A 144,179-nucleotide genomic window follows, 5' to 3' on the forward strand; every position below is an offset into this window, starting at 1 on the left:
AATGACGGTAGCAAGCGGTACAAAGAAATACTTGTTGTAAAAGGTGGAAAGAAAGTCATTGGTTACACTGATATTTTCTCTCTGGTGGTAAAGTTAACTACTATCAGGACTGTACTTGGATTGATGGTAAAAGAAGATTTACATCTTGAACAGTTAGATGTAAAGACGATGTTTCTTCATGGTGAGCTAGATGAAGAAATGAATCAATCACAGGGATTTGAAGTACGAGGGAAAGAGAAAATGGTGTGCAAACTTCAGAAGAGCTTGTATGGTCTCAAACAAGCTCCAAGACAGTGGTACAAGAAGTTTGATGGTGTAATGAATAATGATGGTTTTCTGAGGTATCAGGCTGATCACTGTTGTTATGTGAAGCTTGATGGTTATTATATCATACTACTAATATACGTAGATGATATGTTGATAGCAGGAGCTTGTCTGGAGGAGATTGATAAACTCGGGAAAGATTTATCAAAGGAATTTGCTTTGAAGGATTTGAGTGGTGCAAAACAAATCCTTGGAATGAGGATCCTTAGAGATCGGGTGAATGGAGTCTTGAAGCTTGAGAAGATTCCTGAAAGCAAGAATCCAGCTGAGATGCTCACGAAGGCTGTTATCATGGAAAAACTGAAGTTGTGTTTGACTTCAGTTGGTCTCCTGGACTAACACAAAGGAGGTATGAGCTGCTGCACTGATGGTGTGAAGACATGATTGAAATCAAGTCTTCAAGTGGGAGAATTGTTAGGTACGAATTTAATGGGGTGGGACCCGCATTAAATTAAATAATATAAAACATGCTTTCTCACATATCCCACATCGGTTTTGTTATAAAATTGAACGAGGAATTGAGTTATAAATAGAGCTCAATTCCTTCAGTTATTGTATCCCAAAATCAAAAGCTTTTCAGCTTTGATAAAAAGAGAGTGCATAGAAAAAAGGAGTGTATTTTTTTCTTGAGTGCGGGAATTCTCTTTTGTGAGTTAGAGAAAATATTTTCTCGGTATACTCGGGGTTGGGATCGTGAGATATTGAGTGTATTGATGTATACACTTGTTGTAATATTTCTCCCGGTTATAAAAGTTGCAGTGCTCCGTGGATGTAGCCTATATTGGGTGAACCACGTAAATCTTTGTGTTCTTGTTGGTTGTTTTATTCCGCAATTTTTTTGGGTACTATTATCATCGTGATCGGCATCGCTTCGGAGGGGTAATTCCCCAACATGTAAAAAATCATATCTGCTAGGGTAACGTCGAATGGAGGATTATCGCCGAGAAAGCGCCTTAAGAATGTGGGATTATATATATTTCAATTCATAGTTGTGATCACCTTTGAGATCTTCCAAATTTTTTTGACAAAGAGGGATAAGTTGAATTACTTTTGAGATATGACAACTAAAAATGCACTAAAAATGTCTAATGATAAGACACACTTAATTGATAGGAAATCATATTATATATCTTTAAAAATATGTTGTTTAGATCTTGCATGATTTTGAAAGACAAAATACGACAATTACTTTGATTTTACAAAAATTATTGTTATTCAGATTGAGAGAACATTACTTATATAAAAGTTGCGATAAAGATTTACACAGTATATTCATTCACTATTTTTAGCATGCCCCGACACTATATCCAGCTGATGCACATTAATTACTTCAACATTTTTAGCATTTTGGCTTAATTTATATCGATGTGATTATCTTAATTTATATATTTACGTAATAGAATTCTACACTTTATATATATTTTTATTGATATAAACTAAAAATATATAAATAATAGATAACAAAAAATTTAAACGATAGTTCTTAAATTAAAAAAACTAGTATAACTATATTATTTGAATGAATAATGTCATATATATTTTCAATTTTTTGGCTCACTTTTATGTGAATTTATTTAAAATTTTCATTATTATATATTGTATTTATCATATATCTAATTTTGTTAAATTCTTAAAATATTTTTTTCAAAGCTCATATTTATGTATTCTTTCTAGAATATATTTTGTAGTAGGGTTTTAACTCTTTTGTCATGCATTTTACTCATATATTAGTTAAATATGTATTTAATTACTCGTTGTCATCGATAACATTTGTTGGCTAATCCCCTCCTATTTTTCCTGTTTTCAAATCAGTTTGTTGAAGGTAAGTATCAAGCTTAATTACATGCCTCGACTAAACTAATCAGGCATTCAATTTGTAACTTCGGAGCTTCAGCTACACTTTCTTCCCACAAATTTGTTTTTTTTTTAAAAAATAAAACAATATATATATATAAGATGTATTCACATATTTGGTGTTTCTTTTTTTTTTTTTAAAAAAAATATGTTTGGGGTCATTGGGTTAATCATTCATAAATAAGAATAATACGGAGATGTGTAACTTCCATAGAAGTTCTCGTATATCAAGCTGATGATGTCATTCCACTTGATCTGGATGGCTAACTAAGCCGTAAAAGAGAAATATCATATCTGCTGAGGACATGATCGATAGTATAGAAACGATAAGAATAATCTTCAAAAGATATGAGATAACACTAACAAATATACATAAACTTTACAAACTCATAAATGAGAACTCCACCTGTTAACATTCAAATAAGTGTAATCTACACTGCAACAAATATAAAAATACTAGTTAGCTTTTTTTTTTTAATATAATGATAAACACCAATAATGGGTTGGGGTTTACATAGACTCGATAATAATGAGAATGATGACTCCGTTGAATAAGTCCTAGTAACCTCAAGGAAAAACACAAACCGACGACGTTTGTAGGAGACATCTGATGGCACACCTTTGCATGCAATATCCTTGTGCAATTTATTCCAAGTCTCAATCAAATGTTTTTGTCTTGTTTTGTTTTGTTTTTTTAATAAAAAAACACTTACATTAAACTAAATATATCTTTTTAGTCTACTGTTTTTCATTAGTATACACCGCATGCAGCACATAGACTTCTGCCTCTTCACATTAAATTTACTTTATATTTGTAATAATAATATATAAATTGTGAGAAAAATTAATCATTCATTTATGTAGGGTGTCCATCATGTTTACGTGAGCGAACCAATGAGATGTATAATTACAATCTAAGCGAGCTGTGAAATATAGACAGCAGATCATAATTGTATGACCGAAAATAAGCGATAATAAGATTTGTGATACTTTTGTTTCATATCTTAAAAAATAAAAATTTAAAATTAGTTTATAATGTGCTACAATAAACTTCTATAACAACTTGAGTTAATTATTTTCGTACAACGAGAACGAACACGAAGTAGTTGTTATAGAGATTAATTGTGCAGCTCGAGTCGATATATCTATAAAGATTTAATGGTAAGTGATTGGATATTAACAGGTTAGCAACGAAACCAGTTCTGTAAAAATCTTATTTACATAATGAGAATCTGTACTATTCTAAATAATTTATAATGATATAGTTTTGTGAGGAAACAGACATGATCGGTGCTAAGATTTATATTTGTGTTTTTACATTCAAAACACACATATTCTTGGTAAAACAAAATAATACATAAACATTTGAAAACTATATAATATAAAACCTTATTGGCACTGTATATGTGTAAATGAGATATAGGATATCTTCTTATATAAATGAGACACATTAATAAAAATATTTGAAGATATCTTAATAGATTTAATATAAAACACATTAATATAGTTGAAGGTTGGACCGTCATAATTCGAAATCCAAATTATGCCACTTGCAATTACCTACTAGCAAAATATACTATTTATTACATTTATATATTGACAAAAATTTGTGTGAGACGATCTTACGAGTTGTATTTTGTGAGACATATATCTTATTTGGGTCATCCATGAAAAAAATATTATTTTTTATGCTAAGAGTATTACTTTTTATTGGGAATATCTCTAAGGTTGACCCGTCTCAGAGATAAAAATTCATGTAGTATAAGAAAAGTATAATATTATTTTATTTTTATTTATCATTGGTTTTTTTAAATAACTTTTTTATTTTTCATTGTTTCATGTAGTGTAAGAATTTTTTTTTTTAAAAAAAGTGATTCGACTCGATAGCTACTGAACAATAATACAGCTAGAATACCCTATTCACAGGTCAGACCTATATATATAAATAACTTTAATATAAAATTTGAGCCAAACATTATGTGAAAAGAAAAAGAATTATTAATTAATGTATCATGTTCCATATCAAACGACGCTTGAATATAGATAAATTTATATTAGCCGAACAGATTTTATGTGGTATGATATGATATTTAAACTGTAAATTATTGAATTAAAAATTTATTAATTCACCATCATATAAATATTTAAGTTCCAAAATTATGCATCACATTTTCACAAAATAATTTTTATAACATCAAAATTAACACTAACGAAACTCAATAATTTTCGACAATTCAAAAATGCATATATTGGGCCTTGTAAAAATGATTCTGGGCCAATATATAATTTTTTTTTATCTGAGGCAGGCCGGCCCAACTACATTTCCCAGCTCTTCAGTCACATTCCCGTCACCATACAGAATTTAATTCCTCCACCACCGCCCTAATATTCCGATCAGCTTGAATCCGATTCCGATTCTGATTCCCTAATTTTTGGCAATAATACCACGTACGAAACCCCAAATCCAAATTCATCTCATTTGTGATTTGTGAAGCAACTTCCAGACCAATCCGATATGTTGAGGCGCGTAACAATTAGGATTCTCGGTCACGGCCTCCGATCACCCACTCCTTCTCCGGTGGTTGTGGGAGCGCGAAAGTACCACGAGAGAGTTGTGGATCACTACAACAACCCGAGGAACGTCGGATCGTTCGATAAGAGTGATCCGAATGTTGGGACGGGTCTTGTCGGAGCTCCGGCGTGTGGTGACGTCATGAAGTTGCAGATTAGGGTTGATCAGGAGAATGGGAAAATCCTTGATGCTTGTTTTAAGACTTTCGGCTGTGGCTCGGCTATTGCTTCATCCTCCGTCGGTGCGTTTGTTGAATCAAAGCGACGAACTTTCCATGCATGCCTCATTAGTCCATTCATTTTTGTCTTTCTGATTTAACTCTGTCGTTTTTGGTGTTGATTCTTGGGTTTTTGTGTAGCATTATCTGAGCCTTTTGTTGAATCTATGAGGGATTGCTTGATTTAAATTTCGACGTTCCTTCACGTAAATCGCTAATCATCGAACTTGGTAATCAGTAAATTTTTTTTTTAATTTCCAGCTACCGAATGGGTGAAAGGTAAACAAATGGAGGAACTCTTGTCGATAAAAAATACGTAAGTGGAACTCTTGTTTCTTGCTCTTCTTCACTATTTGAGCTCATGAATCACGTGTACTGATCTGTAACTATAAGCTCATTCTTTTCTTTATTTGATAATTCTTACTCTTAGCATGGAAGTTACGAGCTTCTTTGGTAAATGTTGATTTATTGTTTAATTTCCTACTAGAACCACACAGTGGGAAAAAAAATCACAGCAAGTTGGAGGATAGAATCTACTGAATTTGGCCATTGGGGTAAGATGTTGGTTATGAAAATACGATGGTAACCAGTGGCAGGCTATGTATCCATGTGTTTTGGCCACTTGGTTAGTCTGTTATAAGGGTTAAACAATTTCGCTGTGTTTATGCATTTGAATGTCTTCCTTTTTATTTTGTATGCTCGGCATTGTGTCCATATGTCAGAATAGATTACCCTTTTCTTAACAAGTATTTCTTCTTTGAATTGGATTTGCATAGGTTGGCTACGAGTGATTAATTCTGGCTATAGAACTAGTAATTCGATTTCATAAACATAAGAACGTGTTTCTCATGAGACATGAACAATGATGGAAATGCAGGGAAATTGCAAAGCATCTCTCTCTTCCACCAGTGAAGCTCCATTGCAGCATGCTTGCAGAGGATGCAATAAAGGCTGCTGTGAAAGATTACGAGGCAAAGCGTGGAAAAACAAATGGAAGTCAAGCTGCTGATGCTTGAATATGTGCATAGATCAATTACAAGTTTATATATTGCTGATAGCGTTGAATAATGTTTGTACTTTGTACTCCACCCACTGGCGCCTCGTGGTCTCATATATTGTGCTTGAGGTGCATAAATGCATAGCATTACTTATTATATTACGGACGATTCTTAATATGTACAGTTATTCCTAAATCAAGTGCCGTATAAGATATTCAATATTCTGCGTAGAAGAAACTCATATTCCGGTTAGTTAAAGTCCAAGAATCAATCTCCCCTTATGCCGTATATTTCGTTAAAGATATCGATCGATCTCCGATGACAATCTCTCTTAACAGAGCAACTACTGGAGCATCTAATCTCCACAAAAACACCCTACGACACTGAAGCCATGAAATATAATATCGAAATTCTCGAGTCGGTGCATGCTAATAGCAAGCAAATTAGCTAACGAGCCATGCAACGTACGAATATACTAATAGCAATGCGGGTGGATGTTATATTGTCATGTCAAATGTGCGTTCAACATCTGAACGTCCAATTATGTTTTTTTTTTTTAAATTTCTAAGCCCTCTCGGCCTCGGGACGTGTATTTTACACTATGGACACAAAAGTGTCCGTGCATGTGCACGTGGAATCACACACCCAGAAAAGACGCGGGGCGGGAGGCACATCTTCTTCTCCATTTCTTTTTTTTTAAAACATCATTTTAATTTTTTTTTACCAATTGTTTAAAAAAAATCAAATAATACAAATCTGAAATTATATAAAAAACATAATTTATAAATGTATAAAAAGACTTAATACAATCAAAATATGTGAATTAATATTTTACATATTTCATAATATTTAATTTATATATTATGTAATTGTGATTTTTATTGTACTCTTTCATTTCAAATTAATAATTAAGTTTTAATTTTAAATAAATTACAGTCTTAAATAATCAAATAATTTTAGAATTAAAAAATTTTAAAAATAACATTATTATTTATTTTAAATAATAATCATTTAAATGATGCAATAAATAAAATTGAATACATATTTATTTAATATAAAATAAAAATAAAGATAGAGTTGATATTAAAATGAATGCTAGAGAAAATAATGTATGAGCGACTAGTGTTTAACAGCAAGCAATAAGGATATTATGATAATTGAGATATTAATTAACAACAAAAACTTGTAAAACGATCTCATGAGTCGTATTTTATGATACAAATATATTTTTTGGGTTATTTATAAAAAAATATTATTTTTTATGCTGAAAATATTATTTTTTATTATGAATATCGATAAAATTAATCCGTCTCACAGATAAAAAGTCGTGAGACCGTCTCAAAATCTACTCTTAATTAATTTAAAAAAGGGCGCATTAAATCCCAACCGGCTTACCAATCTCCTCAAAGCCACCCGCGGTTTCTCGCAAGAGGAAGAGCACGCGCTTCTTTGTGTTGTACATACCAAGATCTCTCCAGTCTTCCATAAATTTCTAAATCAAATCCAACGCCACAGACCAGGTTACTTCACTCATACTTGTGCATTTTTTTTTTATCCCACATGCATTTCGATTATTTCTCAATTTTTGCAGTTGGCAAGAACACGCGCATAAAAAGTTCGATTCTTTTTGCGAGTTTGTAATTACTTCTCTGTTCTCTCCCGGCTAACTTGTAAATTATTGGCCTCATCATTGCTTCACTGCGCTGTCTTTCCCGACCCACCGCCACTATTATTTTCAGCAGGAAAAAAGCTTTTTGAATTTATGTAAAAATTAATCCTAGAAAAGCCCTTTTACTTTTTCCGAAACCAGTTTTCAAAGATTGAGATTTTCAAGTCCGGTTAGGTGCGAGATTCTCAAACGCTTAATTGTTGTATATGGGTTTTGTTTATCTTGGCCGCTTATGCATTTGACTCTTTTTTTTTTAGGCCTTTTTGATAATTTGTTTGTTTTGGATCAGACATCTGGTTATATTATACCTCATTTGTGATAATATATTATATCCATTAATGACTTGGAAAGTAGGATAACTGACTGAATCAAAATTGACTTTTTTTTACTAGGGTAGTAGGAGAGAAACAGTTTGGAGTTAGGCCGCCGGTCGGGTGGAGTAATTACAATGGATAGTTCAAAAGAGGACCACCAAGAACTTAACAGTGCGGTTGCCGGCTGTATAAATGTTGATAATTTTGATGGAAAAGATGAGCCCAATTCGGATACTGAAAAACCTGAAAGTACTCCTCTAGAAAGAGGGGAGTCGGGAGAAACGGAAATGACATCGTTTACTGGAAATCCAATTCACCGGTCCTCATCCCGGCCACTATTGGACCTCAGTGGAGCAGCCATACAAGGAAATTTTGAGGAGAGGGACCCCACAATTCTGTTGCCTAATCAGTCGGATGATATTTCTCACTTGGCTTTGGACATTGGAGGTATATCTTTTTGCGACAATGAATTTTTGTTGATTTGAGTCACTTGCACATCGAATATTTTCCTTCTCGATATATCCTAGTTGGTTTGACTGTGTTGGCGATAGCCAGAGAGGAAGTTGCAAGATTTTATATTGTATGTATAATTACTGTTTCGATTCTGTCTTTGAATTTGTTTGGAATCTGAACAAACGTAAAATTATATATTGCTAAGTGGAGTATGCATGTGCTGTGGCATGGTTTGAACAGTCCGCTGCCCACATGTATCTACTCCCAGTATTAAAAAACTTCATTAAGAAGGAACCATTGTGTTCTGTAATCCAGGCACAATCAGTATTCGACTTCTGACATCCATTTTTCACACTTATAAGACAGAATCTCGTGGAGGTTTTCACCTCTAGATCAATATTTTTTCCCCTTATAGATCCTATTTACTTACTGTTTTCTTTTTCTTAGAGGTGAAAAATGTAATCTTGTTCCGGTTCAGATAATTTTATGTTATTTCATTAAAATCTCGTTCTTTAGTGGTTGGAAAGAATTTGAGTTTGAAACCAACCGTATACACCTTTCTGCTGATGTGCTTCGCCATATCCACGTTTGTTATTACTACTTGGACCTTTTTTGCATGGATGTTGCTAGGTTTTGAACATTGGGTTTTTGAATAATCTCCAATTTCTTCATGAACTCCTATACTGTTGTCACCAGGATTCTCACATTGCCTTGTTCCTTTCACGTCACAGTATTTCTGTACCTGTCTATTTTAAGCTCGAAACTGCATCATCTGATTTAAAAGTTGTCATGTAACTGTTGATCATGGAAACTATCCATGCAAGTATGAAATTCATGCCATCAGGGTTCTTATTAATTGTAATATCGATTTACAACTGCAGTGCATTCTAAAGTCAGAATCTAAGTTGCATTTTCAGGATCCCTCATTAAGTTGATTTATTTCTCAAGACATGAGAACAAGCCAGTTAATGACAGGAGGAAAATGACAATTAAGGAAAGACTTGCTGTTTCCAATGTAAACAGAAGGAGCTACCCGATACTTGGTGGGAGATTACATTTTGTAAAGTTTGAGACATCTAAGATTTATGATTGCTTGGATTTCATCTACTCCAAGCAGCTTCATCGAGGTGGCAAGTTTCACTTATCTATTGATTTTTTAATATATAGCAAAATTTCAAATATTTGTTTATCATAGCATAGTTTAATTTTCTTAAGAGTGAATTATACTTTATAGGTTTATGTGTTGATTCTTATCCCGATGTTTGATTATAGGCATGGATTCACGACATTGGCAAGCTCAGGGTTCAGACACCGAGAACACAATAATTAAGGTATTCTGCTGTATACTATCGCAAGTGGGAGCTTTTTTCAGTTTTTGAATGTGATATAGATTACAGAGCGACTGTGTTAAACATGATTTCTATTAACTTGACTAATTATATAATTTCTATGATTGCAAAAAATAATTTTTTTTTCATTTAGCAATGAAGCTGTGGTGCTTGAGTTTTATATGACATTCATTTGATAACTTTTTTTTGTCAAATATTACTGTTTTTCCTTAAAAGTGTTGAAACGGTTAATTATTACAGAACTTTGCTTCCTTCTTTTATTAGTTCAAAACTGTAGTTTTGCACAATCTCAGCTATTTCTTTTACTTCTTCCCTCCTTTGGGCGATTTTATGTGAATACAACATTTGCATCCAATATCAAGACTAACTAGTGAAGAAACTGTCATTGCCTACTGGTTTTTCATCAAATTTCTCTTTTAAGTAATGTTTGCTCGATTAATTTGTTTATTTTATATGATGAAGACCTTTTTACCTTTAGATTAATGAATTGAAACAAACCTGTATCTACTTAACTCTTGATTATGTAAGCGAAGGCAACAGGAGGTGGGGCACACAAATATGCTGATCTTTTTAAGGAGAGACTTGGCATCAGTATAGAGAAAGAGGATGAAATGGACTGTCTTGTGGCTGGTGCAAACTTTTTGCTCAAGGTATTGTTATAGTTCCTTCCTGAAATAGATTATGACTGTGTTATCTTTAGAATATAACTCTGGTGCTTCTTGCCTTTTGGTTTGATCTTAACTCTGAGAATGATGAATGTCTTGCTTTACATTGTCAATCTCCATTCATACAAAATCATAATTGTTGTGATATACCGATTTTGTATGTTGATATGAACTATTTAGATGAACCTGGATAATTCTTAACTTAAAGGAATGAGGAAAGAAAGTAATATTTAACCGACATGTCAAAAGTCAAATTCTTTTTCCCATGTTTTAGGAAAAGTGACAGAAGTAAGCGAGAGAGTTTCAAAAGAATCCTCTTCTAGAGACGAGAAATATGCCGTATAAACTAAATACAATCATAAATTTGTGTTGCTTGTGCATGTGAAAATTAATGAACCAACTTCATTAGGTATATATCCCTAATCGTGCAAGTTGCTCACAAAAGTGCACCATGATTTCTGAAATGGGGTTTATGTAATGAGAAATGATCACTAGGAAGTGTTATCGTGTTTTATGATACAGTCTATTGATTGTATGGCTAGTTTTCTCTTTTCCTTCAGGGACCTTCTTCTGAGAGCACTTCTACCTTATTCTGATTTGTGTAGGCAATTCGGCATGAGGCTTTTACGCATATGGAGGGTCATAAAGCGTTTGTACAGATTGACTCCAACGATATGTTTCCATATCTTCTCGTTAATATAGGGTCTGGTGTCAGTATGATCAAGGTTTTATCTTTTCCCCTTTTTCCCCTCACCTAGAAGCCTCATTTACTGTCATAAACTTAAATTCACCTTGTTACAGGTAGACGGGGATGGAGTTTTCCAACGTGTTAGTGGAACAAATGTTGGTGGGGGCACGTATTGGGGTCTGGGGAAGCTGTTAACCAAGTGCAAATGGTTGTTTTGATGTAACAATTAACTTCTTGTTGTTTCTAGCTTGTTGTATTTGATTAATTGTATTTTCAACTGTTGTCGTACTAGTTTTGATGAATTGTTGGAGCTGAGCCAACGGGGAGATAACCGAACCATAGACATGCTTGTGGGTGATATTTACGGTGGGATGGACTACTCCAAGGTACGTCTTCTAAAATATTTAAAACACGATGTCTTTCTCCCCTGGCTTTATCTGAAGCATTCACCACCACAGTTTATTCTAAGTGGTGTTCCCTCCTTTGGGTTTGTGGTATTCTCTTTTTACCATAGCTTGATTATTGTGGAATGTTTCGTCATTGATTAATTTTGATTTAACTTAGTGAAATGGCTCTTTTTTTTTGTGCATAATGCAACAAGCTTCTTTGCAGTTAAATGATATTGGGCATGCTTCTTTGCAGTTAAATGATATTGGGCATCTCATTGTCATTCTTGAATAGATCTCATACATTTTACCTATGCTTTATTCAGTTGGCCATACAACGTGATGTTGAAATTGAAAACATTAACTTTTGGAAACTTCAGTTGGCACTCACGGAGAGTGAATAGCTTTCTCCGTTATTTATCTATTGGGTTGCTCTATAACTATTCCATAATCTTTTTTCCTGGCCTCTAATATTCTGACAACATTAAGAATGACATAGATTGGTCTCTCTGCATCAACAATTGCTTCTAGTTTTGGCAAGACGATATCTGAAAATAAAGAGCTCGAAGATTATCGCCCTGAAGATATATCTTTGTCCCTCTTACGAATGATCTCCTATAATATTGGCCAGGCAAGTTGGATTGTGCAATTTCTTTGATGTTGAATATTTTTTCAGTCCATGCACATTAAAGAATGTCAGTTACATTTGTCTTTTGACCTTGCAAGTATAAATAGGTTGTAAATTAAATCTCTGAATGTGATAGATTTAATGAACACAGAAACAAATTACCTGTTCGTCGAATAATACACACCTACAATTTGTCACTTTTAATTTTGTAACGATCTTATTTGTGGCTGAACGAATACACTCTGAGAGATCCTCTTTTTTGTAGCTGCCCGCTTTAATCATCATATTTATCTTCTCTGTCCTTTCCTTGGACCCATAATCACGTTATGAATTATTTAGCTCATAAATTTTCTGTTGCCATTTGCATTCATAATATTGATATTAATACCCGACCTTTTTTTAATCATGATTAAAGCTAGAAAAAAAAAGGAAAAAAAAAAGAATTTTGCACTTTTTATTTGAACCTATAGCATGGGGCAGTGGTTGTATGACCACTTACGTTCAAAGTGCATTTTTTTTGCCAAAGAATAAAATCATGCAGTTCCAAATGTTTCAAATCTTGGATGAATCATCGAAGGATGTTTGACCAATTAGAAAAGTTTCTTTGCATATCAGATTCTGTTTTTGCCATGATCTGACTAGACGACATTATGGCAATGACAACATATTGATTGATAGAAGTTCTCAGATGTAAATGGTATCCTTTCTGAATTTTTTGCAGATATCTTACTTAAATGCATTGCGCTTTGGACTCAAGAGAATTTTTTTCGGAGGATTTTTCATCAGGGGCCATGCCTACACGATGGACACCATCTCATTTGCTGTCCACTTCTGGTAGACAAAATTTAATGGAAGCTTTTTCTGAAGTTATTTGTCATGTCGTCAAATTAATTTTCCTTTTCAGTTACTGATCAAATGGCTTGAACATATGGTATGGTTTTTAGCTTTGTTTTAGTACCTTCTTTGCATTGCTGCTTTTTTAGGTCGAAGGGAGAAGCTCAAGCTATGTTTTTGCGACACGAAGGGTTTTTAGGAGCTTTAGGTGCATTTATGAGCTACGAGAAGCATGGGCTGGATGACCTTAAGGCTCACCATCTTGTAGAAAGGTTTCCTATGGGTGCACCATATATTGGAGGAAATGTCCATGGTCCACCTTTAGGAGATCTCAATGAGAAGGCAAGCTTAATCGCACTTCACCATATGTGTTGGTGCTTTACATTTTTGTCTTTTATTTATCATATTAGAGTTCACTTTTCAAATGCATTGCATTTGATTCTAATTTGCTTTCCATTTACAACTTTCAGGTTAGATCTGATCTGTGAATTTACTTCCAGTGAAATATTTATTTGGTTGCTTATATAAGAGTGATTTACTTTGATATCTTAGATTAGCTCAATTGATGTTTTTCTACATATTTTCCTTATTTGGCGTGCATCTTTGTAATAAATTTCGTGCAGCGTACTGACCATTTATTGCACCAGACAGTTACTTTTCTCTGTTTATAGCCCAAAGAAAATGATAAAATATATCGGGAATGAGTATTTGGAATATATTCATTTTGCTTTTCTACCTTCAAAAGCTTTGGCCTTACATTGAAAGATGCTTCAAGAATCTGCAATATATTACTACTGCTTTTTTACAAACTGTCCAAAATTTGTTGGCAAAGCCTCTTAAAAATTTGATGGCATCAACAGAATTTGTAGATTTCTCAGAATGACTATAAATTACTCTGTACACATGTAAGTTTGATCTGAGATGGTTTTTGTGGAATGATCCAAGGGTTTAGATCTCGTTCTTTTTAAGTTTTTTACATTGCTGAACACCTGGGCACTTTTGGTACTTGATTGTTTTGACTCCTTTACTGTCATCCAAAGGTTTGTTTTCCACATATGATTTAGTTATAAATCTTAAATATTGAGAGAGTTTGGTCGGTTGCATGTGGGTAAGAATGGGATATATCTGGTTGATTTACTGATTTGGCCATGCCATGCCCAAAACCACTTTCTGCGTTCTTGAAAATCCAAACAGACTAAAGAGAACCTTATTATTTAGAAATTTAGTTGATTGATATTTCCCAGCTTAAGAATTTCCAGAGCACATATGCGGGTTAGGGTTCATTTTAATTGAAATGAAATTTTCCCCTTCATTGTGCAATTACATTCAACAGGACTTTGCGATTGTGCATATTAACAACTTCGCCCATACGGTTGCAGATATCCTGGATGGAGAAGTTTGTGCAGAAAGGAACTGAAATTACTGCTCCTGTTCCAATGGCCCCTCCTGGAACTACTGGCCTGGGAGGTTTTGAAGTCCCATCATCTAAAGGAGATACCTTGCGTCCTGATGCCAGCAAACTAAATGTGGGTGTTCTCCATCTTGTACCAAGTTTGGAGGTGTTTCCACTGTTAGCGGATCCAAAACTGTAAGATGATTGTATGAACTCCATAATTCACATTTCGATGTAAAAATAGTTAACCCGTTTTAAGTTAAACTTTTGCTATCTTGCTCATGTTGGACTGCTTCTATTAATTCTGTCAAACCTGATCTAACACCCTCTTCACATTTAAATTGTGATTGCTCGAGTTCCTTGGGCTCGTCCTTACATTTTGTTCAATTTTTTGAAGTGATCATTGCCTTACCTTCTCCCTTGACAGAAATTATACTTGTACATTTACCAAGATTTCTATTCTCCTTATTCCTTGTGTAATACTCATGGAAAGTTTTCATCTTGGTTGAGCTTTTCTTTTATGTTGTTATTCATGCACCTTGTCCTTTTCATTATTAAAGTGATAAATCTTATCCAAACTTCAATTTTCATCAGTTTTTCTCTTTCTTACATTGCATATTCTGTTTTTGACATATTTACGCTATATACCTCTTCCTGAATGAGACTGCTTCGTAAGTAGAGTAGTTTAATATATGTTGTCGTGATGTTTGTCCTCTACCTAAAATTTTGGTAGATGGTATCAAGTTCAGCCAGTGATATGCACATGAAAAAAGGGGAAAATCAATTGTTCTCTGATTTCCTTTACTTTTGTGGACCCTATATTCAAATGGATTCCAAGGAACACATTTTCTTATCTGACTTTTTGAAAATGACGCATCAAATTTTCTTTGCAGATATGAGCCCAACACTATAGATATTTCAGAGCATGGTGAGCTAGAGTAAGTACCATGCTTTTTATTCCTTTTATGTTTCTCTCGACTTAATTGGTCTGTTGCAAATAGAATATCTCTCAATGAATATCCCTATGTTATTCCAAATGTTCAAATTCTTGATTTTTGATGTCTGGTCTTGTGTAGATATTGGTTCACTGTCTTGTCAGAACACATGCCGGATCTTGTTGATAAGGTATTTTATTTATTTAGATCCTTATGGTTAAGCTACTATTGATTTATTCTTCTTCCACAAGCCATACATGGATATGTCCCATACTTCATGAATGATTAATGGATAACATGCACAACTTTAGCTTATCATAGCAGCATATTTTGTACCTGTATTTATCTTCCAACTTACACTTGAGTGAAGTTAAAAAATTAGCATGTGAAGGAATAATGTCAACATACAGAATATATTGGATCTATGTATATAAACAAATAAGTATTGAACATATGAACTTTGATAAGCAGTTAAGCATGGCAGGATATGTTTAGTCCGCCCGGTAAAAACTGTTAATATGCTCTTTTCCCGAAAAGAGAGCCCACTTGCTTCTTAATTAAATTTAGTTGTACAAGTTCAAAATCGAGAATGTATTATAGTTACTCTAAATTTAATTAAAATCAAATTCATATTAAATGAAAATAATTTATTCTTTATCATACTTAAAGTATTACTGAATTTTTGTTTAAGTTAATTTAAAATATTATTAATTTGAATAAAACATTTAACGTATGGGCATATACATGTTTATGTGTGAAATCTTGCGGGGAATTTTATCATTTGATACAAAAATGATATTTGAATTACAATTAGATATTCATCCACTCAAATATTTAAGTTATGAATAAAATTTTCTAAAAAAATTAATTTAATTCCATAATATTTTATTACATGGGTAAATGATCATTTAGTGATGAAATATTGGATGTTGGCATAATTCGGCTTTTTGTATGAAAATTTAGTGGTGTAGGTTTATGGCATAGAAAATTTCTACTTGGTTCGAAAGATACAAATTTAGGGTATGCAAATGTCAGTTTTTTTCAGATAAAGTTCTTTTGGTTGAGATAGCTACTCCATCCAAACCCCCACTCTTACTGGACTGTATTGTTAGTGTTTTCTTTAATTGTTTGTCAATTAATTAGTCTTGAGGTGACAACAAAATCCAGTGATCAAATAGTGCTCCAAATCTTAATTAATTTTTAGTTTTACTTTTAGTTTCTCTTAAGCTTCATGTCGTACCAAGATAAAATTCATGGGGCATGGCAAAATTAATTTAATCTAAAATTCTCATGACATATTGTATCCATTTAATCATAACTTACGTCAACCTCCAAACTGACAATTATTAAAAATCTGATTTCACATCACTTTGTCCAGTTAACTTTTTAAATTGATTTGACTGATATAAAAAAATTTCTCCTCCGAATATATAACGATCGTCATTCATATTTCTAAACTCAACTCCTGGAAGCACATTTTCGGGAATATTTTCAAGAAAACACGAGAAACATAGCCAAGCATTCCCAAACATTTTCTTGAGTACTTTCACCTGCATTAGAATTTTCTGTTAACCTTCATGATCAGCATAACACAGTTTTCCTCTGATTCTTTTGGGATAAAAAAACTCACATTTCCTGGAAAACAATCAAGGTTGCAATCTTTTAGTAAAATTTAGTTGAAACAGGATTCATCTGCTGTTTCCTTTTTCTAGCTGCTCAAATTGGAGGATTGCTCTGTCGTATCATATAAGTTGATTTTTCTGAGCTTGGTTTACCATTACTGCCAATTGTGGCCTTAAGTCAGTCTCTGTAATGACCATGGGAGCATGGTGCAAATTTTGCAGGCTGTGGCTAGTGAAGGTGGTACTGATGATGCAAAAAGAAGAGGTGATGCATTTGCCCGTGCGTTCTTTGCTCACTTGGCGAGGTGCCTATAATTTGATTGAAGTTTTATGCCTTGCATATTTTCTTAGAGGAGATTGATTATCTGTTACTGGATTAGACAATTAGTTTACTGTGAAAAGAAAGTTCATGTAGAGTCTTAAGCATTTACATTGTGGAGATATTTTATAAGTTCACTAGCATCATTACATGGTATTCCAAATTCATATGCTATACATAGGTCGTTGCAATAATGTGATCCTGAACCTGACCTTCAAAAACCTAACAAGTGGTTGAGCTTGAGCATTAGAATTCAAATGTTAAATAAATAGGCGAGCAAATGAGGAGATGAAAAAGAGTTTCTAATGCTTGACCCTTTATTGGGCTTTGAAGGTCAGGGTTGAGAACACATCACCTGATGCCTCCCTTTCTCTGTACCTTATCTTCCGTCTGCCACCCCAATCCTCTAATCCCCAAGGATAACTGCCATGATGCTTAAAATTTACTCGGCTCTCTGCTTCTGTGAATTCGTCATTCCTCATACACGCATTTGGAGTTATCTGTACATAGGGAAGCATTACTGGAGCATGTGGCAGTTTCTCATGAATGTATATTTAGTTAAGAGTGTTCATCAGTTCAGAAGGTCTTAATCCTGGAGGTGTTTGATTTCAACATTACAATCACAAAATTCATAATGTCAGTTTGAAAATATTATTTATTAAATATGTGCTAACTACCTTCTTCTTAAGTTTAGAATGTCTGAATAAATAAAACATGCTGCTTAACCATATTATATAAGCTGATCTGTGACCTCACTGGTGGCCATGTAAATTTTTGAGCAGATAATCAAACCAAAATTACCTGATGAATTATTTTTGCATGTAATCCTGGCATTTCACATGGCAAACACTCAAGTCGATGTAAATTGTGATAGCTGCAGCCAGCATGATTGAGAAAGCTATGATAAATTGAATTGTTCTTATTTAATCCTACACCTTTTGGTTCTTTTATTAGTCCTTTTGTTGCTAAAATAAATAGTTTAGAAATACTTAAATTTCAGTTGTTGAATATTCTTCGTTGTGATTTAACTTCATAGGCATTTTTTCCCTTGATCTTCTTTTGAAATGTTTTTGCCCTGCTTGATAGGTTGATGGAGGAGCCAGCTGCATATGGAAAGTTGGGACTGGCCAACCTCTTAGAACTAAGAGAAGAATGCTTGAGGGAGTTCCACTTTATTGATGTGTACAGAAGCATAAAACAGAGGTAAAACTGCGTTCATTGGTGATATATGTTGGTTGTCTGTCATTTTGATCATGAAATCTGCGATGACATTACTTTTGGCAGCATAAAGTTTTAGGTGCAAAAATATGTTGAACTATTAAGTTTACCTGTGCTTTTGGACATGGACAAACTTTTGTTGTTCCTTTCTCATCTTCGAATATGTCATGGATTCTCACTCAAATCACATGCAGTGCATGAAGTTAGGCTATGGCTCAATTTGATTGTGTGCTAATAACTGGAATTACAAAATTCATTTTTAGAAGGAAGTTTTTTTTAGTTTATTTATTGTTTGATGGATTCTTTTGTTGCGATAGGGAGAATGAAGCGTCACTAGCTGTTTTACCCGATCTATTGGCGGAGCTTGACGGTATGAATGAGGTATGCATGCTTTGATAAGTTTAATTTCTCATTACTTGAAGGATAAGAATTTCTGCCCGATGTTTTTGTGAGTCCGTTTACATGATGAAATTTTATCGCATGCATGGTTCTCTTTACTTTCTATTGTGTTCAGAAAATTCATTTTGACGGTTTTTTAATAATCTGCTTGCTTTTACCCTTTCTTAAGGCAAACCTCCTTTTTTTTTTACTAAAGTTGATATCTCACGTCTTTTTAAAACATTAAGTACACAAATACTCTTTTGATTTCCTTTTTTTCCAACATAGGTAACACAACATGTTCCAACAGTAATAATTACCAATCAAATCCATTTCAAAATCTCTAAACCAGGCCTCAAAAGTAAAGGAGAAAGAAGATTAAATCTACCAAATCAAGAATACCGAGATGAAAAAATTGGAAGGAAAATGAAACATGAACGGAGGCATTGATAGGTGCCCTTTACCTTATGGTTTTGAGCAACTGATAACTTGGCAGTGTTTCTCCCATGCAGGAAGCAAGATTGCTTACATTAATTGAAGGGGTACTTGCTGCGAACATCTTTGATTGGGGATCCCGTGCTTGTGTTGATCTCTATCATAAAGGAACAATTATTGAAATATACAGAATGAGTCGTAACAAGATGCAAAGACCTTGGCGGGTTGGTGTGACATTACAATTTCTCACAATGCTGCAACTTAATTTTTTCCAATAAATAAACTTTTTGTTATAGGTTGGTGCTTCTGTGTTTAATGCATATTCAGGTGGATGATTTTGATGTTTTTAAAGAGAGGATGTTTGGATCTGACAAAAAGAAGTCTCACCCATATAAAAGAGCATTGCTTTTCGTGGACAACTCAGGTGCTGATATTGTACTGGGAATGCTTCCACTTGCAAGGGAATTTCTCAGACGTGGAACTGAAGTATGTTTTTCACATATATTTGTTGAGAAAATCAGTTTTGGCAAAATTAGGAAGGATTTTCCCGTGAGTATAGCGACTGATTTATCCCAAAGTTACATTGAAATCCATTTTTTTGGCAGGGAGTTAGTTTTCTTTCCTTGTCAATGTCGAAACTCATTTTATGTGTTATCTACAGAATTTGTGGTGAGAAAATTCATTCAAAACTGTAATGCTTGTGGTAGTGTGGAGAAACGAGGACAACACAACTTCCCATTATTTTTTGTTACCAGAAGTGAAACATGCATCCCAGCTAGAGGACATATATTTTACCCATAAAAGATGCTTTGACGATGGTAGCAAATATTTTCTAAATGGCAGTTAAATCAGCTTCAGTAAAAATTTGTCCCGTGCCTGAATTGTATGCAACTATATCATAAAACATTATAGTTATTTTTCTTATTAAGAATCACACATGATCTCAACCACATTGTCCAAGAAAAGTCTGAGAGGTTTTTACTCCAGCCTTGTGCATGTCTAATCTTGATTAATTAACGGCTTCAAATTTTTAGCAAACACACATTTTATGCTATATCATAGATGGAACTTAATTAGCCCTCTGAACTATGACTGTTCTATTGCAACATTCTCATCTATTTCCACAGAGGCAATATGATGAGGTTACCTTTTCAGGTTGTCCTGGTTGCGAATACGCTTCCTGCGCTCAATGATGTTACTGCAATGGAGTTACCTGATATTATTGCTGAGGCTGCAAAGGTCTGTTAATTCTTATGCACAATGTCTTTGCAATAGATGTTCAGCAATTAATGCCTATGCTAACTTTCAAATAAGGAAGAAAAATTATATACTTGTGATACTCTCCATAAATCGTCAAAACTATTTTTGGTTGAGATGTTATGGCAGAAGAAGCTTGAACCAAGATTACTTTCTTGTATTGCATATCGTGTATTTAATATTCTACTAGTCTATACCCATTACTATGCTAGGCACCAAGCTGTTGTTATTTTTGTCTAGTCTGTGTCTCTTACCCTGCTGAGCACCAAGCTGTTGTTATTTTTGTTGTGCGGGCTTACTTGCATCTTAACCGACACGTTACACGTAAATAATACTTTTAACTGCCTTCTTCGATTAATATGCATATATCCGGGATCCAGTAAATGGCTAGAATCAGACTAACCATTTGCTTAACAGCATTGCGACATTCTTAGACGGGCAGCTGAAGCGGGGGGCTTACTTGTGGATGCAATGATCACCTTGCAAGATAGTCCTAAAGAAAGATCGTCTTCTGTACCTTTGATGGCTGTTGAGAATGGTTGTGGCAGTCCTTGCATAGACTTTAGACAAGTAACCTTGGAGTTAGCTGCCGCTGCCAAGGATGCTGATCTGGTAAAAAAAAATAAAAATTCCGCATTTCATTTTTTGGAGCGTGTTATTGTTGAGGTCTTTAAATAAAGTATAGATCACTACATCTTAAACAAACTCCATCATTGTAGTAAATGCCATCTGGTTTTCTTGAGCAGATAATTTTGGAAGGGATGGGACGCGCTTTGCATACAAACTTCTATGCACGGTTTAAATGTGATGCTCTAAAGGTCAGTTTTTAATATTTTGTCCGTCCAATACACGGCATATCATGTGTAGTAGCATATGTGGCCAACGATGGATATCACTTTTGATTTACCAAAAATCTTTAGTATTATACATAAAGATCCTGTATTACTAGTTAGATCGATTTATGGGGTGGGATTATCCATCATCATATACAGCAACTTCATAATATAGTGATCAAAACGACTGGATAGATCAAATATTTGAGTTGCGTCTTCATGGTTTTATCACCAAACATGTCCCCTATCTTGTAGCACTCAAACAAGGTCAATCTTTGTGTAATGTATTGCGACAAAAAAAAAAAAAAATTGGCCACATGTTTGTTTGATATGCAGCTTGCAATGGTGAAGAATCAGCGATTGGCAGCCAAACTAATTAAAGGAAATTTATACGACTGTGTCTGCCGATTTGAACCAGCCAGCTGAACAGCCAAAATTATTTTGTTTGGTCGTTGGACCACTTCGTTTTCAAAGCATGCTTTGGAGGACCAAGACAGTAAGCTGTCTGCCACCTTTGAGGATGATTTTGAGAAATGGTATTACATATGTTTAAAGGCACTCAATTCTTGATACAGCAAGTTCTCCTGGATAAACTTGGTCATATTGTATCTACTTTTCCGCTCATTTTTCGATAATAATCATTGGTGGGATCTCTATAAAACTCGAGAATTGAGACGAAGTAACTATATGAGTGAAGACTGAGTGAAAGTTCCTTTGGAAAAATCATTTTACAAAAGTCATTATTGTTTCTTGTAACATGTTCGTTGTGTGCGCAAAGTTTTATTTTCTACCGATATATTGATTCGAGTACAAATATGGAACCGACTTTAATCAAGTTTTTGGCAAGTATGATCATTCTGTGTTCTTTTAGCATTTGAAATGTTTGTGTATTACATGGTTTAGATCAGATTTCATGTTTAATTACTGCATTTTTTGCTACGCGTACAAAATTTTTCCGCCATCTTTGTAAAACGAATATTCTTAACTTAGTATTTTTCATTATTTTATCTACATCGTGCTTTTTTTCATAAAATATCTATTTAAAAAGTTATTAATATCATGTGAAACCGTTTCACACAAGATTTTGCCTATTTTTTATATACTAAAAATCCTGATATCTTAATCAAATGTTTTTTATATTTATATATTATTTTAGATTTTTAAATCACCTGTAACACAAAAAAAATATTATAAAAAACCAAAGCTCTTCGCATATTTAAAAAAGTTGAGTTTAATAAGTTTAATTATAGCAACTTACATGACATATACACACTGAGTGGTGGCAATGAAGTTAATGTGTATTTTTCGAATATAACTCATGGATATGTAATAGAATATGGGCTTATAGAAATAATAGGAGACAAGGAAATTACATAATTTCTGACCAGTATAAGGATATAGATGCAATCCAATTTGGGTCGAGGAGACTACGCATGTTGCAGAAGTGGTAATGGATCCAGAAAGGAATATCATTATAAATGAGAAAATTATTTTTATTATTGGGCTTTATTCTGCAGCCTCTTTCCGGTTAATACTGTGATAATTTTTTGTATCAACAAACTCAATCTAATTCAAATATATATAAAAAAAAATAATCTTTTTTTGAATACATTAATCTTTGAGCAAGTACTCATGAATCTTTATATGTGAGACGGGTCATCCCTACTGATATTCACAATAAAAAGTAATACTCTTAGCATAAAAAGTAATAATTTTTCATGGATGACCCAAATAAGATATCTGTCTCACAAAATACGACCCAGGAGACCGTCTCACACAAATTTTTTTACCTTAATCTTTTAAGAAATCGTTTAAAACTATTTTTTTAACTTCAATTATCGTAAAACTTGATGGATGACCCAAATAAGATATCTGTCTCACAAAATACGACCTAGGAGACCGTCTCACACAAATTTTTTTACCTTAATCTTTTAAGAAATCGTTTAAAACTATTTTTTTAACTTCAATTATCGTAAAACTTGAATCAAACGAAGAGTGTGATGATAAAACAAAAGATAAGATGATAAGAGTAACATAATTATTTTTTTAACTTCAACATAACAATATAATATTGAAAAATAAAACAATAAAGCATATAGAAAATGAAATAAATCAGGGGCATAATTTAACAACATATATTTATCATTCTCAAGTCTTTCGACATTCCCTGATTCGCACTCATCCACTAAGTACGTAATTATAAGTAAATTAAAGCTGCTAAACATAAGACGACCGAAAACAAAACCAAAATAATTTTTTTAAAATGAAATTTTAAGGCCACATTCGTTGCAATTTAATAAATGCAACAAGATGAACAAAGAAAGCCAAGAAAAACTGATGATCACGTAGGCAATCAACTACTATATATATTAATTTAATCTAGAGTAATTAATTAGTTAACCGATTAATTAGACTAAAGGATTTGAAAATCCGTAAGCATTCATCAATCCAGTCCAGGATCCGATCCCACCAAGATAACCAATCCCTGCATCAGAGTTACATGCTGCGGCTTGCTGATGATGATTATCATGCCATTCGAGTGATAAAACATTCTTGGACGACGTGTTTGGCTTCATGTCCACCTCAAGATTTTGATGATGATAGCTTTCAAGAATTGGTCCATCGCCCCGATGGTGAATCTCATTCTGATGGTGGTGATGATCAACAGACGGGAGTGCTTCAAATGAAGAGCAAATGCCATGAAAGTTGCCGTTAACCCCTCCCATCAAATCATCTCTCCCCAAAAGGCTCTCATATTTGTTCTCCATGAATTCGATTTGAGCAGGATTTTCCATCCAGAAACTAGGGTTTGTAACGTTGAAATTACTCGCAAAAAGCCCATTTGGAAGGAGTGACGAGAAGTGGATTTGGTCGTGAGGAAAAGCAAGCTGAAGCTCCGTGGAACTGTTCATATGGTTAGCATTATAGTTTAATCCACCGTAGTTTTGCTGGCCGCCGTTAAGGTGAAGATCAGACAAAGGTACAGATGACTGGAGATCGGTATTTGAAGATGGTTTCTTGGGATTATAGGAAACTTTCTTGTTTTTCCGGCATCCGCCTCCGACCGGAATGTTGCGGAGGGTGCCCCCTTTCGTCCAGTAACGGCGGCAGGTTTTGCAGAAGTATCTTGGCTGCGAGAGGCTGTAATTGTTGTAGTAGCAGAATTTGGTGTGCGTGGACTCACATCTGGGGCATTTTAGGGCTTGTTCGTGCTGGGGACGAATGAGTCTCCTCTCCATTAGAGGTCTGGAACATGCGAGTATGTCTTCTTGATCAGATGGTGGCGTGATTGGCGACGAATCCAGTCCTGGATTCTCCTCGGAAATTGTGCCCTGAGAAATCAAGAAAGTACAAGTTTTAGTGGAACACTAGTCAGATGACGTATGTCAGCTAGAAAGATCCAGTGTTTCGGCAACTATGCAGGACATCTGTTGGATATTTGAAACTAATTACTAAAAATTTTGGGTTGAGTTTCATAAATATATACTATTTCCTGGATAGTTTTTTGAATTGTTCAGCCATTTCGATGCTTTGATTCAAGTTGAGTTTGAACATAAAACGAGTTACTTTTCCAGTTCCGAATTTAGTCCAACCTTAAAAAATAATTATCTATGACTAATATCCGACCCGATTATCCATTATCTCAACAGACTTTTGTAGGGTGAAGATAACTTCGTGTACGAATGAAAGAAAAAATGCATGGCATTGGCAAAACACATGCATCGATACATGCATATTCCAACCACATCATTTGAACACATGAATTAATTACCTGCTGCAACCAGTCTGAGGAATCCATGCAAACTTGCAGAGAAGTCAATCCCATTGAGTATTATCTCACAATTCTTGAAGAAAATTTAGCAACCCTTTTGACAAGAATACACAAACTTACCGATTACAGCGAGTAAATAGTATGAGTGAGGACAAGTGTGGGAGATTGGTTGTGAATAAGAAGGAAGAAAAAGAGTGCACAGTGAGGTGACATGTGAGAATTTTTGGGGCCAAGATAAAGAGCAGAGGGGAGACACAAATCAGCCTATAGAAACCGAAAGTGAACTCCATTTGTGGCCCACTTGTTCTCTACTCGCAAGCAAAGGATAAATTCTTCTACGACCCCACGCACTGCATAGGGTCTTTGTTTTTATAATTTTGTGCGTATAAAGTTAATTTGAACTCGATCAATTAAAATATATATATCTGTAGATTTTATTTGAATTTATGTTCCTTTCTATGTTTTTTTTATATTGTTAACATATGAATACAAATATATAAATGAAGATACGATTGTGGTGTTAAGAAATCATCGTTTTCCTATTATAAGATTTGGTTCGAGCATTTGTATATTTTTGACCTTTTTTGTCTTAATTTTACTTCAAGTTGGCTAGCTGAAATGTATAATCTAGTCTAGGTGGCATGTTCCATTAAAGTTGCAGTCTTTCATATATAATGAAACTCTTTGATTGATCACACCATTAAAGATCTCAATTGAATTTATTTATATATCAAGTAAGAGTATGTTTTTGTGAGACGGTCTCACAAATCTTTATCTGTGAGACGGTCAACCCTACCGATATTTACAATAAAAAGTAATACTTTTTCATGGATGACTCAAATAAGATACTCGTATCACAAAATACGACATGTGAGATCGTCTTACACAAGTTTTCGCCATCAAGTAAAAATTACAAATTTATATTTCACAACCACCCTGTCATTTAAATATAAGAATATGGTGAGAACACTAAATCAAGCACTTTTCCCTCCTTTTCAACTCTAACGCCCCAAGGGCTAATCAATTGCATTGGATACTTGGAGCTCCAATCACAAAATTGGAATCGATGAATCTAATGGGTAGAAAAAGTGAAATATTCAGTTCCCTTTTAAGTTTCGTCTCTTCAGCACCAAATAAATTAAATTTCACATATAACAAATTAAAGATGATTGGAAATACACAAACATTTCCCTACTCTTGCCTCGTTTAGATTGTGGGGATCTCTTTCTATTTTTGACTCAATCATGAGGTCACTGATTATTCATTATTCCTAGTTTCTTTTTTTTTTTTTTTTGGCTACTGGGAAAAGGTATTGATTATTTTGAGTTAAATCTAAGTAAGTACTGTGGAGACCCGGACGTTAATTCATTTTTTTAATCATTATTAAAATTCAATATTATAGTAATTTGGGACATAAATTTTTTTTTAATTACATGAGTGCGCAACAAATGAAATCATTTTTATTTCATTTACAAGATCAACATCTAGATCTAAAGTACAAGCCTTGTACAACAGTGATTCATAATAAACTATTGTTCAATCACTGCGTGTCAGGTGATGAAACAGATTCACTTCTAAGTCCGGATCTCCACGCTAATCTTGATCCTCTCTCATCCTCTTCCTGACCTTGATCCTGTCCCACCTGTTGTCATGCACACATACAAATAAGACAACAACCGGAAACTCCGGTGAGAATATAATCTCAGTGTAAACAATGTATATTGCAATCATATAAAAACATATATAAAAGCATATAACAATTATCATTAACATGTATCAAATCTGAAAACATGAATGATATAAAACTGTAAATAAACTTGTGACTCATCATCTCAGACTCGACTCATCTCTAATCTAGGGATCCCGGTTCCTGGATATTACAATATACCGAATCTCCGCAATAGAAGTCAATCCGCTCCTACGCAACATCGATATAAATCAAATATCCAGTGTCTTGGCATATCCGCCAAAGACTTGGCATATCTGCCAATGACTAGGCATCTCCGTCCATGACTCAATACACGTTTTGCTATAAATCAATAGACGAAGCATATCAATTTCTGTAACGCCCCAGATTCGATGACTGTCCTCACTGTATCAAGACGGGTCTTTCCAGCGTGCTTATGTCCTCACTCACACGCACCTTGAGAAAGTTCCCAGGAGGTCACCCATCCTAAAATTGCCCCAAGTTAAGCACGCTTAACTATAGAGTTCTTATGTGATGAGCTACCGAAAAGAAGATGCACCTTCGTGATATGAGTAGTACCAATCAAATCTTTTAAGCCCTCTTCAACTGTACAGTCCATTACATTGAACGGTCTCGGAATCCCTCTCCTTCCGATGTAAGAACGGTTCATTCATGTTCCCTCCACCTAGAAGCCTGCCAGGAGCCGCTCATTGTCCGTGCCACCTCATGGCACCGGCGATCACCCCCCGCCCTCTTCGGCCCCGGGCCTCACATGCCCACCAGCTTCTGCTTGGTTCGTCCCCGAACCACATCGTACTCGGAGAGGTCGGCTCTGATACCACTTGTAACGCCCCAGATTCGATGACTGTCCTAACTGTATCAAGACGGGTCTTTCCAGCGTGCTTATGTCCTCACTCACACGCACCCTGAGAAAGTTCCCAGAAGGTCACCCATCCCAAAATTGCCCCAAGTTAAGCACGCTTAACTTTAGAGTTTTTATGTGATGAGCTACCGAAAAGAAGATGCACATTCGTGATATGAGTAGTACCAATCAAATCTTTTAAGCCCACTTCAACTGTACAGTCCATTACATTGAACAGTCTCGGAATCCCTCTTCTTCCGATGTAAGAACGGTTCATTCATGTTCCCTCCACCTAGGAGCCTGCCAGGAGCCGCTCATTGTCCGTGCCACCTCATGGCACCGGCGATCACCCCCCGCCCTCTTCGGTCCCGGGCCTCACAATTTCATTCAATTGAAAATATCAATGCAATAAAATAAAGTATGTGGTTTTTTGGAAACTCAAGTCCAATCTGACTCAAGTTGATGTCCCGGTTAACATTGATTTATACCTTTCTTTCAGCCAATCTGACTCTGTCGAACTCTCGAAGTCAAAGCATGTCAATACTCAATCTGGCAATGACAATATCGAGGAGTATAATATCAATACACCACTCAAATCAACACTGGATATAAATAGAACTAAATCAAATTCTGTTTCAACGGTATAACTGCACAATCTCAATATACCCAGCAATACAAATATCAACCGATATCAATCTCAACTCATAATCAATAACAATACCAATCTGATATCAAATCTCAATCAATTCCATTCTAAAAATCATAACAATTCCATATGGTATCTGTTCTTCAATCTGGTTTCGATTATACGATGTCTAACATGTCAAGAACATCATATATGAATCATATCTGATTCTGGCAATATCATAATGTCAAATCATATCAAAACTTAAGAAAACTTACGTCCATATGAAGCCTGCGTCGATAGGAACATAATATTAAAATCGGATTGAAAATCGGACGGACGGATCTTCCGCAAACTTCAAATTTCTAAAATAAAAGGCGTAAGGATTTTTCACACAATTCTTCTGAACCTTTCTCGTTTCTTTCCTTTCTGCATGCTGAGAGATGAAGTTTGTATATATATATATATATATATATATATATATATATATATATATATATATATATATATATATATATATATATATCATGCATGGTAAGGGGCAAGTGGCTCATTATTGGTTCATCACGTCTCGCGCATATGCGCGACCCTCCTCGGCATATATGCGTGAGACCTACTTGTCTCAACACATTTCTTCTCGGCAGCTCGCGCATATGCGCGCACCATCGCCGCGCATATGCGCGAGGCTCTCTGGACTCGGTATCTTGTCAATACACCTCATCGCGCATATGCACGTCCTGTCTCGCGCATATGCGCGAGGTCCTCTGCCTGCCTCGCGCATATCCGTGCATCAGTGCCGTGCATATGTGCGAAGGATACAGTCCTCGCGCATACATCATCACATGCAATCTTATTTCGTGTCTCGGTTGGCCCTTTCATTATCATATCAATTCAAAATCTGTAAGGCTTGAGATTTCTTTATTAGTCTTCATTGAGGTGAGACTCGGAAGATATGAGTATGCATGACATGTAATGAGAATTTTTGAATAAAGTAAGACCGCACCCGCGCCGAGAAAAAGACCGCACTCGCGGTCATTGATTCTGAAATTTTGAAGGAAATGCCGAAGGGACACCGCACCCGCGGTCCAAGAAGTAGTGCACCTGCGGTAGATGTCCAGTAGGGTACCTATTTTGACATTATGGTCACCGTACCCGCGGTCTAGATACACCGCACCCGCGGTCGGCGATTTTAGAAAATTAAAGGACATGCCATGAGTTGAGCTGATGAAGCCACCGCACCTGCGGTCTTACGTGTTTACTGAAAAATAATAACACTTGTCCCTTGCCATGCATTCACATATGTGTCTTTACTTCCTTCATTCTTTAGCAGATATCACCGAGGGAATTCAAGGAGAAAACTTCAATTCTTTTAGATCTTAGACTTGTGATTTTGAAGGATCTAGTTGTCCGATTTGCGATACGAGTTCATTTCCGTAATCCTTTCGTCAAGGACTACAAGAGGATGTAAGTATGGTTCAATTCAAGCATGGTTTGAAATATTTATGTTGGGAGAACTCAGATTTGATTTTTATTATGTGTTCCTATGATTATGAGGATCGTAGAATTGTAAACGAATCGAAGAACGGATATGTTATGCTATTGATATGATTTTCAACATATATAGAATTGGGAATATGCAAATATCAGAATCGGTATATGTCTATGATGCAGAGTATGAGTTATTGTTATTGCATATTGAGATTTGAGTTGATTGGTATCGAAAACTCATGCTGTTACGCTGTCGAATTGTATTGAGATTGAATAAGGAATTGTACAGGACTTGACTTGAATTGTATCTTGATAGATTATATCTACACATTTCCATTTCAGATTTATATTGACAAATTCGTCATCGGGACTTCGGCATCGACAGACATTGTGCGACGAAAGGTATAATTCATGTTTTGTTTGGGGAAGACACAATTCAAATGACATTTAATTTGAGTTTCCCAACCAAATCACATACTAGAATAGTTGTTTATCTTTGGATATGATTATGATTTGTTTATAGATTTATATTCAAATCTTTTGATATGATGATGCATTTATAGATGTATATTCATGCATATGAGATAGGAGAGTCATTGGCAGATTTGCTAAACTTCTAGACGTTCGGTTTATCGACGCATAGGAGCAGACTTCCTCCGATTGTAGAGATTCGATACAGACATGACCGAAGTCTAGGAATAAGACGTACCGTCACCTCGATTGGGAGGGTAGGTGGCAGACAGTGACGTCTTATTCACACCGGGATCCCTAGAATAGAGTCGAGTTGAGTCATGACATGAATTGAATTAGATTGCATGCTTATATTGTTTATGTTTCATAGATTGTGGAACATATTGTCATTATTGTATGCATGAGGGCATGGTCATGATTTATGATTGTATATATGCATGTATACATGTTTTATACTGGGATTTTTCTCACCGGAGTTTCCGGCTGTTGTTATGTTTGTATGTGTGCATAACAACAGGTGGGGTAGGATCTGGGTCACGACAGAGATGAGTTCGAGATAGCGTGGTGACTTCGGGCGCAGAAGATGACTAGTTGTTTTTACTAGACTTGTACTACTTGTGTTGTAGTTTGTATTAAACATTAGTTTGTATGAATTTACTACAACAAGATATGTATGTTATGTTTGTTATAATTAAATAAAGAAAGATATTATGCTTAGTTTATATACATTGGATTTAATGTTAATAAGCAAAATTTTGATCCACATTTTTGAATAAAGATCCGATTAATCCCGAAAAGAATTGAGTTAGAGCCTGGGTCCCCACAAAATCAATAATCGCATATTAATATGATATAAAATCTCGGTCATTACATACGGTCTTTATGATTATACTGTCAGAAATGAATTATTAGGTTTATTGCAAAAGTATTTTAGAGGTGTAAGTGTGCAATGATCAAAGACAAAACTCGAATTTTGGAAATATTTACAAATACAAATTTTGAAGTTTGAAACGAAACACACACACACACACATTAGGTGGAGTGAAGATGAAGCTAGCTAGTCCAAATAAGGATTAATGGGGGATGAAGCCATTACAGTGGTCCGAAACTCAAATTCAAATAGTAACATAGAAAGAAAACTTCATTGTCATGCAACTTTGTCGATTTGTGATTTTCATAATAGATGTTATCAAATATATATCAGTTTTAGTTCTTTATTTTCTAATTTTTTTACAATTTTAATCATTTTTTATTTGGAGTGTTGATTACGTCAACGTCACATCAGCACTTCATTTATGTCATGCCAAAACCAAGTTAGAAAAATTTATTAAAATTGTAATAAAACGATAACACTAAAACTGAAATTTGATTACATAAAATATCAAAATTGTTAACATATATTGACCCTAAAATTTAATTGATATTTTATTGATTTTAAAAATAACAGGTGACAAGTTGTGAAAAAATTTTTAAATTTCAAAACCCTTTTTTTATATAATAATAGTAATAACAATAATAATAATAATAACAATAAATCATTTTAAAAAATAAATAAAAAAAGTTTTTCCCCCTAAAAGCTATGGAAAGGAAATAAAATATGCTACCTTTCTTCTCATGCAAGGCTGTCCTTACAAACGAGGCAAGAAAAGATGCATAACATGAATTGCACTCACTCCAAGAATTGTCGATATTGTATATATACATATTGGCTTATGCATGTGACCCAATTGGTGCTAAGGACCATTGAAGGTCCCTCTATTGATGCTAAAGTGTAATTTAATTAAAGATATCGGATATAAGCTTTTTCCTATTCAAAATTTGAAGGTTTTGATTGCTCCGGGGCTATGATTCCTGCGAGGGAATTTTTGTTTTTTTAAGATTGTCCGTTTTCAAATTCAAACATAGACCTAGAATGATTCCTTCCAAAATTCAAAATGCTAGCTAGCTTAAGTGTAAGTGAACGTAGGACTCATATTTATCGTGCACATTTATGTGATATATATATATATATATATATATATATATATATAGTTTTGATATGTTACATATCTATCGTGCATATTTATGTGAATAACATAGCTAACGCAGGCAAAACCACAAGTCGATGGACATGAACTCGTTCCATATATATGGCTAATTCGAGTATCAAATATGGTAGGTTGTTGTGGTGTGTAGGGGCCAGTGAGTGAAGGACAAGATCATTTGAAAAGGGAAAATTATGTAACATCATGTTGGAATTACAATGTAAATAGTAATACAAAAAGAAATATGGAAAATAATCAAGAGACATAATAATTTTTTTATTATTATTTATCTATTCATTACAATCATGATTGAAGTGTAATGACTGCTCATAAATTAGTGTGAACATGATTATTAATATTTTGGATTATGATTAGTGTTTGTTATCTCCCATGTTTAACACAATCAAATTAGTGGCTAATCTTCGATGTGGATTGTAATTAGTCACGCATTCCCATGTTATTTTTTTCAAACCAAGACTGGAGAATAACGAGGATGATGGGATATTACATGGAAACCAAACATGCACAAGAAGACATATCATGTCACGATTTATTGAGTGTAAGCCTCATTTAAATATCTTTTTTTCAAATGAGTTTTTGTAATAAATTACATTTTTTTCGAGTGATGGCATGTTGTTCATTTTTTAAATCCAGATTTTGGTTCATTCGTGGCCTAAGCTCATCGTTTTTTTCTTCGATTTTACTCATTTTTTTTATTGAAGTAACAACATGATATCGGATATTTCGATAATATCTGATACCATGTCAACAGTTTTCAGTGTCGTATCATCAATTTTCGATGTCACGTCAGCATTTTAATAAAAAATTAATAAAATGAAAAAGTGAAATTAGTGGATTTAGATTTTAGTTGACCAACATGGACAAAAATAAAAAATATTTTTTGTCAAATAAATGATACCCAACTATTATTTTTTCAACACGAGAACCTAAAATAAATTTTCGATTAGAAATCACCCCAATTATTAGTTTCACTAGACAAAAAGAATGGAAACCAATTCAACTAGCCAGATTTTTATTGTCATTAGCGTATCGACTAATGTGTACTATATTTGACAGCATAAGAAATCCATCATATATCATTATAATGAGAAGGTTACTTGTGAATTCGAAAATGGTCGATCCGATTTATATATGAAGTGAAAAATAATTTTTTGATATAAAACATAGAGCTCGAACTCTTATGAGACCAAAAACGATTGCTTCAGTACCTGTCCCAACAAGGGGCCCAAATTTATATATATAAATTTATATATGTTATATGTTATTTGTTCACTGACTCACTCCAAATCTCCACCTTAATTTTTATTTTCACTGAACAAATAGAGTTTATAGTCCCCTACTTCTCTTAAGCTTGAAAATAAATAATTTTATTCATGAATTATGTTTTATTTTCATTTCAAATCTTCTTTGTAAATACACATTTATATTTATATTTGTATATTAATATATCAAAAGATTCTCATTGAAAATAAAATTTACTTGCGATATGGACATTGTAATGTGCTTAGAGATCAAGTTAATTAAATATATAACTAAACCACGCATCGCGTGATTTGAATTCGTTAATGAGTTTAATTGAATTATGAGTTTATATAAATATTATGTGCGACTTGTGTAATTAATAAGTGAATAATCTAAAGAAATAAAATAAATTGTAAATAGAGCTTGAATATGTGGACCGTTGAAAGATGAAGTTCATTGTTTTTGAGATTTCTTTGTCCTTTGATTTTGTAGTTTGTAATTTAGACTCAAAGAATTTTTTGATTTTATATTTTCTACAATTATAGAGACTAAAAATGTAGTTTCTACAAGAATTATTTTCGATCAACAATATCGCAAGATAGATTAAATGTGCTAACTATGTTGTCGATTGACAAAGAAATGGTCTGACAATTGGATAAAACAGATTTGATAAATATTTTCGCCTCTAAAAATCTAAACGAATAATATTTATGTAGTTATTTAAATATTTATTGAGTTGTTATTAATGTAATATATTAGTTTTGATATAATTATGTATTTATTAGTATATTTGTTATTTGCAAATTAAATTTTATATTTATTACTGCAATAAAGGGGCTCATTTTTCAATTTTTGTTTCAGACCTCATTCAACACATGTACGACTCTGATAAAAAGTAATATACTTTCATATGTAGAGTTAAATAAAAGATCTGTATCACAAAATTGACAATAAGACGATTTAGTTTGTGTATATAATAATAAAAATAATAATAAACCTTCAAAATAATAATAATAATAATAATAATAATAATAATAATAATAATAATAATAATAAAGAAGTAGACAAAACTAGCTAGCTGTGAATGAATTAATGCATGCGCATGCGCAAATGAAATTATTGTTTCTCATTCCTTTGAAAATTCATGAGATTGAATTTAAGTTCATGCATATGTAACGTATATCATCACGACAAAAATTTTGTTGAAAAATCTTGGAGGGTCGGTGGGGACATGATCTTGTTTTTGTGTGCTAATAATAAAAAAAATTGTTAGCGATTCTTGCTCTATTTAATAATTTTGACTAGTCATGTACAATACAAACTCTCACCCAATAATGTATTAAACAATTGAAAACCTTTCAACAGATTAATTCAAAATTCCATAAGAAAAATATGTAAAATGAATTTTTTTTCGGTTCGATCTTCGGTTTTCGGAGTAGCATTAGATCTAGAATAATCTGGAGTCGAGTTGGATCAGAAAAGCTCACATGTTATATATCTCATCTATGAAAAATATTAATTTCAATATTTTATCCAAAGACCATCGAGATCTTTATACCAATTTCATCAACAGCAAAGATTTGGACCCAACATTGTTGACTATGGTTTTCGGCTGCAAACAAAATTAGAAATATAATGAGACAAGCAAACAAGGTATTCGTCGGCTTGTCGCCTCCTCGGATTTAGCTTCTTTCTACATTTTTGTCCTAAAATGAGGTGGCAAATCTTTATTAAATTTTTCGTGAATTACAAAATCAAATTTTATATTGAATTTCCAAAAAATATATATATTATATATATAGACAAAAACTTGTGTGAGACGGTCTCACATGTCATATTTTATGAAACATATCTTATTTGAGTCATCCATGAAAAAGTATTATTTTTTATGCTAAGAATATTACTTTTTATTGTGAATATCGATAGGATTGACACGTCTCACAGATAAAAATTCGTAAAATCGTTTCACAAGAGACCTACTCATATATATATGAATAACATCATGATTTATAGTTTTAATCTTTTATAAAACTTGAGTCAAATAAGAAATAAATGTGTAATTAATTAATATCTCGTCGTTCTACCACAAGACGATATCTGATTTGATGAGTATAAAGTGATTAAATATGAACCAACATCAAAGTAATGGAATGGTTATGAATAATTGGTTATTGACAACATGTAAAATTACAACATATTATAAGTATACATTGGAATCATAGGTACATAAATTTATCCATGCACGTAAAACATGATATCAATAACATTAAATTAGAATATTAAAATTGGACCGAAAGCCATCCAAACCAAAAGCCGACAAAAAAATTTAATAAAATACTTTTCTTTCCTGAAAATAAAAATAAAAATAATACAATTAAATTTAAGTTATAATAAAGAACATTGAGATCGAGATTCATGAGTTCTATGTTCTTTCTAATAATGCCTATCATATGAAGTAATGTACATGAAATTCCATCTCTCCAACATTTCATCTCATGCATCATATATCAATATGATTAAAAAACACTTGGTGTCATTCATATCTAAGTAGAGATGAATCAGCGATCGTTTGTAGAAAAAAGGGTGGACATTTTACCTCATTGGTACAACTTTCTTCTGGGAAAAAAAATAATCTGTCAACCTATTTGAATCAGAAACCGAAGGGGGATTTTCTCCGGTTTCCTCCTTCACCATACTGGTCGTTCCATTTACGTAGCTCGTTCATGCTCGCTGCATTGTATGCAACCGATGGTCCCACCTGAAAAGGTTAACATACAGAACAATGTCATAAAAGGTAGTGAAAACAGAAGATTGATAAGCTAACTACATTGTGGGTAAATTCGAATTTGTATTGGCCCAAAGGGTGAGCAAATATTATGCAAGAGTTTTGACCTTATATGCTCCAGGAAACCATTCGAAGGTAAAAAGTATTGAGGCTCGTTGCATCATGTAAAATAGAGAGATTATGGATTGCTCAAGAATTTCGAGTAATTTACCTTCGCTTTGGAATGAACAAAATCATCCAAATTTAGTGGTCGTAACACGGCAATTTCATCTAATCTGTGACCCTGTAAAAAAACTCGAGTATCAAGCAGCCAAGAATGAAGAAAGATTGATAAAAAGAGAAGTAAAGCCATTTGCTAATATCATCAAAACACTTGTTCTGGGACATGGAAGAAACAGGATCAAAGGAAAAGCAGTTTCATTGTTGGATCAAGAACAAAATCAAGTTGTGAAACTCGGTGTCAATAAGGTTTGCAATGAAACGACTGCAAAGTGTGCTTTCTCTGATTCACCATCAACAACACGTGCTCAAGGGTAACGTATTTTGAAGAACTATAGCGACAGGTTTGTTAGCTAGTGATTTCTTTCACAGCTGTATTTCTCGGAGGCTATTCTAAGAATGTTACAGAAGAGATCGATGGGCTTGCTTCGGCCTGATAACGCAGTCTCCTGTTTTTCAGATTCTTTGACGATTTTGCTTCATGATATTTCAGTTTAGCCAATCTTTTAACTTTTTTAATTCTTGGAACCATCCAACCTAGGGTTTTACCAGCCACACCCGCACCCCCACCCCCCAAAAAAAATAAAAATAAAAAAAAAAAGAACGCCTTCATACATACAGAAAAACAAACACACAACAATGAAGTTAATCATACGGGACTGGCAAATTTCACCACTAAGATAATAATGACTCTGGTAGAGTTTACCTTGATTTCTTCTTCTAGTAATTCTTGCACAGGTCTGTTCTGCAAAGAAAAACCATACCTAAATTGGCAAGGGTAGCAGCAGTTCAATTTAGCCCACTCCGAAATTTAACAAACTACCTTTAGATCACTCCCCGAATAACCTTCAGTAGCATTTGCGAGTTGATCGAAAGAAAATCCAGATTCCAAATTTTCTCGAGCTAGAAATATTTTGAGTATTTTCAAACGATTTTCAGCATCTGGTAGATCCACATAAATTCTAAAAGAAGCAAACATATTCTTTTAGAAGTTGAACAATAAGCATAATCTATTTGTTTGTTCTCAGTATCAACTTGAACGGCGGTAAAAGTTACCTTCTTGGCAATCGACGAATGACTGCATCATCAAGGTCAAAAGGCCTATTTGTGGCACCAAGGATAAGGATTCTCTGGCTGTCTTTTGACCTCAGACCATCCCAAGCTGCCATAAACTCATTTCGCATTCTTCTAGTGGCCTCGTGCTCGAAAGAACCACCACGAGCACCAAGCAAGCTGTCGACCTGCATGCACAGGCATGAGTATATTTTTATTTTAATATCTAAAAGCTAAAATGCGATTGCCCGCAAATAAATAAGATTTAACAACATCCTAAGAAGACAACAAGGGAGCTTAACACCACACAGCCAGTAAATAAAGGTGAAAATACAAACCGAAAGTCAAGAAGTAGCAATTTAGAACTGCATGGATGTGTCTTAGTTGCATGGTAATCCTCCTCGTAATTGGTCTCCTTGTGAACAGAGATGAAACTCTAGAGGTTCCACAATGTAAAAAATAATCAAGATTCTATAAAGCTTCAATGTTGATATTGGAACTGCTGAAAATAGCAGGTGAGAAAAATCATAAATCATCTCAACATCATTATATCAAACCAGCCTTTCTGAGTATCCTAACATTCGGAACAATTACACAGCTTTCACTTAATATGTCGAATGATTTGCATTCGAGATGATTTAAATTTAATTCATTCCATCCAAACATCTCAGAGACACCCCTAAATTCTTAAGGTATTGCCCGGAGCAATCATTTGCTGATACCACACAAATGGAGTTCTGCCCGTGAAGCTTTAAAAGAAATAGCACATGCCCATAAAAAGAATAGTACTTGCATGTGACAGGGAATGTTAGAGCGTATCAAGAACTAAACTTCTCTTATTCACAAAACTTGAGTTTTCAGATGAACTTGTGATTAGAATATAGACAATTCACGCAATTATTCTTTTATAACATCAGAACTTCCAAATTTTGGCAAAGCTAATCTCATATGGATACAAAAACTTCAGTGATATATCCTTCTTAAGCATTAGTCACCCTCTCCAAGGAAGGTGGCACATCCTTGGGAATTGAATCTTCACCTCATTCATGTATGAAGTATTGGTCCTACGTGCGGAATTTGAGATAATAAAACCCGAAAATAAAGAATAAACTAGACACCGAGATTTACGTGGAAAACCCCTATAAATTATTAGGGTAAAAACCACGGGCAAGATGAAAAAAATTTCCACTATATTGTTTTGTGGTATACAACTCACTCACTGTATTTACAAAGAGAACACACACTCTCTTAATACAGGAGAACAAACACCTAACAAATATTATAATACTAAGCACTCAAAGAAGAAGAAATACTCAAGAGAAGAGCTGAAGAAACTTGGGATGATAGAATGAGGGGGAGAGGAGCTCTATTTATAGAGCTCCCTCCATACGCGTTTCGTGGCTGTCTTTATGACAGCAACCAATCACCAATCACCAATCACCAGCCAACAATCACCTCCCAACCCCCATCAATACCAAATTTATTGCCGACAATTCTCCCACTTGGAGATTTGATCGAGAATCAAACATATCTCAACACATCTTTTCAATCTTGTCATTCCCTGCTGCTTACGTTTCCGCTAGACCACTTGAGGATCTACACCACTCAAACTTATCAGTCTTCACTGGCTTCGTCAGAAAATCAGCTATGTTATCCTTTGTATGGATCTTCTGCATATCCACGCTTCCTTCTTCTACTACTTCTCGCACAAAATGAAATTGTACTCCAATGTGTTTCGTCCTGGAATGAAAGGCTGGATTCCTTGCGATGTGCAAGACACTCTGACTATCACAAAACAAAGGAACATTATCTTGTTTGTGCCCGATCTCCTCCAATAACCTTTTAATCCATATTACCTCCTTGCAACCTTGAGTAGCTGCCATGTATTCTGCCTCTGTTGTAGATAACGTCACAACTGTCTGCAGTTTTGAAACCCAGCTTACTGCTCCTCCTGCAAGTGTAAACACATAACCAGTAGTAGATTTCCTCTTATCAGGATCACCTGCATAATCTGAATCGACATATCCCCTGAGTATAAAATCCGATCTTCCATAACATAATGTATCATTCGAGGTACCCTTAATATATCGAAGGATCCTCTTAACAGTGCTCCAATGCTCTCGTCCAGGATTCACCATATACCAACTAACTGCTCCTACTGCTTGAGCAATGTCCGGTCTTGTACAGATCATGGCGAACATCAAACTTCCCACTGCTGATGCATACGGTACTCGAGACATCTCCATCCTCTCTGCTTCACTGCTAGGACACATCTCGGAGGATAACTTGAAGTTAACAAGAAGAGGGGTCGAAATTGGCTTAGTATCTTTCATGTGGAAGCGTTGCAAGACTTTCTTCAAATAATTTTTCTGGGAAAGCCAAATCTTTCTGTTACTTCTATCTCGGTGAACTTGCATCCTTAGAATCTTGTTTGTTGGTCTCAAGTCCTTCATATCAAATTCCCTAGCCAACTGTGCCTTCAATCCTTGGACCTGATCTTTGTTGGGGCCTGCTACCAACATGTCGTCCACATACAACAACAAAATAATATAATCATCATCAGACCTCTTGAAATACGTACAAGGGTCTGCACTCAGTCTGTTGTATCCAATGCTCATGATATAGGAATCAAATCTTTTGTACCAACACCTCGGCGCCTGTTTGAGACCGTACAGAGATTTTTTCAACCTGCAAACCAAGTTCTCTTTGCCTTTTTCCACAAAACCTTCTGGCTGGAGCATATATATTTCTTCTTCAAGATCTCCATGAAGAAATGTTGTTTTCACATCTAGCTGTTCTAGATGTAGGTCAAACACCGCACACAATGCCAACACCACTCTGACTGTTGTAAACCGAACCACAGGAGAAAATATCTCATTGAAGTCAATGCCTTCTTTCTGAGCATACCCTTTTACCACCAACCTAGCACGATACCGCTCCACTTGGTTATTGCCATCACGCTTGATCTTATAGACCCATCTGTTTCCAATGGCTTTCCTTCCTCGTGGTAGTGTAACAAGATCCCAAGTTTTATTTCTGTCTAATGCCTCCAACTCTTCTTGCATTGCTATCATCCATAAAGATACATCCGAGCTTTGAGTAGCCTCGTGGAAACTCGATGGCTCACCATCCTCTGATAATAGCCAATATGCAATGTTGCTTTCAGTGACATAATCTGAAAGCCAATCTGGTGGTCTTCTGTCTCGAGTTGACTGCCTCACATTGGAAACTTCCGACTCAACATGTTTTTGTTCTTCGTGCTCTGGTACTGCTTCACAAGAAACTTGACCTTCGTCCGTCTTATTTTCCACCTGAAATATAGTAGTTTCTGAATTCAGTGTGCCTTTGTCTCCCTTTACTTTATCTTCCTCGAAGATAACATCCCTGCTGATGACAAGCTTGTGAACAGTAGGATCCCACAAGCGAAACCCATTTACTCCATCACCATAACCCAAGAAGATACATTTTCTGGATTTCGACTCCAACTTCGATCTTTCTTGCTCATTGTACAGAACGTACGCAGGACTTCCAAATGTATGCAAATGAGAATAATCTGTCGGCTTCCCGGTCCACATATCCATGGGAGTCTTCAAATCAATCGCCACTGAAGGAGAACGATTGATAATATAACAAGCGATTTTGACTGCTTCCGCCCAAAATGACTTTTCTAGACCCGCAGTCCTCAACATAGCTCTTGTTCTGTCCAACAAGGTCCTGTTCATCCGCTCTACCACTCCATTCTGTTGAGGTGTGTAAGCCGCCGTGAACTGTCTCTTGATGCCCTCATGTTGACAAAATGCATCAAACTCGTCACTGGTATATTCTCCTCAATTGTCAGTCCTCAGACACTTGATTTTCTTTTCAGAATCAAGTTCAACCCGCGCTTTGAAATCTTTGAAGACTTGGAAAACATCTGATTTCTTCTTGATTGGATACACCCAACATCTCTTAAAGAAATCAACAATGAACGAGACAAAGTATCTCGCTCCTCCTAGGGATACAACCGGTGCTTGCCAAACATCCGAATGAATCAGCTCCAATATGCTTTTGCTCCTGGCAGTAGAAGTGTCAAACTTTAATCTGTGTTGTTTACTGGTAACACAATGCTCACAAAAGGGTAGTGACACTTTTGTAAGTCCCGGCAACAGCTTCTGTTCTGAGAGAATTTTCAAACCCCGTTCTGACATATGCCCGAGCTTTCTATGCCATAACACTGTTAATTCTTCTCCTGAACCAATTGATGCAACAGCTAGTTCTGTCTCTTTGTGTGTTTCTCCCAAAAGTACATACAGATTTGCAGCAACATTTTCCGCCTTCATAACCACAAGCGCTCCTTTCACAATTTTCATGATCTCGTTCTCGATCCGAGTTTTGCACCCGATGTCATCCAATTGTCCCAAGGACAAAAGATTTTTCGTCAGTCCCTTCACATGTCGTACCTCTTGTATGGTACGAATGGTGCCATCAAACATTTTAATTTTAATAGTACCGACCTCAGCGATTTCTAAGGCATGGTCATTTCCCATGAATACAGATCTTGCTGAGACTGGTTCATAATGATCAAACCATTCTCTCCGAGACGTCATGTGCCACGTCGCTCCTGAATCCATAATCCATGTGTCACAAAATTTTGTGCCTGCCTTCTGCAACAGTTGCTACCTCGCTGAATAATATTTCACCACTACCTGAAATACTGGCCACATTTCCTTGAGAACTTTTATCAATACTCGTACACTCTTTCTTGAAGTGCCCTTTACCGCCACATTTAAAGCAATAAATATTTTTCTTCTTATTTTTTGACTTTGATCTACCTCGTCTTTGGCTCCCACTGGAGTCACGGTCCATGAATCGTCTTCTTATCATCGGCAAAGCCTCTGCCTGCTTTGAAGTTACCAACCTCTCTTCCTTATTCTTGCATCGGCTTTCTTCTCCGAGAACCGCAGTTAAGACATCGTCGAATCTTAGAAAGCCCATAAGAATATTGTTGGTAATGTTGATGATAAGTTGATCATATGAATCTGGTAGACTTTGAAGTAGAAGCTCCGCACGTTCATTTTCCTCTATTTTGTGCCCCATGGAAGTGAGTTGGGCAAATAGAGTATTTAATATGTTGATATGGTCGGTCATCGATGAGAATTCCGCCATCTGAAGAGTATAAAGCCTTCTTTTTAGGAAAATCATATTGTGTAGGGACTTGACCTCGTACATCTTTGTCAGAGTATCCCAGATAACTTTGGCTGTTTTTATCTCAGAGATACTTGACAAAACTTCGTCAGCTATAGCCAAGTGTAAATTGGCAACATCATTATCATTCATCTCGTTCCACTTTCCATCATCTGTAATCTCCCCCGGTCTATCTCCAATAGCCGCCAAGCAATTCTCCTTTCTTAAAACTGCTTGTATCTTTATTTTCCACAGCATAAAATTGCTTCCATTGAACTTTGCTACCTCATACCTTCCCGCCATTATGTCTACAACAATTTTAGTAGACTGGACAAAATAATCCCGCCTTAAATAAAAAATCTCAAAAAATCTTTTCTGATGTGGAAGATCAGTCTAGGCTGCAACCACAGAGCATACTCAGAATTTTAAGAAATTTTAAACCAAAGCTCTGATACCACTTGTTGGTCCCACGTGCGGAATTTGAGATAATAAAACCCGAAAATAAAGAATAAACTGGACACCGAGATTTACGTGGAAAACCCCTATAAATTATTAGGCTAAAAACCACGGCCAAGATGAAAAGAATTTCCACTATATTGTTTTGTGGTGTAGAACTCACTCACTGTGTTTCCAAAGAGAACACATACTCTCTTAATACAGGAGAACAAACACCTCACAAATATTATAATACTAAGCACTCAAAGAAGAAGAAATACTCAAGAGAAGAGCTGAAGAAACTTGGGATGATAGAATGAGGGGGAGAGGAGCTCTATTTATAGAGCTCCCTCCATACGCGTTTCGTGGTTGTCTTTATGACAGCAACCAATCACCAATCACCAATCACCAGCCAACAATCACCTGCCAACCCCCATCAATACCAAATTTATTGCCGACAATTCTCCCACTTGGAGATTTGATTGAGAATCAAACATATCTCCACACATCCTTTCAATCTTGTCATTCCCTGCTGCTTACGTTTCCGCTAGACCACTTGAGGATCTACACCACTCAAACTTATCAGTGTTCACTGGCTTCGTCAGAAAATCAGCTATGTTATCCTTTATATGGATCTTCTGCATGAAGCCCTACATAGAATACAAATATTTTGTTTCCGATTTTTTTTTAAAAAAAATAGAATAAAAAGGTGTTATATGAACAAAAAAATAGCATACCGAATCAGTACTATATTTCATAAGCCATCGGTTACCTGATAATTTGACAAAATCATTTTGAAAAGATAAGCTATCACCAACGTAATAGCCTTAACAACATATTATAATACACTAAACATTTATTTCAAAATTTTCAATTGAGAACTCTGGGCAAAGAGGGATTAGAACTATCCCCCCTTTCCACACACAGACCATCAGTCGGCAGGCATAACATAGCAGGTCTTACCTCATCAATAAAAATTATTGCTGGCGCAAGCTTGCAGGCAAAGGAGAAGAGAGCCCTCATAAGTTTTTCAGCGTCCCCAAACCACTACACAAAATGCCAGTTGAATTAAACAAAAGAACTTTTCAAAGAACAAAAAAATTGTATCCGATGGTAATCCAATTTCTGCTGTTACAACTTATTTTCGCAAGCTGAAGTGAATTCTGACTTGCAAGTAACTTAATTCATCTTCTTTTTCTGGCTGTCCAGATGTACTGAATCCATGAAACTATGTGCACAAGGGTGGGTGTATCATAAACACATGCTGATAGTTCATGTTACTGAAATCCCAATTTATGAGGTTAAACTTAAGGTATATACTTACCTAGTTAAGTATAATCTCATGATTTACATGCCTACTTGGTCTGTATTTTATCTATCTAGTTAAGTATAATCTCATGATTTACATGCCTACTTGGTCTGTATTTTATCTATTACTGTTATTTATTCTCAGCATAATAGAAACAAATGTTTGTGTCATAGTCTATTTTGTTTTTTTTTCCTTTTTAATTTCATCAATTCAAATTGCAGTTTAATCCCTTGTTAATTTTTACAATTGGGGCATAACCCTCATACAAATATATAACCCAAATTGCATAATGATCATTCATTACTTTATAAAATTACAAAATTACCCCTATTTGAATATAAATCAAATTAATGATATAAAAGTTGTGTGCGCCGGTACACTTGTGTTCTTTAAATTTTAGCAGTAGTCAACAAGACCTCCCCTAAAGTTCTCTGACATAAAAGTTTGCCAAAAGAGTTAAATTTATTGTAGAGCATCAGAATCATATAATCATCAATTGGGAAAAGCTTGACCATCGGTTCTTGAGTAAACAGCATCAAGTATGAGGCACTGTATCTTTTCCCTCTCTACCATGCTTGCTTCCATTCATTAAATTAAGCAAGCTAATTATTATTGACCCCAAGAAGATTCCTCAAATTTCACATTGAAATATTAAACAAACAGCCAATATTTTATGGTAAGTATTATGTAAGTGACCTATGAGCAACCAGCATTGAAAACTTGGTCCACTCATAAGTCAGAATGTGATGTAGATAGAATTACAAATATCCAACACTACTGTTTCTTTTACCTTAGATGTTAGTGTTGAACCGGTGATGCCGATGAAGTTAGCTCCAGCTTCTGTTGCAAGCGCTTTAGCAATCAGAGTTTTCCCCGTTCCAGGAGGCCCAATAAGCAATATCCCTTTGCAAGGCTGACAAAAGGTATGACCTGCTTATAGGCTGAAAGACCATAAAATGGAAAAATGTATACTATACATCTCAAGCTGAGTTACCCGTAGCAAATTTCCATGGGAAAAAAGTTCAGGCCTCTGCATCGGGAGGATCACTAGTTCAGTCAATGCCTTTTTCACATCTTCAAGGGCACCAACATCATCAAATTTGACACCGATCTCACCTGGGGGAACTACTGCTGAAACAAAGTTGGTCTCGTACTCATCTTTAGCAAGATTCTACAAGCAGTTTTTCTTGTCAGTCAATGGAAAAAGATGCGAACAGAGTGTTCATATTCTGGATAAAAAAAGAGAGAGAGAACCTTCAAATTTTGAGAAGGGTTCTTGGTTGCTATTTCCTGCTCCTTTAACCTCAAAATTGCTAGTTCAAGGCTACACATGACAACCGACAGCCGTCACCTTTAAGAAGATAAAAGATGATTCAGAGATAAAACATATATAAAGACAATTACCTCTCACGAGGCACATGCAACTGATCCCCCTTGACAGAAGGATGAAGGCATGAGGAAAGGTAGTGATTTTTAGCCCAGCCAACAACTTTCTCAGCTTCTGTAGCCCATCAACAAAATAATATTATGCACATTTTAAGCACGAGAATGAGGAAAACACATAACTGAATTTTTGGGATGTTATCACTGTCCACTATAATTAGAAAAGTGTAAGGCAAATTGCATTTATCACCCATGTGAAATATCGAAAAACCATAAAAATCATTACATTAAATTAAAGGTTTTTGCAAACCCTGTTTCTGAAAAATCAAGCAGATTTACCTCATTCACAGGGGGTTTTATGCTCGATTTAAAAACACAGTTTTAAAATATCATTAATTTCATGTAGGGTGTTGCAGAAGTTCGAAAAAAATTAAATATTGGCATAATCTGAAGTACATTTCAGGGAGTAATGCCATTTGTTGTTTGTGATATTGGTATAAGCATTTGAAACATGATTATTAGCACTTAACAATAAGCAAGTCAAATCTCTCTTTTTCGGTTAAGTTGGTAACTTGAAAGACTCTGTAAAAATTCTTTCAAGCAGATGACAGAGTCGTAATTCTTAAAACCTGGAAAAAAATCTTCAAAACTCCAAAACTTAATGGAAACACTAAATCCAAACTTCTTTGTTAGTAAGAGCAGCTATGTTATTAAGACAACATGCAACTAAGCTTGATATGTAGCAATTACGAATGGCTATGCCATTAAGTTTATTATCCACCTATCTTCTTATAAGTAGTACGGGATAAATAGCAAAAGTGTATGATACTGAGTCCTCAACTAACAGACACAACTAGAAAGTTTAAATAGAACAGGTAAGAAGATGCAAGTATCTTGTCAGATTTTCTTCCCTCAGGGGTTAAAATGATCTTTATACTCACCTTTTGTATAATTTTTTGATCTATATGCCAAAAATCAGAAATAAATTAGAAATACTAAAACAGGCAACAGCTAGTTTTCTGTTCAGATAGAAAGCAAATAAAATCCTTCATGACATGTTTTAACAAAAGTTCAATTGTCTGGAGAAATTCTCTCAATTGGATAAATAAGAGTATGCCCAAAAATACTATCAACCACCATACTCCAGCTACTCCAATTAAATACTGCAATCTTGCACTAGATGGTGTAAGGTATATAAAGTGCCCAATGAAAGAAATATCTGCCCTGGCAATACCATTGATGCAATAAGTTTTTAATATATAGTCACTGTAAAGGAGATGTGACTTTGAATGCAAATGAAGATCAGCTTCTGACCAAAGAATGGTTGACTTCTTAACGTTTTATGCAGAAAGGTGTTTAATGAGTGTGGCTAATAAGATTATAGAAATGAGCACATTCTGAAACGTCTATTTAGTTGTTTTGCTTAAAAAGTGCTAGAAAATTTTATTTTTCCTTACATATATATAAATACTTTAAAATACCTTGACATCATTTTTAAAATAAAACAACCAACTATAATTTGAAAATCAAAGGAAATAATTTAGCATAAAATTATCCAACATTTTACTAAACCTAAAAATAACATTTGAAAAGTATATCTCATAATATAACCTCTCAAAAACCACTCATAAATAAATCGTCGTAAAAATATTTTTAACAACACTTAAAATCATAAATCATAACTAGTGCGGAAAACTAGTGTCGGTCATCGGGTTATGTGCACCTTCAGTCCAGCAAAGTCAACCATCAAGACCTCCATAAACATTATTATCATAATCACCTACATCAATCCCACCTAGTGAGTCTAAAGACTCAACACACCATAATCTTGATAACAAGTAATACATATACATGCACCGTAAAAATACTTGTACTTAAAATAATGTTTTCATGAATATGCATAAACGTAACATTTTCGTAAATATTTTCATGGTGCATAAACTTTAAACAAAACGCTTTTCATAATGATGCATCAACTTTAAACATAAACATTTTCATAAACTTTTCATAAACATCATAAACATTTTCGTAAACCCTTTTCATATCCTCATAAACTTATTCATGTGAACATGCATAACATGAACCTCAACATTTTTCTTTTCCTCATTTCCTAACATAAATCCTTTCATCATGATCATAAACATTTTTCATTTTATTGAATTCAGATCGTTAATTGTGACTTTCCTCAAACCTCAAAAAGTCGATGGATCCATCTACATATAACCACAGTACTGGGCGGCGGGGACATCAGCGATACTCTCACCCGTCAACTGAGCCTTGGCCTATCCTCATCGAATGAAAATACGATCGTCGGGCTCTCACTGGGACCCCAACCCTCACGATATCTCCAACATAACATCGTAATAGTCACAATTACTTCACTTCCTTCAATGTTTCGTATTCTCATCACTTTATAAAAACCACGCATGCAACATACCTTTTAAATGTCAACATTAAATCATAAAAATCTAATAGGCATTTAAAAATCATAGTTTAATCATGTAAATTTTCATAAACCTTTAGAAATTATCATAATATCATAAAAACAGAATTTAGAGCACTGCCATGACGTTTACTAATTCTTATGTGTAAAAAGACCGTTTTACCCTAGACGTAAAATTCTTCGGATTTGATTTTTTCATGATTTCATTGACTTTCAATGCCCCAAATAATTATTTAAGCTTACATGAATTTTTCCATATTTTTATTTGGCTTAAATCGATGACTTTTAAATTAATCTTTAAATGTGATGTATTAATGCGTTTTAATCCCGAATTAAATCAAACCTTAATATAAAATTCTCAACTTAAAAACTTAGACTTTTAATAATTATTTAACCTTAAACCTAATTTTTCATAATTTTATTCCGCTTAAAACTAGGCGTTTCAAATAATTCATTAATTAACGTTTCGAGTGGCGATTAAATCCCGAATAAATCAGAAACTCATTATTTTGATCCCAAATTTTAAACACAACATTTTTAAGATTTATTTTACCCTTCCAAGTCGTGAGCCATACCCGTGGACCTATAGATTCAATTTTAGTTTAATTTTCGAAATTGACACATTAGTGAACCTACCAAGTCATCTCCCAATTTACTCGAGCCACGCCCGAGCCACCTCGAGCCAAACCCTAGCCAACCCACCTAGGCACCCTCCTGACCAAGCCCAAGCCCCTGAACCTAGCCCTGGCTCGCTCAAACTCACCTGGAACCCAACCACAGAACATGCGCTCATGGAGATCCTCGCGCCTATAGCTTCCTAGTGCCACTAGGACTCTTTCAGCCCCTTAACCAGCGACCACCTCGGACCCTCACTGACCCTGGACCACACCCAGACTTGACCCAGACCAGCCCCGAGCCCCTAACCCACGCACGAAGCTTCTGTAACCATGAAATCACCTGTGCGTCCCTTTGCTTACTGCGTGCGTGAGTGTGTTGCTTTTCCTGGACTCTTGCTCGAGCCACCACGAGCCCTGACCCTTCCTACCCCTCTCTGGACCGTCCCAAGCCATCACCTGGACCACCTAGCCCAGCCCCAACCGAGCCACATCCCCTGGAATCTCTCGGCCACCAGAAAGCTCCTCGAGGAGAGTCCCATCCAGCAGGGTCTCTTCTCCAGCCCTCATGCGCGAGTCCTAGCCCCCTAGGGCTCTACCAGGCCCTCGCCCCAGACCCTACTCGAGCCCCAGCCAGCCCTGGCCAAGCCCCGTGACCCCATTCATAGAAAGCAAGCCATAACATGAAGAAAAGCCAACCCAAACCCATTGTTCTTTATTGAATGAAATACGGTTCCAGCTTGTGGTTTCTTTCAAAAATTGTCATGTTTGGTCATATTTTATCATGTTTTGGTATATCCTAATTCATGGCAGCCCTTAACACATAGAAACATATTTTTTGGAACCACATAAGACAAGTTTAGAACATGTATATTCATGGTTACGTAAATAAAAGATTGTGTGACTTGTTTTTCATGCAAATTCATAAACAATTACATAATATGGTGTTATGATGAGTAAAAGGAGAATATGGCGTGCCTTTGTGTATTTTACGCACGAAAACGAAGCGACGATGCAAAGAACGGCGACGTAGACACCTAGGCTGAATTTTTCTTCCAAAAGACCGAAGCTTTACCTTTTCTAATTGTGATGTGTGTGCCGTGATGCTGGTGGAGAGAATTTTTGATTTGTTAGGAGAGTGGGGCGTGTAGTGTAAAGGGTAGGTTAATTGCATATTATATAGTTAATTAATCCTTAATTAAGCTTAGGCCCATTAAGCATACAAATTAGGCCCATTAGTGCTTAATTAGAATTAATTAAAATATTAAAAATATTTTTGCTTGAATAAGTTTGTGAATTTATAACCCGGGCTGCCAAAACGTTTGTATTTTTGTTGAAAAATCAACACCGATAAAATTTACGCCCCGACGTATAAAATCATCTCAAAACCCCATATTTTCAAAAATAATAAAAAAAAACATCACCCATTTTTAAATAATTAAAAAAAATTATTTAATAAAATCATTTTCTATTTTTCAACCCTCGGTCTCCGTTCCTCGATCGTAACTCGAATAACCTTTAAAAATACATTTTTATGCAACAATGTTGAAAAGTATATTTTAAACATGCAAATATGCACAACAATATTAATTCATGCAATTAAAAATTTAATTAAAATACAAGAGAATTAAATAATTGCATGCATGTGGTTTACGTGGACCTAAAAATTTTCGGGGGGTTAGACATTCTTCCCCATAACTTAAATGGTATTTACATATATTATATTTTATTACTAAAATTTATTAATTATTATATTATATATATATAAATGAATGAAATAACTAATATATTATATTTATATATACACATTCATACATGCATACATACCATCATCATAGTTGCTTAACCAACACACCACCTCCCTTCTCGCCCAACCGGTGATCGAGATTTGTTCATCATAGATTGGAGATAAAGCTTGATCATTGCCTATAAAATGCACCCTGCACCTCAGGAATTTCAAGAGTTCTCAGCCTGAATTTTCGAGTTTAAGGAATGGGTCTAGTATAGGATGGACTGGTGAGAGTTTATAGCTCAAAAAGTAGAGAAAATGGGCCAAAATTATCTTTATATACCCAAAACCCTTCCAAATATTCTATAAAAATTTCACAACACTCTCAACTTACCCAGAAATATACCACAAAAGGAGGTGTCGAAATATCATCAGCCGAATTTTGTTAAAATTCAGAAATCGCTAATGTCCGGGAAGGGAATAGTGCCGGAAAACTCGTTTTTCAGGTACTGTTTTCACTCCCATTTTTCGTACTTTTCTTGATCGTATTATACCTTAGTCCAAGCATGAAAGTTGTTCATTGTGTGTCATAGTTCTCACTCATGTCAGTAGTTTCCCGGAATTGGCACCGGAAATAGTGTTTTCCGATGGTCAAAGTAGGAGTATAAGCTACTGTTTCTTTTAAGTTTCTTGCATTGTTTCTGCTAGGATTTAGAGAAAAGTTAAAACATAAAAGTTGTAGGAAATAAGTTTTTACATCTACTGGAGAAATATGGGCCGCGTGTGGCGCCAGTCGTCGGCGCGTGAAAACAACAAAAAATTCATTTTCCGAACGTTTCTTGGTATGATTCCAGGCTACTATACAAGTTTCGTAAATTTTGGATGAGTATTGCATTTACTGTGAATTTTTAAAGGGAAATACTATGATTTTCGGATATGATATACTATCTATATGATCATATAAACTTTTGTATAAATGTTTATAACCTTGAATACTTGAAAAATATATCATTGGAAGTAGCTATGAAGTTTTATAATTTTTCGACTCACAAGTTATTTATTATGATTTTTGTGAGTTATATATTAAATTGTTATATATATCGATTAATGATAAAATAATTTCAAATATTACCTATTTTGAATTTTTTTTCAGTTAATATTATAATAAGAGTTGTTATATGAAATATTGTAATTTTTTGAGTCAAATATTAATTATTGTAAATTTTAAAGATAGTTTTGACTATTAGAAAATAATTTTGACAAAAAAATATTAAATAATTAAATAAAATAATTTTTTTATGAACTTTTAGTCAATAAATAAAGTTTATAAAGTTATATTCTTTATTTTGGTAAAAATTTAGGGATAATCTATATCAAAAAGTGTTTACTATACTAATGATAATTACATTGGTCAATAGGATTGACTTGAACTTGGAACTCTCACTCTCATCTATAGTAAGTCTCAAGGTGAGGAAATTTTTTTATCGTTCTTTCTATATAGCCTTTGGCATTTGGCCTAGAAATTATGATATGATATATTATATTCTTTAACGATATTCACTACGGATTATTGATTTCTTACGCCTGTGCATAAATTTTGTATCTTTGAATCGCGTTGATGCATATGAAATATGCCCCATCCTGAATGTCCTTTTCTATCTTACTGACTCTTTATTCATGCCGGTACTACCTTTCCGAAATGAGTGAATGCTTCAATGTAACATTCTCATTGTAATATCATCATACTAGATGTGATTCTTATCAAGCTTCCACTGAATGAAGTTTTGGTTAATCATCGAATAAATGAATGAATGACTAAATGATAAGGTGATTGACCAAAACAGAGCCCTGGACAACGGACTTTGGTCTGGAAATTGAGTCCATTGAACAACGTGACTTTGGTCCGGGTATATTAGTTCACTTGACTCGTTATTCTTTACTAACCATTATTTTTGTGTAGTCATATAACCGGATGTTGATCCTTTTGTCTATTGTATCATTCTTTCGAATTTGAGTATCATATTTACCTTTATTTAATTCTCACTAAGTCCTTAAAAAATTAACCTCTCTATTTTTCTTTATCTATTGTAATTTCCAGAGTCAGGTAACCAGGATTTGGATAAAGAAAGAAATGTCGATGTATGATCCGCCAGTTGTTGTCTTGAATAAATCGCTGGTAGGCATAATAAGTCATTTAGTCTGTGAGTCAGTTTGTCTGAAATGTTTACGTCATTGTCACTCTTACCGTCTATGTTAATTTGGACATGTAAAACTTTATCGTAATTTACTAGTACTTGTACGTTTCGCTTCCGCTAATAAATTTCTTTAATAGTTCTAATTACTGCATGTGATACTTCTAAAGAGACATAATTCTCTTATGAGGTATTATTAGGGAATGTGACATTCCTTAAGGTCTAGTTTCAAGACAGGGTGTCACAGAGGTGGTATCAGAGCCACATCAGGCTAGGATAGGTTACCTAGAAATGTAAAAAAAATTATAATTCTTTTAATATATGCTAATCACTAATTATTGTTTCCATAAATTTATTAATTTATCACAGGATGTCCGACTCTACCAGTAGCCAGGGAAGTCGTTTAGACACTATCTATGTCCGTACAGATTCCCCGACCTTGACTTTGACACCTGGAGATCGAGGTTTATCGTATTATCCCGACCATGTTACTCTTCAGATTGCTGAGGATCGTGATAGAGCGAGGGCCGTTAGGGCGACTTATCGAGTCCTTTTTGAAGAGGAAATTTATCGTTTAACTCGAGAGAATCAAGACATGAGGAACCAGTTAGCTATTTATAGATGGAACATTGATGCCATGGGGATTCCGGAGTATTATCCCACTCCCTTGGATGATGCACTGATGAGACAGATTCCACCCTATAAAGGTGACATAGGTCGAGCGGTGTATGAAAGAGATTGGATGATCTTGAGTCTGTCTGAGTTACACGGGTTTGTTGATCGAGAGGTGAGAGCCCTGCAGAGAGCAGAGTATTACTCGGAGATTCATTTTGATTATATTCTTACTCAGGTTTATACTATGTTCGACTATGCTATTTATGGGTTAGAGTCAGTGTTAGCAAGTATTACCAGCCTTCGAGATGGAGCAGGACCTAGCAACATTCCTGCCGAGCACCTAGCTGTTGATCCACCAGCCGTCCCACTACTTGATCTACCATTCATTCCATTTGCTGACCCACCATTTGTTCCTCTTTCTGATCCACCAGTTCGTCCACTTCAGGAGCCCGAGTTACCCCCATTACCACCAGCTTTAGAGGAGGATGGGTGGCTGACAGACCCCGAGTACAAGTCTGACCCGGAGGAGTTTCCTGATGAGCCGCCATTGATAGTGCAGCTAGGACCATTTTGGAGAGAGGACTCTTTACCTTTGTTTGGAGATATTGCTGATGATGTTATCATCGAGATATCAGATGATGAGGTTGCATCCGTCGCCGAGTCGACTGTTACCACTGAGGAGTTGTTCTAGACTTTGATTATTAGTTGTATTGTTTTCATGGAAAAAAAAATCATCACCTTTTGTTTTTTATCAATAAATGATATCTCGTATTAGTAGGTCTAGTAAATTATTTGATGTGATAACTTTTCTGACTGGATGGTAAATTCTTTAGTAGTTATTGATTTTTCTCTATAAATGATGACTGTTTTTGTGGTATGCTAATTATATCATGGTATGTGTTATTGATTAGCTTAAACTGTTATTGCACAAATTCTTATTTATGAAAGAAAATTCCCACTATAGCAACTTCATGGCATCTTCGAATAGAAGCAACCAAGCAAGGAGCCAAGAAGAGCAAAATCATCAACGTAGAGAGGAGCGCATACTACAAGAAGAACCTAATCCTCGCCATGTACTCGAAATGATGCAACAATTCTTTCAGTATGGCCAGAATCCACCAAGGAACCAGGATACGGGCGATCAGACCTTTGAACGTTTCCTTCGATTCAATCCTCCAAGGTTCCAAGAGACCCCGGATGCAACCCAAGCTGAGTCTTGGCTGACCAAGATCAAGAAGATATTTTCCGTTCATAACTTCTCTGATTAACAAAAAATAAATCTATCTACCTACCAATTCGAGGATGCTGCATACAATTGGTGGAGAGTCACAGATCATCAGTGGAACCGAAACAATACCCCCGGAACATGGGAGAACTTCACAAAAGAATTCGAAGGAAAATATATTACCCAAGTTGTACGAAACGCTCGAGAAAGGGAGTTTATGGACCTAGTTCAAGGATCTATGACAGTAGCTCAGTACGAAGCTGAGTTTCACAGCTTAATCCAATATGCCCCTCAATTCATGGAAGACGAACCAAGGAAGACGAGAAAGTTCGTAGAAGGGTTAAAACTAGAGATCCGCTGGTCAACGCTATCCTCTGAAGTAACCGATATAATATCGCAGTCAACCAGGCTCTACAAGTGGAATCAGAAATCAAAACACTCCTTAAGAAAGAAGAAGAAAAAAGATCCCGTAACCCCAATTTCCCCGAAAATAACCAAAAGAAGAGGAGATATAGAAACGAGATTCAACATGGCAAGAAAGAAGAACCATCAAAACAAAATTTTCGAGAAGGAACTAACAAGCAAAGATGCGGATACTGTGTGTTAGCTAATCACAACAAAGACAAATGCTGGAGAAAGAATGGGAAATGCTTGGTTTGTGGAAGTGATCAACACCGTATTCAAGAATGTCCACAAAAATCTCGGCCTTTACCAGCTCCAACTGCTCAAAAACGGAAGATTCCAGCCAGAGTTTTTGCACTCACAGGAAATGAAGACGATATCGATCCCACTGCTGTAGTTGAAGGTACAATTCTTCTGCTTTCAAAAACTGGAAAAGTTTTATTTGATCCTGGAGCGACACACTCCTTTGTTTCTAGCACTTTTGTTCACCATCTAGAGACACCATCTGTAAAGCTACCATACATCCTGGAAGTTAGTTCACCAATGGGAGATAAGTTACTTAGTGAAGTTCTTTACAAAGACTGTCCTCTAGAAATTGATGGGAAACATATATGGCTGATTTAATTGAGCTCCCTATACAAGGTCTGTCATTTTAGGGATGGACTGGTTGTTTAGACACCAAGCGCAATTAGATTGTTATTCCAAAAAAATAAACTCTCAAATTTGGGAAACGCGAAATTTGGAAACCACTCGGTGGAGTCTTTTCCCGTAACACCAAAATTTTTGCCAAAGAAGCTCAGGCTATCATTAAAATAGGAGGGAAGGGATTTCTAGCTTATCTAATCAATAAGCCACATGATCAACTTAAGGTATCTGAAATCTCTGTTGTTCAAAACTTTCCCGAGGTTTTTCCGGAAGAAATAAATTCCTTGCCTCCGCAAAGAGAGGTTGAGTTCTCCATCGAGCTATCACCCGGAGTTATGCCCAAGTCCAAGACCCCATACCGAATGGCACCTGCAGAATTAAAAGGATTAAAGATCCAATTACAAGAGCTTGTTGACAGAAAATACATACAACCCAGCTCATCACCTTGGGGAGCCCCAGTGTTATTTGTGAAAAAGAAAGATAGCACCTTAAGACTATGCATCGATTATCGAGATCTAAATAATGTCACTATAAAGAAATATCGTGTATTGACGAACTGTTCGATGCTCTTCAAGGATCCAAAGTTTATTTGAAGTTGGACCTAAGGCATGGATACTACCAGATGCAGATCCGACAAGAGGATATACCCAAGACTGCTTTTAACACTCGGTATGGTCACTACGAATTTTTAGTGATGCCGTTCGGCTTGAAAAATGCGCCAGCTACTTTCATGGATCTGATGCATCAAGTCTTTCAACCCTATTTAGACAAATTCGTAGTCATTTTCATTGACGACATCCTTGTTACTCCAAAAGCAAGGAAGATTATGCACATCATCTTAGGACAGTTCTCCAAACACTGAAGGAAAATCAATTGTATGCTAAGCTCAGCAAATGTGAGTTCTGGTTGGATAAGGTGACATTCTTGGGCCACATAATTTCCGGGAATGGTCTTGAAGTAGATCCTACTAAGATAGATGCAATAATGCAGTGGAAGCAACCATGCAATGTAACTGAAGTTCGAAGCTTTCTTGGCCTAGCAAGATATTATCGAAGATTCATCCAAGACTTTGCAAAAATTTCAGCTCCACTAACCCAACTTACTCGCAAAGATAATATGTTCCAATGGAACCAAAGGTGTGAAGAAAGCTTTCAGGTACTAAAAAAGATGCTTACTAGCGCCCCAGTCTTAACCCTACCAGAAGGAACAGAAGGGTTTACGGTTTACATTGATGCCTCCAAAAAAGGATTGGGCTGTGTATTGATGCAAAATGGGAAGGTCGTTGCTATGCTTCAAGGAAGTTAAAGATTCATGAGAATAACTATCCGACTCATGATTTGGAGTTGGGTGCAATAGTATTTGCCTTAGCAAAATGGCGGCATTATTTATACGGTGCGACCTTTGACATTTATACTGACCACAAGAGTTTGAAGTATTTATTTACTCAAAAGGAGTTAAATATGAGGCAACGTCGGTGGATGGAATTACTAGAAGATTATGATTGCTCTATACTATACCATCCAGGGAAGGCCAACGTGGTGGCAGATGCTTTGAGTAGAGCCAGTATAGCCCGTCTTGGAGGAAGAGAAACTAACTGAGTCAAGTCAAAAAACTTGTTACACATATTTTCACGTGGTCATCTAGAAAAGTTATGAACGGAAAATATCTTCTTGATCTTGTTCAGCCAAGACTCAGCTTGGGTTGTATCCGGGGTCCCTTGGAACCTTGGAGGATTGAATCGAAGGAAACGTTCAAAGGTCTGATCGCCCATATCCTGGTTCCTTGGTGGATTCTGGCAATACTGAAAGAATTGTTGCATCAATTCGAGTATATGGCGAGGATTAGGTTCTTCTTGTGGTATGCGCTCCTCTCTACGCTGATGATTTTGCTCTTCTTGGCTCCTTGCTTGGTTGTTTCCATTCGAAGATGCCATGAAGTTGCTATAGTGGGAATTTTCTTTCATAAATAAGAATTTGTGCAATAACAGACATCAAATAATTTACTAGACCTACTAATACGAGATATCATTTATTGATAAAAAATAAAAGGTGATGATTTTCTTTTTCCATGAAAACAATACAACTAATAATCAAAGTCTAGAACAACTCCTCAGTGGTAACAGTTGACTCGGCGACGAATGCAACATCATCATCTGACATCTCGATGATAACATCATCAGCAATATCTCCAAGCAAAGGTAAAGAGTCATCTCTCCAAAATGGTCCTAGCTGCACTATCAATGGCGGCTCATTAGGAAACTCCTCCGGGTCAGACTCGTACTCGGGCTCTGTCAGCCACCCATCCTCCTCTAAAACCGGTGGTAATGGGGGTAAATCGGGCTCCTGAAGTAGAAGAACTGGTGGATCAGAAAGAGGAACAACTGGTGGGTCAGCAAATGGAATGACTGGTAGATCAAGTAGCGGGACGGCTGGTGGATCAACAGCTAGGTGCTCGGCAGGAATGTTGTTAGGTCCTGCTCCATCTCGAAGGCTGGTAATACTTGCTAACACTCGCTCTAACCCATCAATAGCATAGTCGAACATAGTACAAACCTGAGTAAGAATATAATCAAAATGAATCTCCGAGTAATACTCTGCTCTCTGCAGGGCTCTCACATCTCGATCAACAAACCCGTGTAACTCAGACAGACTCAAGATCATCCTATCTCTTTCATACACCGCTCGACCTATGTCACCCCTATAGGGTGGAATCTGTCTCATCAGTGCATCATCCAAGGGAGTGGGATAATACTCCGGAATCCCCATGGCATCAATGTGTCATCTATAAATAGCTAACTGGTTCCTCATTTCTTGATTCTCTCGAGTTAAACGATAAATCTCCTCTTCAAAAAGGACTCGATCAGTCGCCCTAACGGCCCTCACTCTATCACGATCCTCAGCAATTTGAAGAGTAACATGGTCGGAATAATACGATAACCTCGATCTCCAGGTGTGAAAGTCAAGGTCGGGGAATCTGTACGGACATAGATAGTGTCTAATCGACCTCCCTGGCTACTGGTAGAGTCGGACATCCTGTGATAAATTAATAAATTTATGGAAACAATAATTAGTGATTAGCATATATTAAAAGAATTATAATTTTTTTTTTACATTTCTAGGTAACCTATCCTAGCCGGATGTGGCTCTGATACCACCTCTGTGACACTCTGTCTTGAAACTAGACCTCAAGAAATGTCACATTCCCTAATAATACCTCATAAGAGAATTATGTCTCTTTAGAAGTATCACATGCAGTAATTAGAACTATTAAAGAAATTTATTAGCGGAAGCGAAACGTACAAGTACTAGTAAATTACGATAAAGTTTTACATGTCCAAATTAACATAGACGGTAAGAGTGACAATGACGTAAACATTTCAGACAAACTGACTCACAGACTAAATGACTTATTATGCCTTCCAGCGATTTATTCAAGACAACAACTGGCGGATCATACATCGACATTTCTTTCTTTATCCAAATCCTGGTTACCTGGCTCTGGAAATTACAATAGATAAAGAAAAATAGAGAGGTTAAGTCTTTAAGGACTTAGTGAGAATTAAATAAAGGTAAATATGATACTCAAATTCGAAAGAATGATACAATAGACAAAAGGATCAACATCCGGTTATATGACTACACAAAAATAATGGTTAGTAAAGAATAACGAGCCAAGTGAACTAATATACCCAGACCAAAGTCACGTTGTTCAATGGCCCCTTTTCTCTACCTTTTGAGCTATAAACTCTCACCACTCCACCCTATACTAGACCCACTCCTTAAACTCGAAAAGTCAGGTTGAGAACTCTTGAAATTCTTGAGGTGAAGGGTGCATTTTATAGGCAATGATCAAGCCTTATCTCCAATCTATGATGAACAAATCTCGATCACCGGTGGGGCAAGAAGGGAGGTGGTGCGTTGGTTAAGCATCTATGACGATGGTATGTAGGTATGTATGCATGTATGAATGTGTATATAAATATAATATATTAGTTATTTCATTCATTTATATCTATATATATATATATATATATTTAAAATATAATAATTAATATATTTTAGTAATAAACTATAATATATACAAATACCATTTAAGTTATGGGGTGCTACAGAATGCTACTGCAGTTTTTCAGGTTATGTAACCTTTTCATGTATATTTAGTAGAAATACTCCACTGATTCGGGATATCAAAGTATTCCAGATTGTAAAGAAAGACAAGTAGCATTTTTGTCCAGTTTTAACACTGTTTATCAAGAACAAATAACATATATCAAAACCTTTGCCTATATAACTGGAAAGTGGTCAACATGACTTTTACAGTAAGAAATCAAGATTAAACATTTGCTGTCGTTATCCAAGGAGATGGAAACATGTTTCATGCAAAAAGGGATAAATAAGAATCCTGAACATAGAAATAAAGAATCAATATTGAACAAGAATTTTTTAATACAGTGAACGTGATAAAATAAAAAATACCTTTGGGGAGATATACACATCACGTTAGTGAATAGAGTATAGATTTCATTATCTTCAGATTGCTTAGCGGGCTTTAATCCTTCCGTAAATCGCTTCAGAGGAAGAGGCTGAAAAAGAAACGTCCAGATATAATTAAGTATAATATTTCCTATGCTTACGCAACACAAGATGTCCAGAGCTGAAGAAGATTACCAAATGCAAACTTAGAATATAATAAAAGTGGTGAGTTATATATTTGTTTTCATCTTCCAGAAACGCACTCATTTGATTCTGAATTTTAGCGCCATTATCAAGGATTCAGTGCATTTAACATACATAGCCCAACATATACGTTAATTGCAAAAAATTTACTGCCATACTAAAATTACAAGACGATTTTTCCAATAACTATAATTTACAGACCTTTTCTGCAAAGGGCTACCGCCTTCGTATACTGAATATTTTTAGTACGCATTTCTAATGCATAAATGATAGACCGTTATCAATCGTGCAACTCTCATTTGAAAGCCATTGACGAAGTCAAGTGATACGGTGAGAGCTAATAGAGGAAGGGAAAAGTGATTAAATCATGCATACCACATACAAGCCAGAGAAAGAATAACTTCCAAAGAACAATAACATAAAACTTACCAAACTTAGCAAGCCGGCCCAGATTGGGAAGTATCATAGTCTGTTGAATACGAAAGGAAAAAGTTCATCCATACTTTCAGAAGTGGTACCCGCTGATGGGATCAGAGAAGGGAACATGAACATCTTTTATGGTTAACTCAAACTTACAAATTTCTCCTTCTCTTTTGATCCAGTTCCCACTTTGTTTTGCCCACAAATTAAAACTACAGGTCCTGCTAATTGGTCAAACATCTCTCGCACCTTGCAGATGAATTCTTTCCGATTTGATTTTGGAACTGCCCTGGATAACCACAGAGAAGAATCGGGAAAATAGGCTATGAGTGGTTGTTGGGACTCCAAGACCTGCAGTTATTTGGGGGGAAGTTCAGTATGCTAGAACACAAACTCATTTATGAAATTTTAATGAAGTCATGTTATCGTCATCCGAAACCGAAACCGAAACCGAAACCGATACCTCACGTAGCGCTTCCATTGTAACATAGCAGTCATGAACTTGGGCATCAACATCACGCTCAATATCCTTAACTACAACATAAAACAACAGAATAGGTAGGTAATGAACAGGACTTAAAGGTTTTAAAATGTTTTTGTAAGGCATCAGATACAAGATTTTGCACAATTCAAAGATGAGGCAAACATCTCAAATAACCAAATGCAATGATAGGATAAACAAAGATTAAAAGGCTTATTAGGATTCTCAAGTGTGATTTAATATTGGAAAATTTCCTTCCTCCCTCATCATTAATAAATACCATAACAGCGCAGCCCATTAAATTTTCCTTCCTCCCTCCCAACAAGAATCATCCGTTACTGTTGCAAACATCCAAAGATAGCAAGTCAGTAGCACAGTGTTTCTGTAAACCAAACTTTGAATCTCAATTCTCAGCTACTACTTTTGAAATCACCCTCCACCATGTTGGAGCCAAAGTTCATGATTATTGCCAAAGAAATGAAAAAAAAAAAAATTAAAAATGCTCCAATTTTGCTCTTCAAACGTCAATTCATCTTTTCGTAGTAGCCATAATCACAATATTGTGTGGCCTCCCCTTTCAACTCGGACATTGGAAATTACTATTCAATCTTCACATTATTCAAATATCAAATATTGGAAAATCATTTTATAGTAACTGGTATTACTAGTTACAAGAAACCGATATTTCTCCACTGCATATATTTACAAAAACCATATTTAAAAACACTCCAAGCAATCGGTAAAATATCGCATATAAACACTAACAAGGACTCAGTAATTACTATTCAATCTTTACAAACACTCCACGCAAATATCAATCTTCACATTATTCAAATAAAATAATTGGAAAAATCTCTTTATAGTAATTGAAAGTACTACTTAGATTCCTCAAATTTGTATATATTTATAAAAACCATCTTTAAAAACAATAAAAGAAATCAGTAAAAGATCGCAAATAAACTACCACATTGTCTGATATCTAAGTACAAGCGCCGAAGATACATGAATAGCCTCTGTAAGAGCAATGATAAAAACCATAGTTAAAAATTCAAATATAAGATTAGGAGATACGAAGAAGAAGAAGAAGAAGAAAGCAGAGTGCCCTCTTTTCAGATTCTGAATGAGCAGAGGGTGGTAGATGAACCATAAATTCAAAGAACCTTTAGGAACTCATAACTGACACTGACCACAACTACACAAGATTGAAATACCATGGCAATACACAAAAATCAATTTAGCCCATAAATGAATTCGATCCAAAGTTTTATAATATATACCATCTATCCAACAAACAGACGTTTGGGTAGTAGGCTCTGATCCTTTCTCATCCTGTTGCACCTCCTTTGTTGAAGGGCCAAAAGTATCAAAAACAACAGCTACGTGGTCGTCTTTGACCTCATACACCTCCCCTCTTTGACCGCTACACAAAGTCCTGCAAAGATATGGCAGATACTCATTAACTGGTTATAATAGTCTCAACGAAGTTACAAGGATTTAGAAAATCCAGTAAATATCAGCCAATTCAACACATGGAAAATAAAAACACAATTTAATACAAGTAAGCCAACAGAATGATGTAGAGTGTCAGGAAAACTCAATTTATCAAATTGCTGTTCCGGAGTTTCAACTAAAAAGCCTTTTAGAGCACACTTAGCACGAAGATGACTACAAGAGATAATAAACACAGCAACAGGATTTTTCCATGCACCTAAACTAGATGTTAGGATATAAAAAATTGAATTTGTGGAGGGGCTGCAATATCTTTACTCTTTCCCTCCCTCTCCATCTTATCATCCTACCAAACAAAAGGGAAACTGTGTAACCCTTGGCCCTCACATCCTCCAATCCATCCTCCGATATCTCCTTACCATACATAGCATATGTAACTGGCTACTGATATTTAATACAGAAAGCAATACAAGACTATGGAGCCTTACCAAAAATCCAATCAGAACTAGAAATTGATAATACACCTTGTAAAATTAGTTTACACTAGGTAGCATTACCTTTCTTTAATGACTGTTTAGCTTGATCAGAAGGCTCATCAGCCTCCGATTTTGAAGATGCTGAGGAGCTTTCTACTTCTCCTGAAACACACTGCCATAACAAATACAAATTTGTGAGTATATTTAATGAAAAAATAATGCAGTTCCAAGCTCTTAGGAGTACCTCCAGTGCCCTAAAAAAGAAAATATTGATTTGGGAATCATTATCTCAGATAGCATTATGGCCAACAACTTCAAGTGTATTAAGCGATTCTTAGTCAAACATAACTTGGAGCTATAATATCATAGTTTATGCATATCTGACACTAATGCCACAGAAAATGTGCTCCGCACACACGCAGAGGTACACTAAGATCAGCTCCTTCAAGAGTGAAACAAAATCGCATTAATAATGTACATAACACTTGTTCTCTCTTTTCATTCTCCTAGGATTCAAGACTGTTATTGTTTGAGATTTTACAAAAATGTTACCTTCTTCATCTCTTCAAGGTTGTAACGACAAGCTTTTTCAGAGCTTCAGCTGTAGCTTGTACATCAACTTCATCATCACTATCATCCGTTCTTCCATCACCACCGGCACAATCTTCCTCATTACTGGCCTCATTTTCATCCTCGATTTCAGACTCTGATGTGCATTCTACAACTGATTATGTGTTATCCTCATCTGATTCATTTCAGATGAACAATCTTCAGTAGAATCCTAAATAATCGCCCACAAAAGAGTATTATCATAATCTGAACCATTTCTCCAACTAATAAAACAAGAGAAACGTGAAAAAAGAATATCAGAAATTCAGTATCACCGAGCATGAAATAAAGGGGGGCTACATCTTGGAATATAATGTATACAGAAACAATTACGGCAGGTAAATCCTCATTTTACTACTAAATTTTGAAGATGTATAATTTATAACGAGTGAAATAAAAACTGGTAAACTCTTGCACAGGGGAGGCAGGCCCATCAAATAGGGGGCAAACAACTTCCAAGCTTACATATGGAGCCAAAATGCTGCTATCAAGCACTAAAAGTGGAACTTGTAAGTCCCTTGCAAGTGCCCGGACCAATCTTTCCTGGTAAAGCTCTGTACCTTCAGAACAAGGACTCATTCCCAACAAAAATATAACCTCCTAGATTAACAGCAATTTCTAATAAAAACTGAAGCTGTATGGGTAAAAGATCTACCTACAATGCTCTGAAGCAATATTCTCCCACTCGAAGAACTCAAACCCCCACCGAAGGCAGTGGTAAACTTCTTGTTCTTCAAATGAGACGCTGCACATTCCACCAGAAGGTTTTTAGAGTGTTCACTGCAAGAGTAATCTCTTTTGAGTCCCAACAAGCAATTATCTGTAGCAAGGGAAGATAGCAAAAATCTGGGATAGCACATACTGAATAAAATAAGGAAAAGTATCCCATGAAAGAGAGATTTTTTCCCATGGCACAATCCTTCGCAAAAACTCATTCTAAATCTTTCTCGCCGGGGGTCGAAAAGGGGATTCCTTCTTTTTATTCTCCAAAGCAATTTTTTCATTTTTCAGCCACTCCTTTGATCTTCCACCCCAAGTCGTGCATGTGCATCACAATGCCTTACATTTTCGGACTTGTCTTCCTTATGAACCTTTTTCTCATCACAATCAGCCACATCCTTGGCCTGTACGCGCTTATCCTCACTTGCATTCCTTCCATTGCCTTCAGAACTATAAAATCTTAGTAGAAAGCTTCTCCAATTAGCGTCAAACCTCACATGAACACTTTTGCGCCTTCTCTCGTGAACTAGTCCTGATGACCCCCGAGAATTTGACAGATAACTGTCTGTCAAACTATCTCGAGACGAATGATTCTCTGCTCGTGGTGCAGAGCTCAAACATTGGCCACCAGAATAATACCGGCAATTAGTATTAAATAAGTATTTGCCGCGTAGAACTATGTGATTCCATTTTTTTTTCTGTACGCTATTCTCAATGCATACATCAGAACTTGTTAACTGAAAAGAATAAACCCATAGCACCACAAAAGTTCGCTTAGTTAAGAACTCAGCGTATGCATCATTTAGCAAAAATTAAGGCTTGTAACCAAAGTGACAGCACAGATTTATGTTTCAACTTGTTTCCACTTGTAATAAATTACTGCCGAAAATATTCAAGCAAACTAAAAACTAGAAAAGAATGATTCCCCAATAAAGATTTGAAGTATATTAGTAGCTACCCATAAGCATCTATTCATGAGAAGAAATCAAACCCCATGTTTGAACCAACCAGCAGTGTTCATCAGAATAAACAAAGAAAGAACAGGGGAAAATGTGGCATTCATACCGTTGCAATTGCATTACAAAAGGATATGTGAATTGTTTGATTTCGAAATTATACAGCATCTGAATTTGCATAATTGTAGAAAATCTGTGATAAAGAACGCCATCACATGAGTACAAATATTGAATCACCAGAATTTGAAAACTATGTACTTCCATTTGCGAAACAAAATTTAAACCAATCCAGCTATGACCATGCAAAGACATAAAAGAAAATCAATAAAGCTACAATCTTTCAAGCTAAGCAAGCACAAACTTGCGCAATTCGATTAAATGCCAGCTAAAAAGTGTCATGACTTAAATAAAGAAAATAATGAAATAATATTAAATTGGATAAATAAAAATAAGTCGATAAAGCTACAACCTTTCAAGATAAATAAGCATAGACTTGCATAATTCGAATAAATGTCAGCTAAAAAAATATCATGACTTACATAAAGAAAACAATCAATAAATAAAATTACATTGGATAAACAAGAACACCCATTTTTCTGAACAAATCATAAAAAGCACCCTCGCTACATCATCAACAAAACATTCATTCTTTAACAGAAATCTTCTGCATCAAAATCCCATTCCTTGAAAATTGGTAGATTTAAATTATTCAAAGAAAGAAACTGACCTTTTCACTTGACACTTAGTTATACGAATATTGGTGTCAAAAAATCAAGAGCCAATAACAATAATATAGAATACGAAACGAGTGAATGAGAACAAGAAAAGAGTGAAAGGCGCGAGCCCGCTAATAGGGGAAGGTGAATGCCTGCATTTACGTTTTTCCCTTTTTTAATTTTTTTCTAAATACGATTACTAATAATTTAATTGGCCTTGAGAAAATAATTTTATTTTCAAGATTCTTTTTTGTTCCATTTTTTCAGTAATCTAAAACCAGTTGAAAAAATTGGAGAGTGTATTTTTAGAGATACTATATTGATGCAAAAAAATTGAAATATTATATCAATACTAAATAAAATATGTTATGAAATTCCTTACTTTTACAATGGAACAACATTCAAAACATTAGTATAAAAATTGATAAATTAAATTATTATTCCAATGTGATTGTTTTATTTACACATAAAAACGAGTGAGTCTCATGTGAGACCGTCTCACGAGTCATAATCCGTGAGACGGGTCAACCCTACACATCTTCACAATAAAAAGTAATACTCTTAGCATAAAAAGTAATACTTTTTCATGGATGACCCAAATAAGAGATCCGTCTCACAATATGACCCGTGAGATCGTCTCACACAAGTTTTTGCTCATAAAAATATATCATAAAGTTTAAGTAAATTTATATTAAATTCATTGTTTATTACCACCTTTCGTCCTTTCTAGGCCAGCCTTAAGCTCCATTTCATTACCATTTCTCAGCCCAACTCAAATAGCACGAAGAAACCCACCCAATAATGATTATGTTCAATCGGTTTTAAGTGGTACGATTGGTCTAATTCCTAATTAATACATCGACCCACATATTGCATAATTATATAATTATTTTTAGCCCCCAGATTGAACGATCGACATCCATAATTTTTAATTTCAACTCTTAACCGAACTAGAATAAAAAAATAAAAATTGAATAAATATATTGTTTTCTCCTTTTGTTTTCATAATAATATCGCCATTCAATTTTAAGTTCGAGAAAATTAGTACAATTCCAACTAGACGATAGGCCAACTTGTTTCCTTGTCATATTCAATATAAATAAAAATTGAAATCGAAAACACGTACAAAACTAAAACTCTGTGCGTACATGTCCTAACACACGTAACTTCCTATTTAATCAATTAGTCAATCATGTATTATTTTTGGCGATTTCACATAATACATTCGGTAAAAAAAAATATATATATATAATATATATATATATATATATATATATATATATATATATATTTGAGACGGATCGATTTGATTCTGTTGAAACCTTGAGTGATAAATATTAAATACAAACAATTTGTTGTGATTCCATCTAACTATGTTCTAATCTCGAGCAAAAGTAATTAAAATATCGGATTTCAATGTATCTTGGTTCACATGCACTTATAAAAATTATATCGACATAGGATTTGGATTATCAATTAAAAAAAAAATTATTGAATTTTAAATCATCTCTAAAGTCTAAAGACATTTTAGTTTTTGATAGTTTTGTATTTGTTTAAGTAATTAATTTTAAGTTAATCTTAACAATTCTTATGCTTCATTTATACTAGTTACTCTGCACACACGATGTGTGTGTACAATATTTTTTATCATTTTTTATGGACTCAAGTGAAATTTGACAAATTATGGAAAGTACTAAATTGATATTTGAATGATTGAAATAAAAAACATAAAAATAAAAGTATGTTGAAATTTAGAAAACAAAAAACAAAAGTGTAATATTAGTATCATATAAGGGTAAAATTGAAAAAAAAATTGATGTCCTCTCTAGATAATTATTATCATATCCTCATACTTAAATATAGAATAGAGATACATTAAATAAATTTATTTTTTCAATACATTTATAAAATAATAATAATAACACTTCATTTTTTTTAACATTAGAACTAAGGGTGAGCATTCGATTAATTCGGTTACCGACTGAACCGAATTAGCCATAACCGAACCGAACCGAAATATTTAGTCATAACCGAACCGACTGAACTAATTTTCATAACCGATGAAAACCGAACCGAATTAAAATTGGTTACCGATTAGTTTTAAAAAAATTGTGATTTAACTTTAATTATATATATAAATTTTTGTTAACACTACACTTTACACAAATGCATAAAAACATAAAATCACACACATCACAAATGTATAAGATTTATTTAAACACAATTAATACATATTAAATCGATTTTAAAATTAAAAATTAAAATATTTATAAAAATTGATAAATAAAAAAATTTATTAAATAATATTATTTATTATATCGATTAACAGATTTCAAAATTTTGAAAAACCGTAACCGAACCGAATTAACCGATATAATCGAATTTTTTTAATTTGAAAACCGAATTTCCAAAATAATCGAACCGAATTTCCGAATTGACTCGATTCGATCGATTAATTCGATTTAACCGAAATCTTGCCCACCCCTAATTAGAACCCACGATAAAAAAAATTTGTATGACAAATTTGAAAATAAAAAACAAATAATAATTTAATAATTGACCTTTTGATATAATTAACATGGAAAAAATAATAACGCTTCATTAAAAATATTGAAATCGTTGTTTTATTGGTGGATAAAGTCGAAAGACCCGTCAATGGTTAAAATAGTAATTCTACATGCCGCCACTTCCTACCCACGTTAACCCCATAAAACAGTGGGCCACTCAAATCTGCCAGCTTTTAATGGCCAAATCCACACACGCACACGCACACGCACCGCCCACTAGAAACCTCGAGGCGGTGTTTTCCGTTGGACTGGCCATTTATACCTCCACTTTTCCAATTTTTAAACAACCCTCTTCTTTATTTCAAGCTTATAATTATACATATATATATATATATATATATATATATATATATAGACCGCCTTTTTGTAAGCCGTCTTTGTACAGTAATTTCTTTAAAAAATCCAGCTTTACAAATTGATTTCTTCAAGGATATGGTTTTGCGATATTTATGTTTGTGATCTACTTCGATCGTACAGTATTATATACTGATTCTTGAATGCATATATGCTTCCTTTGAATTAGTGGCCAAATATTCGTCTTTCCTCTTTGCATATATTCGTTGGTTCGTTCTTTCTTGATTGAGACCATTGATCCCTCTTCCTATGTTATGGAGTTAATTTTTCGAAGTCCCGATTCTGTGGTAGAGCTTTTTAGGTGTCTATGTGAAGAATCTGTTGATGGTTCTTCGTGTCTTTGTTTTTTTGTCAGACTAAGTAATTAGAAAAGATTATTACGTTTTCTTCTTTCCTTGTTTAACCTTTCCAATTCAGTTATTTTTCCATCGTGCCGAAACCGTTTTTATTTTTTCTTCCGTGCGAAGTGATTTGATTGTAGACCAAGTTAACTTTTTTTGCAAGTTTCTGAATATCTTCTAAGTCGGTCACCTGGTCAGCAAGAAATAGGAGTTTTAACTTGTTTTTTTCTCATTCGGTAAAATCAATGGGTGACTATTCTGAAAGATGGAAGGTTTTGGCTCCGAATACGGCCACAACACCGGGGATATTTGTTCCTCATAATTCGAGTGCGGAAAACTTGCACACTGGTAGTAATCTTGATCAGCAAGATTATGCACCTTCTGATTGCGAGAGCGGGATTTCCGGGACCCAAAATGTTCAAGAAATCCGGTTTTCTGGCAAGGGATTGATTAGAATGGATGAAGGTGACAAGATTCATGACACTATCAAGAAAAAGGTGGTTTCGAGTCTGAGTTCTTGTGGATTTAATGCTCAAGTTGAGACCATTCAGAGGAACGATTTTTCTGGCATCATGAACCGAGCAAGGCAGTTATCATTCGGTATATATGAAAAAGCCATGGAGAATAAGTGTAATGGTAATGCTAACGTGAAGTATGCTTGGTATGGCGCTCCAAAGCATGAGATTGACAATATTCTTTCCCATGGCTTCGGCCTTCCTACTAGCACCGGTGCTCATGGTCGTGGCGTTTATCTGTTTCCAGTTGATCACATTGGTGAAAGGTAGAATGATCTAAACCTTGTCAACGCTTTGTATGTCGTTATATGATTGAAGGCTTTCTTTGGATTAGTCTCTTATTATTGTCTTGATTGGTCTGCTAATTCATTTATTCTTGTGATCCAGTATGCAATCATTGGTTGCTGATGAAGATGGGCTGAAGCATGTGTTACTTTGCCGGGTAATATTGGGAAGGATGGAGGCTGTTCCTGTCGGATCGTGCATGTATAATCCGAGTTCAGAAGAATTTGATTCTGGGGTTGATAATTTGTTGTCTCCGAGAAAGTATATTGTTTGGAGTTCGAGCATGAACACACGTATTTTACCAGATTTTGTGGTCAGTTTCAGGACATCCTATAGTCACGGTGGTGAGGATTCAATCCCAAGTTTTATGTACTAATTTTTTTTTTTTTGCCATCTTCTTGCATGTTCGTTGTAATATGATGCACGAAAATTTGATTGCAACTTTGTCCTTGCAGGATTTCAAGGGATCCCACAAACTTGTAAACGACCAAATTCAGATTGGATGCCGTTCGCAACACTGATAAACGCTCTCTCCAAGTTCTTGCCGCCTGATGCCATAAAATTGATCACTAAGCATCACAATGAACACAAAGTAAGTGCTTCTACTCACTCATTCTGATTTAGGTGAAGGCCAGTGGGGAAATTCTCAGGGCAAGTGTAATTTTGTTGCGTTTTATCGTGAAACAGAAGCAGAAGATAACAAGGCATGAAATGATTCAACGAGTGAGACATATAGCCGGGGACAAGTTATTGATCATGGTTATAAAATCAAATCGAGAAAAGGTAAAGCTTATTATTCCAACTTTGTTGATACTTGTTATCTTGCTTTGATGATTCTCTTACGGGGAATCATGCTTTTTCTATTATCTTAGTTTTAGCTTTCACTTTCCAGTTGTAATTTAGTCATTAAACGACGCAATGATGCTACTAGCAAGAACGATGAACCGCTGTTTCTGTTATTTGAATGATTCACGTTTTTATTACACTTCTGGATCTGTCTCCAATCACTGATACATGATTTTTTGTGGAAAATCACCTGAGCTATATATGCCTGCATTTTGATCAAGTGACAGCAACTTTATTATCCTCCAATCATGTATAATATAGCATGAAATAGAGTTCGTATGAATCCGAACATGTTCAACTGTCCAAGATCTCACTCCAACCTTAGTTTGTTGAGTAGCCCTTATGTGCTCCTGTCGGTTACCACGTAGTGGTGCTTGTCTTTTGCCGTATTCTATTCTTTCTTTTGCTGCACAAACTCACAGAGAAATGAAAGGTTATCACATTAGATGGAAAATGGCTCTGCTTACTACTTGTAGTCTAGCTTTTAATCGGTTTCTTTCTTGAAATTAAGCCTCGTTTAATTTGAGCGAGTGATTGACATTTCCGCTGTTGGTGCACAGATCAAACCATCCCACAACAACATCATACAGCAATGGAACAGAAGAAATTGAGCTCTCCGAAGAACAGAGATTTTTGTTAATTTTTATGGAGGTTGCCAATCCCACACTGCGGAATATAAATGAACTTAACTGAATACACACTAAAGATTACTATACGTTGTATTTCTTTTCTCCCTTGCTTTTTTTTCATAACGCGACCCTTAACTTGATCCAAGACAATAAAGCATTACACTTTTCGTTCTTTAAGACATCGTTGTCTTATCATATTACGGCCTTGAGTATTCCAGTATGATGAGATTTGTAGTTTTCCCTTGATGAATTCTGGCTTTGTTATGAGATTGAGATTTGTTGCTGAACTTTAATGAAATGTATGGCCGGGTAGAGGCTTTTAGTTTTGAGCATCATCCAATGCTGTATAATTTGGCGATGCTCGGCTTGATCTGTATCTCTTAAGTCGAGAGATTCAAAGACGAAATGACAAGAACTTCTGGTTCGAATTGCATATTATTGATAGCAAAAATGTGTGGTTGTTATTAATGATATGCATCGTCAATGCATGATGGTGTTTGATATTCAGAGAAGATTTCACTCCCTTGCTTCTCCAAGTCTACAGGCTTAGCTTCATGTATAAAATCTGATTTTTTTTTTTTTCTGATTTAGATGTCTAGCATGACAGAATGACAAGATCATGTTCTTTAGAAACGCATATTATACAATTAAATTTGTCACGCGTATATCATAACGTTTCTTAAAAAAAGCATGTGAAACATATCATAAATTTAAATCCATAAATTTAAATCGTGTAACATCTCGATTTTGCAGCATCTTGGATTTTGCAGCATCTGTTGTTACTAATGGTGGACGTTGCAAAATATATTGCAGCATCTGCCATTGATGGTAGCGTTTTGTCTTAATTTTGCAGAACTCCGCCATCTACGTTATTTTTTAAATTTTCTTTAAAAAAACCCGAAAGAGACTCCAAATAGGCAAATATCCAATTAGGAAACTTCCACTCGTCTTTGTTGTTTTCTAACAAACTTAAACTTAAATTGTTTCTCGAAAAAACTTGACTTTATGATTATTAGTAAACGAGATAATGGCTATATATTTTTCATCCCACTTGCTTTCAAAATTTCCATCTTTCATCTCATTTACTAGAAGACCTTTAGTCTGAACCCAATGACCAGCTGCAACAATGCAGGCTTAATTTGGAATAGTATCGAGCTTGCATCCTATATCTCTACACTGGAAGCAGTACGTCGAAACCAACCCGAAGCGTATCGCGAACTCGTTAACAAGTTTGAGATTCGAGGAGAAATTTCGTGGGGGATGATTCATTATTTAGTAGCATATATGGTTTAGCTTTTTAATGTGATGCCATGAATATTTCAAAAACAAATTTGGTGAAAGGTTTTCTCCAACGATATCATTAAATGACAATTGAGATATGTATGGACATTATATTCAAGCGTGGAATTATTATTGTTCCTTTGTAACTTGAAACATAATAATGCTGTAGATTTCTTTGTAGGCAAGCTACATTTTAATCTATTTATTTTTTTATTTATTTTTATAAAAGCAATTGAATCATTGGAATAAAATTTGTTTGAGTAAATGTCACGTATTAATTTATTAATTATGGTAAAAAAAACTCAAAAATTATATTTTCTTATACAAAAAAATAATCCATGTATCCTAAAAATCGTAATAAAAAAAACCCACCCGTAAAATGTAATATATATTAGTGGTATTAATAATCAAGAAATATGACCAAATTACCCTTTTTTTCTTCCTTTTTTCCTTTTCTTTTTTTGAGAGCTTACTTACCATTGGGGTTCATGGCGTGAAATTTTAATTATACAGGTAATTATGATAATATTTTATAGAAATAAATTAGTAATAATTTGGTTGGTCAAATCATTGATATAAATTTAAGGAATAATTAAATTTTAATAATGTATGTTTGTATCATTGTGATTTCAGTATGTGATGTTGCAAAATATTTATTCAGTCTTTGAAGGATTGGTTCTTGCACCTGCGAAGGTGCTTCAAACACAATATTCTTCATGAGCTTCAATAGCTCGCATTCTAAGAATATAAATATCGATGAATTAAATCGAGTTTGGTTTTAAACCAAGCGAAAAATATTCGAAGTAATCTTTCGTTAAAAAAAAACTGATTAATTTGAAAGCCTTTTAACTTGTGTGAACTGAATAAATGAAATGAGGCGGATCAGTTCTTGCATGTATCAATTCATTTATGGTGAGAACTGAACTAATAACAGCTCGAACTGATCAAATCAATATGAAAACAATAGATAAACAGTTAAGTACACAAGATATGTTTATGGATGTTCGTAGACTTCAACTGCTCATACGTCACCCTTCTACCACCTCCGGTAAGATCTACTAGAAGACTTTGATTTATACAATGCTTTGTACAAACCCACTCAGCTTGTGACTTACCCTACTGCCTAACTGAACTCCTAGTCTAGACTGAAAGCAGCACTTTCCAGCCAACACTTGTTTAACGTCTATGTATTAAAAACTACATATGCAAGTTTATTGTCTTTGTGCAAGACTCACTCAACTTATCAATGCGCTCTTTTTTCTGTATATGTGAGTGATGGTGTGTGCGCGTGTGAGAACTGATCTATGAATACAACACGAAAGTGTTCTCACACACTGAGGGAATTGTGTTTCTAATCTAAGTTGATAACACGTTGAAGTGTTCCCTCAAATTTCGACTGGTTGTTTCATTGTAAGCTGATATGAATTGAGCGTGCCCTTTCTTCTTCACACACCTATATTGTTTATGATCTTGTATTTATAGAGCAATGTGATCGTTCACCAAGACTCATCAAATATATTCGTTGCAGTTTGAATCTGTTTCTCGAAATTTGTGTTTTACCCTTTCTGGCAGTCATTCTGGAACGCTTTGACTTTAAGCTCTGCTGCAACATTCATTATTGTCCTTTGACTGGACAATTGCTTTCCTTAATGCGTACAGCTAGATTCCACTTAGCTAAGCTTGTCGTGTTCTGTAAACTGATCGATTCATAACTGATGCTCTGAACTGGTCTTGAACTGGTTTGGTGAAATATGTTGCTTTGTCAATTGAACTTATTTCACTGGTTCAGTTGAACTGATCAGCTGGGCTCTTCATCGGTTGAGCTCTTCTTCAGCTGACCGGACTTCTGAAGGTCTTCTGCTAAACTACCTATCAGTTGAACAATCAGTTGAACTGGTTCAGTTTGAGCAATCAATTGTTACTTTCAGTTTGCGTCTCGATAGCTTCAGTGTTGGCTCGATAGCTTTCTGCGCACTTAGGTAAATTTATTAGAAACAAAATAACAAGTTTTTTGACATCAAAATCAAGATTGTGTTCTTGTTCCAATAGTCTTCTATCTTAGATTTTATTTTTTCCAATCTAGGTTCTTTTTTATATTTCACTAATATAATGTTATTTTAGAAAAATGAATGAAATTGTTAAAAATTAAAAGACATATGATTCAAAATTAACAAAACGGAGCACCATAAATACAAATAGACAAATATATTTACTAGGACAAATTGACAATTTTCCCATAAATTTGTTCACAAAATGCAAACTACATAAGCCTTTGTTTAGACAAATACTAATAAAATATTTTTATAATAGTGTTTTTTTTTAAAAAAAAATATAAACTGTTTTGAAAGTTGTTTTAGAATAAATATCACGTGTTTTGTAAATCATTCTATAAAACCGTTTTTAAATTGAAAATGTATTTGTACAGATATTTTAAAAAACGATTTTATATATAAAAATAATTAAGAATGTGCTTGAACGATTATTTAAAAAAACATTTTAATTTCGTTTAACTCACATTTTTTATTTTAAAAACATAAAAAAAAAAAAACAAAAAAAAAACACACACACACACATCTCAATTGTTTTTAAAATATTATAAATAACACTTTTTAAAAAAAATTAGAAAAAACAAACGCTAAAAATAATTTTAAAATGATTTTCCAAAAGAGCATTAATTTTTAACTCTAGAAGCATCGGATCTCTTGTTTACTTGTCAAAAAATCCAGTGCCACATATTCTTCAATACTGCTTGGATAAAAAAACAACACAAAAAGTTTACCTTGTTAGTATGGAAAAATTACAAATTGCTGAGGATGAAGATGATAGATATTATATATTATTTCATACTTGATAGAGTGGCTACATAAATCTACAGATACTCTTATTAATCTATTTTTAGAATTAATAAATCATTTTTATTCAACAATCCAAATATTTTTATTTGAATTCAATTAAACAAAAATATATTAAAATTTATGGGATCTCAGTTGTCACCTAAGATCACACACTGAAATGGAATATTATTCTAGTCGTTTTAACCATGTATTGATTGATATCGTAAATCTAAACTTCAATCTCTAGCCTTTCGGTTCGAGATCAAACAACAAATATACAAACAATTGATCAGATTATTCACATATGACGATAAACACGTAGCAATCAATAATTAGATACAAGAAAGAATTAAGTTCGTTGAATAAAACAAATATCAAATATATTCTTGTCTCGATCCTATCAAGGCCTCATTTAAAAATAAATTACTCCATAAATTCAAAACGAAGAAATATGTCAATGTTTAAATCTATGAAAATAATATTCAAGAAGAGAAAGATTGAAAGATTTCAATGTGAATGTCGTGTCTCTCTCTTGAAGTGCTCTTCTTCATCTCCAACCCTAAGTGCCAATGTTTTATTGCTCAAAAGTCCCTTTTCATTGTTCTTGGGGTTTTTTTTTTCAATTTACATCTCCCTCAAAATGACCGAAAAAATATCTAGAAATAGAGTCCTAATACTTTTGGAAGGAACAAAATCGAGTTTGAATAGGTAAGGATTCAAAAATCTGATTTCCTTATCCCGCACTCGTGCTGAATGACTCACGGGACACCCTTGGGGGCAATTCTCTTCATTTTTTCATATTTCGTCAGCACTACACAACAAGAATAATTCAATGAATAACCGCAAAACTAAGATGCTAACACGTCAAATAAGCACAAAACGACGTAAAATAGACTACAAAACGACAATACTTTTTGTTCATATCACATGTGTTGAGAGAACTTCTCCCTACATAAAAAAATCATTATATTGGATTAGTTAAGTAAATTCCACTCATAATCCAATAATTGACAATACGTGAGGAGAGAACTTCTCCAGATGTAACATATATTTTAACAAATATTTAACAACTGGCACTATAGTTTTACAAAAAAAAAAAACAATATTCATTAATCATTTATCTGCATTATTTACTAAAAACTAGAAAGCCTTCAACATTTTCATCTAATTATATTAATGTATATTTCTCTATGACACTTAAAACGTTAGCACGATTTTGACAAGAGAATTTTGTAATCTATCCATATATCAACATAAAACAACTTTTAGAAAATGAATTATTTTGTCTGTTTGTTAGGGCAAAAAATCTAGTTGGTGAGTTGTCCTAACAATTGAGTCCGATGTTGCAAGTTTTAGTTTAATGATTTTTCATGATTATTTATTAAGCTAGCAGGCCAGATTTAGAAGCAAAAATAATCACATGTTTTGTAATCGGTAGCCATTCAAATGATTGCTTATCAATTATCTTATAAATGTTTAATATATTTTTATTATTTTATACTTTATTTTGAAATTATTCTTTTCTCTTGTCAGATTATATGTCAATATCATTTGTTTCGCGGAAAAAATTACTAAAATTTAAAAAACATATAAGATTTTATGAATATCCGACATCAATCTTATCGTGGAAGTCGATAATGCATAATAGAATAAAATGCAAAGTGAATTGGCAAAAATTTGTGTGAGATGGTCTCACGTGTCGTATTTCGTGATAAAGATTTCTTATTTTGGTCATACATGAAAAAATATTACTTTTATGTTGAGAGGATTAATTTTTATTGTGAATATCGGTAGGATTGAATCGTCTCACAAATAAAGATTCGTGAGACCGTCTCGCAAGAGACCTACTCAAGTGAATTAATAAACTTATCCGATGTTAATTGACTATTTCCAACATGTTTGGACAAAGATAAGGGCAAACTCTTTCTAGAAATTTAAATAAATTATAAATTATCTTATTGTTTCTAGATCATTGATTTAGTTTCTATGTGCCCTTTTTCCTTGTTAATTAATTTCAATAAAGCTACAAATTTTAATTTTGTTTTCTACCTCTCATTTTCTTTCTTGGAATATATATGTAAAATCGATGTTTGGTAATGTCTTTCGTCTTTCTTTGTCCCAATTAAGATATTTTAATGATAAGGCTCATTATTATTAATGCACCTCATCTTAATATATAATTAGCAAAAACTTGTGTGAAACGCTCTCACGTGTCGTATTTTGTGAGACAGATATTTTATTTAGGTCATCTATGAAAAAATATTACTTTTTGTTGCGAATATAGATATGATTGACCCATCTCACAGATAAAAATTCATGAGATTATCTTACAAGAAACCTACTCTTTAATAACACGTTCACATCTATTTCATTTGATACCACTAACATAAAAATAATATTACTCAATTAGTCATCCAATCTTTCACACTCTCAATTCTAAAAACACAAATTAATTATATATTTTTTCACGGGTTGATATTGACATTTATAGGTCTCCTAAAAAAGTATCACACAGACACATATATAAATATTTTTGAGATGAGTCGATTCAATTCGTATTTAAAATAAAAAATAATATTTTTTATTGGTTGGGTCGGATATCCGTAAATACAAAATCAAGTTCTAAATTTAAGTTTTAGAATCTCTTTAATACTAATAATTATACGTCAAATTGAGGAAAAACACAGGATCGGAGAAACGTAGTGTACGTGTGAATTAGGGATAATTACGTATGAACCAAGCAAGGAATACAAAACATTAAACATGTACGGGGCTTCAAAAAGTCCAAAGTCAATCATCTCATTTACCTAAATCGACCCAATTTTTTCTAATTTTTTTTAATAAACTTTCAAATATATGCCATCCCTACGACAATTTGAATAATTATTTAAGCTTCGGTATTTATTTAAACAAAACAATTAAATATGTAAAATTATACTCAAATTTCATAGATTAGTTATTTGAAGATGGGATGACTTCTAGTGAAGGCATTTTGCGTTTATATCAGGGTCTTAACAAAATTGAACATGCGCAAATAAAATTAGTTATATATAAATTTTTTTCCAAAAAACTTTTATAAAATTGTCTGATGTATCAATTTTACGAGATAAATCTCCGGTCTGACCCCAACTATGAAAATATTATTTTTTATTATGTTAAATGTATTACTTTTCATTGTAGGTATGTATTGAATCGACCGTCTAATATATCCAGATTCGTGTGTGACTATCTCACAAGAGACCTACTCACATCTCTCACTTTCTTCCATGAAATTCAAATATTAAATTTTGAGTCTTTGGTTGCCTAATTTATATTTTATATATGAGAAAATATTTATTTATCATATTAATGGTAATAGTAATTCCATCCATTTTAGATTGAAATACATATTTTCACTCCTCATTTACTCCACATTTTTTATATTTATAAAATATTTTACTTATTTAACTTAACTGTTATAAATCTATATTATATTTAATGATAAATATATTTTTATTATAATTATAAAAATTAAAATATCAAAATAATAATAATAACAATAATAATATTATCAAACACATCACTATCATCATATATAATAATGATAATATTAATAATTAAAATAATAATTTAAAGATCACGTAATAAAAATATATAATAAAATAAAATATTATAAGGAAAATTATTTAATAAACAAAATATTATTTACAAAATCAAATTAAGATAAATAGTTATATTAGGTTTATGATAACGATAATTTTATAATAATTAATAGTGTATCGATATTTATAATTTTATTTTTAATAATAATAATAATAAATTTTGAAAAATTGAAATTTATTTAAAAAAATTATTTGAAAATTAAAAAATTATTTATTTTATATGTTTCATTTTTTATCAATTATTTAAATGAAATAAACATGTAACTGAGGTGTACCAACAAAGTAATTGAGTCACATACACCAATATCACCAAATAATTACCTTGCTAAATTATTCTGCACCCTACCTCACCCAATCACAAACTTCCCGTGGCGCGTTGATCTTTTCCTATTTTCTTTTAAAATCGCTGCTATATAATCTCCTATGCTAGCCTTCTCAGCTTCGGCCATTTCTACCATCTCTCTCTCATACGCATTCGACGTTTCCGCCATTTTTCCCACCTTAAGAAATGCAGTCGGGGGAAGTAACCTCGCTTTCTCCCAGTTTCAACAGCTATTCCAACACCAATCTTGTCGAAATAGCCGCTCGGGTCGTCGAAGAATTTCGGGCGGAGACCGACTCAGATGAATTTTACTTCGACAGGGAAGAGAGTTTCGAGTCCATGAAAAGGGACGGTGAATACGAAAACAAGGATGAGGAATTCGAATTCGAGTTCTCCACGAAAGGTTCCGAATCGTCGCCGATTTCGGCTGATGAGATCTTCTACAACGGTAAGATCAGACCCGTTTACCCGGTTTTCGATACGCATTTGTTGATCGGTGGAGATAAGATTCAGAACGAGGTTTTCCAAGAAAATGGGACGAAAACGATTCGGCTCTCTTTGAGAAAGCTTTTCATTAAAGAAAGAGAAACGGCGACCACTTCGTCGAGCTCGTCTTCAGACGTGGACGAACTCGAAGGAGTCCCGGCGGAGACGTACTGCGTGTGGAGGCCGAAGGCTGCGGCGACGCCGCTCAAGAGCAGCTCAACGGGGTCTAGTTCGAAGAGGTGGAAGTTGAAGGACTTTTTGCATAGGAGCCACAGCGAGGGAAGTAAAGATGGTGTCGTTTTGTTAACTACCGGTAACAGCGGTAGAAAAAAAGAAAGTGAACATAAAACTAAAGAAACAGCGGCGAGTGCCGTAAAGTTGAAATCGGCGGTGACGCCTCCTCCGGCGACGTCGCTCTATAACCGAGACGGCGGGGAGAAGCGGCGGACGTACTTACCGTACAGACAGGATTTGGTTGGGTTTTTCTCTAATTCAAACGGGTTTTGAGTAAGCAGCCTTTTTCAAAATTATAATATATAATAATAATAATATTGTATTTTATTTTTTTAACATTTTTTTTTTAAAATTCTTCAATTATCGTTATGTAGACTGGGTGTGTTTGTATATATATCGAATATTGCACCTTTTTAATTTAATTTTTTTTTACCCTTTTTCTGTTCTTTAATTTAATGTTATTTTCTTCTGAGTGTAAAAGGAATATTCTAATTAATTTTATCGAATAGTGACTCAATCTAGATTTCCCGTTTGTGTTCAGAATTCGATTATCTCTATTAATATTTTATTGAACGAATTTTAACAGATGTTTTGTCCAGTTTGATTTATTCGATTAACGTGATTTGTTGCCTATTATATTAATTCAATTATCTCTATTAATAATGATGGCATCTAATTTTTTGTGTGAAGATTAAACGTTACGGCAAAAATTTGTGTGAGACGGTCTCACGAGTCGTATTTGTGAGACGAATCTCTTATTTGGGTCACCCATGAAAAAGTATTACTTTTTATGCTAAGAGTATTACTTTTTATTGTGAATATGTGTAGGGTTGACTCGTCTCACAGATTATGATCCGTGAGACGGTCTCATATGAGACTCACTCTTCCTTAAAATAATTAATATCTCTCGTACTTACGCAGTTTTGTTAGATATATAGTGTGCATAATTGTTCTCCTACGCGATTTCTTTTTTTGAAGTACAACTGTGACATTATTAAAATCAAATAATTCAATTAATGCCTTCTAAAGCAATAATTAAAAAGAAGATAATAACAACTTTATTGGTAATCAGCATTAGTTTGAAAATGAATTTTTTTTTAAAAAATTGCAAATTAGTCAATCAAGATATTGGAAAGGATGGAACCATTCGAACCACTACCACTTCAATCAATATTTTAGAATAACGTCTACTTTTAATTTTCGAAAGAGTATTGTGGGTTTCAAATATACTTTAAAAATAACATTAAAATATAAATTTCGAGTTTCCATAGAACACTTTATAAAGATAATAAAGAATTAGAACTTTTGACATCTTCCCTTGGCCTCTGCCTTAGATTATGTCGGAAAATGAAGGCGAGGGTCCGAGAAATAATCACATGGTGACTCGAAGCCGACTCGATAAACAAGAAGGCACGATTTCAAAGTCGTCTTCTTTTTTTTTTCTCAATTATTATTATGTCAGAAATTGATTTTTTTTGTTTTCAGGTGCGCTGGAATCGAAAGAAATTATGTGCCACTGCATCACTCCTAGTGTTTGTTAAGATTAAAACTTGGAGTCAACTCAACCCCAAATACTAGCTTAAGAAGGAGGATTGTCCAAACTTATATATACAACTCCAAGGTTATTTATCCAACCGATTTAAGACAATTAACACAACTCCTCTCACACCCTAGGAATGAACATCTGGAGCGTGGAGTTTACAAATGACTCAATTATGGGCAGAACAGGTGGTCCAACACATAACGGTGGAACCTGAGCTCTGATAACATGTTAAGATTGGAACTTGGACCTAACTCAACCCCAAAAGCTAGCTCAAGGGGGGAGGATTGTCCAGGTTCATATACCCAACTCCCAGGTTATTTATCCAATCGATGTGGAACAATTAACAGTTGGAATTTCAAAGTCTTAATACAACTTATATGATCTTGTTTGTTTCATTTATCTTGTTGGTCTAGCTATCAATAAGATTATAGTCTAATCCCCTCTCCATTTTATATTTTTTTTTTGACATTTTCAATTGAAAAATTTCTTCATTTTATTATTTTCTATAATAAAATGTTTTCCGGCTTTCGAGCGGAGATATCCGAATTCAAAATCCCACACACACAACCATTTTTTTTTACCAAGAGATTTTATCCATGGTCAAATACTGGACCACTTCAAATCGAAAAACACCAAAGTTTCGTTTTAGGTAAGAACATGAATTGGCAAGCTTATGGTCCTCCAGGCGTTATTGCGGATGGCCTTTATGTCACATTTTGCAGTCCAATTCCAAAGCAAAAGCTAGACACCATTTCTTTCCATATCACATGTTTTTTTTTAGTGGCAATCATATATGGAAATTATTAGATTCAAAGAATGCCCTACTTTATCTATAGAAATTGTGTGTCATAATCTTAGAGGATTGTTGATATATGAAGGTAGGGATGTGTATGTTTGTTGGTCTGAGTCGTGCCTTTCGGTTTAAACATTTTTCAAAAGTTAACATTATGAAAAGGAATTTTACACAGTTTAATTTGGTTTATGCATGAAAATAAGTTAGATACTATGTGAGTAAGTCAGAAATATATATCGATTTGAACATACGACGTAAGTGTTGTTTCAACTTGAAACAATATCCAGATTTTGGAATACATTTGAGAAAATATATTAATATTTAAAAAAATAATACAACTTGTTTGGATAAAGAAGACTTACTCACTATCCATTTTGGGTTCAAGAATTTAATATATTTGAAATAAAGTTGGCCATCCCTCAAACTTTACCTACTAGGCGACTAGCCAATGAAAAGGTGGAAGCAAACAAATACAAAGGAATTAAAATTCATGAGAATACGTACAAGATATAAAATTGAGGGCAAAAGGTTGTGTGAGACGATCACTGGTCCTATTTTGTGAGATTGATCTCTTATTTGGTTCATAAATGCAAAATTATTACTTTTTATGTTTAGAATATTAGCTTTTATTGTGAATATCGGTAAGGTTGACTCGTCTCACAGATAAAGATTCGTGAGACCGTCTCACAATAGATCTACTCAAAATTCAGACGAGCTTACACAAACTTGTTTTAATAATCCTAAACCGAAGGAGAAAGTAGTCATTAGAGACGTTGGCTCAAAGTATACATGTAATCTTTAATACATTGGAAATTCGAAAATGTCGGGAATTGGACCCAGAGAGAGAGAGAGAGAGAGAGTAAACACCAAGAAGGCCCAATTAGTTTTGTTTTTTTACACATCTTTTGGTAAGTGGAGGCCCGATCTGGTAGTGGTTGAGTGAGATTTGGCACATTATGCACCCCAACTCTCTCATAATCTGTATGGATAAGTTTCCTTTTTCTAGATATTGTGAGACGGTCTCACGAATCTTTATCTTTGAGATGGGTCAACCCTACCGAATACCGATATTCACAATAAAGAGTAATACTCTTATCATAAAAGGTAATATTTTTTCATCGATCACCAAAATAAGAGATATGTCTCACAAAATACGATCAATGAGACCATCTCATACAAGTTTTTGCCAAATAATAAATGTCTTATTCTCTGTACCAAATGTCCACATACTATTTATATCAAATAAAAATCCATAACTATTAGAGTAAAGTGGGATGGACACCCAAGAGTAGGGGTGAGTATTCGGTTAATCCGGTTATTGACCGAACCGAATTAGCCATAACCGAACCGAAATATTTAGCCATAACCGAACCGACCGAATTAATTTTCATAACCGATGAAAAACTAACCGAATTAAAATCGGTTAATTCGGTCGGTGACCGAATTAACCGATTAGTTTAAAAAAAATTGTGATTTAACTTTAATTATATATGTAAATTTTTTTTAACACTACACTTTACACAAATGCATAAAAACATAAAATCACAAACATCACAAATGTATAAGTTTTATTTGAACACAATTAATACATACTATACCGATTTTAAAATTAAAAATTAAAATATTTATAAAAATTGAAAAATAAAAAAATTATTAAATAATAATATTTATTATATCGGTTAATTCGGTTAATCGATTTCAAAATTTTGAAAACCGTAACCGAACCGAATTAACCGATATAACCGAATTTTTTTAATTTGAAAACCGAATTTCCGAAATAACCGAACCGAATTTCCGAATTAGCTCGGTTCGGTCGGTTAATTCGGTTTAACCGAAATCTTGCTCACCCCTACCCAAGAGTCCACTAGTAACCTTCTATTAGCGAATAGCAAAAACTAAAAACTAAAACAACCTTTTAAATTATCAAGTGCAAATCATTAATAACAATTTGAGCACTTGGATTTTGTTATGAGATTCAAATTGGGCTTAAACTTGCTTTTAAAAAATTAAATAAAATCGGGCTAAGTTTAGTTGCTTCTACCACAATTTCTTTTTATTAGAAGCTAGGCATATATATATATATATATATATATATATATATATATATATATATATATATAATTGGCACATCCAAAAAAGTTTCAAAGTGATGAAAATCCCGGTTTTGTAAAATTTAACTCAACTTTTTAACGAACATAACAATTCATATTTCACAAGTTACCGTGTTATTACAATTACGATGATCAAAATTTCGTTTTGTTGTAACCACTGCTTGCTAATTCGTGAGAATACTATCAATCGTGACGCATTTAAAATTCCAAAATTATTTGCTATGTAGCCTTGTAGGAGTCTTATTATGGCAGCAAAACTCTCTCTGAGTTCCAATTCCTCGAGCATGAATTCTACATTTCATTGATGTGATTTCAATGGCACTACAGAAATGGGGACAGGTGTTTTCAGATAACTGCTAAAATATTTCAGTTTTCACCATTGTTACATAACAGCTTCTTGCATGTCCCCTTGACAAGTCTACATACCTACTCGCCATAGCTCATACAAGGGCCGGTGTCAGACCGGCCGACGGCTGCAAACTGGCTGCATAGTCCCGTGCCCACAAATCGTAGTGTATGATATCTTCGAGAGAGGGCGAAGACACCAAATCTTCACGGTGTTTATCACATGTTAGCTCCACAACTTTGAATATGTCCAGGTAACCAATCCTGCAACATGGACAAAAGGTCGTTTGCTGTAACACAGGGGACCATGATAACATGGTAAAAACAATGCTGCATGTAATATAAAAGTGTGCAACGGTTGCCGGAAAAAATACGTGACTAGGGAAGAGTAAAGCTCTCATTTAAAACAGCAAGACCGAGTAAAACATGAACCATGATTGAGTAGATCAAACGATGAAACACAAACAACAGTTCGAAGATCAATTGATTAAAGACTGGGACAGGAAGTTGGGGAGTACGACACAAAATCTGCCATCCATAAAGCTAATGAACCAAACAGTTTGAACGGAACACTCGGTACACACTGGAGGTAACTGGCAACCTCCATTCAGGATTGATTAACACTCGATGACTCGCTCACACCCTCAGTAGTTGGGAGAATAACCATGTCTAGGATCTTAATTTGCTCTGAGACAATTACAGAAAAATGAAAACTAATTAAAGTGAACACTTACTTCTCGTCGATGAACATTTCTACAGCTTTCTCGTTTGCAGCACTAAGAACACCAGTCATGGTTCCCCCTGCTCGTCCAGCAGCATACGCAAGATCCATGGATGGATACTTAACATTGTCGGGACTCTTGAATGTAAGAGATCCAAGCCTGAACCAACAAATTATAGTTTCAGTTATTATCATAGTAATAATACACATGTACCACAAATTACTCAGCAAGTCATAAAATCTTTGTGCAAGGTTGTGGTTATTACTTGCAGAGATCAAGACGAGGCCATGTAATCTCGGAACAATAGATTCTGTCTGGCCAAGATAGGGTGTATAGAATAGGCAAACGCATATCAGGCCAACCCAGTTGTGCCAATATTGATGAATCCTGAATAGGAAAAGAAAATTCAGAATATTGGGCAAAAAAGGAATCAAAGTTAACTGCTAGCTTTAGTAAGTGGAAAGGGGACAACAAATCAACCTGTGTCTCAACCATTGAATGTATGATTGATTGGGGATGAATAACGATCTCAATGTCATCATAATCAGCCCCATACAGATAGTGAGCTTCAATGACTTCTAGACCCTGCAATGACAAAATAAAATATTTTAATCTTTTGCAGCTGCACCAGAAACTATAATTAATAATAACAATCCAACTATAATTTTTTCAACTGTAAATTAACCAACATGCCGAGTTTCAATCGATATGAAATCTAGGCAGCCAAACAAAATAATTGAGATAATTATTACTCTCCACCAAAGATACTGGTTGCTCTAAACCCATAGTTTTTTGTACTTGGCTTGGGTTATCAAGACTTGGAACACAACCCAATGGAAATTACCTTATTAAAGAGTGTAGCTGAGTCAACCGTAATCTTTTTTCCCATATTCCAGTTAGGATGTTTTAAAGCATCTGCTACTTTCACTTCCTTCAATTTATCCACCGGCCAATCTCTGTCAATAGCAGCATCATATATTATAAATTCTTATTTAAAACAGTTGAACTAGAGAAACATGTTAGAAAAAAGAAAAATGTAAATGCAAGTTAACTGGAGTGTGTTTCAAGAGAGGGAAAAGGGCAAGGAAAACAAATGAACAAAATTCCATCACAACTAGGAATTTTTTAAAAAATCGTTTTTTATGGACACAATTTCATACCTGAAAGCGCCACCTGATGCTGTCAAGATGATGCGCCTGAGAGCACCTTCCGGCAAGCCTTGTATACACTGAAAAAGATATACGCCTCATACTTTAGAATCGGCAAAGTGACTAGACAAGTTGGATAAGAAAGAAATGTAATACAATCATGCATCTCTTACTACTAAATCCGTTCCGGCTGTTTAAAATAACATACTTTTGGACTGTGTAAGTCATTTTATTACCTGAAATATGGCAGAATGTTCAGAATCAGCAGGGAGAATCTTAACATTATGCTTGTGCGCAAGAGGGAGGACAAAAGGGCCTCCAGCAATTAGCGTCTCTTTATTGGCCAATGCGATGTCTTTTCCAGCTTCAATAGCAGCTACTGTAGGCTGCAGAAGTCAAATACAAAATAAATGGTAAGGAGTTTTCAAGTTCATTAAATTACAAATTTTTCACACAAAAAGATTACGTAAAAATGTCATTGTTCAACAAAATTTCAATCAAAAAATCAGTTCTCAAAATTAGAAAGAAAGCATTGACAAAATTAAAATTTATGTAATATTTTCAAGAACATATTTTCGAACATTAAAATTTATTCCCACTCTCTCGGCTAACTTCTAGGAGCTGTGGTTCGACCATCATGCTTATTGGCATTGCGTACAAAATAAAGTTATCACGAAGCTTAGAATTAGAACTGATAGTTGAGATGACAGATTCCAAAATTTTCAAATACTCTAACCGAACAAGAGAAACATAAAACAAGAGAAAAAGCACTTGAGTTTACCTTTAATCCCGCACAGCCCACAATTCCTGTAACAACAGTAACAGCATCTGGATGTCTAGCAACCTGGAATATCATAAGAGAAATGAGTAGGTTAAAAATAGATCTTATAAATACAAAAATTCATTCTAAAAAGCGATATGCGATAGATGAGCGACCACCCACAGCCTAGGTGCGGTGTGCCTAAGCGGTTTTTTCTCTTTTACTTAAATATCTAATTTTTCTTGTTTATGTCCGTATTTCTCCAATAATTCCTCTATATTGGATTCAAATTCAAAATTTCTTCCTCTTCACACGATACAAGTTGATTGCAAAAATATGTAAACAATTTTTTAAAAAAAAATTTAGAAACAAAAATTATATAGGTTATATATTAGGCGGACACTCCTACACGGCTTCTAAAAATCGGAGCGGTGAGTGACCGCCCAGCATCTAGACGGTCTTAGACGGAGCCTTTTAGAACAATACAAAAATTACAAAGAAAGACAATGATACAGAAGAAAACAAACCTCTATGACTCCCTGTTCTCCAGGAATGATTTCAGGTTTGTCTTGGACACCAGCCAAAGCCTCCTTAAGCTCACCAACTAATGATTCATTTCGAACTGCGACTAGCTGAGGTTTGAACCTCTTTACCTGCATGACAAGTTGCTAGATTAGACAACTTGATTTAAAAACATGCGTTCCTATGTAAATGTCGTGTCTTTAATGGATAAATCACCTGATCAGCAAGAAGAGTAACATTTGAACCAGCTGCAAGTGCTACAACCTTAAACTTATCTGGATTTTCTGCAACTATATCCAATGTCTGCAGAGCACAAACTCAAATCATGAGCCATACAGATGAAACTCATCGGGCTTCGGCATAAAAAAGGTAGTACTCAAATTCAGGTACTTTTGAGCAGACATCATACTTTAAAAAGCCATAGGCTCAAAACATGTTGGCTTTTCTCTCCAACTTGAATAACTACAACCTTTATATATAATCAGTAATTTAAATATAAATGTCAAGTTTTCCCCCATATTTCTTGCATAACTTCTAAATCACGATTCTGTCCTAATACATCCATGCTCAACACAGGCATGCGCATATAGGCCTAACAATTCATATATTTCACCTGGGTTCCAATGGAGCCAGTCGACCCAACTATTGAAATAGGCTTCGGACCCTCCCAACTGACACGCCCTGGCTCAAAAACAGCCCGGCCCGGCCAGGCAGGAGGAGGTGGCGGCTGCGCAGAACAATGGACTCTCTTGGCAACTGTGCATCCATCCTTCCTCTTAAAAACAACCCCACCTGAAAAAAAGTAACCAAATTTGTAAAATTTTAAATAAAACCAGGAATCAAAAAAAGAAGAGGAAAAAGCCAAAGATGATTCAACTGTTAATGATGACCAAAAAATATTGTATCTTTACAATAACCACAAGAGAAAATTGCACCAATCAAATCCCCCAGTACATTGGCCAGACCAATCTCCAATCAATTATAGAGATAAAAATTTAAACCAAATGCCACAAACCACGTCCTCGATTACAGATAACACGGATGACCCATATGGCCAAGATGCCCGAATCAAACAAAGCAATAATTAAAGCCAAAAAGACGAACCAACATTTTAAACAAAAAAAGAAAAAAAAAACCCAGACAAGTGAACAACTCATACACTAGCAATTCCTAAAGGATCACACAAAAATCATAAATTTCAACTCAAAACTAAACCATCCAGCAAAGGAAGCAACTTAAACATGCCTACAGAAGCACGGGTCTGTTATGACATACCTTGAAGCTTGAGGAGATTAAGGTTGTAATTGGATTTCGAGGAGTCCAAAAAAGAGAGGGCCTTGATTTCAGTTGGAGACACCAAATTCAAAGCCATTGCTTTTCACCACCACACTTCACTTTGTTAATAATTTTCTGAAAAAACAGTGTTAATTTCAAGAATCAAATATAAGTATAACGAACAAGGCAACACTTTCTTGTTCTGGCGAAGTGATTGCCCTTGTAAGGGAATGATAGCGGTGGTGTATGAATTGAATGGATATGGTGGGATGGCCACTAAACCAGCACTTCTGTTGTCTGTTTTATAAACTTGTTTTTCATTTCAAAAATAATAATAACTGAAAATTACAGCTATTTGTTAAGTAATTTTTACATTTTATCTTAATTAAATAATAATAATTTTGTCCTACTAAAATATCTTGTGCTAACTTATTAATATTTTAAATTATACGGCAGTTCAAGCACTTTCTCATTGCTTACCAACATAATAATTATGACCTCAATATCTGCTACATACTTTTTTTCTATCTGAGAAATTCGTACAACTCTCATGTCAATGTAGATTGATTTAGCGCTAAAACTAAGTCTGGGTAACGTTCGATCAAAATTTGAACGTACACAATTTAACATCACTTATCTACATACTATTCATTATTAAATCCAACATTGTTTGGACATATTGTTACTGGCCTTCGTGTTAATCTCATTTGTACTTATATATACATATTCTATTATTCAAATACAATACTAAGATTATCTTATTTTTTTATATCTCATTGAACCGTTACAGTCTTAATGTGTACGTCCTACCATATCACATAATAAATTCTTACTAAATATAATTTTATTATATTTTTCTCAAATATTTCCAATAGATAAGATCTGACTTCTTAATCTTTTTTAACCATCTTTATTTCGCGAGATATATTAACTAGATTAATTATTTGAAAAATTAAAAAATTATTATTCATAAATTTTTTACACAAGAAATACTTTTGCGGTGATGATAATAGTTTTAAGGGATTAATTTGATATACCTTAAAATAATATTAACTCATGTATGATAAAAAAAAAATTATTTAAAAGTTAATTATCGCTATTTGTAAACAATCGGTAATTTAAAGATTTTTTAGCATACCACTTTTGATAATATTAAAGACATTATAGTTAAAATAAACACGTTCAATGTTCCAAAAATAACAATTAATAAACGTAATAGGATAATTCATATATTTGGAAATCGGTACCGTATTATGATAAAGTAAAAATATATTATTTAAATTAAGAGACTGTATATCTAGATAATTCATAATGGTAGGAGAAGGAGATATATACAATATCTTATTAGTCATAAAATCATCACAAAAACTTTTGTACGACAATCTTACGAGTCAATTTTATGATACATATATACTATTTAGATGACTAATGAAAATTGTTACTTTTACGTCAACAATATTATTTATAAATTTGTTACCAAAAAATATAGGATTAAATGTACGAAGACAAATGGAGAATGAGACGAGTGGGGAATCATTCACTTCGCGTGGGTTGCATTGGGGGGTTATTCTTTATTATGTATTTATTATAGGTGTTGAGTAATTAAATATGATTTTAATTTGATAGTTGGTGATTGGAATAATGCAAAAATATGGCTGATTCCTCTTCCTTGTTGAACCATATTATTCCATTGTAGCTAGTCCAAGAAATATTTCCTTTCTTGTATTCTCCTTTCATGTACATCGGTCATGATAAGATCTTCTCACATATCGATTTTATGAGACTAGTCTCTCATCCAACGGATCGTCCATGAGAAATATATTACAGATATAGATATATAAGATTGTTTGACAATATATCTTATATGTTAATTTATCTTTTTGGCTCAGGACTATGTCGTCGTTTGTACATATAACTTTCATCAAAAAACTTCATGTTAAGTTATATATAGATTTCGATAAATCGACAAGGAACGACGATGTTTATAGAATTTAGATGACTTTGATAGGTGGGTTAAACTCTACACTTTGTACCAAATGTTTTTTAAATGGCATGTAATATCACCTAATTTTGATCCGGACATATATACATAACCAAATTTCCAACTATTTCTAGCATCGTCAAGTCAATCAATTCAAATTCCATGTATATTATTCAGTGGTTCAATTCTTGGATTAATCCATTGATAAAAAGGATTATTTTAACAAATTATTCAACAAACACACACAATTAATTAAACTGGCTGCCGTAGGGTGGCGGCCGATTAGTCAAGAAACATGACTTTGGATAATTACAATTAGTATTTCTTGATTATAAATATTATCTAAACTCTAAATTGCATCCGATCAATATTCTATATTCTGCTTCAAGTTTTGCTTTTTAATAAAAAAAATTTACGCAACGTAGGACGTAGCTGATTAAATGTGTGCCGGAATAATAAAATGCCTTAAAATTAGAAAAATAAAATTATTCAAAAAGAGCACTATATTATGCTCGATGCCCCCAACAAGCTAGTTGCATGTCTATCCATTATATTTTTGAACAAAATTTATAATAATAAATAATGTATAAGACCCGACCCGATCCGACCCATAGTTTAACGAGTTCGACTCATTAGTTATATTTGTCCGCCAATTATATTTACACTATATTTTGACATCTTAAGACGATGATAACAAAAAATATAAACAAACTAATTCAAGTCGAGACTCTTATTACAAGATCACTTTGATCGAATTAATTATTCAATACATTATTCTTGGAGTTCTTCGTTCTCTTCAAATATTGCTGTAGTGTCAAAATTCAGTATATGTATAACTCATGTATTTATTTAATTATTAAATCACTTATTTAATTGTTAAATTATTTATTTAAAGTTTAAAATGAGTTATTAGCCATGCATGATTTATTTAAATGCATTATTTTAAATTATTCATGTTTATGTGATGCATGATAAAATATTTTTTTTCGAGTTTCATGTTCAGGCGATTATTCGAGGCGAGATCGAGGAAAGGACCGGTGACGATTCTTGGCAATTTAAAATGCGGTATTTTCTTTTAAAATTTAGGATGGGGTATTTTAAATAATTTATTAAGTTTTTAGTATTTAAATTTCTTATTTACTTATTTAGTGATTTTTAGAATTTTAAAGTTAGCATTATATATTTTATTTTTGTTAAAGAGGAAAATTTTATAAAATTAGTGTGTAATTATTTTAATTGAGGAGCTTGATTTAAATTAGTGTGTGTTAATTTTTAATTAGTATTTTAATTAGTTAATTTAGCTATAATTTCTCCTAATTAAAAACACACACACACATTTTAATCACCCACACACACACACTTTTTCACACACTGAAAACCGTATAACACACACACAAGTTTCAATTCAGAATTTTATTATTTTGAGAGAGTAATATTAGGGTTCTTAGTGTTGAGAGCAGCCGCCCCTTCCCTCTGTAATTTCCAGCAATTTTTCGTCATTTTTGTGCAAGAAAAATCGAGACACCATCGCCCCGGATCAGGCCTCACTCCGTCTCCGCTTCGGCATCGCCGTATCATGAGTTTTTCACATCAAAGACATGTATATTCTGTTATTTCTGCATCGATCTCGTCATATTATGCGTTGTGTTGTTATTTATGCGTAAAAATACTGTAGAAGTTTGAGCAATTATGTTAAGATCACTTTTGAAACCATTTTTGGATCTAAAATCACGTTTTTGCTGTCTTTTTAAATACTGCGATTTTTCGGTCGTGATTCTGAGAAAACTTTCAACATAAAAATTGTAGAAATTTTTGATACATTCGATTTGACAGTAAATTCTAAATATTTGGATAAAAATTGAGTGAGTTGTGGCATTTTTCGTGAGACTGCTCAAACTGCGTTTTTCAGAAAATTATGTATTGATGCGTTCTTGAAGTTTTATTGTTGCAGGCTTCGTTGGGGATCGACAGGTGATCGTTGCTATGTATAGGTATGCTTAGTATGATGTTGGGTTGGTATTTGGTATGCCGGTTAGTGTCGATAGGCATTTGAACTCATTAGAAGTCGTAGGAAACAATTCGGTGTCAAATTCCATGTTTTGAGTTGTATTGTGTCATAGGCTGGATATCGTCGTTTCGAGATGTTTGTACAGGCGGGGTCAATGTAGTAGCAACTTAGGATTTGTTTCGAGGTGTTGGTTTATAATCCGTACAATCGAGTCTAGAACGTTAAGCAACATATGTATAGAAATTTTCGTGGATTTTCTCCTACCGCGGCTACACGGACCCCCACACAGACCCTTACACGGGGTTCGTGTCTTTATTTCTTTCGCGGTGCCAAATTCCAGAGACTAGACAGACCCATAGACGGACCCTGACACGGGGTCCGTGTCCTCTCTTTTCTTCGAGTATACAGATACAATACCTACACAGACCCGGACCCGGAGGGGTGCACGAGGTCCGTGTACTCCGGTCTTTGGGAATTTTCTTAGGGTCAGTTGGGATTTCATTTCATGGTTTAGTGCAATGTTTAACAAGGTCGAGTCACGGGAATTTAGAACGCCCTAAAGAAAAGACTGAGCTTGGATGTAAGCATGAATACCTACGCCTAAGTTTTGCAAATTAAGTATTTAAATTCATGTTAGTATGTTGCAGCAGCGGCCCCAAACGAGATCCAACGAATCCCTCAACGCCAAGTAAGTATGTTGACGTGCAAAAGAAAATATTTTTAGTTTTTGAGGTTTGCTAAATATCTTGTGACCAAATTATGAATGAGTTTGGAAATTGGTGAACGTGGCCGAGGATCTCTCCGCCCCGTTAAATTATGAACGTGTTTAGATCAGGATTGGAAAGCGTTAAATTATGAACGGGGACCAATACACCCGTTAAATTATGAACGAGGATATCATGTATGTGGCAGTGAATTTTCCCTGTCAGCCCAGTACTGTGGTTTAGTCTGATCAGGCGAAATATGTTATAGGTCACTTGCTTTGAAACATCCTCTACGCAAAATGATGAAGTTATGTAAGTACAAGTATGCAAGCATGTTTATGAAAGTTTCACGTTATGCCACGTCTATGATATGTATGTATGTTCAAGTTTAGTGCAAGTTCAAGTTTCAAGTATGTATGTCCTATTTTAAAGTTACATGTGGTTTTATTACGAATTATTCGTTACTTTCAGTTTATACGTGTTGAGTCTTTAGAGTCACTAGACTTGATCGATGCAGGTGAGAATGATTATGAGGAGACTAGGGGTGGTGACCAAGGGGCAGGCTTTGACTGAACAGGAGGCCAGACCCGAGGACCGCCTAAGTTTTAATTTTATGAAAATGTTCAAATACTTTTGTCAAACTTAAATTTTTAGATCTTTTGTTGCAACAAGACGTACAATTTACTTTATCAAAGTTTGGATGTTCATTATTTATTTTAAGTAAAAATTTAATTCTTCCGTAAATTTTAAGTAGTAAAAAGTACTATACGTTACAATTGTAGTACATGTTGATATGTTTTTTTACGTATTATAAAAAAAATTATAAAATGATATTATAAAAATAAAATAAAAAATATACATACACTACACCCACCCCCGATATACATACACTACACATCAGTCAAATGGTGTAATATATTACGGAACATCGAAACTGACTATATATATATATAGAGAGTCAAAAAAGGCGATAAAATTATAAATGAGACAAGTGTGTGAAATTATTCAAACTTGGCCGATCAGATTCTTCATTTCAACTTCGGCAACTATCCACGGACTCCAGTTATCATTATTATGTTATTATATTTTCTAAAAGCATGGCCAACGAAACAATGTAAAATTATGTTATAGAGCAGGTCTAATGTGAGACCGTCTCACGGATCATAATCTATGAGACGAGTCAATCCTACTCATATTCACAATAAAAAGTAATACTCTTATCATAAAAAATAATACTTTTTCATGGGTGACTCAAATAAGAGATTCGTCTCACAAATACGACCAATAAGACCGTTTCACACAAATTTTTGTCATAAATATATGAGAGGTGAATGGAAAATACCGGATGTCTCCGGCACGTGAAAAGGTGAGGAAAAACCAAATGTTTATATTTATTGTTTATTATCCTTATAAATAAATGTATATAAGCATCTCATTATGAAATCAGCCCAATGCGTGGAAAGAAGCCTTTATCAAAAAATATAATTTACTCCAACGACTAAATCTATATTGCTTTTACTTTATAAACAACGAATATATATTGAGAATTTAGTAGTAATGACCCGTTTAAAATATTTTATTTTAAAAACAGTTTTATTATTTAAAAATTAAAAAACTCTCATTTTATATAACTTTTTCTATGTCTTAATTTATTTTTATGTTTGACGTGTATTTTTTTAAAACAATGATAAAAGCGGTATATTTACTGGAACAACCTAACTCATAAATATCTTTTATGAGATGATTTTTATAATTTGATTTTATTTTTATTCATATTAGTAATAATACAATAATAAATTAGTAATTTTTAATATGTATTAGTGTAATATTTGATCAGTTTAATATAAACAAACAAATTCATTATATTGCATGATGCTGATGACGAGAGCTATTATTAGTATTTTACTTTTCCTCTTTATTAAAATATTTTTTAATTAATTTTATTAATTAGTTTCTTTTTAAGTTTAAAAAGAAAAAAATAATTTTTTTTGAATCTGTACTGCCTCATATTGCAAAATGAAATTGATCTTACTTCATTATCTTTTATTTAAAAAAAACGCTAAGATTATCTTTATTTGATTATTACTTTTGTGGAAGATTTTTTGAGTCAATTTTTTGAGAGATCGATTCAATTAATAAAAAAATATTACATTTCATTTCAAATATAAATCAGGTTGACCTGTGTCCTGTTATTATTCTCGTTATAATTAATGATATATTATTTTAATCAATAATTTAATTATTGTTTCATCATTATTTATAATTATAATTAATCAGTAATTTTATTATTTAATAATTTCTATTTATTTTTTTTATCATTATTATATTAATTTGTCTCTTCTCATTTATTATTATTATTATTTTACATCTTATTATTTATTTATTTATTATTATTAATATTATTATTATTTTGATTAATATAATTTGAAAAAATAATTAAAATTTAAATAGTGAGCAGTAAATCCGTAAGCTGTGTTTAAGACGATTTTAAAAATTATATATTATTGTATAAACTTTTATATTTTAATATTTATTTTGAATTCTTATCATAAATATTATTAAACTATATGTATAAATTTATTTCATAATTGTTATTATTTTAAAGGGTAAAACAAGAATTATATATTATTGTCATTGGGTTGTATAAAGAATCACGTGGACAAGCTGTGATTGTTTATCTCCCATATAATATGTATAGTGCAGGCATGCACGGGCCATGTGAGAGCCCACAAGATAATTGAGAGTACCAATACTTATGGCAAAAGTGTGATGAAGAGTGATTACTGATCAATCATCTTTTTATCATGTCGACCAAACTAACCCTAAAATATCTGCTAGATCATATATATATAAAAGATCTGCTAGATCATATATATATATATATATATATATATATATATATATATATATAATTTTGATATGTTGGACATTCATTATAAATACCTATACGAACATGACTGAGAAGACGGTTCGACCATTGAATTCTCGAATTATAAAAAAAATTTCAAAATATTTTTTTTTTCTTATTCTGTCCCTTCACTTCATCAATAACAACACTTAAATTTTGAAAGTATCAAACAAACACATGCAAGTGAGTACAACAATAATCAACTCAAACCTGGAACAAGTATAAACAGATATAAAACACCAAACTCAATCAAGTGTGCCTTTCTTTTCTTTCCTTTAGTATCGTATAAACATTCCTTCGATTGTGCCGGTCCCTGTACATCTTATCTTTGTCAAGCTTGAACGCTACCATTGTCAATGGTGTTCATTTGATGATTTGAACCAAGAAGGTTTTCAAGTGATCGGTTTTTTCTGTTGCGAACCTTGCCCGCCTCCTTTAACAGTTCAGCCAACCTCTTCTTCTCATCATCCACATCTGGATTTGCAGTTCCGAGCTTTTCTTCTCTCATCCCAACGACGAGTTCAAGAATTTCAATTGCATCATCCACCCTACACAGAGAATCGACATCTTTTCAAGATGGATATGAAAACCAAACCTCACTACTTGTGATAAATGCTCGTGTTGATTCATATTTTCTTGCCAAGAAAGATCCGAGCAATGTATCATAGACAGCAAAAGTAACAAAAATGACCATCTGGTTAACGTCAGATTTTATTATTAGGACAACTAGTCATTAATATAGTGAAGGTGGTAGATTTTGAGAAATGGGTGATCATCGTAGTACTAAAAACTTCGACCGATGATGATGGCATAACTCAAATATTCTAAAGTATATGATATCCCAAACACTTTGTCTCAATCATTGTGCCTCATAGATAACAACACATGACAACAATGGATAATTGTTACTCACCTACATATTTTAATGAAAGTTTTGTAAGCGCATTCACTTGTTTAATAATCAGCAAGTATCACATCAATCACAAATCCTAGGCGCAAGTGAATTCTGTAGACAAGAGATGAATTTTTACCTGCCAACTGCATCATATGTGCCAGCAAGGTTACTGTATACTCCAAGCGTATCAGGATGATATGGTCCGTATTCTTGCTCCAAAACGATCCTTGCTTCTTCAAATAACTGCATTGCCTCATCAATAGCATTGCGTTGCACACAAGTAAGGCCCATTTGATTAAGTGCGATCCCAAAGAAAGCCGATTTCTTCTCCCCACTGGCACGGAGCTTTGTAGTTGCACTTTTAAGGGAGGTGTAAGACTCGGAATACTTCCCTAACATGTAATACATAACTCCCAATTGAGCTTCAATGCCAGAAATAGTGTTTTGCTGACCAGGGGCGTCGTTATATATCTTTAGTGCCTTCTGCAACAACTTAAGTGCCTGTTCAACCTCGTCCATTGACTCGTATAATGCCGAGACATCAGTGAGACCACTAGCTATTTCCTCAGGAGCAATCCCAGGAATTGGTTTTTCATAGATTCGGAGGGCATTCTCACAGTAGGATTTAGAATCCCTGAAATTTCCAGTCTTGTAATATAAGTCCGCTAGACGAACAAAAACGGAAGCAACCGTAGGATGGTTTTCTCCTTTAGAGGATTTAAGAGACGTCAGTGCTTTTTGATATGCAAAAATTGCTTCATCAAACCTATTTAGAGATAAATATGCGTCCCCAATGCTACAGTCAACAGATGCCACTTCTTTTTCCTGCCCATTGGCCACCATGGCCATGCTAGCTAATACAAGATGCTCCAGAGCAGCCTCATGATCACCCTTCGATTCACAAATCATCCCCATGAGTCTTCTATCGGCTGCCTCTTCGAGGCAAGCAGGTAAACCACTCTCTCTATGTATGTCGAGAGCCATCTGACAAAGCTTTTGAGCTTCATTAAACTGCATTGCTTGCATGTGAGCTTCAGCCAAATACCTACAAGTCTCACCGACTCTGGGGTCGTTATCTCCAAGAACTTGCCTTTGGAAATCCAAACCATTTGTGTAACACGAAATTGAGTTCTCGAACTGACCCAACATCGCAAAAGTATCCCCCAACTGCATATAACTGGCGAATTTAGCAAGGGCATGATCTTGGCCCTTCTCGACCACAGGAATCTCAATCGAATGCTCCAAAAGTGGAACAGCATCACTATACTGGCCTAAGCTGCAGTATATTGCCGCAGTGACATGCAAACACATTACTACGTCTAAACTTGGCTTCCCACCAGCACATTTCTCGAATGATTTTCCAGCACGCAGTGCCAAGTCGAGAGCTTTCCGGGGATTATCCCCAGAAGACATCAAATCCCTAGCCTGCTTTAGCAGAAATGGCCCAAGGTCAGGGTTGTCTAAGCCCACTTCAGAGTTCTCATTCCCATTCTGCAATTTCTGAGTACCCATAGGAGAATTCCTGTATTTCTTTAAAGAAGAACCTAGAGCCGATGCTTTTTGAACATTCTGCTCATCAATGTGAGGCTTCGCGGAACTTTTGCTTTGTGGACTTAACACTGAAGAAGCTTTCTTTGACAAGTAATCGGGCTTCTCTACTGAAGAACTCTCTTTCTTAGAACCACAATCACTCTCAAGATCGCTGTTCTCTGGCTTTTGCATCTCTTCATCCTCTTCCATTATCTGCACCTCTCTCATCTCTCCTTCAACAAGATGGCGTAACTCCGAATCGATCCGAGACTCGTCTCCCTCAGATCCAAAACTACGCCTCGATGGCGATTGATCTGAACTCTGCATCTCACAGACTTTTTCGTAAAGATGGTCGATGGAGGTATCCACCAACCCATCAGCATTATCACCTATATCCCCATCCTGAGGAACCTGGGAAGTCAAACTGCCATTAAAAGTCTCATTAGCACCCGGTTTTTCCTTAGCATTCTCGTCCTCGATCACTTCATTCACCACCCCTTCTCCATGAATCCCTGCCATAACAATTCCAGGCATGCTCTACCCTGAAAATAAAGAGGACCCCCAAACAAAATCAAACACCTGCTACACAATCTCACATATCAAACAAAATAGAATAAACTCCAGACAAGTGCAACCGTGTTTTTTAATCCAATCAGCAAACAGAAAGGAAACCAACAAAAAAGAAAAACAGATACAAATTCAAAAATTCAATACATGACTTCAGATGCCACCTGAACGTTGGCTTTACATCTATTAAAACAGAACGGTGACGCGAATTTCGAGAAATAGAATATGCTTAGCCCTCTTCAACAGATCTTGACAAATTATTCAACTTAACAATACTTGATATCAGAAACACATTAACTAGTGAAATTAATACACCAAACTCAACAATAACACCTTATCAGAACAAAACAAAGGATAACACAAAAAAAACACCCTATGTAAATGTGAACATCACAACTGGCATCATTTAAAGTGATCCCATACTGCACTTGGATAAAAGAAAAACAGAAAATAACAAAAAACTAAAACCGAAACAAGAAACCAAGAAAACAGATAAAACGAAATCAAACAAAGAAACAAAAGACGAAAAATCATACCTTTTAGCAGAAACCCATGTCGAAGAAGAAAACAACACCGAAAGAAAAGAGAAAATAGTGGGAAAAAAAAAATCTTTTGATGGGTTCTGTTTGAGGTGGGTCTGCCGATCATAAATAGAAATTTTGGCGATGAAAGTGAAAGTGACAGGCGATGGGAAGAGAATTCGTGGAAAGTGTGAGGGCAAAATGGGGAATCTGGGAATGTTGTATGGTAAAATAGTTGCAGAGGTAGAATGTCAGAGTTAGTGAAGGGGAATGGCCACTTCTCCCCAAACCCCTCTCTACGGACGGAAATTTTTCTGCCACCGCCGCTTTCTTGTTTTAACGTCCTTCTTGTCATGTGGCAATTGGAGTAGATCGAGAGAAACAAATCTATGCGATTTATATTTTCACTAATAAAAAATATTTTTGTATACAAAAAATAATATTTTTTATTATAACGAACTATATTTTTTTTATGAACAATTTAAATAAAAAATTTATATTATAAAATTGACTCAAGATATCGTCTCATGATAATTTTTAAGTAGATGCCTTCGGTGTGGAATCTTAAGATTAAAATTTTAAAATAAATAAATTTTTTTTTTACTAAATTGAATGTTTGAAACTGTAGTCTCAGACTCAAAATTTTTATATGAGAGATCGATGCAATATTTTCATTTGATACGAAAACCTCATACACTTAAAGCACAAGAATCTAAAACGATTATCAGTGGAGTATTGGATAAAGAAATCCAATGTACCACGAGCCGAACCAACAACTTTATCAAAATATTGAATTGTCGTTCTTATTATAATTTAATGTAACATATATTAAAATTCAAAAACAATAGAGTAAGATAAAATACAAACATCGAAGAAATAAGGATAAATACCTTTAAAATCTTCAAATTTTCATCCAAACAAAATTGATGTTTCCATGAAGTGGCATTGCATATTGACAAAAACTTGTGTAAGATCGTCTCACGAGTCGTATTTTGTGACACGAATATCTTATTTGGGTCATCCATGAAAAAATATTACTTTTTATGCTAAGAATATTATTTTTTACTGTGAATATCAGTAGAGTTAACCCGTCTCACAGATAAAAATTCGTGAAATCGTCTCACAACAAACATATTCCTGCATATTTTATATGAATGTTGACACATGTATTTATGGTATGGTGAAGTTGCTCGTGACAGTTTTATGGTATGGTGAAGTTCACCATTATCTTGGAATAATGGTGAAGTTGCTCGTGACAGCAAAGGCTCAGTGTTTAAATGCGGTGGGTACCATAAACATTCTGTGTAGGCCAGCTTTTTACCACAAGAAGTAATAATTATTTATATTTATATTATAATAATCTATAATTTATATTGAATAGGTCTCTTGTGAGACAGTCTCATGAATCTTTATCTGTGAGACGGACCAATCCTACCGATATTCACAATAAAAAGTAATATTCTTAGCATAAAAAGTAATACTTTTTCATGGATGATTCAAATAAGAGATCTGTCTCACAAAATACGACTCGTGAGACCGTCTCACATAAGTTTTTGTCATTTATATTTATACATTGTAAAGTTGTAAATCATTATTTAAATTTGTGGGATAATTAGCTGTGAGGAATTTATAATTCTTTACCTTTGAGATATGAGTTGGTCTCATGTGAGACCGTCTTACGGATATTAATTTGTGAGACGGGTCAATCCTACCCATATTCACAATAAAAAGTAATACTCTTAACATAAAAAATTATATTTTTTCATGGATAACCCAAATAAGAGATCCGTCTCACAAATTCGACCCTTGAAACGTCTCACACAAGTTTTTGCCTTGAGGTTATTGATATATAACAATACTAAAAGAAATGTATAGGGGATCAAAAATTAAGTAAAGGAAAGTGTATTTTAATTAATTATATTTTAAAATGTAGATCGAGGTTGGTATTAATTGAATATCGAAGTAATAGGGAATCAAATAATAATTAATTATAATAATTTTTGTGTATAATTTTGTAAAGTATGTGGTCCTTACGCCTGTCAAAATGCGATGCCTCAGCTACTTAATCACTTTCTACTAACGGCACAATTAAATAGTGCTAAGCTAGTCTAAGCCTTTGGAGAACGGTTGGTTAATTATCAATTGTCATAATACACGTAGGATTGATCGATTGTCATTTTATCATAAGTTATAATTGGTTGTAAGGATATAATTGTAATATAAACCATATAACATCGCTCTATTGGTAGGAACAATTGTTTTACGCCAACAACATCAAGACGGCTTGTTGATATATATTTCAAACTATATATTTAAATCCGACGGGCAAGCTTTGTTATGTGCTTACTTTCAATTGAGATCACTTTTTTTTTTGTATGGTAGTAGAAGCAATTTAAGGACATGGACAGATAGGACTCGTCAAGATCTTCCTATTCTTGAGTTAGAGCTATGCAGCTACTTGTTCTGTAGCTAAACTAGTCCATGTACCTTAACGAGCAGAGACGGATTTATTCAAGGGCTGTACTGGGCTACAGCCCAGCCCACTTTTTTTTTTAGCAACGGTTTTTCAGAAACCGTCGCTAATATATGCGACGGATTTAGTAAAACCGTCGCCGACGTGGATCGACGACGGTTTTAATTCAAACAGTCGCTATTAGCGACTGTTTTTTGAAAAACCGTTGCTAATAGCGACGGTTGTTTCAAAAATCGTCGTAAATTCATCCCATATCCTCTGATCCACCCCACCTCAATTCTACAAAATTTCTCTCCCAAGTCCCAAGCCCTTTAGCGACAGAATAGAATTGCGGACTCCCGAAGAAATCGAATTGCTCATCGGCAAGACAACAATCCATGTAAAAATCGGCTATACATTTTTTATTTTGTTTTTTTACAGCTTCTCTGTGCGTGATTTGTGGTTTCTTGATTGTTTGTTGTTGAGTTGTTGATTGACTATTACTTGTTTATTTGTTTAATAATTATTTTATTCTTGTTTAGTATTATAACTTGAACTATTTCAAAATGGAACATCAATAGAACATCATTACCATTTTGATGTTTTTAATGCAGCAATAGATTTCATTTTGATGGAGTTAAATACTCGGTTCAATGAGTCATCGGTGGAACTTCTTTCTCTTAGTACAGCTTTAGATCCTAAAAATTCATTTGACTCATTTAACAGTGATGATATTTGCAAGCTTGCGAAGAAGTTTTATACTAGAGATTTTTCACAGCTCAAGAAATTGTTGCTTTGGAGTATGAATTGATACATTATAAACTTGATGTGATGCAGAATTTAAAGGTTTCTAAACTTGTTGAGTTGTGTCAGCAATTGACCGAGAGTAGACGGTCAAGTGTTTATGTTATGTTGACTAGATTGATTCATCTTGTTTTGACATTACCTGTGTCTACTGCCACTACTGAGCGGGCTTTTTCAGCAATGAAGCATGTGAAGACGGCACTTCACAATAAAATGGAGGATGACTTTCTTGCCGATTGTTTGACACTCTATATTGAACGAGATTTAGCTAAACATATTGATGTAAAATCTATTATTGATGAATTTTATGTTTAAAAACTCGTAGGGTACAACTTCGTTGAACGATATAATGTAATTTTTTTTTAATAATATATAACTTATCATATTGAGTTCAAGCCCCCCACAACTTTTATTCCTAGATCCGTCCCTGTTAACGAGAGATGTTAGAGAATGTTATTCTAAAAGTCACTCTGATACTCGAGTAAATAATTGATAAAAAAATTAAATTGATATGAGCAAAGTTAAAAGACATGTAAATTATAGTGCAATATGTGATATAATTTATTTTGTACTACACATTTAGACTAACATCTGGTAAAGATTTTTGATTTATATGAAGAATTAAATATTTTATTTAAAAGAAAAGAATCAAAGTAGTGCAATCTTTCCGACAAATAAGTTTAGCTTTTACTTCTGGGTTTGGCCCACAAATACTTAAATTCAGTTCAGTTCAGCTCATACTAGATTTGAATCAGGAGTTTAGTCATCGAGAAGGCCCAACTTCAGTTTGTAACATAGCGAAAAGGGAAAAAAATTGGGCCCATTTAAACCGGGTTGGGTCAAATGGATGCCAACTGACTAGGCAGAGATTTGGTCGGCCCAATGACATCGTCGACTCAAAAAATTATGCAAGTGAGAGCAAAAAGTTTCCATACATTTATAGGTACGAAGTCATTAGAATACATTTTGTGTGACATTGAAACATAAAAATAAATAAATAAAAATTGGCTGGATGGATATAAGTGAAGAAATTGAAATTAGACAACTTTTTTGGGTGATTTTGAGACCCAATAATTGTTCATAAATGTAGAGATTCACCCAAATTTTATCGATCCAAGCAAGTTAAATACTTCAATCCAATTACATATTTTTTGTACTATCGATAACGACTTCGAGCTGCTCATATCATTAGTTGGTTGTCAATTGATTTGATTCAAAACTTATAATTGATCAATAACAAAAACATCATAATTCGAACTCGACTCGATCCTCACGAGTCAGCTCATTACATTTAGATGCATTTGAGATGCATTGCTCTTCACTACCTTTGTGGCTTTGTATCAGCAAAATTTCTGGTTGAACATTACCTATATATGGATTGGGGTTTCTGCCTTTATATATTGTGGTCATGATGAATCTGCAAGCATGTTATCTCATGAGATTGTTCTCGGGATGATATATAGCGAGCTGTGAAAAGACAAAAACGCCTACGAATTTCGCCCTTTTATTTGTGCTTTGTCTGTCCCTAGTTTTGCGTGCTGCAGTGGAATCTGTTCTAAGTGCACTCCCGGTAGGCTGTGGGGGCTTTTTATTCCACGCATGGCTGCTTAAATAATGTGCATGTTCCTCTTTTCCTGAGGGGGGAAAGAAAAAGAAACAATTCAAATAGAGTGGATTGCTGTATTCGAAAATTACGGTGTTTTTGTTTGGGAGTGTTTCAATAATTATTTTCATTATCATGTGCAGAATAGTAGATTATAATATACCATATTTAAATCTATGTAACTTTTGGCATATCGACGAGAAACACTCAGATTGAGTGTACATATTGCCCACCATGATTTTAACATCTCAAGTATTATCGCCTTTTGCATCAATCATCTCCAATTATTTAGTATTGTACAAAATGAGGACTGTAAAAAAAAAGAAGTAAAGTTTGATTTGGTCTTAAAATTTTGTTGGAATTCAACTAAGAGTAGGTTTTTTGTGAGATGATCTCACGAATCTTTATCTGTGAGACGATTCAACCCTACCGATATTCACAATAAAAAGTAATACTCTTAGCATAAAAAGTAATAATTTTTCATGGATGAACCAAATAAGATATCTGTCTCACAAAATACGACCCGTGAGATCGTCACAAAAATTTTTGCTTTTAACTGAAGCTTTACATTTAAAACACAAAAGAATCATGGGTTGATAAGAGTAAAATCAAAAAACAAATCTACGATGATTTTTGCGCAAAGTCATGAACAATATCATAACATATGTGTTGGTTCTATCGCACAAAAAACTTATTGTGCACGATCAATATTATGTGAAGAAGCAAAACATGTGTACTACAGAGATAATATCTGTCACTTGCTTTGTTAACTTAAATAAATCTGCTCTATTTTTATAAAAAGACATTATCCTTTTATCCTTTTATTATCACATGCATTTAATTTTCTATCTAAAAATATTTTAAGATAGATAGATCTCTAAAAAATACGAAAAACAAGCCAGCGGTTTCGCTTGTCCCGTCACCTCAAGTTACTCCACCTAGGTCCATACGCGACAAAAAAAAAAAAAATTAGATTTGACGCAAAGTGTTTCGTTCATTATAATAATGTCACTTTCCCCTTAGAAATTATCAAACCATTTCTTCTGTCTGTACCTTCTCTCTATTATGAAAATGTGCAGAAGAAGAATTGAACTCAACTGCGACGTTTCTTTCATCTTTTCCTTGTTGTTACTCGTCTCGTTTTTATATGTAATCATACATCTCTTCATTGTTCTTATTCAGCTTGATTTTTGGCCAATAGTGCAAGATTCTTACCTGTTAATGAATCTTGTCTTTTTGAGTGACCTGTTTCATATATTTGCCTCTTTCTTGCAGGTTTCATTTGCTGAGACAAATTCAAATACAAGAACCAAAGAAAATCCCTTCACACCAAAAGCTTCGCTGATTCGATATTGGAGCGAACACGTCTGCAACAACCACACAACACCTTCGTTTTTACTCTCCAAAGCTTCACCTCTCACAGCCGTTGAATCGGCTTTTTACACCAAACTCGCCGCCCAGAAGACGCTTTCTTCTCATCTACCCGCCTTCTGCTCGGCCGCTAACTTGTTCTGCCTTCTCGACTCGAAACACACGGGACCAGAAAATCTAAAGAACAATGACGTAGACTTTACATTCTACACTAACAAACAGTTTGAAAAATATGGGAGTTCTCGCGTTGGAGGTGTCGATCAGTTCAAGAACTATTCGGGTGGAATCAACATTGCCACAGGATCGTTTACTCGGTATAGCCGGAGCTCCACGGGACATGATGAAAGCTTTGCTAGCTATGCAAATGATGGCAATGTGGCTAGTTCCAACTTCACTTCTTATGGATCTAGCGCCACCGGTGGCTCCGGCGAGTTCATAAACTATATGCCACGAGTTAATGTTCCAAATCTTCATTTTGCGTTGTATGATTCCGAGGGTAACAGCCACAATCTCTCTTTTTCGAGCTACGTTGATAATACGAACGCGGGGAATCAAGGGTTCACCACTTATGGGAAAAATGGAAACGCGGTACCAGTTGAGTTCAGCAGTTACGGCGACACTTCAAATGTCGTAGGATCCAGATTCACCAGTTACGGCGAGCTAGGCAATGCTGGTAATGATTCATTCAAGGGTTACAGTAGTAATGCAAATAACCCTACTAACAATTTCAAGAACTACGGTGCTGGAAGTAATGGGGGTGTAGATACTTTTACAAGTTATCGAAACTCCGCGAATGCCGGTACTGATACATTTCAGTCATATGGGAGGGAATCGAGTTCGGGAAACACGAGTTTTTCGAATTATGGCAAGTCGTTTAATGTAGGGTTCGATACTTTCACGGAGTACGCAAAAAAGGGTTTTGATCAATCCACGGGATTCAAGGTTTATGGTGTCAATACTACTTTTCAAGATTATACGAGGAAGGGCGTTACATTTGCACAATATGTTGATCCGGGGTCCAGCAATAAGGATCATTTGACGAAGGTTAGTGTCAAAGTGGTGAATAACGGTGTGGAAGAGGGCAAGTTCTTTAGAGAAGGAATGTTGAAAGAAGGGACGTTGATGAAAATGCCCGAATTTCGAGATTGGATGCCGAGAAGGTCATTTTTGCCCCGAACCATCACCTCGAAACTACCCTTTTCGACTAACGATCTACTCGAGCTTAAACGAACTTTCCTACTCGAGGAAAACTCAACCATGGAGCGCATGGTCAAGAACACACTACTTGAGTGTGAACGAGCTCCAAGCCCTGGAGAGACCAAGCGGTGTGTCGCCTCAATCGAAGATATGATCGACTTTGCGACCACGATTCTAGGAGACAATGTAGTGGTCCGGACTACTAAGGATGTGAAGGGCTCGAACCAATATGTAATCATCGGTGAAGTCAATGGAATAAACGGTGGACGATCCACAGAATCGGTGTCTTGCCATCAAAGCTTATACCCTTACCTACTATATTATTGCCATTCTGTTCCAAATGTGAGAGTGTACGAGGCTGGCATTCTTGATGTGGAAACTAAGGCAAAGATCAATGATGGTGTTGCCATTTGTCATCTCGATACATCGGCGTGGAGCCCAAACCATGGCGCTTTCCTGGCGTTGGGTTCGATCCCAGGTAGAGTAGAAGTCTGCCATTGGATTTTTGAGAATGACATGACTTGGGCTAGAGGCGATTGAGCATATATAAATTTAGCTGATTGATGGTTTGACTTATTTTGGAAAATGCTTGCTTTAATGTTGGAATGAGTTTTCCAAAGTTTCTTGATCATGGGTTGCTTATTTTTAATTTGCTATCACCAAGTAGTTTGATCAATATATATATAAATTATTTATAAAACACATCATTATATACGTACCGATATATATAATATACATACACATATATGAATGTAAGATCATTCACTTGCACGCTCAAAGACACGATGCTACAACTTTGAGTACATCCAAAGGGAAGGTCCACTAAAATGTTGCCTAAAAAATTAATATTGATGGACGTTAGTGTTACGGCATGCTATGAATTTGGCAAGAAATAGCAAGGTACTTGCATAAAGTTCTCTCTCGCATAAGTTAGCGAAAGCAGAAGCAAACGGTGGACATATATATATATATATATATATATATATATATATATATATATATATATATATATATATATATATATATATATATTAGGAATGTACACGTGCGATGCACGTAGGTGACTAATAATGAAAAATATAATCACGAGAAATTAGATAATGTTTAAAGTCGTTTAAATAACATCATGTTTATGAGTATTTATCAATCTAAATATATCAAAACACAATACATAAAAATACATCATGACAATAAATCGTATATATTCACTTAATTTATATGACATTTTTCAATTCACGACATAATACAGCTCTCTTAAATGATAAATCAGCAAAAATATTTTTCATTCAAAATGAAAAAAAACAATAAAAATAAATTAACATAATAGTGAATTTTACCAAAATCAAATCTAAAATTTACTTAAATAGAGTACACATAGACAAACGTCAAATAAAATTCTCTTAATTTACTCAATTATCATAATAATGTTAAAATAAAATCATTAAACTTGTTTTTAAGGTAAATATCACTTTTGCTTTTGTTAACTTTTAACACATTGCGGATTTTATTTAATTTCTATGTTTTTTTAGAATATATATTATAGATAATTAATTTTATATCGGAATCAATCATTTATAAATTAATATTGGTGATTAATAATTTAAGAGAAATAATATTTTAACATAATACCACTCAAATAAATATATATAGCAAAAACATATATAAATAAAATAATATGTAATACTCAGTTAAAATATTTTATATGTAAAATTATAATATATAATAAATGATAATAAACTATCAATATAATTCATATTTATTATAAGGATTATATCGATTAAATTTTTTTTAAAGATTATATCGTAAATTTAGTTTAAAATTTAGATGGAAAAAAAAAGAAGAATGTGTATTAATATCCAAATATATCTAAGATGGATAATGAATAACAAAAATTGACTAAGAAATGTAAATAAATAATTTTTTTACATAAAATAAAATTTAGAAAATAAAGAAGAATGTGAATTAATGTTCAAATATATCTAAGATGGACAATGAATAAAAAAAAACACTTAAAAAGACATATTAATTTAATTTGCTAAATTAAATGAACAAGAAAATGTAAAAAAATAATTTTTTTGGCATAAAATTTAAGGAATAATGAGGAATGTGTATTAATTACAATTGAAGTGGTATATTTATTTATTTAGTATTATTATTTATTTATATGTATGTTAGATAAAGAAGAATGAGTATTAATGTCCAAATTCATTTAAGGTGGACAATGAATTACAAAAAGAAAAACCTTAAGATAAGATAACCTAATAATTTAATTGGCCAACTTAAATGAACAAGGACATATAAGGAAATTCACAATTGAAAGTGGTATATTTATATGTATGTTAGATTAGATATATACTAAAAAGTGAACGTGCGTTGCACGTGAACAGCTAAATTGCTGGAAATATAAGTACGAAATTTTGATAATATTTAAATGAATTAAAATATGGCTAATAACATTTATTAATTAAAACAAACCAAACCACAAAATAAAAAATCATGACCATAGACGGTCTATGAGTCGAAGAAGTTATCTTATCAACATGACATACTTTTCAATATACTTATTAGTTGATTTTGATAACTATACTCTTTATCGTAGTTTGTTATAATATACATAAACCATTTTGGTATACTCAGCAAGTATATGATCGTCTTTAACATCTATTATGTTATTTAAAATCCTCATCTGTGATCTGACATGCTCGTAGTTTACTTTCCTATCAAGACGTTTTTTTCGGTTTTCTACATTGTTTTTATCCAGTAATCTTGTTTTCCAAATATTTATTTTATTGTTGAATGATTTTTCAGTTTTTGACAATCATCAACTATAGTAATTGTCTTACTCAATATCTCATCTAATAATACAAATGTTTAGATATCATGAGCATCTTATAATAGAAAAAATTAATTGGATGAAATATTGTATAATTCAATTTGAATTTCACTATTCGGCTAAGTGAATTATTTGGCGAGTAGTTCTCTATGTTACCATCATATATCTTATGAATTAGTTTGTTAGTCATTTTAACTAAAAAAATTGACAAAAACAACCTCTTAGCAACCTCGAAATCTATCGAGATAATATTGAAAGAAATAAAGTGCAACAGGCTCAATGTCTCAATAAACTAAAAATGCACAAAATTGATCTATTGTGTCCACAAAGCTTTAGAATTATTGTCATACCATTAAAAATAGAATGATAATTATACATAATTTTTTTTCATGTATTTATTTTTCTGAATGAAGAATTTTTTTCTTTTTTGTTTATTCTTTGAGAAATATTGATATTTTATATGGCATCAATATGTTACAAACCATAAAATAACAACATAATCACTATATAACCCTTAAAGGTTTACACATACAATTTTTCAATTTATTCTTCATTGTGCTGCGTTGAAATTTAAATATGAATCATTTTTATCATAATATTTTACTTTAAATACGCCTTGAAATATATATGTGTATGTTTCATGTTACTTAGTTAGACCTGATTTCAAATATCTAAAAAAATGTATGTAAATTATATCATACAAAAATAGGGACATAGTTATAATACCCAACATTATTTTTTTTAACATGTTTTTTTTCATCCACTATGTTTGTCATAAATTTTTTGTTCAAAATTTGATTCATTTCTTAGCTACATGTATGAAAAACCAATAAATTATATAATTCACAGAAATCATATATTACCCTCTTCATAGAACATAAGACCCAAAATATGTGGCTATGATTGGTGTACTCTCATACATATTTTCATATAAACAATAAGACAAATAATTGAATATCAAAAAAATCAATTGCCGCAAACAATACTAAACAAAATGAATTTAAAAATTCATGACACAAACAATCTTCATAAAAAATTGATAACTCAAAGTTCAAAAATAATTTATTTAGTACAATAACAAAAAAATTGGAGTATATACGAGCAACAAAAAGCATAAATCACTCTCAAATTAAAAACTAACTCATATTATTCAAAATTTTTATAAATTTTTCAATATTTTTTTTTTCAAATAAAGAGAAAGCACCTTATTAATTAACGTCATGGTTTCATAAATATTTTACTTTTAAAAAAAACATACAAAGGAAAAAATGATGCCTCAAAATCATCATGAAAAATCCTTTAATAAAACCTTAAGAAATAAAAATAAATACAAAGTCACACAATTTTCCTTAAATCAAAGAAAAATATTAGACCGTTGACAAAATATATCTGACAACGACAAAACATACGTTAATTTGTGATAAAATTAAAATTTAGAATCATGCATAATCGTTTAATTAGAACAAAATCGTATGCCAAAAATCTACTTGATATTATCTCTTTTAATAATTTATCCATGTTTGTCGTCCACCAGAAGACTCATAGATCCACTAATTTTTTTTAGTTCACCTATTAATTTCACAATAAATAATACTACAAAAATAATATAATCAAGCACATAAGAACTCAAATTCAAATACCTTCAATCAATTTAAATAAAAAATTTTGAATAGAGAATATAATAATTTTGTAAAAATTTTGAATACTGATTTATAGACAGATCGAAGTCTGGAAATACATGTCCCAATAAATAAAAAAATATTATCTCTTTATATTCTGAGATATAAGCTAAAAACGAAAATATCTCAAGCTAAAAACGAAAATATCTCAAGATATAAGCTAAAAACGAAAATATCTCAAGGTAATATAAGCAAACTGAAAACATGCATTATGTGTTTGAGAATTAACAAAATATCTCAAGGTAAAAAAATTAAAAACAATCATTTTTGTGGGATATATGGTTTTGTTTTATATTTTCTTTCGGTGAACAAACAAATCACATAAGGAATCCAAACACAACATGATCAATACAAACGACATATAACACCAAACATATAATGCTATGTTAAAAAACTCATCTCATTGCAAGAATACAAAATTAACAAATGAAGCATATTATTTAGTAATATTTATTTAGCAGCATATATAAAAAATTGACTAAATAGCTTAAAAATAGTGTTTGACACATAAAGAATTTGAAAACATCTTTATTCTAAATGGGAGAAAGATTTTTATATAACCTTAATATTTATTAATAATTTATTTTTATTCAATTCGACTCATTTCCTTTCATCTGCCCATTATTACCTATCATCAATATGTTAGATATTTTTCATGAATTCGACAGAAATGTATAAATTTAGTAATTAATTTTGAGTTAAGTACAAATAAGCATAAAAATTGGCTTAAATAACATCATGAACATGACACGCTTTTCAATATACTTATTAGTTGATTTTGATAACTCAACTCTTTATCGTAGTTTGTTATAGTATACATAAACCATTTTGGTATACTCAGCAAGTATATGATCTTCTTTAACATCTATTATGTTATTTAAAATCCTCATATGTGATCTGACATGCTCGTAATTTACTTCCCTATCAAGACGTTTTTTTCGGTTTTCTACATTGTTTTTATCCAGTAATCTTATTTTCCAAATATTTATTTTATTGTTGAATGATTTTTCAGTTTTTGACAATCATCATGTAAAGGCCCGAAAATCCTTACTTGAAAATTTGCGGAAAATTTAAAAATTTTCTTTTAAATAATTAATAGTCTCATTCATAGACAAACTACCATAACGAGTCCTGAAGGCAGTCTTGGAAACATCGGCATCTCTGACCCTCAATTGGTGATAACCGGAACGCAGATATATCTTGGAGAACACCGAAGCTCCCTGCAATTGATCAAATAGGTCCTCAATCCGCGGAAGTGGGTACTTGTTCTTCACTGTGACCCTGTTCAACTCCCGGTAATCAATACAAAGCCTCATAGAGCCATCCTTCTTCTTCACGAATAAGACTGGCGCCCCCATGGTGAAAAACTCGGGCGAATGAACTCCTTATCAAGAAGTTCCTGAATCTGCTTCTTAAGCTCTGCCATCTCTGTCGGTGCTAGTCGGTACGGTGCTTTGGAGATCGGAGCCGTACCTGACATAAGCTCAATAGAAAACTCCACCTCTCTCTCAGGTGGTATACCAGAGACGTCCTCCGGGAAAACGTCCAAGAAGTCTCTAACAATCGGAACATCTGAAGCTGACTGACTGGGCGCCTCGGGGACAGATATAAAAGTCGCTAAAAATGCCGACACCCTTTATGCATGAGTTTCCTAGCCTGGACATAAGGAATAATGCGTGGTAAGGGAAAGTACCTGTCCGGCTCAAATAAGAACTGTGTCATTCCAGGAGGTCGGACTAGAATAGATCTCCGCTGAAAATCGATCAAAACTCTGTTCCGTAATAGCTAGTCCATCCCCAGAATGATGTCAAACTCTGGCATCGGCAGCACTACAAGATCCGCATAGACCAGATTTCCATGGAGCTCCAGATCTATGTCTTGTATCACATTGGTGGCTGCCATCTCTTCGCCTGAAGGCAACACTACTGAATATGCTACATCTAGCCCGATGGTCTTAACTTTGAGAAAGTTTGCAAAGACCTCTGAAATAAATGAATGGGTAGCCCCTGAATCTATCAGGGCTTTGGTAGCTGAGCTAGCTATGAAAATTCTCCCTGAAAGGTTAGAACGCTATGTTGAACCCAATAATCACAAGAGCTAAGCTTATAGACATGCAAAGGCCCAAGTTATTCTAACTAAATTCCGAAAATAATACTAGGTAGAGCATGCAACCCTATTGCAATTCTAAGTTCAAACTCTTAATCCCGATTCCCAAAACATTGGAATGCAAAATTAGACTTAAAACTGTAAAGTACCTGTCATCAACATGGTATCGGGGTTCGTCTCCGCAGCATGAAGAGCAAAAACTCTGCCCTGGGTAGGTAGGTTCTTCTGAGGGCAATACGGCAGCGTGTGGTCTGGGCTACCACACTTGTAACACTTCCCTGAGCCAAACATACATGCTCCAGGGTGGCGGCGTGAGCACTTGGGACAGAGTGGGTGTTCAAATGGCCTCGGGACTGCACGTCCCTGTTGCTGCTGCTGAGGTCCTCCTCTGAATCTGGACGGGCCGTGAAAAGGCCTCTTATGCTGATGCTGATGCTGCTGAGTAGGAGGGCGGTGTGGTACCTGGACTGGTCGCTTCCCCAAGCGATCCTTCTCAATGTCGATAAGATCTTGCTCTGCAGCCAGAGCTCTAGAAACGGCAATCTCATAGGTAGTAGGGCCAGCCACCCTAACATCACGGCGCAAGATCGGCCGTAGTCCATCAAGAAAGTGCCTCAGCTTGGCACCCGCATCATTCGCAAGCAGGGGCACGAAATGGCAGCCCCTCTCAAACTTACGGACAAACTCCGTAACAGTCAGCTCTCCCTGTCTCAGGGTCATGAACTCCCTGGTCAACCGTGAACGCACCTCATCAGTAAAATATTTGGAGTAAAATACCTCCGTAAAGCGGGTCCAAGAAAGTGTAGCCAAAGTCAAGGCTACCGAAGCTCCTTCCCACCATAAGCGGGCGTCTCCAGTGAACAGATAGGTGGCACACCGGACTCGGTCTGCGTCTCCTAGCTCCATAAACTCGAAAATGACCTCGAGATATTTGATCCATCTCTCGGCAACCATGGGGTCAGAAGTCCCAGAAAACTCCTTTGGACGCATCTTCATAAATCGCTCGTAAACAGCCTCGGGCCCTGTCGGCCTAGTCACCACAGCATTGTTCCCCGCAAACTGTGCGAAGAACTGTGTCATCCCAGCTAGCATCTGGGCATTCATGTCCGGTGGGGGCGGTGGAGGAGGTGGAGGAGGAGGAGGTGGAGGAGGTGCCTGCCCCTCCTGTCTCTGATCAAACTCGTTCACATGACGGTACCCACGGCCCCCTCGCGGGCGTCCTACCTGACGTCTAGGAGGCATACTGTTCCAAAAATAACCCGTACGTAACCAACATGCATAATTCTTTAATTTACTTTAACTGAACACTGAAATACTGAAAATCTGGAAGCATGCTGACAAAATAATTCATGCTTTAAATAAAATGCTGAACTGTAAAACTTACAGACCGAAGACGTGGCTTCGTGAGCTTCTTGTGATCAGTAGTAGTGTAACCCTTTACAAGAACATAGGCTCTGATACCAACTGTAAAGGCCCGAAAATCCTTACTTGAAAATTTGCGGAAAATTTAAAAATTTTCTTTTAAATAATTAATAGTCTCATTCATAGACAAACTGCCAAAAAGTGTTAAATGTTTAAAATAGCAGCGAAAGTAAATAATTGCAAAGTAACAATTTAAAATAATTCAACAAGCGATCAAATGTTTGAGCATTAAAAATAAAATTTTGCAAATGCTGAACTGAGGTCCTCGGGTGCCACTACCGCCGACCCAAGCTAGCTCACTGGTCCTCGCCCTCGGTCCCAACATCATCAGTACCTACAACAATCAAGTCTAGTGAGTCTAAAGACTCAACATGCATATATCGTAAATAATATAGTAAAATTTGCATGGGATAAAAATATCATGTCCTGAGCAATTATAATACGTGCATAACTGAACTGAATATCATAGTAAAATGTTTGCTCCTTGGAGCCCTGTACTGAAATAACTTGTAATAATTTTTTGGTGAGATTATGGTCTACGCATGTGGTCCCTGAACTGAAATGACCGGTAACTGGCGACCGGGCCTGTAACTGGCGACAGGACTTAGTAATGTACGTCTGATCAGACCACTGCCACAGTACTGGGTGAAACAACTGAACTGACCGGTAACTGGCGACCGGGCCTGTAACTGGCGACATGACTTAGTAATGCTCTCATAACCGGTAACTGACGACCGGACCTATAACTGGCTACCGGATTTAATCATGATAGTAAAGTAACCACAAGCAATATCGCATAAATCTCAAAATGAATATTTTATATTTCTATGCACGTAATATAATTAAATGGCATCATCAAATCTGAAAAATTTCAATATCCTGTATTAAAATCATTTACTTGCGATAATTTAAAAAATATCTATATGACTTGATTGAAGAGTCAAAGGAGATATAAACATGCCTTGGTTTGTTTTGACAGAAAACAAACGAAATAATGACGCGGCGCGGCGGAGACGGAGTGCTCTTCACTTTCTTACTTTATTCCTTTAAATTAAGCATGCACCATAATTATTATAATAGCATAAAAAAAATCGTAAATGTGATGCATGAACATTTAAAAATATTATGATTCGTGCTCAGGGCGCTGCTAGGACAAAAATCTCACCCCGGGTGCAAAATTACCATTTTGCCCCTGGAAACCCAAAAATTACCATTTTACCCCTGGACCTCTAAAATTGACCCGAAGCTTACCGAACTCCTTAAAATATCCCAGAACATTATTAAAATATTCTTAGACGTAAATTCGAGCCAAATTCACAACTTAACTAATTTATTTTAAAAACTTAGACCGGGATCCCGGTTTTTAACCCGAATCGACTCAAAATCAAATAAATTCTTTCCCAACTTTCTACCCTATCTTTAAAAAATAAAATGATCCTAAAATAGTCTTGCCCCACCCAAAACTCTCGGCTAATAGTATTTCTCTCCCTTACCAACTCTCGGCCCTACCCTCAATAAATCTCTCACGTGCACATCTCCCTCAAAAGCTCTCGCCTCAAGCTCCCCCGTCGTTCCAGCCATGAACCAGCCTGTTAGGGACCTAGACCAGACCCCAAGGCAACTATCAAAACCGACCCAACCAACCCATGCACTGTGTTGTCTCCTAAAAACCGAGACTCAACCACATCTCCTACCGCGGCTCGCCTCTCTTCGCAAGGCTCGAGTGATCTCGCCGTTGTCTCTGGTACGGTTTGAGCCATTCCATACCCCGACGTAGACCCATCAGGGTCTGGTACAGGGCTGGAGGATGCCCTCGCGCGGCCAGAACCACGGACGAACCAGATCGAGCGCCCCCTCCTCCCCTCTCGCACAACCCACTGATCTCGCACCCATTGATCTCGTTCCAGCTTCTAACTCCAGCAACTAAATCCCTTCGAGCACAACCTGTACAGCCCCCTAACAACTCGGTACGACCACCCCTTGCACAAACACAGAAGTCGTGAGAGCAAAGCATAGGATACAATGTTTCATGCAACAAAATGGACGAGATCTATCAAATTGCGCGTGGATCGAAAGTTTTCTTACATATTTACACATGCAACAGTAATAAAACGTGAGTGATGCAGAAAAAAAATGGAATAAAACGTGCCTTGAGATGGTTGGAGTGCAAGGATGAAGGGAAGGAACCCGGGTGAATTTTCTTTGTATAAACAAGCTCAAGATCGAGCCTTCAGCTGGAGATTTTTTTTTTTTTGAAACCGAGGGGAGGGGTGAGCTCTGAATGAGGTGTCGGCTAATGACTTTAGGTTTAGGGTTAATTGGATGCTTAGGTGTTAATTATATAGACAAATTATAAGTTAATGGGCCTAGTTTGTTTAATTTAAATATTAAAAAGGTGATTAAGCCCTATCAACTCAAAAGTGGGCCCATTAAGCTCGAACCAACTCCCGAAAAATATATCGAGTTGAAAATATTTTAAAAATATTAGTCGAACCATTAAAAGTCCCCCGATTCGATAAAATTTGCGTACCGTTAAAAATAAAGTCTTGCGGGTAAAAATATCCCAAAAATCCTATTTTAGAAAAATACACTTAAAATGCTCTAAATTAATTTATAAAAATTAATCGTGAAATAAAATAATTTCCTGAAGATTCCCCAGTCTCCGATCCTCGCTCGAACGTGAAATGCAACTTAAAATTCTAATGCACGAACTTTTAAAATTTCGTGAAGCAAATCCTATCATGCATGAATTATGCATAAAATGCATAAAATAATTAAACACGACTTTACTAATTTATCTCAATACTCCATCTCCAGTCCGGCCTCACTTGTATACTTAAAAGATGACGATTAGACTACTGCGTAAAATAAATAAATTTAAAGAAAAGCAATTAAATACTCATGAAATGAAAAAAAATCATTTTAATTTAAATACTAGGAATTATGAATGACTTATACGTAGTCTAAGTTACGGGTTCTACACATCAACTATAGTAATTGTCTTCTTCAATATCTCATCTAATAATACAACTGTTTAGATATCATGAGCATCTTATAATAGACAAAATTAATTGGATGAAATATTGTATAATTCAATTTGAATTTCACTATTCAGCTAAGCGAATTTATTTGGCGAGTATTTCTCTATGTTACCATCATATATCTTATGAATTAGTTTGTTAGTCACTTTAACTAAAAAAATTGACAAAAACAACCTCTTAGCCACCTCGAAATCTATCGAGATAATATTGAAAGAAATAAAGTGCAACAGGCTCAATGTCCCAATAAACTAAAAATGCACAAAATTGATCTATTGTGTCCACAAAGCTCTAGAATTATTGTCATACCATTAAAAATAGAATTAGAATTATACATAATTTTTTTTGATGTATTTATTTTTCTGAATGAAGAATTTTTTTCTTTTTTGTTTATTTTTTGAGAAATATTGATATTTTATATGACATCAATATGTTACAAACCATAAAATAACAACATAATCACTATATAATCCTTAAAGGTTTACACATACAATTTTTCAATTTCTTCTTCATTGTGCTGCATTGAAATTTAAATATGAATCATTTTTATCTTAATATTTTACTTTAAATACGCCTTGAAATATATATATGTATGTTTCATGTTACTTAGTTAGACCTGATTTCAAATATCTAAAAAAATGCATGTAAATTATATCATACAAAAATAGGGACATAGTTATAATACGCAACATTATTTTTTTTAACATGTTTTTTTCATCCACTATGTTTGTCATAAATTTTTTGTTCAAAATTTGATTCATTTCTTAGCTACATATATGAAAAACCAATTAATTATATAATTCACAGAAATCATATATTACCCTCTTCATAGAACATAAGACCCAAAATATGTGGCTATGATTGGTGTACTCTCATACATATTTTCATATAAACAATAAGACAAATAATTGAATATCAAAAAAATCAATTGCCGCCAACAATACTAAACAAAATGAATTTAAAAATTCATGACACAAACAATCTTCATAAAAAAAATGATAACTCAAAGTTCAAAAAATAATTTATTTAGTACAATAACAAAAAAATTGGAGTATATACGAGCAACAAAAAGCATAAATCACTCTCAAATTTAATACTAACTCATATTATTCAAAATTTTTATAAATTTTTCAATTTTTTTTTCAAATAAAGAGAATGCGCCTTATTAACGTCATGGTTTCATAAATATTTTACTTTTACAAAAAAACATACAAAGGAAAAAATGGTGCCTCAAAATCATCATGAAAAATCCTTTAATAAAACCTTAAGAAATAAAAATAAATACGAAGTCACACAATTTTCCTTAAATCAAAGAAAAATATTAGACCGTTGACAAAATATATCTGACAACGACAAAACATATGTTAATTTGTGATAAAATTAAAATTTAGAATCATTCATAATCATTTAATTAGAACAAAATCGTATGTCAAAAATCTACTTGATATTATCTCTTTTAATAATTTATCCATGTTTGTCGTCCACCAGAAGACTCATAGATCCATTAATATTTTTAGTTCACCTATTAATTTCACAATAAATAATACTACAAAAATAATATAATCAAGCACATAAGAACTCAAATTCAAATACCTTCAATCAATTTAAATAAAAAATTTTGAATAGAGAATATAATAATTTTGTAAAAATTTTGAATACTGATTTACAGACAGATCGAAGTCTGGAAATACATGTCCCAATAAATAAAAAAATATTACCTCTTTATATTCTGAGATATAAGCTAAAAACGAAGAATCATTTCATCATTTTCAATATTTTCTAAGTCGCTTCAAACTAAGTAATATAAGCAAACTGAAAACATGCATTATGTGTTTGAGAATTAACAAAATATCTCAAGGTAAAAAAATTAAAAACAATCATTTTTGTGGGATATATGGTTTTGTTTTATATTAACTTTCGGTGAACAAACAAATCACATAAGGAATCCAAACACAACATGATCAATACAAATGACATATAACACCAAACATATAATGCTATGTTAAAAAACTCATCTCATTTCAAGAACACAAAATGAACAAATGAAGCATATTATTTAGTAATATTTATTTAGCAGCATATATAAAAAAATTGACTAAATAGCTTAACAATAGTGTTTGACACATAAAGAATTTGAAAATATCTTTATTCTAAATGGAAGAAAGATGTTTTATATAACCTTAATATTTATTAATAATTTATTTTTATTCAATCCGACTCATTTTCTTTCATCTGCCCATTATTACCTATCATCAATATGTTAGATATTTTTCATGAATTCGACAGAAATGTATAAATTTAGTAATTAATTTTGAGTTAAGTACAAATAAGCATAAAAATTGGCTTAAATAACATCATGAACATGACAAATTGTAAAACAAAAAATAGTAAAATGGTAAAGTTACAAATGAAAATCATATATTTAATAGATAATATTTATTTAACATCATACATCGAAAATTGACTAAATAGCTTAAAAGTTTATATTGAAATCACCTACATACAAATATTTTCTCTCAATCATATATATATTTTGATACATAAGTAGTCTTAAAATATCTCTATTATAAATGAAAAGAAGATGTTTTATACGACCTTAATATTTTTTAATTATTTAATTTTTTCAATGACACTCATCTCCATTCGTCTTCCTATTATTACTTTAATGTTCGTAATATTAATAATTTTTTTAATGTATAACATTATGAGAGTGATTTTCTATTAATTTGATGTCATTGTATAAATTAAAGTAATTAAATTTAAATTTAAAAATAAAAGTAAAAGTAAAATTAAAATAAATAAAAGTAAAATTTAAATTTAAAAATAAAAGGAAAATTAGAATCATAAATAGCTTGATTGAGTTTAGTGCTCTATTAATAATCCTATTAAACTACCGTAGAAAATAATTTAAAGAACATTATGAACATTATTCAAATTATAAAACAAAAAAGGTAAAATAGTAAGTTTACAAAGTAAAATCAAAATAATAATTAATTTGATGGAGTTAAGTACACTATTAATTATCATATTAAACTAGTATGAAAAAATGACAATAAACAAAATGGTAAAATAGTAAGTTTACAAATAAAATTCACATATTTATAATAATAAAATAAAATAGATTTTAGTAATATTAGCAACTTTTTAAAATGTATAAGTAAAATCAAAATAATAATTAATTTGATTGAGTTAAGTACACTATTAATTATCACATTAAACTAACATGAAAAATGACTTAAATAACCTCATGAACATGACAAAATATAAATGAAAGGATAAAAAAGAAAACTAAAAAATAAAATTTAAGTACACTATTAATTAACATATTAAACTAACATAGAAAATTACTTAAAGAACCAACTGAACATGACAAATTATAAAATAAATAAAAGGGTAAAAAAGTAAGTTCACGGTTCAAACCGATATATTTATAATAGTAGTAATAATAATAATAATAATAATAATAATAATAATAATAAAAACATAATTTGATAGACCATAATAGTAAGCTTTAGACATACTTGTTTTTCATTAAACCTTTTAAATATTTTTGTACAAAAATGTTTATTCTCATTGTGATACAGCTGGTTCAAACACAATCATTTTTAGTTCTTCTTTGCAGGATTCTGGAGATATAATTTGTTGTTCGAATGGATTTTATTATAAAATTATTAGCTCCAATTTATAATATATATACAGCTTCAGTTCTTATTTTATTTTTGGATTCTTGAGGATATTATTGATAATTTCTATTCAAGCTTATATAATTAGTAAATATACTAATTTTTAAAATCAATGCCATATATCTATTATTTTCATTGCAAAGCTAATTAATGTCAGTACAACGTAAGATTAAATGAAATAACCCTACATTAGAATAACATACACACAATTAATTATAATAAAAAATAAACAACCTATAAATAATATTAATTAAAAAAATTAAATTTACATAGTTATGTACAATTTAAGGTCTCTTATAGACAAATATTTTTTAGTAGATTGAGCTTCATCTTCATATAATTTATACTCGTATAATTCTTGTATCAAAGTTGAAGGGAAAAAATTTTATATTTGTCAACTCTCACATTGATTTTTCAAAAAATTTTAAAAATTTACCTGATATTTACTAGTACTTGAAAATTAAATTAATTTTTATTATTATCAAATGTAATACTTTTATACTAACACAACCTCGATGTTGAATCCCCCGTTCCCACCATTTTTTTTAAAGCTGCAATTAGTTTTAGGCAAAAACTTGTGTGAGACGATCTTACGAGTCGTATTTGTGAGACGGATCTTTTATTTGGATCACCCATGAAAAAGTATTATTTTTTATGCTAAAAGTATTACTTTTATTGTGAATATGGATATGGATGACCCGTCTCACAGATTATGATTCGTGAGATGATCTCACATGAGACTTACTCTTAGTTTTAACCTTTAAAAAATGGACGTTCACTGTAATAAAATCACCGCAATCAATAAATAAAATACTTAAAAGGGAATTAGCTCCAGGAAAAAAAAGGAGCTCGTAATCCCACAGCCATCAAACAATATGATAACAAAAAAAAACCCCAACAAAAAAAAAAATTCCTATTTGTGGGGGGAGGCATCATCAAACACCAATAAATTGTTCTTGCCTCAGCTCCTCGATTTGAAAACCATCTCTCGTTTCACTAAATCTGTGCAAGATTTTAGTAAGCGATCTTGCTATTTTGTTGGCATGGGATGATGTTCCATCACTGATAATTGAATAAAGCACAGACATTAAGTGAGCATCCTTTGCCAAGATAGACACAACAACTTCTCCACAGTTCAGGCACAAAGAATGCAGAATCGATATGCAGTATTCCTTTCCAGCCCGCGTTTCAATGGTTTGTAGTTGTCGTAGAATCAAGGAAAGAGACGCCGCTTCCAATATTTCGATCGATGCAGTTATATTATCTGCCAATATGGAAAGAACCGCTAATGTATCTGTTATCAGCTCAAATCTGTTGCAAGAAGATAGTAAGTTTAGAAGTACTGGTACGGCCCCAGATTCTATAGCCCTTTGCCGGTTTCTGTGACGTATTTGTAATGCGAAGAGAGCCACCATAGAGTTTTTTTGCCCACATGGTGTCCCTTCTTTGATCAGTTCGAGTAAGGCAGGGATTGTTTCTTGGTTTTCTCCTATGATCTTTCTGTTTTCGTGGGTGGAACAGAGGTAAAAGATCGTAGCAGCTGCGATCTGTCTGGATTCTAACTTCAATCCTGTTTTAAGAACTCCAAGAATTGCGTTCAATCCTTTGCTTCTTCTCATAATTACTTTCTGGCCGTTTGGCTGTTTTGACAACTTCAACAAAGCTGACATAACGTTTTCTTGAGTAGCCGGATCTGTCGAATGAAGCAAATCAAGTAGATGCGGGACACAACCTGATTCAATCAAACAAGACCTATTGAACAGATTCGACTTGGAAAGTAGGCGAATTTCGTGGGCTGCCTTGTTTTTCTGATAATCTGTTCCAGACCATAATTTTGATGTAAGAAACCGAGACAAGAATTTGATGGATTCCTCATTGGTAGGACTTCCAGGTAAAATTGTCCTTGAAATATCTCTATTCTTCTTCCTCGATTTCTCCAAAGAGACACCGTATTCTGCGCAGAACTGTTCGATCAGCTTCCGAAGATTTGTGTTAGGCACCATTTCAGTGCTTGTGAGCTTCTCACCTGTAACGGGACAGAGCAAATTCCCTGATTTGAGCCATTTTTGAATAGAGGCTTGATTGTAGGTCTGCCCGGTCGACACTGTAACAGGATCGGTCATAAGCTCTAGTGAAATGGGACAAAGAAAATCTTCAGGATTCAAACAACTGAGTGTTTCAAGATTATTATTTCTCCCATCTGTTTGGTCCAAAATCCCGGAAAATTCAGAATCTTCGAATATGATGCCTCTGCAGTAACTTAATAATCCAAGTAAACTGCTTAACAAAGGTACTTCTCTTTCATCACAACCTACACATTCCGCCTCAATTTCTTCATTCAAGAATTTAATCTCCTTGTGGCAATCATCCCATGTTTTGATGCCTAGATAATCAAGAATCTTCTTGATGATAGAATGGTCGGGCTCGAATTTATTCTCGAATTGATTCATCAACAGAATCACCCTCTTCATCGCTTCTTCGTCTCCGGGCTCAAGCTCGAATTTCGCCTTTCGGGCTTGCTTAGATAGCATTTCTACCAGCTCCTTAGTTTCATATGGAACTTCAATTGAATTCAACGGAAGAACATCGAGGGCAGTCGCTATGGAACGAATGGATACCTGAAACTGGCTACTCACCGAGTAGGATTTCATCAAAATCCAAAATCTAGCTCCTTCACGCGTGCAATCTTCCATCAAGAACTGAATCATTTGGAATGTCTGGTGGAGCTCCGACAAGCAAAGAATAATAGGATTCCAAACACCCGAGAAATGGTCTCGGATTTCCTCAAAGAGGATGGAAAGAATCTCGATCTGGCGGATCGATTCACGTGAATTTCTTCTCTGACTTGCGAAGAATTTGGATTTGAAACTGCATATGCTGCGGGATATTGTGATCAATGATTCCAAAAGGGTCTCTGGAGAAATGGCCTCGCACGGCCTAACCGCTGGGAATCTCAGAATCCGACGATTATTTCGATCAATAGGTAGTGCCATGGATTGGATAGAGAATTACTCTGTTTTTTATTATGTTTCTATTTGTGTGCAACCGAAAATGGAATGCATTTGAATTTCCGTTGAGTCGGTTTGAGAATTTTAGGACACGTGGCGACATCTGATCGCGTGCTTTCGGACTTTTAAAGATACTGGACACGTATGGAGGACACGTAGGTTAAGGAATTTCGGACTTTTATTTTTCCTTATCTTGTTATTATTTAATTATTATATTTATTTTGTTTGAATAAATTTTGTATTTTGTAGTATTATTCAAAGAGTGATTAATATTTCCCACGACTTTTCTATTTTTATTTTCACGTTCCATTAAATCATCGAGATCAAATAAGAATATTGATTGATAAGTGTCCGAGGCTCCGAGCTAATGAAATAAATGATCGCTTGATCAATTATTAGAATATTTTTTCGAACAATCATTTCGTATGATATCTATACTATTATATTAAGTATGAGGCCCTAATAATTACCGCTCTATGAGCACACCAATTTTCTTTCTTGTTTTACCCTTTTTAATTTTTTATATTTACTATTTACTATTTTATTATAGTTGAGCCCCTAATAATAACCGCTCTATGAGGACACCAACTTTCTTTCTTATTTTACCCTTTCTCATTTTTTATATTATATTTTTTCTTAACAATAATATTAGTATATTCACCGTCATAAGGAAACTGCTCACGTAAAAAATAATATTATTTCTTCTCCAAACTAACCACAGTGAAAAATAAACTCTCTTCTTTATATTTTGACGTCATTATGTTGTAATATCATGAATATTTAATATATTAACCACATGTATACAGGACACACGTAACACGTGTGCCATGGTTACTAGTTCACATTATTAGTGGAGGAGGTATCGATGGAAAAGAAAAACACTACATTATTTGAAAACTACTTTTTCGTTATTTTGTGTATTCAACACTGATTAATGACATAAATGATTAACTTGAAACGAGCTCTACGTGGATATGTAATAGATATACGCTCCAAACTCCCAACTTTTCTCGTGTGTTTCTATGCGAACAATACGAAGTATTCGGGTGAGTGGGAAATCTCAAGAAAGTTCTTCTATGGATTGAGTTATTAGCAAATCCCAACATGTGTATTTTCAGTTGTAATTAATTTATATATGAACAAACCTACATAAATTCAGATAAAGCGTATTGTTTGTGCCCACAAAAATACTAATAAGATACTATAATCCATATAATACATATACGTGTGTGTATTCATACATGTGTATGTTAAAGGATGAATATTCGGTTAATTCGATCAAAAATTAAGTCGAATTAACCGAAACCAATTTAAGCAAATTGTTTAGGCAAAAACTTGTGTGATACGATCTCAGTTGTTGTATTTTGTGAGACATGTCTCTTATTTGAGTCATCCATGAAAAATATGACTTTTTAATACGAATAATATTACTTTTTATTATGAATATCGGTAAGGTTAATCCGTCTCAGAGATAAATATTCATACTGTCTCACAAGAGACCTACTCAATTTTTTTGAGGCTAATCTAACCAAATAGATGTATTACTAAAAACTGAATTAGCTGATTTATTTTTTAAAAAAATAAAAACAACAAAATTGTTTATAAAATTAATAATTGAAATATGCTATTTCAATCATCAGAAAATAAAAAAAATTATTATGTACAATAATAACTATTAATTTTTAGTCAAACAAAAATTTTACTTTTTATTATAAGTATGAACCGGGTTGACCCATTTCACGGATATCTATACCCGAGAGCGTTTTACAGAATATTTACTTAAAAAAATCTTAATAACTTATCTCATGGATGAGTCCACAAGATCCGGTCCATATTTAGTGCCCACAGGTGAAGGGCCCAAAACAAGCCCGGTTATTCTCCTATAAATACCAAGTTTAAGCGTATGATTATTCATTCACTATATTGTTTTTAGCAGCACTTTTAGCCGATCCCTCCATTTATCCTCAGTCTCTGACTTGAGCGTTGGAAGTGCTATGCCAGGACACCCTCCTTACCTCCTTATAACAGTCTTACAAATAAAAACCAAAATTTTTATTTTTAAAAATAAAAACCAAAATTTCAAATTAACCGAACCAAAATTTCAAATTAAACCGAAATAATACTCATCCCCCTCCCTATCTATTGTATATGTATGTATGTTTGTCTCTAGCTTGACTTGGTCCAATAATTATGTTCCAAATTTAACGCGTCTTGCACGTACGATTTCATTATTATCTAATTAAGCTTTGATTAATCAAACTTGTCATACTTCTTCTTGGTAAGCAAACAAATTGAATGAGTCTTATATGAGATATTTTACAGATCATAATCTGTGAGATAAATCAACTCTACCCATATTCACAATAAAAAGTAATATTTTTTTATTGATGACTAAAATAAAAGATCCGTCTTATAAATACGATCTGTGAGATCGTCTCACACAAATTTTTGCCAACAAAATTTCTGCTTGCCCTTAAGTACGTACCACTCAACCAAAACCATCATTTTAAATAGGTAACAATCATGTTATTCTATCTTCTTACAAAACAAAATCGTAATAAGAATAAATTAAAATGTCTCGATACATCGAAGGAACACAAGTCTACATCCATGAAATCGAAACGCCATTAAATTTGAAAGCTTGAAATATTCGTATAGGACAATTTACCAAGAAAATATATGCCCATGTCATGTTTAGTTTCTTTGAATAGTCCCAAGAAATGTGAATCTATTTAAAATTCAAATATTATAATTTTAAAGGTTTTTTTAAAATATATTTTGAACATAGTGATCAAAATTCAGACTAGAGTAAACAATAAAGTACATCGTATCTGTCCCTGTGTTTCAAGCTGTCTTGCGATACCTTATAGGGCTTGACCCACAACAGTCCCTTGACCAGCTCCAGGTCTGATAGAAGTCAGCCTTACGACTAATCCAACAACATAATGGAAGCAACAGAAATCAGTTGATTCATGATAAGATACCCGTACCAACAAAAAAAAAAAATGATTAATGATACAATCAACCAATGAATTATGACATAATTATTCGATCGATAGGATTAAACTCGAAATATTGTCATCTAAAATCTTAATGGCCAAAAGCTCAGTCTTTTGATAACACATTTTAGAGTTGTCATGTCTTAACCCCCCAACTCAAAAACACATATCATAATGGAGATGAGTATTTGTCATATAATTTTTTAAATAGAATTGGAATTCTATTGAACCTAAATACTCAATATTAAAAGTGTTAAATAAGAAACACGTTTTCTGTTTTTTGTTTACATACATGGACACATATAAATAACTTCAAGCGGTTACTGTAATTGTATTGAACATTTTGTTTCCTTTCATTGCTGTGTACTCGTCTGTAGCTTCGAGCTTACATCAATGGAGATTCTTTTGTTCAATCACTTTACGTCTTCTAATATGGTATCAGAGCTGATAAAATACTAAGCTACGATTGTAGTTTCTCTATGGCCAGAGGAAATCAAGCTTCGACATCTTCTCAAGCAATGAACAATTCCAGTGGCCGGTTAGTTTCTGAAGACTCGAGCAGTCCATTTTATTTTCAAAACGGAGATCATCCTGGATTGGTGTTAGTTACGCATGATCGAGCAAAACTTGCACTATGAATTCCCCAAGAAAATATGATTTTGTATGCTCAAAATGTAATCGCAAGTGCACGATGTCAAGTAATAGTATAGTGTATATGAATACGAGTATCGTTCCACTGGAGACTGTATTTAACAATTATTATTTTAGTTATTAAAACTTTAGCGACGAAATTTGATTGTTTGTTTTATGACTAATAAAATTCAAGAAAATTTAATTAAACAAGATCAAAGATTAATTGATGAAATATGAATGCTAAATCAATGGATTAAATTTCAAATGATAAAAGAATTTGTTGGGAATTCTGGTTCACCTACCCCTTATTAATTTATTAATTCGTTCGGTTGTGTTCTACGCTTCCGACAGGATTTCCTATTCAATTGAACACACTCTCTCGAGCTATGTCAAACTAATTCACTCAATGAAGTAATTAAATGTCTTTAATTATTTATCAAGAATGAATCGCATTTCGATTAATGAAACCCCCTAGTTTTCGACCCTAAGGACTATGACTATCGGCACGTATCCAATTTCATATATCTATGCAAATTGTAGATCCGCGAATTACACCACTCGATCCTATCACTAGTTTTTTCTCTCGAACTCACTCGTGATATAAAATAGTCGTTAAAGTTAGCTACGCTCAACGACACAATGAAAATCGTAGAATAATCAAGAATAAATCACAAACCGACATATAAATTAACCAACTAAAAGTTCGGGGTAGGATCCCCTTTAATCCCAACAAATAATTGAAGTTAGCTACTAGAATTCATAATTAAAATAAGCAAAACAATGTTTAAACAAAGGAAATTAAACTAGAAATACTAGGCGTGACGAAATCTGCGAAGAACGATGCCCGGAAACCGTTGAATCTTCAATCCAAGTGCAAAAGCTCTCCCAAAATCCTTTGTGCTCTCAAAATTATGTCTGAATCCCCCCAAAAATCGGCCAAGCCCCTTTTCATATCATTCTCCTCTCCAAAATAAGGTAAGGAATCGCACACAATATTTTGCCAAAAATAGATGGCGCTCGGGCGGTAGAAAACTACCGCTCGAGCGCCACACTCTCTGTAATTAACCTCGTAACATGCAGCATTCGCGCTCGGGCGGTAGAAAACTACCGCTCGAGCGCCGACTCTTCTGTATTTTTTCTTTTGGTGATCAATGCTCGCGCTCGGGCGGTAGAAAACTACCGCCCGAGCGCCGACCTTGCTGCACTTCAGTTTCTTGAGTTGGCACTTTGGTTCCAATTTTTTTGGTTTTCCGGCTCCTTTTCCTGCAAATTCATCATGCCCAAGTGAGACATAATCAAAAGCAATTAATTACTAAAAAATGAACAAAAAGTAAATGAAATGCATGCATGCACAATGTAAACACAATTAAAACTAATGCAATAAACACGTAAAAACACCCCTTATCAACTCCCTCATACTAACCTTTTGCTTGCCCTCAAGCAAAACAGGTTAAAGCACGAGACTCTGAAAAAACACAACAAAAGTAAAAGACTCAAACAAAAACTAACCCACACAATTAAATGTCGATGGCGAGTTGACACGTTTATGCTCATGCCTCAGTTTACTTTCCCAATACCACTCATAATCAAGTCAAGTCGCAAACGAATACTCATTCTCATCTTCACATGAATATCGACACTAATTTGAACGTGTGTGTGTGTCATGATGGGTCTAGTCATTCGTACGTCAAATAGATCAATCATCAAATCATGCGTGTCACTCAATCAACACTTCAATACAAGTTTCACTAGCATGCATCCCCGTGTCCATTTATCACTAGCCATAAATTGAACTTTATTCAACTTTTAAGTGCAGATAAGGGTGTCGAAAAGAAGGAAAATAAGCTCAAGTGGCTAAAAGTTGGGAGTACACCGATCATTTTCATTGTGCAATCGTCAAGACTTATCGTCTGACTTTCCTCATCTCCTTACATCTCCAACTTTTAGCCTAGGAATAGAATTTCATTCCTTTTATTTCGGCTCCCCCTCACCTTACATCTCCAACTTTATTCTTTTTTTTGTTTTTTTTTTTTTTTTGTTTTTTTGTTTTTTTTGAATGCACAATTTTCACACATGTACTCCCTAGGCTAAGAATATAATATGACTTTGGATTACAGCCGGTTGGGAGTATGATTTTTTAATTAGTGCATTGGAACGGAGGTAAATATAGAGTTCAAGGCAAATCAACTTTTCTCATTCAAGGTCCCAATTAGCGACTTATTTTCACGGGTTTACATGCTAAATCAACTCATAAATGATGTCTTTCAAGTTAACCACACAAAACCTTCAAATTTCGCCATTATTCCTACAAAATTCTAGTCCCCACACATGTGTGCTCAAAAAGTTCAAACTTGAGCCACAATTCATGTTTTAACAATCAAGAGTACCGTTCATGATATGACCCAATCAATACTTTGGTGTACTATCCATCCAACCTCATCATTGGCTCATAAATTATGTCTTCTCACCATAAACGACACAAAACATGCAACAAATTAAACATGAAAATCTACCCACCCCTTCATACTAGAGTTGTGCAATGCCCTCATTGCACAAAACGAACAAACACTAACAACAAAACAACTCGTGAATGTAAATGCAAACACAGAAATGCAAACACAAATATGCAAACACAAATGCAGACTAAATAAGCAAGAAAGCTAATAAACATGCTAGATGGAAACAATGATAAGAAAGAAAAACAGCAAAGCGGTAAAGGAAAAAAATTGCGAAGTAGGGGAGACAGTAAACTCCCCTGATCAGTGCTCCTCCTCATCCTGGTCTGGTGGTTGCATTCCTGTGCCCTCCCCATGCTGAGAATAATCATACTGGAACTGGAATGGGGGAGGAGGTAGTGGAGATGGTGTGATGGTCGATGGGTCAACGCCCCCGTGCACCAGCAAAGAGCGCATCATAGAGTCAATGTGCGATAGGTGGTCCGTGACATACAAGTTAAACTGACTCTGATGTGCCTGGAAGGCGAGATTCTCATCCATTTTGTCATTCTGCGTTCGCCTGCGGGGTTGTGGTGGGAGGCGTTGTGGTACGGCAGTGCTGGATCCACCCGCATCCTCCGCTCGAGAGGGAAAGTCCGCCCGTCTCTTTGCCCTCTTCTGCTGTTCGTCCTCCCGGCAAATTGGCTTCATCGGTTGAAGCCATTCCTCGTCGTCCCTGAAGTGCACCCCGGCCCGGGCACATAATTCGGAAATGATGGTCGGGAAGAATAGACCTATGTGGCTGTTGTGGGTGCTTAGAGTGATTTGCGAGTTGATAAGTTTCCCCACATCGATGTCATATCCTCGGTGCAACGCAAAAAGTAACACCGCACGCTCCTTTTGCACCTCGCTTTTGTGCGAGACAAACATCATCCGCCGGGCCACAAACAAGTACCACAAGGCCATATCCGCCCTCAAGTATTTCTCATCGAAGCAGCTCGGTGATCCACCCAATGGTTTCCACATTGCACCCGGGTGGCACAAATTCTCGATAATCAGATTGTAGTCGGGACTAACCATTAGTGCCTGGAAAGCAGAGTCATCTACCTCGGCCGTTTCCAGGAGGGCGTTAATCGTGGTCGAATCGAACGGCACAAGCTTGCCCCTAACAAATGCCCTCCCATCAGTGCGCTCGACGGCATTGGCGTAGAATTCTCTAACTACCGATACCACTGCCGCTTTAGGTTGTTCACTAAATTTCTCCCATCCCCTTCTTTCTAAGTCCACCAAAGGTGGCAGATAACGATCCTCAAAAGTCCGACGAAATCCCCTCTCGGTGATGGGGTTTCGGTGAATTTTAGCGTGGTCATATCTAGCCCGAGCCTCCACACTCACAAAACGTGTTCTATCAAAAGCGGAAGACGAAGAAGAAGAGCCGATGTTACCTTTTTGTCTTTTAGGAGCCATAGGAGTGGAGGGATGGAAGAGGAAGACGATGGCCGGAGCAAAGACCCGATTGATGAACTAGGCGTGTGTTCGTACGAAGAAGAGTCGCCTTGCCGAGGTTGGGAGAAGAAATCGACCACCTGCACACAAAAATTGAAGGAGATAGTGAAGAAGAATTAGGGATTTTTGGGGTTGGGGCGTGCAGAAAATGAAAGGGGGAAAGGGGATCTGCGACTTAAAAGGCAGTCGCGCTCGAGCGGTAGAAAACTACCGCTCGAGCGCCGAGTCCTCGGGAAAAATTTTTGAGAGGCAGATGTTCGCGCTCGAGCGGTAAAATATTACCGCCCGAGCGCCAAGCTCTCTGGACTTCTGTATTAGCTTCGCGCTCGAGCGGTAATAAATTACCGCCCGAGCGCCGAGTTCTCGGGAAAAAATTCACATTCCACCTTTTTTTTTTTTTTTTTATATATATACAACAACAGTAAAACAAAATATGCTGACACGAACGAAAAAAAGAAAAGTAAATTAAATGCAAAAGAAGGGAAAAGAAGTAAGTTCTCAATTTATCGTCGAGAGCTAGACTGTCGGTCTGTCTCAGTTCGGCGTGTCTTGGAACCGAGTGATTCCAAGTTGCGGCTCAATTGTGCCACCCATGTAGTGCTTCAGTCGCTGGGCATTGACCGTAATGCCCCATCCTTCCTATCTTTCAATTCTACAGCTCCCGATGGATAAACTTTCGAGATCACGAATGGACCGGACCATCGTGACTTCAATTTCCCGGGAAATAGTCGCAACCGGGAGTTGTAGAGTAGGACACTTTCGCCTTCTTTGAATTCTCTCTCGATGATCCTCTTATCATGAGCCTTCTTTGTTTTCTCTTTGTATGACAATGCAAGATCATAGGCCAGATTTCGGAACTCCTCCAATTGATCTAGTTGAAGCAACCGTCGTTCACCTGCATCAGTAAAGTTAAAGTTTAGTGCTTTGGTTGCCCAATATGCGCGATGCTCTAACTCTACAGGTAAGTGACATGCTTTACCAAACAATAATCTGTACGGTGTCGTGCCTATTGGTGTTTTGAAAGCAGTCCTATATGCCCAAAGAGCATCATCTAATCTCACCGACCAATCCTTCCTACTGACACCTACCACCTTCTCCAAAATTCGCTTTATCTCTCGGTTAGACACCTCAACTTGCCCACTCGTCTGGGGGTGATAAGGGGTAGAGATCTTATGTGTGACACCATATTTGCTTAAAAGTTTTTCAAAGAGTTTGTTGCAAAAATGAGTGCCACCATCACTAATGATTGCTCGTGGTGTTCCAAAGCGGTTAAAAATGTTTTTCTTCAAAAATTTTAGAACCACTTGAGCATCATTAGTGGCGTATGCTTCCGCCTCTACCCACTTAGACACATAATCCACCGCCACCAAAATGTATTTTTTCGTGAAAGAACTGGGAAACGGTCCCATGAAATCTATTCCCCACACATCAAAAACCTCACACTCAATGATATTATTTAAAGGCATTTCGTGACGGTTAGAGATGTTACCTGTCCGTTGGCATTTATCACATGCTAGCACATAAGAACGAGCATCTTTAAAGAGGGTTGGCCAATAAAAGCCACATTCGAGTACCTTAGATGCCGTCCTCGTTGGTCCAAAGTGACCACCTACCTCACGGTCATGGCAATGGTTGAGAATCTTATAAAACTCTTCCTCCGCAACACACTGTCTTATCATGGAATCTGCACAAATCTTAAACAAGAACGGTTCCTCCCAAAAATAGTATTTCACGTCAGAAAAGAATTTCTTTCGTTGGTGAAAAGATAAGTTCGGTGGAGGTGTGCCTGTGACAAGAAAGTTAGCGAAATTTGCATACCATGGACAATTTCTCACCTCAAATAGTTGCTCATCCGGGAACCAATCATCGATAGCATGATCAACAGAATCATTACAAATACATTCTAATCTAGACAAATGATCAGCAACCACATTCTCAACACCCTTCTTATCTTTTATTTCTAAATCAAATTCTTGCAACAATAGAATCCACCGAAGTAGGCGTGGTTTTGCATCTTTCTTAGCAAGTAAATGTTTCAGTGCAGAGTGGTCAGTGTAGACAATGACTTTAGACAAAACAAGATATGCATGAAACTTGTCAAGTGCAAACACTACTGCAAGTAACTCTTTTTCGGTGGTAGCATAATTCAATTGTGTCTCATCTAGAGTTTTACTTGCATAGTATATAGTGTGGAATACCTTGTTCTGTCTTTGGCCGAGGACAGCACCTACCGCAGTATCACTAGCATCGCACATGATCTCGAAGGGTAGATCCCAATCCGGTGCTACCAAGACAGGAGCCGTCACCAAGCGCTCCTTCAACTTCTCGTATGCCTGCAAACAATCAGAATTAAAGTCAAATGGCACATCTTTCATAAGTAAGGAAGATAGAGGTTTGGCAACTTTAGAAAAATCTTTGATAAAACGCCGGTAAAAACCGGCGTGGCCTAGAAAACTTCTAACTCCCTTTATGGACGCCGGAGGTGGTAAGTTCTTAATCACTTCAACTTTCGCCTTGTCCACCTCGATTCCGTCCCCCGAAACCTTGTGCCCTAGGACAATTCCCTCTTGTACCATGAAGTGGCATTTTTCCCAATTAAGCACCAAGTTTGTTTCCTCACATCTCCTCAACACCACCGTCAGATTCTGCAAACAATCATCAAACGAAGAGCCAAATATCGAGAAATCATCCATAAAAATTTCAAGGAAAGTTTCTATCATATCATGGAATATAGCGGTCATGCAACGTTGAAATGTGGCAGGGGCATTACAAAGACCAAACGGCATGCGGCGAAAAGCAAAAGTGCCGTAAGGACAAGTGAAAGTGGTTTTCTCTTGGTCCTCCGGTGCAATCATAATTTGGTTGTACCCCGAATACCCATCCAAAAAGCAATAAAACTCATGACCCGCTAACCTCTCAAGCATCTGATCAATAAAGGGAAGGGGAAAGTGGTCTTTACGGGTGGCATCATTCAATTTTCTATAATCAATGCACACATGCCATCCCGTAACCGTCCTAGTGGGTATTAATTCATTATTTTCATTTGTGATAACAGTAATCCCACCTTTCTTTGGCACACATTGAACAGGACTTACCCATGCACTATCAGATATAGGATAGATAATACCTGCATCGAGAAGCTTAATCGTTTCAGCTTTCACTACCTCTTGCATCTTAGGATTCAATCTTCGCTGAGGTTGCACAAGAGGTGAGTACTTCTCTTCCATCAATATCTTGTGCATGCAGACTGACGGATTGATTCCTTTGATATCCGCCACCTTCCACGCAAATGCACCCTTGTGTGCTTTCAATACTTCCAACAGTTTGTCCTCCATCACATCTGTCAAAGCAGCAGAAACAATGACAGGTAAAGTGTTATTCTCACCTAAGTACACGTATTTGAGGTGTGGAGGCAACGGCTTCAGCTCAAGTGTTGGGGGATCCTCGATGCTTGACCTTTGAGGGGTCAAATCTCTTCGTTCTCCTAGATCCTCTAGTCGCATCCTCATTGGCCTTCTCCATGGTTGGTTGGCATTAAAGTGTGCCACAATTTCAGCTCTCTCCTCATCCAATTCCTCTTCTCCCAATTCAGTATCGATAGTGGCCTCCAAAGGGTCCCTTAGAGCATCCTGCACATAGTTAGACGCAAGAGAGTCAAAAGCATCAATTCGAAAACAACTATCAGAATGCAGTGTGTGCTTAAGTGCATTAAAAACGTCAAATGTAATCTCTTCTTCGCCCACTCTCAATCTCAACTTCCCCTCTTGCACATCAATCAGCGCCTTGCCAGTTGCAAGGAACGGTCTACCCAAAATGAGAGGCATCTCGGTATCCTCCTCCATGTCGAGCACCACGAAATCGGCAGGAAAAATGAATTTGTCCACTTTCACTAGCACATCCTCAATCACTCCGCGGGGGTACTTGACCGATCTGTCAGCCAGTTGCAAGGACATCCTCGTCGGCTTAGGCTCGCCCAACCCAAGTTTCCTAAACACAGAAAATGGCATCAGGTTAATACTTGCACCAAGATCACATAATGCTTTATGAAAAACAACATCACCAATCATGCAAGGAATAGAGAAACTCCCTGGGTCTTTTAGCTTCGGTGGGATTTTGTTTTGCACCAAAGCAGAGCAACTCTCAGTCAAGTTCACTGTCATGTGATCCTCCAATTTTCGCTTGTTAGCTAAGATGTCCTTTAAGAATTTGGCATAACTAGGCATTTGCATTAAAGCATCGGCAAAGGGAATATTGATATGCAATTTTTTAAACACCTCAAGAAATTTGCCGAATTGTGCATCTAGTTTTGCCTTTTTCAATGCTGCAGGGAAAGGCGGGGGGATAACAATCTTAGGATGTGCCGTGGGTGCTGGTGTAGAGTTAGATGACTTACTTTTTGACGCCTCAGCATGCTCATCCGATACTTGGCTTTTCTCTCTCTCTAGGCTCCAAAATCTTTCCACTCTTCAACTCAATGGCCTTCACTTGCTCTTTTGGATTAGTTTCGGTGTTGCTTGGCAAGGTGCCCGGCTCTCGATTTGCTATCATCTTGGCCAATTGCCCAATCTGAGTTTCGAGCCCCTTAATCGACGCATCTTGATTTTGAAGTCTAGTTTCAGTGGATGAAATAAACTTAGACATCATTTGCTCCAAGTTGGACTTTTCTTCTCTAGGAGGCTCGGATTTGTACATTGGTTGTTTGCCATATTGTTGTCCTCCTTGCGGTCTAGTTTGACTGTTTTGGCCGCCCCATGAGAAGTTAGGATGTTGCCTCCACCCAGGATTGTATGTGTTCGAATAAGGGTCATGCCTTGGGCGGTTTTGGACTCCCACTTGATGCACCGGTACTCCTTCGGGCACATAGAATGGATTGTCATCTTGACAGTCTTTCACATAGTGCTCACCTCCACATTTCTCATAGAATACCTCTTGCAAACGCATAGCCGTGCCACCCAAGTTCAAGCCATCTATTTTCCTGTTTAAAGCATCAAGTTGTGCAGTAATAGCAGAAAAATCAGTTACCTGGTGCACTCCTGCACTTCTCCGCTGGTTGTTTCTGTCAGATTGAGGATGATAACTGCTAGCAGCCATCTCCTCCAACAACTCATATCCTTCTTCCGCAGTCTTCCTCAACAGGTTCCCACACGCAGCAGCATCTATCATAGTACGGTTAGGAGTAAGCAAACCATAATAGAAGGTTTGAACGACTAACCCAAGTGGCAACTCGTGATGTGGGGATCTTCGTAATAGATCTTTGAAACGCTCCCATGCCTCATATAGTGACTCTTGATCGAAGTGAGCAAATGTTGTGATGTCTGCCCGCAGCTTCATGGTCTTCGATGGAGGAAAGTATTTGATGAGAAACGCCTTCGCCATGTCCTCCCATGTAGCTATCGAACCTACAGGTAAACAATTCAACCAAGCTTTAGCTTTATCACGCAAAGAGAAAGGAAATAAACGCAGTCTAACAGCATCATCAGAGACTCCATTAAATTTAAAAGTATCGCAAATCTCAAGAAAATCCGCGATGTGTGTGTTTGGATCGTCCACAGCAGTTCCTCCAAATTGGACGGTGTTCTGAATCATCTGGATAATGGCTGGTTTTATTTCGAATTGGTTTGCCCGCACAATCGGCCTCACAATGCTGGGGCGTGCACCATCCAAAGAAGGCTGGGCATACTCTAACATGGGTATGCGGCGTGGCATTTCAATTCGTCTCTCGTTTTGGCGCTCCGCCTCCTGCTCTGGCTCGTGCCTTTCCATCAGTTCCTTAAGTCTTTGCTGTTGTCTTCGCCTGCGGAAAGTCCTTTCAATTTCAGGGTCACACTCAAGCTCCAAGTCAAGTGACTTTGGCATGCACCGGAAGAGATATCTGAATTAAAATATGGAGTGTTAGTTCGGTAAAAATAAAATACACTAAAGAAAATAACTAAAAATATAATTGTAGATTAACAGTCCCCGGCAACGGCGCCAAAAACTTGATCGAGCAAAACTTGCACTATGAATTCCCCAAGAAAATATGATTTTGTATGCTCAAAATGTAATCGCAAGTGCACGATGTCAAGTAATAGTATAGTGTATATGAATACGAGTATCGTTCCACTGGAGACTGTATTTAACAATTATTATTTTAGTTATTAAAACTTTAGCGACGAAATTTGATTGTTTGTTTTATGACTAATAAAATTCAAGAAAATTTAATTAAACAAGATCAAAGATTAATTGATGAAATATGAATGCTAAATCAATGGATTAAATTTCAAATGATAAAAGAATTTGTTGGGAATTCTGGTTCACCTACCCCTTATTAATTTATTAATTCGTTCGGTTGTGTTCTACGCTTCCGACAGGATTTCCTATTCAATTGAACACACTCTCTCGAGCTATGTCAAACTAATTCACTCAATGAAGTAATTAAATGTCTTTAATTATTTATCAAGAATGAATCGCATTTCGATTAATGAAACCCCCTAGTTTTCGACCCTAAGGACTATGACTATCGGCACGTATCCAATTTCATATATCTATGCAAATTGTAGATCCGCGAATTACACCACTCGATCCTATCACTAGTTTTTTCTCTCGAACTCACTCGTGATATAAAATAGTCGTTAAAGTTAGCTACGCTCAACGACACAATGAAAATCGTAGAATAATCAAGAATAAATCACAAACCGACATATAAATTAACCAACTAAAAGTTCGGGGTAGGATCCCCTTTAATCCCAACAAATAATTGAAGTTAGCTACTAGAATTCATAATTAAAATAAGCAAAACAATGTTTAAACAAAGGAAATTAAACTAGAAATACTAGGCGTGACGAAATCTGCGAAGAACGATGCCCGGAAACCGTTGAATCTTCAATCCAAGTGCAAAAGCTTTCCCAAAATCCTTTGTGCTCTCAAAATTATGTCTGAATCCCCCCAAAAATCGGCCAAGCCCCTTTTCATATCATTCTCCTCTCCAAAATAAGGTAAGGAATCGCACACAATATTTTGCCAAAAATAGATGGCGCTCGGGCGGTAGAAAACTACCGCTCGAGCGCCACACTCTCTGTAATTAACCTCGTAACATGCAGCATTCGCGCTCGGGCGGTAGAAAACTACCGCTCGAGCGCCGACTCTTCTGTATTTTTTCTTTTGGTGATCAATGCTCGCGCTCGGGCGGTAGAAAACTACCGTCCGAGCGCCGACCTTGCTGCACTTCAGTTTCTTGAGTTGGCACTTTGGTTCCAATTTTTTTGGTTTTCCGGCTCCTTTTCCTGCAAATTCATCATGCCCAAGTGAGACATAATCAAAAGCAATTAATTACTAAAAAATGAACAAAAAGTAAATGAAATGCATGCATGCACAATGTAAACACAATTAAAACTAATGCAATAAACACGTAAAAACACCCCTTATCAACGCATCCACTCACAGGTACTAACTACAATACTTGGAGTCGCGCGATTTCAATGGCATTAACAGCCAAAAATAAGCTCGTTTTTGTTGATGGGGCTTATCTACGCCCTCCGATGGATGATTTGTTGTACGGAGCTTGGAATCGCTGCAATAGCATGGTTATTTCGTGGCTTTTGAACTCCGTTAGCCGCGAAATATCGAATAGTCTTCTGTATATACCTACAGCATCTGAAATTTGGATCGACTTGAGAGATCGATTTCACCAGAGCAATGCTCCGAGAATTTTCCAGCTCAAGAAGCTTTTAACTGGTTTACATCAGGGATCCATGGACATCAACGCTTATTACACCAAATTACGAACTCTCTGGGATGAGTTGAAGGATTTTCATCCTGTATCTGTCTGTAATTGCGGATCAATGAAGGATTGGGTCAATTATCAGAATCAAGAGTGTGTGATGCAATTTTTAATGGGGTTAAATGAGTCTTATGCACAGATTCGTGCCCAAATTTTGATGATGGATCCAATTCCTGTGATTTCTAAGGTTTTTTCACTAGTTGTTCAGGAAGAGCGGCAACGTTCTATCCACAAAGACATTACAAGTCCTTCTGCAGATCAATATTCCTTCACTCATCAGTCTTCCGTGGCAGCTATGACTAAAGGAAACCAGTATGTTAAAGACAATTCTGGTGACAGCACTCATCAGTCTTCCGTGGCAGCTATGACTAAAGGAAACCAATATGTTAAAGACAATTCTGGTGACAAGCCAATCTGCTCTCATTGTCATATGACAGGGCATACAATTACCAAGTGTTACAAAATCCACGGTTATCCGGTTGGTCATCCAAAATATAAACAACTACAATTAGGCAGTGGTCGGCAGATACATGTCAACCAAGCACATACTCCACCTGTTCCAGCACATACCTCACCTGCTCCCTCAATGAATTCAATGGCGAGTTCTCTGAATCCTGATCAGTGCAAGGCAGCTCATTGCTTTCTTGAGTTCACAGCTTCAACTTGGTCATACTAGTGCACTTGACACACAACAACTTGGACCTTCTGCTTCTTGTTTCAGTGGTAACTATTCTTTGGCATTTGGTCTTAACCCTTCACTCAGCACACGTTGGGTATTGGACACAGGTGCTACCCATCATATTTGTTGTTCATTGAGTTTCTTCTCATCGAGCAAGTCATTTTCCTCAAGAGTTACTTTGCCTAATAACTCAGTGGTGTATGCCACACACATTGGTTCTGTACAATTGTCTCCTGATTTGTATCTAGATGATGTGTTGTTCGTCCCTCAATTTAGTTTTAACTTGCTTTCTATCAGCTCGTTAACTAATCACACTCCTTGCTCGGTTCATTTTCTTTCTGATTCCTGCTTTATTCAGGCACTTACCACGAACAAGATGATTGGGATGGGTAGCAGGATGGGAAATCTGTACGTTCTACATCATTCCAGCCCACAACATCATTCCAGCCCACAACATCAGTCCAGCACATGTCATTCCAGTTCCTCTCCAACAGTCTGTAATGTTGCTTTTTCAAAATTAGAATTGTGGCATTATAGAATGGGTCACCCTTCTTTTCCTAAACTGTCAGTCTTAGAGAATGTTTTTGGAGATAATTCTTTAAAGCATGATGGTGTAATGCATTGTTCGATATGTCCTTTGTCCAAACAAAAGAGGTTACCTTTTATTTCGCAAAACACACTATGTAATAGTCCTTTTCACCTACTTCATATTGATATTTGGGGACCTTTTACACCTCTGAGCATTGAGGGATACAAATACTTCCTTACTATAGTTGACGATCATACTCTTTTCACATGGATTTATTTGTTGAAATCTAAATCCGATGTTTTGCATCTATTTCCAGAATTTTGCAAAATGATCCATACTCAATTCGGACAGAAAATTAAATCGGTTCGATCGGACAATGCTCCAGAACTAAATTTTTCAGATTTCTATAAGGCCGAGGGAATTGTCTCTTATCATTCTTGTGTTGAAAGACCACAACAAAACTCTGTTGTGGAAAGGAAACATCAACACATTTTGAATGTGGCAAGATCCTTAATGTTTCAATCCAATATTCCCCTACCATACTGGAGTGATTGTGTTTTAACCTCTGTTTATCTTATCAATCGTACACCTTCTTCTCCAATTTTAAATCAAACTCCTTTTGAACTTCTATACCGTAAGAAACCCCTCTATAATCATTTGAGAGTTTTTGGTTGCATGTGTTATGGGTCTACCCTCTTGAATCATCGCACAAAGTTCTCTCCTAGAGCTATTAAATCTGTCTTCCTTGGATACCCAAGTGGTTACAAGGCCTATAAACTCCTCAATCTTCTCACAAACGAGGTGTACATTAGCAGGGATGTGGTGTTTCATGAAACCATTTTCCCTTTATGGACCAGCCAACCTCTTCTTTTCCACATCAAGATTTCTTCTCTGATGGTGTTCTTCCCACACAGCAATCAATTGCACGGGAAATAACTACAAATTCTGGTCTTCCATCTCGGTCAGATTCTGGTCTTACATCTCGGTCACATAGAGTATGTACTAAACCATCCCATTTACGTGATTATCATTGCTATTCTACTCATTCTTCTTTCACCTCATCCACTGCTCATCCTCTGTCTCTTGTTCTTGGTGGTACTCGGTTATCCAAGCAGTATTCTGCTTTTATAAAAAATGTTTCATCTATCATTGAACCTCAGTCTTTTTCCCAAGCTGTTGTTAAACCAGAATGGTGCCAAGCCATGGCCACTGAACTTGAGGCGTTGGAACGTAATGGAACTTGGTCCATTGTTTCCCTACCCCTTGGGAAGACTGCTGTTGGGTGTCGATGGGTCTACAAAGCTAAGTTTCGTGCTGATGGCAGTCTAGAGCGATACAAAGCTCGCCTCGTTGCTAAAGGTTATACGCAACAAGAGGGAATTGATTATCTTGAAACTTTCTCTCCCGTTGCAAAACTTGTTACAGTTAGAGTTTTGCTAGCCTTAGCCTCAATTTGTGGATGGTCTCTAACTCAACTTGATGTCAATAATGCCTTTTTGCATGGTGATCTCTCTGAAGAGGTTTACA

At 34.8% G+C, this 144,179-nt stretch overlaps 13 protein-coding genes and 1 non-coding gene across 21 annotated transcripts; 7 read left to right on the forward strand and 7 right to left on the reverse strand.

Annotated features, from left to right (window-relative positions):
* The first annotated feature begins 4,548 nt into the window (after positions 1-4,548).
* LOC140822821 (iron-sulfur cluster assembly protein 1-like) lies at positions 4,549-6,126 on the forward strand. Its single transcript, XM_073183718.1, has 3 exons — positions 4,549-4,991; positions 5,229-5,283; positions 5,845-6,126. Exons 1-3 carry the CDS (start codon positions 4,694-4,696, stop codon positions 5,981-5,983), a joined length of 492 nt encoding a protein of 163 aa, XP_073039819.1. The 5' UTR covers positions 4,549-4,693; the 3' UTR covers positions 5,984-6,126.
* Positions 6,127-7,356: 1,230 nt separating this feature from the next.
* Positions 7,357-22,097, forward strand: LOC140822822 (pantothenate kinase 2). 4 transcript variants are annotated; one of them, XM_073183719.1, is made up of 23 exons: positions 7,357-7,485; positions 8,027-8,395; positions 9,319-9,528; positions 9,674-9,732; positions 10,284-10,400; positions 11,021-11,140; positions 11,217-11,311; positions 11,396-11,489; positions 11,989-12,120; positions 12,839-12,951; positions 13,101-13,293; positions 14,331-14,539; positions 15,238-15,282; positions 15,421-15,469; positions 17,124-17,206; positions 18,307-18,423; positions 18,756-18,819; positions 19,329-19,475; positions 19,579-19,737; positions 20,407-20,490; positions 20,926-21,120; positions 21,255-21,326; positions 21,678-22,097. In XM_073183719.1, exons 2-23 carry the CDS (start codon positions 8,083-8,085, stop codon positions 21,765-21,767), a joined length of 2,760 nt encoding a protein of 919 aa, XP_073039820.1. In that variant the 5' UTR covers positions 7,357-7,485; positions 8,027-8,082; the 3' UTR covers positions 21,768-22,097. The 4 variants fall into 4 exon arrangements, with proteins under 4 accessions (XP_073039820.1, XP_073039822.1, XP_073039821.1 ...); XM_073183721.1 differs by having other exon boundaries at positions 7,371-7,485; positions 8,032-8,395; XM_073183720.1 differs by lacking the exon at positions 7,357-7,485 and adding an exon at positions 7,643-7,808.
* A 1,482-nt stretch (positions 22,098-23,579) lies between these two features.
* Positions 23,580-25,357, reverse strand: LOC140824535 (uncharacterized). The gene is made up of 2 exons (XM_073186114.1): positions 25,114-25,357; positions 23,580-24,673 (listed from the first exon to the last, which is right to left on the reverse strand). The coding sequence occupies exons 1-2, from the start codon at positions 25,165-25,167 to the stop codon at positions 23,750-23,752; spliced, it is 978 nt and encodes a 325-aa protein (XP_073042215.1). The 5' UTR covers positions 25,168-25,357; the 3' UTR covers positions 23,580-23,749.
* A 10,813-nt stretch (positions 25,358-36,170) lies between these two features.
* On the reverse strand, positions 36,171-46,008 carry LOC140824044 (uncharacterized; the record flags this gene model as incomplete). The annotated part of the gene is made up of 10 exons (XM_073185646.1): positions 36,171-36,291; positions 36,530-36,601; positions 37,244-37,282; positions 37,361-37,499; positions 37,594-37,778; positions 44,152-44,235; positions 45,288-45,410; positions 45,492-45,668; positions 45,752-45,821; positions 45,902-46,008. Coding segments are annotated over 10 exons (1,104 nt in total), but the record flags the coding sequence as incomplete, so codon positions are not given.
* Positions 37,929-66,250, reverse strand: LOC140822823 (uncharacterized). Of its 3 annotated transcripts, none has more exons than XM_073183724.1 (10): positions 64,719-66,250; positions 64,512-64,636; positions 63,800-64,028; positions 63,329-63,419; positions 62,600-62,754; positions 61,305-61,375; positions 60,998-61,192; positions 60,851-60,890; positions 60,221-60,327; positions 37,929-38,026 (listed from the first exon to the last, which is right to left on the reverse strand). In XM_073183724.1, exons 6-9 carry the CDS (start codon positions 61,320-61,322, stop codon positions 60,284-60,286), a joined length of 297 nt encoding a protein of 98 aa, XP_073039825.1. In that variant the 5' UTR covers positions 61,323-61,375; positions 62,600-62,754; positions 63,329-63,419; positions 63,800-64,028; positions 64,512-64,636; positions 64,719-66,250; the 3' UTR covers positions 37,929-38,026; positions 60,221-60,283. The 3 variants fall into 3 exon arrangements, with proteins under 3 accessions (XP_073039825.1, XP_073039826.1, XP_073039824.1); XM_073183725.1 differs by lacking the exon at positions 37,929-38,026 and adding an exon at positions 58,296-59,242; XM_073183723.1 differs by lacking the exons at positions 37,929-38,026; positions 60,221-60,327 and adding exons at positions 60,358-60,490; positions 60,623-60,758.
* Positions 62,474-65,796, reverse strand: LOC140824046 (uncharacterized). Its single transcript, XM_073185647.1, has 9 exons — positions 65,791-65,796; positions 64,872-65,313; positions 64,512-64,676; positions 64,258-64,416; positions 63,829-63,971; positions 63,329-63,419; positions 63,127-63,208; positions 62,600-62,754; positions 62,474-62,514 (listed from the first exon to the last, which is right to left on the reverse strand). Exons 1-9 carry the CDS (start codon positions 65,794-65,796, stop codon positions 62,474-62,476), a joined length of 1,284 nt encoding a protein of 427 aa, XP_073041748.1.
* A 2,843-nt stretch (positions 66,251-69,093) lies between the features above and the next one.
* On the forward strand, positions 69,094-72,218 carry LOC140822824 (probable inactive poly [ADP-ribose] polymerase SRO5). Its single transcript, XM_073183726.1, has 5 exons — positions 69,094-70,291; positions 70,413-70,654; positions 70,766-70,902; positions 70,998-71,093; positions 71,717-72,218. The coding sequence occupies exons 1-5, from the start codon at positions 69,756-69,758 to the stop codon at positions 71,765-71,767; spliced, it is 1,062 nt and encodes a 353-aa protein (XP_073039827.1). The 5' UTR covers positions 69,094-69,755; the 3' UTR covers positions 71,768-72,218.
* Positions 72,219-79,990: 7,772 nt separating this feature from the next.
* LOC140824536 (uncharacterized) lies at positions 79,991-81,038 on the forward strand. The gene has a single exon (XM_073186115.1). The coding sequence runs from the start codon at positions 80,050-80,052 to the stop codon at positions 80,854-80,856; it is 807 nt and encodes a 268-aa protein (XP_073042216.1). The 5' UTR covers positions 79,991-80,049; the 3' UTR covers positions 80,857-81,038.
* Positions 81,039-85,294: 4,256 nt separating this feature from the next.
* Positions 85,295-90,090, reverse strand: LOC140822826 (1-deoxy-D-xylulose 5-phosphate reductoisomerase, chloroplastic). Its single transcript, XM_073183727.1, has 12 exons — positions 89,803-90,090; positions 89,141-89,319; positions 88,744-88,830; positions 88,533-88,658; positions 88,027-88,089; positions 87,482-87,631; positions 87,258-87,325; positions 86,942-87,053; positions 86,578-86,682; positions 86,363-86,484; positions 86,110-86,256; positions 85,295-85,639 (listed from the first exon to the last, which is right to left on the reverse strand). The coding sequence occupies exons 1-12, from the start codon at positions 89,897-89,899 to the stop codon at positions 85,471-85,473; spliced, it is 1,425 nt and encodes a 474-aa protein (XP_073039828.1). The 5' UTR covers positions 89,900-90,090; the 3' UTR covers positions 85,295-85,470.
* A 7,395-nt stretch (positions 90,091-97,485) lies between these two features.
* On the reverse strand, positions 97,486-101,234 carry LOC140822827 (protein KINESIN LIGHT CHAIN-RELATED 3-like). Of its 2 annotated transcripts, none has more exons than XM_073183729.1 (3): positions 100,968-101,234; positions 98,435-100,407; positions 97,486-97,951 (listed from the first exon to the last, which is right to left on the reverse strand). In XM_073183729.1, exons 2-3 carry the CDS (start codon positions 100,360-100,362, stop codon positions 97,735-97,737), a joined length of 2,145 nt encoding a protein of 714 aa, XP_073039830.1. In that variant the 5' UTR covers positions 100,363-100,407; positions 100,968-101,234; the 3' UTR covers positions 97,486-97,734. The 2 variants fall into 2 exon arrangements, with proteins under 2 accessions (XP_073039830.1, XP_073039829.1); XM_073183728.1 differs by having other exon boundaries at positions 98,435-100,370; positions 100,932-101,233.
* A 5,566-nt stretch (positions 101,235-106,800) lies between these two features.
* On the forward strand, positions 106,801-108,992 carry LOC140824537 (polygalacturonase 1 beta-like protein 2). 2 transcript variants are annotated; one of them, XM_073186118.1, is made up of 3 exons: positions 106,801-106,924; positions 107,051-107,945; positions 108,030-108,992. In XM_073186118.1, the coding sequence occupies exons 1-3, from the start codon at positions 106,841-106,843 to the stop codon at positions 108,881-108,883; spliced, it is 1,833 nt and encodes a 610-aa protein (XP_073042219.1). In that variant the 5' UTR covers positions 106,801-106,840; the 3' UTR covers positions 108,884-108,992. The 2 variants fall into 2 exon arrangements, with proteins under 2 accessions (XP_073042219.1, XP_073042218.1); XM_073186117.1 differs by having other exon boundaries at positions 107,051-108,992.
* A 14,904-nt stretch (positions 108,993-123,896) lies between these two features.
* On the reverse strand, positions 123,897-126,176 carry LOC140824538 (U-box domain-containing protein 19-like). Its single transcript, XM_073186119.1, has one exon. It carries the CDS (start codon positions 126,095-126,097, stop codon positions 124,040-124,042), a length of 2,058 nt encoding a protein of 685 aa, XP_073042220.1. The 5' UTR covers positions 126,098-126,176; the 3' UTR covers positions 123,897-124,039.
* A 12,730-nt stretch (positions 126,177-138,906) lies between these two features.
* LOC140824888 (small nucleolar RNA R71) lies at positions 138,907-139,012 on the forward strand. The gene has a single exon (XR_012116505.1). It is a non-coding gene; the product is annotated as a small nucleolar RNA R71 (small nucleolar RNA).
* Positions 139,013-141,142: 2,130 nt separating this feature from the next.
* On the forward strand, positions 141,143-142,120 carry LOC140824047 (uncharacterized). The gene has a single exon (XM_073185648.1). The coding sequence runs from the start codon at positions 141,143-141,145 to the stop codon at positions 142,118-142,120; it is 978 nt and encodes a 325-aa protein (XP_073041749.1).
* The last annotated feature ends 2,059 nt before the right edge of the window (positions 142,121-144,179 follow it).

Source organism: Primulina eburnea, chromosome 2, assembly GCF_022965805.1.
Source record: "Primulina eburnea isolate SZY01 chromosome 2, ASM2296580v1, whole genome shotgun sequence".
Taxonomy (NCBI): domain Eukaryota; kingdom Viridiplantae; phylum Streptophyta; class Magnoliopsida; order Lamiales; family Gesneriaceae; genus Primulina; species Primulina eburnea.

What these genes read in the sequence shown, in the direction of transcription:
- LOC140824537 (XM_073186117.1), top strand. Translation starts at nt 106,841, where the DNA reads ATGAAAATGTGCAGAAGAAGAATTGAACTCAACTGCGACGTTTCTTTC. An exon ending in TACTCGTCTCGTTTTTATAT is followed by an intron (nt 106,925 to 107,050) that starts GTAATCATACAT and finishes TCTTTCTTGCAG; the next exon opens with GTTTCATTTGCTGAGACAAA.
- LOC140824047 (XM_073185648.1), top strand. Translation starts at nt 141,143, where the DNA reads ATGGCATTAACAGCCAAAAATAAGCTCGTTTTTGTTGATGGGGCTTAT.
- LOC140822822 (XM_073183719.1), top strand. Translation starts at nt 8,083, where the DNA reads ATGGATAGTTCAAAAGAGGACCACCAAGAACTTAACAGTGCGGTTGCC. An exon ending in CTCCAAGCAGCTTCATCGAG is followed by an intron (nt 9,529 to 9,673) that starts GTGGCAAGTTTC and finishes GTTTGATTATAG; the next exon opens with GCATGGATTCACGACATTGG. An exon ending in CTGGTGTCAGTATGATCAAG is followed by an intron (nt 11,141 to 11,216) that starts GTTTTATCTTTT and finishes ACCTTGTTACAG; the next exon opens with GTAGACGGGGATGGAGTTTT.
- LOC140824046 (XM_073185647.1), bottom strand. An exon ending in CTGAAGCTCTGAAAAAGCTT is followed by an intron (nt 63,420 to 63,828) that starts GTCGTTACAACC and finishes TTGTTATGGCAG; the next exon opens with TGTGTTTCAGGAGAAGTAGA. An exon ending in TAAACAGTCATTAAAGAAAG is followed by an intron (nt 63,209 to 63,328) that starts GTAATGCTACCT and finishes ATCAGTAGCCAG; the next exon opens with TTACATATGCTATGTATGGT.
- LOC140824536 (XM_073186115.1), top strand. Translation starts at nt 80,050, where the DNA reads ATGCAGTCGGGGGAAGTAACCTCGCTTTCTCCCAGTTTCAACAGCTAT.
- LOC140822826 (XM_073183727.1), bottom strand. Translation starts at nt 89,899, where the DNA reads ATGGCTTTGAATTTGGTGTCTCCAACTGAAATCAAGGCCCTCTCTTTT. An exon ending in TGGGCTGTGCGGGATTAAAG is followed by an intron (nt 87,632 to 88,026) that starts GTAAACTCAAGT and finishes TGACTTCTGCAG; the next exon opens with CCTACAGTAGCTGCTATTGA. An exon ending in ATTCAATGGTTGAGACACAG is followed by an intron (nt 86,485 to 86,577) that starts GTTGATTTGTTG and finishes TTTCCTATTCAG; the next exon opens with GATTCATCAATATTGGCACA.
- LOC140822821 (XM_073183718.1), top strand. Translation starts at nt 4,694, where the DNA reads ATGTTGAGGCGCGTAACAATTAGGATTCTCGGTCACGGCCTCCGATCA. An exon ending in TATTGCTTCATCCTCCGTCG is followed by an intron (nt 4,992 to 5,228) that starts GTGCGTTTGTTG and finishes TTTAATTTCCAG; the next exon opens with CTACCGAATGGGTGAAAGGT. An exon ending in CTCTTGTCGATAAAAAATAC is followed by an intron (nt 5,284 to 5,844) that starts GTAAGTGGAACT and finishes ATGGAAATGCAG; the next exon opens with GGAAATTGCAAAGCATCTCT.
- LOC140824538 (XM_073186119.1), bottom strand. Translation starts at nt 126,097, where the DNA reads ATGGCACTACCTATTGATCGAAATAATCGTCGGATTCTGAGATTCCCA.
- LOC140822823 (XM_073183723.1), bottom strand. An exon ending in CAAAAGAGAAGGAGAAATTT is followed by an intron (nt 60,891 to 60,997) that starts GTAAGTTTGAGT and finishes CGTATTCAACAG; the next exon opens with ACTATGATACTTCCCAATCT. An exon ending in GGGCCGGCTTGCTAAGTTTG is followed by an intron (nt 60,759 to 60,850) that starts GTAAGTTTTATG and finishes TTCCTCTATTAG; the next exon opens with CTCTCACCGTATCACTTGAC.
- LOC140824535 (XM_073186114.1), bottom strand. Translation starts at nt 25,167, where the DNA reads ATGGGATTGACTTCTCTGCAAGTTTGCATGGATTCCTCAGACTGGTTG. An exon ending in CCTCAGACTGGTTGCAGCAG is followed by an intron (nt 24,674 to 25,113) that starts GTAATTAATTCA and finishes TTGATTTCTCAG; the next exon opens with GGCACAATTTCCGAGGAGAA.
- LOC140822827 (XM_073183729.1), bottom strand. Translation starts at nt 100,362, where the DNA reads ATGCCTGGAATTGTTATGGCAGGGATTCATGGAGAAGGGGTGGTGAAT. An exon ending in ACATATGATGCAGTTGGCAG is followed by an intron (nt 97,952 to 98,434) that starts GTAAAAATTCAT and finishes TTCTCTGTGTAG; the next exon opens with GGTGGATGATGCAATTGAAA.
- LOC140822824 (XM_073183726.1), top strand. Translation starts at nt 69,756, where the DNA reads ATGGGTGACTATTCTGAAAGATGGAAGGTTTTGGCTCCGAATACGGCC. An exon ending in AGCATCACAATGAACACAAA is followed by an intron (nt 70,903 to 70,997) that starts GTAAGTGCTTCT and finishes ATCGTGAAACAG; the next exon opens with AAGCAGAAGATAACAAGGCA. An exon ending in TAAAATCAAATCGAGAAAAG is followed by an intron (nt 71,094 to 71,716) that starts GTAAAGCTTATT and finishes GTTGGTGCACAG; the next exon opens with ATCAAACCATCCCACAACAA.